This window comes from Pelobates fuscus, chromosome 2 (genome assembly GCF_036172605.1).
Source record: "Pelobates fuscus isolate aPelFus1 chromosome 2, aPelFus1.pri, whole genome shotgun sequence".
Lineage (NCBI taxonomy): Eukaryota > Metazoa > Chordata > Amphibia > Anura > Pelobatidae > Pelobates > Pelobates fuscus.
The window spans coordinates 140,307,358-140,444,667 of NC_086318.1; the positions used below are offsets into that span (position 1 = coordinate 140,307,358).

Here is a 137,310-nt window from a genome sequence, read left to right on the forward strand (position 1 = left end):
CCCTGGTGGTCCAGCATTGGCAGTTCAGTGGGGGGGGGGGAGAGGGGGCTGCAGAGAGCGTTACTTACCTGTCCTGCAGCTCCTGTCAGCTCTCTCCTCCTCCGCGCCGTCTGTGCAGCTCCCTCTGTCAGCTCCCAGTGTAAGTCTTGCGAGAGCCGCGGCTCTCGCGAGATTTACACTGGGAGCTGACCGAGGTGCTGAACTGACGGCGCGGAGGAGGAGAGAGCTGACAGGAGCTGCAGGACAGGTAAGTAACGCTCTCTGCAGCCCCCTCTCCCCCAGTCTGTATTATGGCAATGCAAATTGCCATAATACAGACTCTGACTCGAGTATAAGCCGAGTTGGGGTTTTTTAGCACAAAAAATGTGCTGAAAAACTCGGCTTATACTCGAGTATATACGGTATATACAATATGCCTTTCAAAACAGCTATGTAACCATGTCATAAGGAGTAACAGAAATAACAGGACAGAATAAAGCTGTCTGGGGGGGAGAGTATCTTTAGAAGTAGTAGAAAAATCTTTAATATATGTGTAAGTACCCTAGTGCTAATTAGGCTATAGCATGGGTTTCAGCAGGTGGCCCAGTTAGTGATGTGTCATGTGGTTTGCCTTGGATGTAACCTTAGGGTTGAGGATGTCTGAGGATGATTATGTGGCTCCAGCCAGGAACAAAGGTGGAGACACAACGGGCATCTGTAGCCGAGTAATGTGAACAGCATTCTCGGTTTAGAGTCAGTAATTTGGAAGCCGCTACTTTTCGCCAATCTAGTGGAATCCTGCGTGGAGAATGGTGCAGTAATTTTTCAGTTAGATTCTCCAGAGCTAGTGCTATGTTCCATAGGCAGAGTAGTTTGTGGACATCATTCAGAGAAACTAAGGTTTTCTCCACCTAATTTTTCTTCATAATAAGTTTTACAGGGTATCCCCACTTGCACAATATGCCTTCTACTCTAAGAGCTCTTAAGTGATTGTAGTAAAAGCTTTCCTCTTTAGCATGCTGTGTGAGAAAAGAGATCCGTGATGAATTTAATTTCTGCATAGTGTCCTGATAGGGACCTTAAAGCTCTAGAGTCCTGCATACCTATCTTTTGTGTTGGTATAGTAATGTAACCTAGTAATCGTGACTTTTGGGAAGGAAGTTGGTAGTTGTGTGTCCGATCTAATAACCGGTCTCGTGTGTGTCGGGTAATAGGGTATGGAACAGTTGCTTGACATACTCAAGAAGGTCACGTGGTTTAATCTCTTCCAGGATTCCATAATTCCGAATATTATTCCACTGGTCTCTATCTTCATGCTCTGCCACTTTCTCCTCCAGAGCCTGGACTCTGTGTTCCATGGTGGTAAAGGCATCAGCAAAAGAATTGTGTGTTTCAATTAGATCCTTGGCTTTCTCTTGTAAATGAGAGGTAAGGTCATCAATGACCTGTACGTTGGCTCTGATATCTGTGGCCAGTTTGGAAAAATCTGCCTTTCGGGATACCTGCAGCGCATTCAGCATTCGTCTGATCGAAGCTGGTGTTGGTTATCTCACTGAAATTGGGCTAATGTCGTTGGCGGTCAGGGATGACCTGTCTGTCCCACATTGGACCTTTATTGGAGAAGGAGAAAGGGAATATACTTGTAATTCCTGTGATTTAGGTCAAGCATTTATCATAGAGAGATTAGGTAAGGTGAGTGATTTTAACTTCACAGATGGAATTTAATGCAGACACTAATGTGTTTCACATTGTTGACACCACTTTGCCCAGGAGTTACAGCCTTATGCATTAATTCACATCAAGGTTCAGGCAACGCCCCCATAAATCCCCAGTTTTAATGCTGACGTAGATAAAGACAATAAAAATATTAAAGCTACACATTAAAAAAGAACTAGAGGAAATTCTTATTATGTTTTGATTTTAATCCAATTATTTTTTGGCTTATGACTTTACTGCTGTTTCATTGAGCTGATTGTCGACCTGTATATCCTGCTTTTCAAAAATGACAGCCAATAATAAAATGAAAAACAAGTAGTGGAATAGCGCTGAGTTAAAGGTAGGGAAGGCAGCACACTTAAATGGGTTAGTCTCTCCAAAAAACCCAAAAGAAATAATAAAAAAATACAGAACAATAGGGTACGCCAAGGGGTTGGGAATCAGAATAACTTTAAGTAAAAGAAATGGGATAAAACAAATTATACACTGTCCATTTGATAGTATAAAATCGTGTATATATAAAAAGAACACACCAAAAGTTTAGGATAAAATATAATAGTATAAATAAGTCTGTAAAGGTTTGCCTGTATCTTCAGGTTAGTATACCTTCCAGGTGTTCAGAATCCAGAAACATAAAAGAGAAGAAAAAAACTCCAAAAGTGCAATATGTATAAAATAAGATAAAAGCTTGAGTAAAAAGAAATCCAAATGGTCTACTCACATGCGATAGAGCTAAGACCAGCTCTAGTATAAAGCGCTTGCAGTGGATTTGATCTCCCACTTCAGGGATATTGGTGGAAGATATTGACCAGCGCATGTCTTATCAGCACATTATATGTGAAAATAAAAAAGTGCAAAGATAGTGCTCTCTCTATAAAATATATTCAACCAGGAGTAAAAATAAATAGGTTGTACTCATATTGGCCTGAGTAAAATGGGACTGACAGAGGGGGGAGGCGTGGGAGGTGCGGGCGGTCAGACAAATGAGCCGGGAACACGTAAGACCACTGAGAAGGGGATTGCAGTAGTCAAAACGAGAAAGAACAACGGCATGGACCAGCACCTTAGCCGTGTCTGGTGTTAAATAGGGGCCGATGTGAGCTTTGTTTCTAAAATGGAAGCGTCAGGATTTGAAGATCGACTGAACATGAGGGGTGAAGGAGAGGTCAGAGTCAAAGAGAACACCTAGGCAGCGAGCCTGCAAGGTAGAGGTGATAGTGGACCCATGGACTTGGAGAGAGACAGATACGGGAGTAGCAACACTTGAGGGAGGAAAGACCAGAAGTTCTGTTTTGGACAGGTTGCGTTTAAGGAAGTGAGTAGCCATCCAATTGAAAATCATGGAGAGGCAGTCAGCGACATGAATCAAGATGGGCGGAAAGAGATCAGGAAAGGACAGGTAGATTTGCAAGTCATCTGCATATAAATAATGAGTTTACTAAGGGAGGCAGTATAGATGGAGAAGAGTAGGGGACTAAGGACTGAACCTTGGGGGACACCAACAGTGAGGGGTTGGGGAGAAGAAGCAGAGCCAGAGAAAGAAACACTGAAAAAGCGCTGGGAGAGGTAGGAGGAGCACCAGAAGAGAGCAGTATCTTGTAGACCGTGATTATGGAGAATGAGAAGAAGCTGTTGATGATCAACAGTAACAAAGTCAGCAGAAAGAGCAAGGAGAATTAGCATTGAGTAATGGCCGGGAGATTTAGCAGTGATTAAATCGTTGGATACTTTGGTCACAGCTGTTTCAACATAGTGACAAGCGCGGAATCCAGACTGAAGCGGGTCAATCAGAGAGTTGGATTTGAGGAAGTCTGTCAATCTTGCATACACAACTCTCTCAAGGATCTTGGAGGCAAACGGCAGTAGCGATATAGGGCAGTAGTCGGATGGGGAGTTGGGATCGAGGTCGGGCTTTTTCAGAATCGGCATTATGGTTGCATGCTTGAAGGGTGAAATATGCCAGAGGAAAGGGAGAGATTGAAAACTTTAGTGAGAGGAAGAGCAAGAGAGGGAGACAGAGTGCAGATGAGATATGAGGGAATAGGATCGAAGGAACAGGTGGTGGGGCAGGAGGACCAGAGCAGAGCGGAAATCTCTTATGTTGTAGTAGGTGCGAATGAGCTTAGAACAGTGGAGTGAGTGGAGTTGGGTTATGTTTTGGAAGATGTGTTGGAAGGAGAGGAAGAGAGATTAGAGATCTCTGCCCTGATTGTAGAAATCTTCTCAGTGAAGTGAGTTGCAAAGTTTGAGGCAGATAGGGTGGTAGGAGGAGGGGGAGCAACAGGGTGAAGCATTAAAAGTGTGAAATAGGCATTTATGTTGGTGGGACAGTGTCCCCACTCCCACCACTCTAATTTAATACATTGCCCCCTCCCTTCCTCAAATTAATACTCTGTGCTCTTGTGGCTGTGGGAGGGAAGACAACAATCAGACATGAAATATCTTTCCTATCTATCAAAGTGGCCCCAGGGCAGGCGGGCCGCAAATATATTCATTGTGGGCCGCTTTGACATGCTTGTTCTACAGGGTTGTTCACTAAAGTGTGAAATTTAAGGTCAACATAGCCAAACTGAAATCAAAGCTTAGTTATAGTTTTTTTCCAGTTCAGCTGTTATGGCCTTAAATTGAAAATTATCTCTGAATTCTCACTTTATGAATAACACTGTAGGTATAGTTGCTAATGGCTGCCCAAGCAGTCATTAAGTTCAGGGAGGGCAACTACTTTCACTAAGGACTGCTTGTTTGTTTGTTAATATTTTTCTTTAAATAAATACAATTATGATTATAAAACCTAAATGTGGGGTTTACTTTTGTGTTCTCTTTGTCTTGTATTATATTTATTTTTTAAATCTATTTTGGATCTTATTCAATTATGCAAAAACAGAGGAATTAAGGAGGGACAATTACTTTTCACAACACTGTATTTTGTTAGCACAATCTACACTTTGTGGCAGTATATGAAACAATCAATTGTTTAAAGTTCAGACAAAAAAAGAGAATGTAGCGCTTATACAATAAATGAATTATCACCTTTGTTTCAGTTAGGAGGAAAACTCTCACTTTGGAGTCAAACAGGATGAGGATTCCTCTTTTAGTGTCACATTAACAGATATCTACAAAAAATAATCGGACATAGTCTAGATGGTATATAACAAGACAGAGTAAATATATTTAATGTATATACACTCACAAACATAGAGCTATAGACCCAGCTCTGGTTTGAATCGTTTCTGGGTCCGTTTAGGCGACCCGCCCCTATTCCCGATTTATCTCTTGTCCTGGAGAGGGAATAAAGGCACAGAAAATTGCACAGTATTGCTGGGGATATTAGTTCCAGCATACATCTTTTACAGATGGGAGTGCAGTCCCAAATCTGCACAATGCTTATATATTGAGTCATTTCCTTTGACTCCTGGCTTGTAAGTACCCATTTGGGATTTTCTATTTTTGCCTTCTAATATCCCCAGCAATACTGTGCAATTTTCTGTGCCTTTATTCCCTCTCCAGGACAAGAGATAAATCGGGAGTAGGAGTGGGTCGCCTAAACGGACCCAGAAACGATTCAAACCAGAGCTGGGTCTATAGCTCTATGTTTGTGAGTGTACATACATTAAATATATTTACTCTGTCTTGTTATATACCATCTACACTATGTCCGATTATTTTTTTGTAGATAGTGAGAGTTTTCCTCCTAACTGAAACAAAGGTGATAATTAATTTATTGTATAAGTGCTACATTCTCTTTTTTTGTCTGTACACTATGTTTGTGATTTAGTAAGGAATCGCATGAATGTATAGCAGCTCATTTTATTAGAGTATTCCATATACGTTGGTACAAAGAGATTTTTTAGGAAATAAGCGCTTGTCCTTATCCACACTTTTGTAATTGTTTAAAGTTGTCATGCTTATCAACAGATGTCACTAACTCGCTATTTTACTGCGCGCGAGCTTTAGATAATGCGTACATTGTGTATGTAAAAACAAATTTGCTTCCTGAATATTTACGTGCACAGTATAAAATAGCAAAACTAAAAATGTTTAATTATTTCGATGGGATAGATAATACTGAACATTCATTTGTATTACACTGGCTCTTTCTAAAAGGTTTTATACATATGCTACAGAAACCAGAGGTGCAACTAAAGGGGACCCTGTTGATTTTCAGTATCATGCGCTAAATTTAACAATAGCTCAGTCATTCATTGTTATAAACACTGTATTTTGCACCTGGCAGTCAACGTAGAGAAAGCACACAGAGACTAGAAGAAATTAAACAATGACGATTTCTTCCTCATTTGCAATGTTTGTCTTGACTTTGCCTTGTTAGAACCGGATTATGACGTAAATGCTTAACCTTTAATATAAATCTAAAAGAAACAGAGCCTCACATGAAAAAGGGATAAACAAAAGTTGACAAATATTACATATTTTATTCAATTATGTAAATTCTAGAGAAGTGCTATTTCTTTAACCCTTTAAGGACACATGACATGTGTGACATGTCAGGATTCCCTTTTATTCCACAAGTTTGGTCCTTAAGGGGTTAAAGGGAACTTATAGTCCTGAAAAAAAACTGTTTGGGGGGACTATATAGGTTCCCTTCTGACTACCACCCTTTGGAAATAAATAAAAAATTAAAGAGACTACCTACCTGGTTTACAGCACAAGAACTCCTCTGCTGCAGCCATCTCCTCCGCTTTTGCAGAGGTCAGCTTGCTCGATGATATGTTCTGCAATCTGTTACAATGCAATGCTTCACATGGAGAAGCAATTGATTGGAATTAGGCATGTGCCACCAGAACTCGATGCTCCTCCGATCAAATGCTGTTGTCTTTTACAGAATAAAAAAGGTGAACAGCGCTAACAATAGGGAAGGTACATACGTAATTGGAATACTGGCCAGCGGTGTAGCTTAAGAGAAAAAAGAATACAATAATAGTGCAATATGTAATAACAATAGAATGGACAATAATGGAATGTTAAATACACACTCACACTTTAGAGAGCTATATTAGCTCGATTTCAAGGGCCTGGACGGAATAATCCCCGTCTAAGGATTTCTTGGTACAAAGTGTCTAAGGATTTCTTGGTACAAAGGCTTATAGATTTAGACGTTCGTAATATGGAAAACAGATAAAATACACCATATGGTACAGTATGTAGGTATAAATTAGAAGCAAAAGAGATTAACCTACTTACATATACTGGAGCAAGGACCTGCTCTAGTGTTGAAAGCTTCAGGTGGAACAATCCCCACATAGGGATGTAATGGACCCAGATGTAGCAGCACAAAACAATACTGAATAGGAAGTAGGACAAAGGAATGACTGGATATATATATATAAAATATTTATATATACTTTATTCCAACAATATATAAAAAGTGAAAGTATAAACTATAAAAACCAGTCAGGGTAAAAAAGTCCGTGTTCTTCCTCACTTGACGCGTTTCACCGAGGCTTTATCAACTTTTGATAAAGCCTTGGCGAAACGCGTCAAGTGAGGAAGAACGCAGACTTTTTTACCCTGACCGGTTTTTATAGTTTATACTTTCACTTTTTATATATTGTTGGAATAAAGTATATATATATTTTATATATATCCAGTCATTCCTTTGTCCTACTTCCTATTCAGTATTATTTTGTGCTGCTACCTCTGGGTCCATTACATCCCTAGGTGGGGATTGTTCCACCTGAAGCTTTCAACACTAGAGCGGCAAACCACTTCGTTGAGATTAAATGGTCTGGGTGACTTTAGTGTTCCTTTAAATTATTAATTTATTTATAAAATATGTTACCAGGAAGGATACATTGAGATTTCAAGTATATCCAGGGTAAATAAATAAAGGAATTGCAAGATTAAACTGCTAAAAAATAATGTTTTTTTTCACAGTATATTTGTATTTATTTGGAAGAGCTATAAATGTGATGACGTTCTAATGAATATGGGTATATTAGTAAAATAGTTAAGTAAATAGTGACGCTACTGCACCAAATAACATTTTGATTTGTGAATGTATTGGTTTAGAGGCAGTGCTGAAGTTTTTTTTTAGTTCTTTATTTTTTTTCCAATTAGTAACTAATATGTTTTTATATAAAAACACAAAAGATAATACTTTAAATTTGCGCTTTACAATTGTAAGTGCAGTGTTTCAATACTTGATTTAAAGAACTCGGCAATACACAGTGCCACAGTTGTCCACCAACAAGACAAATAAAGTATAATGTCATTGCCAATAAGTTGATACCACCCATGAGAACCAAATAAGGTACTGCTGGACATTAAATGCAAAAACACATTAAATTACGTCTACATGGTTATTTAGAAAATAAGAATAAAGAAACAAAAGGGAAGAGAGCAAAGAGATGAAGTAGAGATCAGGGAAGAAGATGGAGAAGGAGATGTGAACAGAAGAACGTAAAGACGCTTGGAATGGGTGAATCTCATTTGGAGAACGCAGTACTCCAGTTATATAAATTAATACAAAATACTTGGGACTTATTCTCAGACAAATGTAACTTGTGCACAGCGGAGAATTTAGTTTTTCCGAACCAAATATCGTTCTCTGAATGGTTACGGTTCAGACAAAATGTGGCCAGCATTGTGGGTCAGAATTTGATTTGAACGAATCAGATTACTCAATCTCCATACCCATCTTTCAGCTGTTTAGTAGATATTAGCACCCTAAATTGGTACCCTTTTCTGGGATTTCCATATTTAATGGTACCAAATTAGAGGGCTGTTCAGTAGATTTCTCCCTTGTTTGCTATCCTTAAATATGGCAACACCACAAAAGAATGCTAAATTAAAGAGCTGGAAGACAACATCCTAGTTATAAATGTGGATTTCTATTGAAACCGGGACTCGTATAAACTGTCGCAAACGTGACAGAGTTTAGACACATAAAGTCCGTCAGCAAGCTGAAGTGCTTTAACCCCTTAAGGACCAAACTTCTGGAATAAAAGGAAATCATGACGTGTCAGACACGTCATGTGTCCTTAAGGGGTTAAAGGACCACTATAGGCACCCAGACCACTTCAGCTTAATGAAGTGGTCTGGGTGTCAGGTCCAGTTAGGATTAACCCTTTTTTCTATAAACATAGCAGTTTAAGAGAAACTGCTATGTTTATAATAGGGTTAATCCAGCCTCTAGTGGCTGTCTCATTGACAGCCACTAGAGGCGCTTCCGCGCTTCTCACTGTGATTTTCACAGTGAGAAAATGCCAGCGTCCATAGGAAAGCATTGAGAATGCTTTCCTATGGACTGGATGAATGCGCGCGCGGCTCCTGCCGCGCATGCGCATTCAGCCGAGGAGGAGGAAAGGAGGAGGAGAGGAGGAGGAGAGTCCCCCGCCCGGCACTGGAGAAAGAGGTAAATTTAACCCCTTCCTCCACCTAGAGCACGGAAGGAGATGGACCCTGAGGGTGGGGGCACCCTCAGGGCACTATAGTGCCAGGAAAACGAGTATGTTTTCCTGGCACTATAGTGGTCCTTTAAGCATGTTCCTCCAACTACAATTTTAGGTCTAATGAATAAACACCTTAATGTATTTATCACACTGAGAATTGTTACAAGTTGGTCAGGCAATTAGCATGTTTTACTCACAATAGAACTATCTTTATTTCTAAGCCACAGAGTCTAATATACGAGCTTCAGTAAAGAGGTCAGGGAGATTTCTTACCAGTAGGGTGGATACCCCTTCACCCATATACTGGTCCTATACACCTCTTCAGCCTGTGACGAAATTTCATTTATCTTTCCTTGATTTTCAGTGGCCATATGATTGTTTTAATAAACTCAATAAAAGTTATATTTTAATATTTTCAATATCTTTACATACTGTGGGAGGGACAACCTACTCTCTGACCCTAGGGGCTTTTGGCGCTTAGGGTCTTCTTCAATTGTTTTGGCACACAAGTGAGGGTTACCCCCTATAGGTTTGTCCACAGACACACGACTAGTTCCCCCTAGGGGTGACCAGTTTTCTTTATATACTTGGAATGAAGCTAAGATAATCAGATTAAGAAGCATATTATAAGTGTTAAGGTAATCCTTTTATGTGTAACACATGTTTAAACAAAATAGAGAAACCCAAACACTTGCTTACTGAGCCGTGTCATTAGACTTCTTACTAAATCTTATTATTTGCTTCTAAAAACAAAAGACGTAAAGTCAAAAGAAAGGCATCACTGTTAAAGTCTGAGACAGTTCTTATGAGGTCAATGAAATTATCAATTAATACATTCTACTTTGAACTTTCCATGGCTTGTCAGTTATGAAATACATTGCAGGCTATTGACTATTGCAGACAATGTGTGATTTATACATCTTAAAATACTGTGATTGTTTAATAGATAATGGTTATGCAAGCAAAGTAAACCAAACCAAACATTAATGTAACCTGGAATACTTGTTCAATGCAGTAACAAAATATTTGTGTAATTAAAGGAACACAGCACAATAAGTCCAACTCTTATAGCATAACATAAAGCTTGCCTGGGCTCACTGGGTGACCACACTGCTCCCAGTTTTCTTGGGCTAAAAAATCTTGATGCAAGTTTGCTTTCAGCCAAGAACATTGGTGGAAAGTGCTCAGTTGATGCTTTCAGTAAATTAACGTTTGCCTGCATTAGCACTGCACTTCTCATTGTAAAGAAGATCTGAAGCAGGGCACCCACTCAGTGAGAGCCATGTAAGTGTAAAACCATGCTAAAACAGTTTTACAGATTATGCGGGCTGTAGTGATTATGATGTTCCCATTCCCTGGGATTGTGTTTACTGTACATGATTTTAAGAATTCCAAATTCAATTTGTTTACTGTTAATTTAGTCAATTTGGAGTTGCTGCTCAGATACAATTATATTGCCAGCTCTTCTGAGGCGCACTGCAGACTGCAGCTGCAAGGGCTTGTGGGAAATCTATAGATCTCCCTGACCAGCCCTGTGCTTGCTCTTAGTGCAGTCCTGAGTTTCCATCTTTCACTGACTTCAGCTGGAAGGGGTTTTAAATCACAGTTTTTCCCCACCATAACTTGGTTTGTGCTCCGTAAGTAACGCCAAGTCTCAATAGCAAGCTAGTAACCAACCTCATGCTGATGAGTTGCATTGACAATGAAACAACTGTCCATGAGTGGCTCACTGGCTTTGCATCTCTTCCTGAGTTGTGTTTCAAAGCTGTTGTATACAGCAAACACAAATTCCAAGGAATCCATGTTTTGAAATGAAATAAGAGGGCAAAAATGTGATTCTTTCTTGAACTAATTTGCAAATGTCCACCCAGAATCCCTTGCAGTGGTAGCATCACTGCAATTGTGAAATTTCTGTGGGAAAAGTAAGTCTTATGGCTTGACTGTTGTGCATTAAAAGTGTTGTGTAATAAGACTGTTGTGCAATAAAAGTGGTACATCGCAGTCCTGTGTGACTTTTAGCAGGACAATCAAACAAAGCAATAAAGTATATTATATATGGTGCAAAAAGGATGTAATCATACCATGATGCCTAATAAATGAGCAGATCTAATTTCATGGAAAGAAAATATATATATATATATATACAAATATAGAAAAAAATCCTTGCACTCAGACATTCTGGTTAATCCAATGTGCGGTGCTTAATAAACCATGGCTAGAATATACAAAAAGTAGAAATAATATTAGGGATTCCTGAGGAAAATCCCGGACAGGGACTGAAATGTCGACCTGGACTAATTTTACCACAAAATATTGTGATGATCCATTTGGGATAATAAATAACTTTTTTAATTTCTAAAAGACCGTGAGTGTTGCCATAATTCTACTTTATGAGTGAGTGCTGCCATAATTCTATATATATATATAAAATAGAATTATAGCAGCACTCACGGCCTTTTAGAAATTAAAAAAAGTTATTTATTATCCCAAATGTAAAGCAGAGTTTCATGCCCAGCAACTAAGGTACAGGTAATATCCCAGTAATCGCTAGACACAGCTAGTGCATCCCTGAGTGATGTGCAAAAATTATCCCTAATAAGTGCTAAAGTGAAGAAATAACAAACGTATATACAGGCTGCAAAGTGCTAAAAGATAAAAAATAGGAAGACAGAGCATATCGTTGGATCCACTCTAAGACTCAGTACTATGTCTATTTTGTCCCTTTGTTTGTGGGAGTCGCCATTTCCTGTAAGTTAGGGTACGACCCTCTGACACTAGTTTGACGCCTAAGAGAGATTATGTGTCAGAATATTTGCTGTTTTGATAGTAATATAAAATCCATTCATTGTAAAAGTAACACATTTTTCTCACATTCAAAGGAAATCTTTGGGTACAGACTAAGCATTCCATGGATCATTCTTTGTGTCGTAGGATACTTTTTAACTGGGGGAATTCTTCTGCTTCTTTTCTACTGGAAACCAGAATGGAGTGTCTGGTCCAACTGTGTTCCATCAAGTTTAGAAAAAGCTAATGTTGTTTTACTCAGGTCAACGGTAAGTATGCTGGTTTTCTTATATTCAATAAAGATATATTCAATAAAAAAAAAAATAGAGTGGCCAATCTAGTGGAAGTCTAATAAAAAAAAAAAAGATCACCTGACATTTCCCACTTCCGTTTATTAGTTAATGCAGTCTGTATATTTGCCACCTAATTTATGTTTTTGCAATAAAATAAATGTTTGCATTCTTACTTTTAAACAATAGTCTAAATTAATCTTCATTCTTTATCTGGATATAAGCTGCTATATAGATATAGATATAGCACTTACCTGCAAGAAAGGGCAGAAGCCTTGAGGAGCTGCCTGCAGGACACTGAAACAAACAGGAATGATGGAAAACAAACAGGTGTGGCAAATAAAACAAACATTTAAATGAATCCAAGAGACTGGGAAATCCAGGGACAGACTATAGGAATGAACCCAGAAATCCCAGCATAAAGAAAACCAGACATAGAATAGAAAACCAAAAAACCAAGAAAAACTAAACAAGAATTGTAACAAGAGTACTGGATACCAGAAGCCATTGCCAGACATCTCCACAGAACAGAGCAGGATGTGACACTAAGGTTGTTATGTGAGCAGGAGTATCTGGGCACCATCTTATCTTAAGAGGTTCAACAGTTTTCCAATGGTTTAAACCAAAGTTGGTCCCTCCAGAGCATGAAACCACAGCTTCCTCGTTTTATGCTTCCTATCCTGCACAGTATGAGGAAGGTCAGCTGATACTCTAAGTTTATCACTGATTGGCCATTGAGAGAATTAGTATATACCTCCCAATAGGTGGTCTTTGATAATCTGTGAGGGTCAGCCGATGCTCTCAGTCTATCAAGATATCGATTTTTGAATCATTAACATTAATATTTAAATATCTCAGTCCATGCAGCATGCTAAGTAGATAGTGTATGTTTAGCAGGACAAAGCACAATGCTTACATCACATACAAACACCACACATACACAAAAACAAACACACATACACACACGCACAATTGTAAATGCAATATAAAAAGTAATGCTAATAATATCAATGACATCATTACCAAAATAATTAATAGAATACGTTATCAGAAATAAAATTTAAGTTAAATGCCATGTGAGCAATATGTGCGTGTGGGGGCCTGGGGGTACCAGATTAAAAATATCTGTATAGTGGCATTGATATCTCTAATTTGCTGCTAAGCATGCTTTACCAACTTTGTGATTGTCTTTTTCTATCCCTAGGATGAGCGGAAGAAATACACTCGAAAAAAAGTGCGATTGATAACCCTTACTGAATACCAGAACTTACTTTTACATGAATCTGGCTGTTCTGTCATCTCAGACAAAAACTCTGTTGTATACAGAGCCATAAGAAAACCTGATCTCAAAGTAAGTGATGCTTTCTTTCTTTGAAAATCTCACTTAACTTTTTCATTTATTTTTCTAGTGTAATGTAATATATTCCAATCTAAATGTAATTTTCTTAAAATACAAAAAAAGAAAGAATAGACACAACAAATAAAGAAAACTAATTAAAAAACTTTTTGAAACAGTGTTGAAAAAATAATAATATATATATATATATATATATATATATTACAGTTTAGTCCAATTTCTGGTTTACAGTCTTCACCTTGCAGCTGGTTATACAGAGCCTAGTCTTGGCTCTATAACATTTGAGTGATTCGCGTGAAAACTACTCTCACTGTACTATGGAATGCACAGTTGATGTTTTTTTTTTTGTTCATTATTTGATAAAATATATTGCTTTCCAGCACCTCCAGAATACTGAAGGAGAGTCTTTTAAGTATGTTGGTGATAATACTCACTTCAAGCACTGTGTGCACTTTACTGTTTTTATTATTTATTGCCTATAGGTGGTTTGTGAGAACTGCACAGAGTTTCAGAACTGCATAGAACTACATAGAGCTGCACCTGCATTGTATTACACTGTACATTTAGAGTACTTATTGGGTATTTAGCCATTTCAGATAGCCTAGTCCTTACTCCCCAAACCTTGTCCGAAATGTCCAGTTTATTCTAGCCTGTGTCATACTTTTTCAGCTTAGAAGGTAGCAAAGCACCAGTAACCCTAATAGCAACATTTTCAGAGAAAGGTTTCCATTTGGTTTAAGACACAATTATCTTGTCTGTGTCAACAATGAGGATCCCACCAAGACAATTACACCTTTACTTACAGTATATGTTAGCTGCTAATATCTCATTTGTTTCATCATAGGTATGCCTTAAGTAATTGTTTCTGCATTTCTTTATTCATAGATGACTTGTATAGTTTTAAACTCAATTGTCAATAACATTTTGATGAAGGATTTGTTAAATATATGAAACTGAAATTGAACATGTTACAATAAATATATATCATTCTATAATATATACATTTTCATATATAGGTAAAATACATCCGAGTGCAAAAAATCCGATATGTCTGGGACAACTTTAAGAAAGAGTTTCAGAAAATTGGGTGAGTATCTGAATTTGCACAAAAAGTGCAAAAAAAAAATGTTATATATTCGTATTATGCATACTCTTTTGTTTGTTGAAAACTCTAATACACAAAGCGTGTGTTACTTAAAATCCAGTGACAATCTCAGTAAAGTAAAATTAGAGTAATAATTATATGAACGGAAAAAGGTCGTATTTTGTCAGGTCAGTGAACGCACAGTGATATTCCATTAAATTTGTTTTTGTCTTTGATTTGGTTAATTCCAGAACTTTGGAGGATGAATATACTTGCTTTGATGTTCATTCCATCTATGGAAGTGGCCTGACAAAAGAGGAGCAAGATATCAGGTACATCTTGTGAAAAGCTTTCATTCTTCTTCAGTCCTGGAGGACACATGGGTCTTTTCATAAATACATAGTTACAAATGTTTCAGTAGGTGTTTCAATTTTGCAAAATATCATAAAAATATCTATGCGTGATGGGTGCTTATATTTAGCAAAATTTCATACTATCCACAAAGAATGAAGAAAATCCAAATGCTGGTTGACTGCCCACCATTACTACATGACAACCGATTTGAAAATCTTCATCCGATCAGCACTGGGAGTAGGCAAAGGGTTAAAATAAATAAATAAATAAATAACGGTTACTTGTGAACTATGCCAAATCCCCATGCACATTTTAATAAGTCAAGGTTTTTAGTATCAAGCCAATGGCCATTGAAGGATAAACTCACCTGCCACGTCAACGCAAAACCTCTTGCATGAGTCCTACACTAACAATACACCTTGCTGCTTTGAGCCTAAAGCAAAATCTCTAATGAGACAAAGAGTTGCATTTTACTAAACCCTTCCACATGTATCTGTCTCATTAGAGTGTTATAAATGCATAAGTAAATAAAACAAAATACATGTGGGTATCCCGAGGTCACCACTAAACCAGAAGTTAACTTATTTGTTCCCACACCAAGAGTTGTATTGTGAGTGGCCAAAAAGACAGTGGTTTCCCTAATCCTTTATCACCTCAGCACTGGGGCATTCATTGATTAATTCATCTCAGCAGCAGGACACCAAGGGTGCGGCCGTGACATGGCCAGTGTTGTTGACTCAGCTTTGACTGAAGCCCTGCAGCGGGAGGGACAAGTCGCAGGTGAGTGGCTGTCCCTGAAGCAGTTTGATATAACACTGTTATATGGTAAATGTCACATCAGTTATGCTGAGAGTGGGTGTAATAATATTAAACGTTATATTTATAAAGCCCCTCCCCCCCTCCCCCCATCCCCTCGCTCTTTCCTTTGCTCATCCTGGCTGTAAATACCTTCATATAACTGTTCCATCTCCATCTCTGTTAGTTAGACCTCACCTCACACTCCCAGAATCAACAATACTGAATCTCTCCATTTTTTCTCAGCACTATCCACCCACTCTCCCCTCCTCCTGCCCATCCAGGTTCCTCCTAATATATAGCATGCTCCTCTAGCTGTTTGCGAGTCTCACTCAGTTACCTCCTCATCCCTTTACATTTTACCAATAGCTGCAACTCCGTGTTAACTTTTCTAGCCATCACTTTCAAATCCCCCCTTGCTACCTCTTGTCTCAAATACTGATATGATATCGATTAGATTGTAAGCTCACGGGCTATCTAGCTAAGCACTTTGTATAAAAGAGCTTCAATGGCTAGATCTCAGCTTATGGGCAGGGCCCTCTCTACCTTTTGTATTTGTCTTTGTATATTGTATGTTCTCCCCTAATTGTACAGCACTGCAAAATATATAGGAGCTTAATAAATACCAGTAATAAATAAAATAAAATAAAATAATTAATATTTGATGTATCGTGATCATTTACATGAAATAAATATATTTGCTGTCTGTTTTAGGAGATTAATATGTGGTCAAAACACCATTGAAGTTGAGGTTGCCCCACTTTGGAAACTTCTCATAAATAAGGTGCATTTACTTTATTATACTTTTGGATACTGTGTTATACACTATTTAAAATGGCCTTTATTATATCCTTACTTTTCAGTTTATGTTTAAGAATGGTAACTTGTTAATGGATGACTAATGATACACAAGTAATAGTAATGATACACAAGTAATAGTAATGATGTAATGATGTTAACACTTTGTCCTTTTCTTTACATGTGCAGGTTTTAAATCTATTTTACGTATATCAGTTCTTCACTGTCGTACTGTGGTTGGCAGAAGGTTACCTGGGATATGCCATTGCAATTTTACTGCTCTGTATCTGTACAATAACCTTATCTCTTATGGAACTCCGACAGGTACACTATTTATGTTTTCCAAAGCTTTAACTTTGATATTATTTTCCTTTGGCTTAGGTCAAAATATCCATAGGGTTTGCTATACAAATATACAAATATATAATACAATTATTGAAATGTATGCCAAGTATTAGATTGCTCTTAGATTTGGCAAAACACTAGATTAATGAATGCATAAAGTGTATTCTATTTATGTAAAATAGATTAAACAAAATATAATGCCAGTCAGGATAGGTACAATTATGGATTGAGTGAACATCTGCAGAAAACACCCACAAATTGGGACTTGGAAAGGAAGAAGGAAGAATGGAAATAGCCATAGCTTAAGGGTGGGAAAAGAGAAATAAATGCAGAGGGAGAAAAATAAAGGAAGCAATCACAGGATATATTCACAGATTGAAGGTGATGGGAAAAGTAACAGAGGGAAGACAGAAAGAAAGACAATGTCAATGAATTATGTATCGATGATTAAAAATAAATAGCTATTCACTCACTAAGAGCAGGAAATAGAGCATTACCGATGGAGGGATATAAGAATAATGACTTATGAATTGAAAGAAAAAATTAAGAAGAATCACTATTGTACATATAGATTATTGTACAGTATTGCACAGTTTGCTACAGAGAGGGACAGCTAGAGATAGCTGATAGCGGTCTGTCATAGAGTGAGACAGATAGACATACAGCTACTAATTGAGAAACAAGCAGTTTCACACGAAAAGCGTGAGAGAGTCAGAGATAAAAAGATGAAAGTGCATATGAGGTGTGAAAAATGGAGATGGCAACACATTCAAGATACAGAGATACAGAGTTACACATGGAAAAACATGCAGAGAGAGAATGAGGTAGACATAGACAATCATTCCCTGACAGAAAGATACAGATACATGACCAAGTAGACTTGGAGCACATGTATGTTACAATACATTCTACATTTCTAATATTGCCTAGATATATGCATTTTAATTCCCTGACAGGGAGAACATTGGCATTTGTGTAATTACATGTATTTTACATTATTTATAGCAATCATCAAAACTACATAATTTGGTGAAGGCTCATAATAACATGAAGGTTACTATATGCCGAAGGGACAATGGTAAGTTTGCAATGCAATTACTTCTACATTCTTGCAGAGATATCCAAAAAATGTCATTGTGTTTATTTTTTTAATTTTTATTGTATCTGGTTATAATTCACAGAAATATTGATGAACCCTCTTATAATATATGAGGACCTCCGTGTTACAAAAGACAACCTTACATTATCCTTCTATCCCTATCATCTAATTTCAGTACTTGCATTTCCACTGGAACCAATCTTACCCTTTTATAAAGAGCAAAGGGAAATTAAAAATAAGCCATGACCCAGCGCACGCATAAGCTTAACCCAGGGACACCATTTTAATTCAGTTTATTTGAAACCTGTCACCAGAGGGACACCCTTCTTGAATATAACAATCAGTGACCCCACCCACCGCAAATGGATAGAGGCCAGGGCATTAAGTCCTCCCTCTTTAGTATTGATGTTAGGGCCTCTACCCGCCACCCATGGGTGGTTGCTTGGGGGGACAGTAGGTCCTCCCCACTAAATATTATAATAACTGACCATGAGTGGGGGCAGACGGTAAACAGCAATTTGCAATTCCCAATTTCTTATTTTATAGTGCCCCATCCGGTGCCCACAGAATGCCCATCCTTCTTCTAGTTTTAACATGCTAGTAGATATGATCCCACCTGCCATGTGGTTGAAAAACCTCCCTTACAATAATAGGGTTTTTTGTATTTTTTTTTTCCTGTTTAATTATGGCGCTGATCAGCAGAGCAATAGTTTAGATGTATTAAATATCCAGGCCCGGATTTGAAGCCCTCTTAGCCCAGATTGCAGCATTTGGTCTGGCTTTCAGCAGTCTAGTAGCATTTGGTCCTGCTGAAATCCAGACCAAATTCAGGCCAATTTGGGGCCTGAATTGCTAAATTTCGACATTGTTGAATTCCATGTTTCCATGATGTCTAGATTTGGCGGTCTAAACGGCCCTGTAAAATTGTTTGGTTACTCGGTTAGAACTTTGAATCACAAATCAATCAAAATGGTTCAGTGCATTGTCCAATTTGATTGTTTCGTTAATAGCCCATATAGTGTATTGGAACTCAGACGAATCTCAATTTACCTGAATTTTACAAAAATAAAATGTCTATACCTGTGATATTATTTCATGACATGACAAGTAATACTGTATAATCTCCAAATATATTTATCCTTAAAACATGTCTGTAAATTGAATCAATAAATAAAACATTTTAATTGTGTAAAATAATATTATTTTGAAGGTAACTCTAGATCATGCCTAAATACAACTCTAATGAAAACTAAAGCTACATGCACATACCCACCCCTCAGGTGACACTCTTAGCCAGTGGAGTGTTCCTTTAAATTCAGAATAGCTCTTACCATACTTTAAAGGATTTTACGTGTCCTGTTTCACCAATCACTGGATGCCTTGGCATATCCCATTAGAGATTTTCTAGATACTACCTGTGTTGTTGGAGACATTAGGATGAGGTATCCAAGATTCTTGTATTTCAGATGTCGATGCTAATGTACAAATGCAATGGTGGTAACAGATTACCATTGATGGTTGTGTTTTCTGAGACAAAATCCAATAATGTATCTTTCATTTTCCTTGTAGATTTCAGTGAGGTAGAATCTCGGTACCTGGTTCCAGGAGACATTATTATTTTAAGTGGAAAAAACTTCTTCATGTCCTGTGATGCCATATTAATCAATGGGAATTGTATTGTGAATGAAGGCATGTTAACAGGTAGGGAAGATGTCGACATTTATTTAACTAAACCCCATTGATCATTCTGTGCACTATGCAAACCTTGATCAGAAGGATGGCTCTACTATCAGACATCAGACATAATGGTTGATAGCAGCATTTTCTTTGTAAGGCCTTTTCTTAATAAATAAACTAAAATAATTAGTCATCATATTTTAGATGGACCATATGTAACACACAAAAGAGAACGAAATTCCAAATTCTTTACAAACCAAAATGAAATGAAAATTAACAGATTCAGAACGAGTCGAAACACATTAATTTGGATCCATTTGTTTTCAAAAGGATAATAAATCAGGGACATATCTACTGAGCAACTAAATAACACAATTAAGCAAAATGGCTTTTCGTAATCTTACCTTTTCAGCTATTTAATAGACAGTACTCTAATTTGGTACCTTTATGTGGGATTGCCATTTTTATGGATACCAAATTAAGGGGAGATTTACTGAACTTAACACTTTCCTAATTTGTTACCCATATGTGGGATTGCCACAATTAAATATACCAAGTTACGGCACCATTCAGCAGATATTATATCCCTTATTTGGTAACTTTAATATGGGCATTCCTACGTACGTATGGAAAATGAAGCAGTTATCTATTAAACAATTTAAAGATCAAAATTAGGAAATCCTATCCTTTCGTTGATTTTGATCTTCCAACTGTGTTTAGTAGATAGCTCCCTAGTTTGGTACTCTTATGTAGAAATACCATTTTTAAAGAATACCAAATTAGGGAGCAACCTGCTAAATTATTCCAAATGATACCCTAATTTCGTACCCTTTAAAATAATAGTGGCAAAATGTTTATTTAGCTTCTCACATTTTTACAAATTGCAATTTCGTTCTGAATTGATAATGTCCATATCTTGAACAATCCTAAAAAAAAGTAATGGAGATGAAATGAACAATAATTTGCACCAGTGAAGATCTCTACTGAGTAAAATAACATGTGAAATCTGTTGAGTGGATATTAATATTCAGTTACAGAAGACTTACTGCATATTTATTCTTGAAGGTGAATGTATTCCTGTGACAAAAACTCAGCTCCCACATGGAGATAGTACACAGTCATGGAAAAAGCACAGTGGAGAAGACTATAAAAGGCACATATTATTTTGTGGAACAGAGGTTATAAGGACCGAGTCAACTGCTCAGGGACCTGCAAGAGCTGTTGTGCTAAGAACTGGTAAGAATGTCCAGATTATAAGAGTGTATTATGTAATATAATGTCACTGTCTTTGCTTGCATGATGATCTTTGCTTAACTCTCTAGAATGTTGTCTCTTCTTCTTGCCTTATCTCCAGTTCTGTACTAATGCAAATATTTCAGCCTCCATTTACATAGCTACATAGTTGCATAAGAGACTTGCGTCCATCAAGTTCAGCCTTCCTCGCATATGTTTTTGCTGTTGATCCAAAAGAAGGCAAAATACCCAGTCTGAAGCGCTTCCAATTTTGCCACAAACTAGGAAAAAAATCCTTCTTGACCCCAAAATAGCAGTCAGATGTCTCCTTGGATCAAGCAGCTATTACCCCAATAATTAGAAATGATATCCCTGTATGTTATGTTTTTGCAAGTATTTATCCAATTGCAGTTTAAACATCTGTATGTACTCTGATAAAACCACCTCTTCAGGCAGAGAATTCCATATTGTTTTTGCTCTTACTGTAAACAAAACTTTTCTTTGCCTTTCTCCTCTCCTTTCTTCAAGCCTAAATGCGTGACCTTGTGTCCTATGTATAGCCCTGTTTATGAATAGATTTCCAGGTAATGGTTTGTATTTGCCGTGAATACATTTGTATAATGTTATCACATCCCCTTTGAGGCGCTGTTGCTGTTTTTTCCAAACTAAAGAAATTTAAAAAAATGTCTTAACCTGTAACCTTTCTTCGTAACTAAAATGCTCCAGAACACTGTTTGGCTACTTACAATGGGCGTCACCAGGGAACTCCTTATACCATAATTACTACACTAAACTGTAGTGGGTAAGATGCTTGGAATGTTTATTTAAATACATTCCTCACAATCTTACTTCATGTTGAATGAAAGGAAAACTAAATAGTGAACATAGAGTGCTTATAAAACATACAAATAATGACATATTGCATCTCCTGTAATGACCACACTTTCCGTACACTTTTGGATAGGCTACATTTAGACCAGCTTGTTTTAATTTCCTTCTCCTTGCTTGATATTACCATATAAAAGATAAAGGTGTATATTTTTTATAGTACATTTTAGTAGATGAGATAAATAGTATCATGCAATATTGCCTACATAATATAGCCAATAGACCTATTAAAGTCTGTGAGTTTTTCCCACGTAACTTCTTTATGCATCTAGTTCAGTCGAATATAGGGAAATGACAATCCATTTTTTTCTCTCTCACACAGAACATCTTGTTTTCTAAGTACTTTAAGAATTTTACTAGATAAATTATATGAGAAAAGAACATTTTAGACATTATGTACTTATGGTGAGCATTAAGATTATATATAGTTTCAGGCAGTCTGTCCTTCTATGCCTATCTAAATAGAAAACACTGCTGACACCTATTGGCCAGATTATCTTATGACGGTTTTCAACTACTTTTTTAGGATCACTAAGGCTTTAGTAGTGTGTGATTTATTTTCACTTAACAACATAAAAACCAAGGAGAACTTGAAACAATGTTAGTAGTTATGTAATCCACTTGCACTTTAAATAGTAATGATCTTTCGAATAATAGTAATACAAGTTACATTTTATTTCACACTCTCTTTGGAATACTGGCTGTTTTATTATATATCATTCAAACTTCATAATGGATGAACAAATAATAAAGTAATTCTGATTACATTTTAGGTTTCTTTGAAAGCAATCTATACACAAAATAAGTGTTTTGTCCTAAATGTGTGAGTTGCATAATGTGGTTCATTCAGTAAATGCATGAGATATGAATGCAGAAGATTATTATTATTTGCAGGAGAAATATTTTATTATCATGTATTTGACTCATGGGATGTATAGTTTGCACATAAATGTGCACTAAAAAGAGCAAAATGAATAGTGTAAGTAAAATAAAGAAATATAAGCAAAATTCAAAGCCAGATATAATTAGAATAAAGAACAGATACAAACCAAAGAATTGATTGTGTAGATACAACTAAGCTCTACTTTTTGATGCCAGCTGCTATTTGTTTTTCATTTCCAATTTGTGCGTGGAAGCAAATGTCAGCTGATGGTGAGAACTTCAGTTAACTAGTACAATATGTACTTTATACTACTTATATGTTTAATATGTGAGATTTGCACTAAATTTACTTTTCTCTGTAGCATTTAATTGTTGGTATTAATAATGAATTAGGTGTGATTGTCACTGGAGAAACACAAACTGTCTTTCTTATATAAATAGGTTTCAACACAACTAAAGGGGACATGGTAAGATCCATACTGTACCCCAAACCTTTAAACTTCAAGCTGCATAGGGATGTCAAGTGGTTCTTCGTGTTTCTGGGTGTCCTCGCCATTGTTGGTATTCTCTATGCTGTGATAATATTTGTGCAGAGAAAGGTAATCCTATGCTATCACTCTGTTCTAATACCCAGATGTCACTACTGTCTTCAAATTCTCCTTAACCTCTCTGCTGCTTTTAACATCATCAACAAAGTATTTACTATTGATTTACTAGCTTTTTAATTTTTTTTCTCTATTTTACTTGTATGAAAACGTTACCAATTTTTTCTTGATTATACTACCATGAGCTCTACCTCATAGGTTCTCTGCCTAGGTGTCCTCTTTGACTCCAACTTCTCCTTTACCCTTTGTGTCCAGTCAGTTGCCAAATCCTGCCACTTTGAAATCCAGCCTCATCTCAAAAACATAGCTTGTATCCGTCCCTATCTAACACTGGATGTGGCTAAGGTGCTAGTCCATACCGCTATTTTCTCCTACCTTGACACTAACAATTCTCTTCTCATGGATCCTATGTATTACCAGATTGCTCTTCTACAGTTTATAATGAATGATGTGGGAAGGCTCATCTTCCTGTCTTCCTGAGGCTCCCATGACTCCCCTCTCTATCAGTACGTACACTGGATTCCTGTAAAATATAGGACTCAATTTAAAATTCTGGTACTTGCTTATCAATCTCTTCTTAATGCTGCTCCTGTCTACCTGCATAGCCTCACTAATGTTCCATCCAGGACCCTGCACTCTGCTGAAGGTTTGCATCTAGCTTCTGTTTGCTAACTTCTAACACCCACATTCACGATTTCTCTAGGACTGCACTGTTCCTATGGAACTACCTTCCTTTCTCCATTAGAATTTCACTTTGTCTCCATTCCTTAAAAAAAAACATTAAAAACATACTTCTTCAGAAAAGCTTTTCAAACGGTTAACAGCTTTCCATTCTGCACCATGGTTGCTGTTCTGCTGTTAAAAAAATGTATACACTCCTCTAGCAATCTCATTTTTCCAAACATGAGATGCATCCTACTCTTACCTCTCGAATCACGTTGCCCCACTACCCCTAGAATGTAAGCTCATTTGCGCAGGGATCTCAACACCCTTTGTCCCTGTGTGTCCAACTTGTCTTGTTGCAAGTACTTGTCTGCTAGTCCACCTGTTGTAGAATGTGGCAGATTTTTTTTGGCACTTTATAAATAATAATAATAATAAGGAAAGGATTGTTCCAACAAAGAATCTTGTGCTTCAACAGAAATAGAAAATGTATCGCTATTTTAGCTATTCTATTACTATTACCACTATTACTATTACCAGTACAGAAACTTGCCACAAGTTGCCATTAAACAGTATAACTTTATTATGAAAGCCTTCTTTTGAAAGCCACGATCAACTGAATGCAGAGTGGTGGTACATGATGCACTAATTAAGACTGACCATGATCCAATCTGGGCTGAAATGTCTTGTTTTAACTCAAGTCCTTGTTACAGAATGTGACAGACAAGGAGAAACTGTGAAATACTGAGAAATAGACTGTGATGAACTGATACTGAAAGACGGATTCAGAGATACAGACAGTAAAACATGCCGTGAATAAATGAATGAATTAATGAATTGACTAATTAAAAAATATGCATTAGACTGCATATGTAAAACTAACAAATTAATTGAGAAAAGCAAGGGATATATTGGGAGAAGGGGGTCATATTAGAAAATATTATTTAAGTGCCAGAATGTAGCAGGAACATACATTAGAAAAGCTTGTGATGGTAGGAAAGTGAACCATACTGGTAAATAAATCTGGAGAAACATGGGAATAGAAGGAAAAATGCCCTGGATTAAAATAAGTTTAGTACGATGTAACAGCATACAGAGAGAAGCAGTGATGGTAGGGAAACGAATTAGGAGAAGAAAGATGTGGTGAGGAAAAGATTTGCAATTACAGTGCATTCAGAACGTTTTCAGATCACTTCATTTTTTCAATTTTTATGTTGCAGGCTTATGCTAAAACTGTTTACATTATTTTTTATATCAATCTGTACTCAATATCTCATAAAAAAAATGTTTTTTTTAAAAATTGAATTTTAAAAACTTTGACCAATTGACATAAGCATTCAAAGTATTTAAACCCTTTGCTATGAAACTTGAAATATATCTCAGATGCATTCAATTTCTCTGGGATATCTTTGAGATGTTTCTATACTGTTACTGAAGTTAGCTTGTGGCAAATCCAATGGAGTGGGCATGATTTGGAAATGCACACACCTGTCCTATAAGGTCTCACAGCTGTAAATGCATTTCAGAGCTAAAACCAAGTTATGAGGTCAAAGGGACTGTCAGAAGAGCTCTGAGACTTCATTGTGTCCCAGTACAGATCCAGGAAGGCTATAAGAATTCTTGGCTGCATTAAAGGTTCCCAAGATTGGCTTGTATACTTCTTAAATGGAAGACATTTGGAACAGCCAAGACTCTTCCTAGAGCCAGCAGCCTGGCCAAATTGAGGAATCAGGGGAGAAGGACCTTGGTAAGAGAGGTGACCAAGAACCCAAAGTTCACTCTGGACACATGCTATCTGGACACCAGATATCACGTGTGGAGATGTGAGAAACATAGGAAAGGACAACGATTATTGCAGCACTCCCCCCAATAGGGACTCTCTATATGAAAGTCCACTTGTAATTTGCAAAAATCACCAAAAGTACTCTCAGATTGTGAGTAACAAGATTCTCTGATCTGATGAATGAAGAAATGAAGATTGAATTCTCTGGCTTCAATTAAAGGCATCATGTCTGGAATCCAGGCACAGTTCATCACCTGTGAAATATCATCCAAATGGTGAAGCAATGGTGATGGTAGCATCATGCTTTGGGGGTGTTTTCAGTGGCAGGGACTGGGAGACTGGTCATGGTTGAGGAAAAGCTAAATGCAACAAACAAGCAGGAGTGTGCTGAAGGTTTACCTTCCAATCTGTGAATGACCTTGAGCTAAAGCCCAGAACTGAACCCAATTGAACATCTCTGGAGAGATCTGAAAATGGCTGTCTACCGATAGTCCCTATCAATACTAACACATCTTTAGAGGTCTACAGAGGCAGATGGCAGAAAATACCTAATCTTTGTGTGCAAAGCATGAGTGAGGTTAAAAAAAAAAATTAAACTAATGTAGCATAAGGCTGCAACAAAGAATGAATAGCACTGTAGGTGTAGCGTGTTCATATTTCCCTGTACTGAATTAAGCAGTCGGGGTACAGATAATGAATAATACTATAATGAACACAGAGAGGGCTAGTGTTAAATTCATATAGAGGAAGCCTTAATTCATATATCTGGAGGAACGTTTAACTATTTATAGAACACACGCTACTGGGGATGATGTAGGTTGACATGATCTTGATGATTTTTTAAGCATATTTTTTGCATTACTATTTTGTGTCATTAGGTTTCAGCTTGGAGAATCATTGTGGAATCACTTGTTCTTTTGACATCTGCTATTTGCCCAATTATACCAGCTGCTCTAACAGTAGGAATCCTTTATGGTCAAAGCAGACTGAAGAAAAAGAATATATTTTGTATCAGTCCAGACAGAATCAATATGTGTGGTCAACTCAACCTCTTCTGTTTTGATAAGGTGATTTATTTTATTAACTTTATTTTAAAAACTAAATATTATGGTAAAGTTAAATCTATAGTGGAATAGTTCAGAAATCTGAAATGTTTAGTAATTAGATATCTGTTAACCTTTTCAATATCAAAACATGTTAGTATTGTATTGCTTTGAAATGAAAAAAATAAATAAAAAATAGTAATAAATAAATGTATTAAGATAAAATGACATAGATTTACCTCCACTGCAATGGTTATTTCCTTGTGCAGAGGGGTTTATTATTATTATTATTATTATTATTATTATTATTATTATTTATAAAATATTTTACCAGGAAGAATGCATTGAGATTTCTCTCGTTTTCAAGTATATCATGGGTCCACAAAACATTGCATTGATACAATAGAGTACAATAAAATACAAAAACAATATAAATACACAATATATACAAAATTTAACATAGAACAGGTAGGAAATATATAACCAACCATGGCAGGTGCATTATGTTTTGAGATATGTAGAGAGGGATCTCTTAAAGGACATTAGGATTGGGGAAGATTTGAAAGTGTGCGTGAGGTTGTTCCAAAATTGCGGTGCTCTGTAGGAAAAGGAGGATCGAGCTGCTTTCATTTTGTACTGAGGTAGACTAAATAAAGTGCTGGTACTGGATCAGAGGTTATAGGAGGTGGGAACAGCCAGGGAGAGCATTCTGCTCAGATATGGTGGGAGCTTCCCTGAAAAGCTCTTAAACACAAGGCTGGAAAGATGAAGGGTGCATCTGGATTCCAGCGACAGACAGTTTAATTCTTTTAGCATGTCACAATGTTGGGTCCTGTAATTACATTGTAGCACAAATCGGCAGAACGAGGTATGCAATGTATTACCTTTATTAAGGTGAATTTGCGGTGCAGTTGCATATACTACATCCCCATAATCAATGATTGGCATCAGCATTTGCTGTACAATCTTTTCCTTTACTGTAGGGCTTTAGCAGGATTTGTTTCTGTGGCAAAAGTAACCTCGCCACTTGTACTTGGAGGGGCCTGCTTGCCAGCCTCCTGCCCACAGACTATGGGCACTGCAGGGAAACCTGTAAAAGACTACCGAACTTGGCCGACTGTTAGCACTGATTTCCCTGGAACTTTTTTTGGCATAGAACCATGTGCATGGTTGGTCAAAACTATGACTTCCAGGAAATTCCTGAACCCCTGAACTGATCTGGGTGATTTTTGGATATGTTATTCACCCAGATCGCGGCTATCAGGGGATGTTTTATGTGTTTTCAGGTACTTTTTGGGGTTTCATAAAACTGTATGTTTTTCTGTGCTTGGAGATAATTGGGTTTGATTAGTACAGTTCCTGATTCAATTATCTCCCGAGCACAGAGGAGGGATTCTATTGTTTGTGTCTCACTGTATGACTCTGTTTTTATTGGTTTATTCACTATCTGTCCCTGTGCCCAACAAGGTCCACCTGGGTGTCACCCTTGTTGGGAAACTTGCATAAAAGGCCAGTGTGCCTCCATTAAAATTCTGTTCCTGCTTACCCTCAACATAGAGTCTCATCTCATGTGTCGGGAAATGGCTGTATCTATCCTGGGGATTGGTATATCACTATATTCCCCAGGAATTATATTCACTAGCTCTTATAAGAGCTGTTCCTGCTACGCTCTCTGGGAGTAAGAGACGTTTGCCCATTGGAAGCTGGATCCCGGTCTTGGATCCAGGGTGGGTGAAGGACAGTGAGACAGCGCACCTGCATCGCTGGAAGTGGGGTCTGCAGTGCTTATGATGTCTGGCGGAGTGCTGGAATTCCTCGGTGAGCACTAGGAGCATCGATTGGCAGAGGCACTTGCCAGGTGGTCCGTCACAGTTTCTGTACAGGGCACCTATTTTTGGATAAAGTTTAGATGCTAATTTTTCTATGTTGAGGCCAAAAGATAGATTGGGGTCTAACAACATATCCAAGTATTTGAAAGAGTGGACAGCGGTTAGTGTGCTATATGATTTTGTTTTGATGCATAGATGGGAATTTTGTAATTTGTGTCATTTAGGTACTGTTTCAAAGATCATTTTGACAGTTTTTTGCAATCCACTTTTCTACCTCTGTGAGCTGGTCTTGGAGCACAGCCTCAAGCTGCAGTAAAACGGATTTGCTTACGTAGATTACTGTGTCCTCTGCATTCATGTGTACATTTGAGGATTTGCAGACATTAGTCAGATCATTTATAAATAATGTGAATATTTAACTCACATTTCACTCCAACCTGTCTGTCATAGTACAGAAACTTGCTCACATCAATCAATAGATTTTAAATATGAGAACACATTTGTTTTTCAGAATAGTTTTCTTCAATAATTTCTTTAAAATATTTTAGCATTTCAGGTAAAATAATTTTCTTGAAATTGGTTTATAATGTTGAATGATTATTTATTTTGTTCTTTTTTTATCCATAGACTGGAACATTAACTGAAGATGGCCTTGATCTGATGGGTATTATACCATCAACAGGAAAATGGTATTGCTTTTGAATTATTATAAAAATATTTGTTTTATTTTTTAATTGCTTGATGTGTTAATACATTTTTTAACTATTTAAATATTTTAAAACATTTTTAAACTATTTACCAGTTAAATTGATTTTGAAGTTGATTTCATATTAACAAAACAGTTTTAAGTATTTTTTTCTTCCTATAAGCATATTGTTCTATATATTTTAGTTCTACTGTTAATATAATTGATGACAACCAATTTTATACTCTATTCATTAAATGTTCAGTTTCTCAGAAATGCTGGACTATACTCAAGTGAATGAGTTGCCCTGGGGACAGTTCTTTGGAGCCATGACAAGCTGTCACTCATTGATCATAGTGGATGGAATAATGCAAGGAGATCCTTTGGATATAAAAATGTTTCAAGCCACAAAATGGGTAAATTGGCCCTTTTTCTTAACCTCCTCTCTATATGCAGCTACTGTAAAAAGAAAAGAAAAGAAGACAAACAAAAAAACTAATCATGAAAATGGTCATTCTGTTTTTTCTTCAAGGTAATAGAAGACACAGGTATAGATTCAGATGGAGGTTCCTCGCAGAATATGGTTGTTAGACCAGGACCAGATTCAAATATGGTAATAATAGTAATGAGTAATAGTAATGTCATACACAATATAATTTTTATCCAAGATCCACAAAAAAAAAAAAATCACATGTAAGGAATTGCCATATGTAGATGTTACAAACGCTATTATTTTAGATACCCGTTCACCTATTTCCTCCCGAACTGCTGAAGCATGAGTGATTATAGCTAGCAGTTCGGGTGTAGTTTCGAATGGTTCTCAGATGAATGCAGCATCCAAGGAGTTTCTCTCCAGCAAGTAGACAGTTACCCAAACATCAGCCTAGACTAGATGAAGGGTTCAACAGGAATGAAGTTTAATGGTGCCACACTGGCTTTTATGCAAGTCCCCATGCAAGGGGCACTCCCACATTGTCAGGGTACCTGTGGTCTCTACCTTCGAAAGAGGTAGAGACTTAGCTGTTCCTCCGTCCAGACGGTCTGATGGCTCCCTTCCCCACGGTCTATCCGGTCATGCTAGGCCGGCCGCGAGGGAGTGACTGCCTTTTACAGCATCTAGGCAGGAAGTAGTCATCAGGACACTCCCCCGGAACAACCTGTCAGTCAATGGCTGCAGGACCAATCAGGACGCCTTGGAGGCGTGGTTACTGCTCTGAACAGGGTATTTAACAGAGCTTCTTTCATTAGCTCATTGCCCTGTCGTGGTTCTAGCTTGTTCTAGTCACTCAGTGCTTGTGTTTTCTATTATCCCTTTTGGTTTTGACCCGGCTTGTTTACCTTACTCTGCTTATCTCTGTTACCCTTGATTCGGCTTGTCTCTCACTTACCTGTCTTCTGTTACCCTCGACCTCGGCTTGTCTTTGACCATTCTATACTGTACTACTTACGTTAGTCCGGCCATTCTAAGGTCCGGTATACGTATCTGGCTACTGTTTGTACTCTGCGTGTTGGATCCCTGTCCCGATCCTGACACACATGGACCTTGTGGGGGACTCCAAGAAAGTTAACAACCAATCACAACAAGGTTACAAAGTATGACACTCCCCTATACATCATACAATCCCTCCTCTCTGCCTGGGAGATAATTGAGCCAGATACTGTAATAACTCAATTATCTCCAGGCAGAAAATACACACATTTTCCATAAAACTTAAAAAGTACCCCAAAACACATAAAATCCCCAAAAATATTAGATCCCCTGATAGCCCTGATCTGGGTGACCAACATATCCAAAAATCACCCAGATCATTTCAGGGGTTTTGGAATTATATGGATGTCTTAATTTGACTGACCGCACACAAGGCTGCTGCCCAGAAATAGTTCCATGAGTTTAGGTTGTGCAGTCGGTCTATTTCAGAAAGTCTTAAAACCGAACAGTACCCCCTGCCTCATAGAAGCATTTGTTCCTCTAGTTCATGGGAGCAAAACTACCGAACAGCGCTCCTCTGGCTGTTCTGGAAAAGGAAGAAGGTCTTCGTAAAGTTTGACCGGTGTTCAGGAAGTCGAGTGTCTGATTTTAGTTCAAGACACTCAGTGACCAAGTCCCGCTGCCTCCTTTCATACGAACAAGATGGCTGCCATTTTCTCCTGCACGTGGCATTCGACTTTACAAATATAGTGCACACAGAGCGGCTACACAGGGAGAGCACTTAATCTACTGTTCTCTTTGAAGCTAATGAGCCAGGGGGGTTGTTGGTGTTCGGTAGTTTCAACTACCGAACCAATAAAAGTCAAAGTCCCAAATAAACAGGCTAGTTAGACAGTAGTAGACATTTCCATATTATCAAAACATTCTCATTCCCCTAGAATTAAGATAAAAACATAAAAATATGTGGATCTCAATCAAACCAAAATGAAATACTTTATTTCACTTAATATTATGACATTCATAATAAAACAGTGTGTCAGAAAAAAGACAAAAAGTCAGAATACATAAAAGACAAAAAGTCAGAATACATCAAAAGAAAACTGACAATCTGCAGTAATTTCTTTATCATCAGTGAGATCACACACGTGTTATCAATTAGCAAAGTTTTTCCCATAAAATAATGGGAGCTGTTAATGGCTCGTAAATAAGTGGGCAGTTGCTGGTAACACCCTGTTTGTATAATTGGCAGACATTAATCAGTCGTCACTACTTGCTAAAAGTAGAGACACTTACTTTAGCAAGTATCCACTGGCTTTTAAAAAATGGTGACAGGCATTAAGATACACTTTCTCTACTCTTGCCTAGAGCAGGAATAGCACTGGAAAAAAGGTATCCAATTTCTGTGTGTAAGATGCTTAGCCTGTTTAATAAATGCTATGTCTGTCTATGTGTATTTTTAAGCTGGCTTTAAGCAATTTCTTTACTTTCTTTTTTTTATTAGATACAGACACCATTAAATACAGACACCATTAAATACCATTTTAATATAATTTTTACCTGGTGCTAAAAAAATTTATAAAAATAAATCAAAGGGAAAATCTGGGTATTGGGCTTAATTAGCTGTTCCTTTAATGTCAACCATGCAGAATACCAGTGAATGAATAATGAAATCATTAAAAATAGATTAGTTCGCATAAAAATAGGTTTGCTTTGTATTTCTATTTTTAAGACAGATTTACTATAGTTTTTAAAATGATGTATAGTGTAGAGTCTGTACTTTTTTTTTTCCCACTAAGCTAGGAAATGTGGATGGCAATTTCAAATTCTGTGTCAAAATAACCAAATTGGAAAAATAGCCTGCATTTCCCCAGAAATGTGAAATACCATTAGTGAATAACATATTATTATTATTATTATTATTATTATTATTATATTGTCCATTAATATTTGAATAAGCCAAAACGTAATCCAAATTTAATAGGCTGTCAGCATTGACAAATGGAAAGTTCTTATTTCCTATCAACAACATTTATTCTCTTGATAACTTTTGTTCTGTAATGCAAAACAACTGAAAATGAATTTGAACACATTAAGCCCTACTTACATTCCCCTTTCCTCAACATAGGTTTTCATCCTACAGATAAGTTAATTTATTTGCTTGTGGTCCATTTTGGACCTCTGCATCTCTAGATAGTCTGCAAATGGTGACCTCTTATTCTCTGAATGCTGCAACAATTGTTGCAGGTCTAACTTCATGGCTTTCTTCTAACAATCTGTGAGGGGAGATAAGGAGGAAGTGCACTAAGGGCTGGATTCTTAAAGGGTTTACTACACTTACTAAATAGCATTTTTCCAATAGACGTCAAAGTAGGAATTGCTATTCAGTAAGCAGAGTGAACCTTTAATGTACTCAAAGAATCGTGAGTAAAGCTGACCCTATTTTTTTTAAGCAATTTGATTGTGAATGGCTTAACTATTAGAAAACATGTAGAGAGTGAAAGAGATTATGATAATTCAAATATAGGTGTTGTTAGGGTAGTTTTAGTGGTCTGAAATTCAGATGTGGGGATCTCTAGCCCCAAATCCCTTCAGGTGGCAAGATCCAATGAATATAGGGTGATGGGGAAGAGAGAAACACAGAGTGTAATAAAGAACACACAAGGGGGCGAGGAAGGTCTGAGGATAGAGAGACAAATGGCTGGTGGGGATACATAGGGCTATAAAGAGAGGTAAGGAGAGATAATGGAAATTAGGTTGGATTCGGAGTTGACATTGTAGAATGGTGCTGGACCTTGGATGCTGCCTTGAGAGAGGGATCATCGTATTGTGCTTTGAGCTAATGTTCCATGTCAATTTGGAATCTAGTAACTTCTCTTGCAACCAGTTAATGTCCAATTTTTATTTCCATATTGTTAGAGATTATTGAACGTGACCAATAAAGTTTACTAAAATGAACAGAAAGCAATAAATAATTACAACAATTAAAATTCTGTTTAAAAAGTTATGCAACCTTTTTTTTTTGGTTACAGACCATACAAGGAGTCACTGTTTTGTTCCAATACCCATTCTCATCAGGCTTGCAGCGCATGTCTGTAATCACCAAAGTTATTGGAGAGGAAGAACTTTTTGTGTACATGAAAGGGGCTCCAGAGATGGTGACTAAATTCTGCAAGCCAGAAACAGGCAAGATGGATTAATTAACTCTTTAATGCTTGTAGAACATGCTGGTGTTGTTTTGTGCTGAAAGTGAAAGTGAAATATCTTCTATAAAGGTCTTCTATAGTACTTCTATATTGCATTCCACACAATTTTTGCAGTACGGTAATTATACCTGATAACATATAAGGTTAATTGAATTAGAATCATCAACAAATTAAAAAACAAAAACATGAAACAATCCCTCTACTTGGCTGAAACACCCTTTGGGGTATTCACTAAATTGTCGATTTTTAGGATATTATTAGAGAATTGCAAAATTTTGATCTAAAGGCATTCAATAAAAAAAGAAAACTTTCAGTTATTTTAACCAAAACCTCTCAAGCCCACAATATTTTTTTAACAATCCATGGTTCAGTGTATAACCCGGCTGAAACTGAAGAATATTCCACATAAAAAGGTAAACAGATAACATTTAATCACTTATTTATATACCCCACACTTTTTGCAAAAAATCAATGATTTTTTTTATTTATCTTCAAGCTAGTTTAATGTTGTAGGGTTTTCTAAATATTGTTTTATGCACAAATGTATACTTTTGCACTTTTGAGTTAGCGAATTACGTGCTTCTTAAATCATACATATTGAATGTCATTGCACAGATTTAGCTTATTTTCTTTTTAAATCAATAAAATTAAGTGGGGAAATGTGTTTGCTTTTTTTTTTAAATGAAATTATTTTCCCAACAGTGCCATTTGAATTTTTCGAAGTACTTGAACAGTACACTTTTCAGGGGTTGCGTGTCATTGGTGTGGCATATAAGATTCTTGAGCACTGTGATGATTTTGACAGCATTGAAAGGTAAATTGAAATTACAGAGTTTATTACAATGAGATTATAAAATAATCTAAATTAGACATGTCCCTTCGGATGCTTACATTTTATTGTTTCCCAAAAGCTGTTACATTCTTTCGTTCGTGACTGCTGTTTCACTTTATATTCTGTTTCTGAAGGGAAGAGGTTGAATCTGACTTAGAGTTTCTTGGTCTGCTGATATTAGAAAATCGTCTTAAGCCAGAGACAAAACCAATTTTGGAGGAACTGAACGCAGCCAACATAAGAACTGTAATGATCACAGGTAAAAGATACAATAAAAAAAAAAATAACTTCTGTAATGAGATTGAAGTTGTGATTTGAAAGTTTGACTCTGACAGAATTTTAATTTATTTACACTACTTAGACTTTGCAGTAGAAAAATAAAATGCCATTATGCAGATTAGATAATTTAATAGCAGTCAATGTAACTCTGGTTTTATCTATTTTATATTTTGGTTAATATAAAACATCTGAGATATTTTTGTTATTCGCAATTATCATTTATAGCTAACCTTTGTTCTCCAAAATGTACTTTTAACTACAACCTATTTTATTTTTTTTTAGATACTATAACAATATGGCATTGCTGAACCAATATGGATACATGTAGCTTTTGTTAGTTTACAAAAACATTTTGAGTGTAGCTCTAGAATAAAATACAGTATGAAAGAGCTCTAATAACTGATATTTTGTTCATAGGTCTATAGATGTATAATTATTGAACATGCTTTAAATTAGTAGAAACTGACATCCTCTATATTCTTCCCCTCACTTCTAGGTGATAACATTCAAACTGCTACTACTGTTGCTAGAAACTGTAGTATGATTCCAGAAACCAGTAAAGTGATTCTTGTTGAAGCTCGTGGTCCAGAAGGCTGTTCTCCAGCATCTATCACCTGCAAGCTTTTAGAATATCCACAGGGGAAATGTAACGTAAATGTATGTTGGAGAAGTATTCTGTCTTTAGAAACATAGAATATGATGGCAGATAAGAACCATTCGGCCCATCTAGTCTGCCCAATTTTCTAAATACTTTTATTAGTCCCTGGCCTTATCTTATAGCTAGGATAGCTTTATGCCTATCCCACGCATGCTTAAACTCCCTCACTGTGTTAACCTCTACCACATCATCTGGAAGGCTATTCCATGCATCCACTACCCTCTCAGTAAAGTAATACTTCCTGATATTTTTAAACATTTGTCCCTCTAATTTAAGACTATGTCCTCTTGTTGTGGTAGTTTTCTTCTTTTAAATATAGTCTCCTCCTTTACTGTGTTGATTCCCTTTATGTATTTAATAGAAATATAGAATCTTTATTTATTGCCCTTCCAAATAATTTTATCCAGTATAATGGTGATAAACGAAAGCTTATCATCTGTCATTTGTTATGTACATGTACTGCTTTAAAGAGCTATATAGAAGAAACAACAGTGGCAGGTGTGAGATCAATGTATAAAATTAATTTTTTATTCTCTACTGGGATGAATTTAGTTCAGAGTGGGTTTCTTTCTATAGAAAAATGTCTGCATCTCATGAGCTCACTGGCTAACTGAGTGGATAGACAATTGGATAAAATTAGATTATGTTGCAGAGGGTGGCAATGCTCACAATGTTATTTGAAAGGATTCACCACTAATTAGATCTGTTAGTGTAAGCTATGTTTTCATAGAATACAATATAATATATATAATGCTTCTTTCAAACACAACATATAGAACAATGAGCATAATGGACCTAAATAAAACTAATGTTGCAAGTAAAATAAACTGCAGGAATACTGTCATTTAACGGTTATACTCAGTAGTATAAATATTGGTGTTTCTTTAAAAAAAAAAAAACCTTAATAGTGTGGTTTCACAAAAAAATCCATAACTTTGATCTCAAAATTACATTAGGTTTTTTTAAGTTTGCAAGGGAATGTTATTTTTCACAAAATAAACGGAATCATAAATATGCAGATAATTGTAGATTATGCTAGCTTTAGTGTCCATTTAATCTTAATTTTATTAATGACATGAGGTGAATATTTTGCTTAACTCCCTTTACTAAACTCCACAGCAGCACAAGTTTGCTTAGCAACAGATTAACCAATCATAAAAAACAACAGAGACAACAAGACTCCCTTCCTCTGTTGTCACTTCCTCTTTCAAGCTGCAAAATAATCCGAAACAGGAAGAGAGCAGAGATAGGCAACCAAAGAGACCAGAACGGAACAGGCGATGACGATAAGGTGGAAGGAATAAACCACAACCAGACAGATAATCTGCTTCAAGCTCGGCATCTGTAGGGAACTTTAAACTGAAACTAGAGAACAGAATCAAAAAAAGGAATTAATGTAAGAAATGGACTAGTAAAAGTCATGTAAACCTTACAGGAATAAGCACACCACTATGGTCATAATTATGGTTACCTTGCAAGTTAATTGCAAGAAATACTAATGCAAGATTAAACACGACCAGACAATAACATTGATATAGATACCTACCTTATCCTGAAAGTCAACTGCCTATAGAAGGAAGGGAAATAAAATGGGTGGGAAAATATTCGCCTCCTGTCATTAATAAAATTAATAAAATTAAGATTCTATGTATACTAAAGCTAGCACAATATACAATTTTATTACATGGAAGCAGGCTTCATATTTTGCTGTGTTAATGCTTCTCAATCAATGTCAGAGAGGCATGCAGAGGAGGAAGAAAATAGAACTGACGAAAGGTGGCTTCTCGTGACCAGTCTGCAGAACGTAGAATATCGGAAAGTGAAGCACCCGCCAGAAGGGCTCTCGAGGCTGCTGTGCCTCTGAGTGTGCACCAACGGAGGGGTCGACACTCACTAAAGATAGCAACCACCTAAACCATCATGCCAATGTGGTGGTAGAGACTGGTTTGTAAGGGCGTACGTAGGAAATTAAAAGTGCACCTGACGAGGAGGGGCGGAGATGATAAGTAATCTCCGAATAGGGGGATAGAGTAGAAACCACACAAAGTTTGGGAAGGTCGTGGAATTAAAGGTAAAAAAAATGTAGAGGGGTGTGTCCCATTCCAGACACCAACTGCACCAAGAGTTCCAGGCTGATAAGTAATATCGTCTAGTCCCTGAAGCCCGTGAGTCCCAGAGGTGGTCTCTCTCTAGCTGCCTGTGATATTCTGCTGACGTTCCAGGATCCCTGGAAAGAGTCCAAGACACTAGGCAGAGACGGCCTTGCAAAACCAGTGGATGTTGTTGGCCTTTTGAATCCAGTAGAAGGTCTGGCATTGATGGGAGCAGAAGGGGATCCTGGCAAGTGAGGTCCAACAGGTCCGGGAACCAGGCCTGGCCGGGATATATTGCCTGTGTAAAGGCGGAGAGAAGACCTACAATGCAAGCCAGCATACGGAGCGTGATCTGATCTTGATGTAGTACTCTCCAGATCTCCTTTTTGAAAGCTGAAATTTTTGATTGTGGTAGTCAAAGGACGCAGGAAGAGGCATCTATTTCAAAACCCAAAAATTGCACCACATGGGACGGGGAGAGAGACGACTTTTCCTGGTTAATCACGAAGCCCAGGGATTTCAGTAAGGAGATTGCAAAGCGCGTCTGTGATCTCAGTCTGGAAATATCATCGCTGAAGAGTGACAAGTCATGCAGATAAATGAGGCAGCTAATTCCCTTAGAGCGTAGGTGAGCCGAAATGGGTTTCATTAGCTTGGTGAAGCACCAAGGGGTCGAGCTCAGACCGTAGGGAAGACAGGTGAATTTGCATGCTTTGCCATGCCAAAGAAATCGAAGGAAACGTTGGCTCACAGGGTTCACCGGCACAGATAGGTAGGCATCCTTCAGATCCAAGTGAGTGAACCAGTCCCTGGTTGAAGGATGTCTCAAAGGAGGTGAATGCCCTTCATTTTGAAATGCCTATACACCACGAAAGCATTCAGGCGTTGCAGATTTATAACTATACGAAACTCTCATGACACAATTTGCCAGCATGTAAGAGATGGTACTGAGAAACATAGCTCACCTGTGGGCAGTCTTGCATGGCCTTAGGCTCGACTCCCTCTACCATGTCCAGATCTCTGGCCTTAAAAGGCACATGAGTGATAGCTGGGGAAGAACGATGGAGAGTGGGATCTACGGTAGCTCGCTGGCCAGAAGCAGCTGGCGGCACAACCCTGCTGTTGGCCGGCCCTGCTAAAAACCCAGGACGGGTTCTGGTGAAAGACCCTCCTCATGGAGGACTGTGCCTTATTGAGGGTAGTGTAGAGATTAACGTGCTTATGTAGTCCCCTGGAAGAGCCTTAACGGCGAAACGCACGTCGGGACATTACTAGTATGGTGTTGGTTTAGAGATAAGGGATGACATGTATTAATATTATACAACAATATCACCCATACTCTATTTATTTTTATATTTATATTCATTTCAAATATCGTTTTTTCTACTCCTTCTCTTTTCGTTTTATTTGCTTTATTTATTTTACTCAGACACTATCCATCAAGTCGACTATATTTATGAGATAATTTTTAAAGCCTTTCTGTTCTCTATAGGTAATTGGCTGTATATCTGAGAGGAGGAGGGGGGACTAGCATTTTTTAAGGGGTACCCTCGAAGGCACAGCAGAATAGGGAAGCGACTATATTTAGATTTACCCTGCAGGGCTTTTTCCTTGCTCTATTATTATATCTGCTAATCTGTTTTTGTCTCTCCTCTCCTGGCTCATTGGATATGCTACCTTTTATCTTTTTAGTTACTTTAGTTTTTAGTTAACATTTTGCTTCACACTTTGCAACACATGGTAAAATTATCAAGTCATCACTGAGTTTGGTGAGGAAAATATCGGATATTTGTTTAATTAATAATTTATCATAATTATTTCAAGTTTTTGTTTAATTATGTTCATTTAGATTGCTCATCTACTATATTGAATACTTTCTTTATCATTTTTTTGTAGGATGTTTTCCTATTATAGAAATCAAGTAGATATACTATATCTGAGATCAAGTATTTTTATAAAATATTTTAAGAATTATATTAAAAGTTAAGTTTTATTGGGATTACATTTTGCACATAAGGGTTTACCTTCTAAACGGTTTACTCTTCTGTTTTCTTTTGTCAATAGTATATTTATCCTGTGGGTTACCCCCCCCCCCCCCTACTTTAGAGTAACCTGGCACTTTCTCCCTAGAATGTTTCCTTTGTATAGTGCTTATGTAGTTATTTTATTAAAGGCTCTCAGAATAAAAGACCCTTAGCCAAGGGACCTAATTCCTTCGACCCCAGGTTAGATAATTTTGCATCCATAAGGAGAAGCACAGTCTTCCCTTCTGTGCAGAGAGACACATTTGCATTGGCCAGTAGGCATATTGCACGTACGACCCAATCCCTGACAGATTATGGGTCCAGGGGCTCACCCAGTGTGAGCGCTTCATCGGCTAACAGGAGCATTTGAGCCAAGGGCCCCATTATATCCAATCACTTATCCTGGGCCATAGGTAGACTGCGCTCAATACCCTTACGAGGGTCTTCCACCCATAGGCACTTGCAGACTTTTCTGTCCAGTGGCTTATGGATCCAGTAATATATAAATTGCATGAGGTGATCCGGTAGGACCCAGTCGGATGATCTGGGGTGGTGTATAGCATGCTGGTCATATAGGAGTTGGCACAAGGATTCCAGAAAACTCTTTTCATCTGCTCCTGATGGGATTGGTATGGAGGGGTTGACCATGGCCCCCAGGGAGTAGGATGGATCTTCCAAGTTAGCATTTTGCCATCCAGTCTCGTCCTCGGAGGAGGAATGATCCACCCGCCACTCATCCAGGATGAAGAGTGGTGGGAGAAGGTCATAATCGTCCTCTGAAAAAATCAGGTAGAGGGATAGATTTCTTTTTGGGTTCAACCTGTTTGGGGCATTTTGCCTGAGCTTTGCCCTTGCAAATCCAGGGTTACTGGGCATCCCCTTTCCAATAGTAACGCTTTATTGGGCGTGTTCATTTCTGGAGGAGTCAGAAGCCTCCGAACCCTCTGCAGAACATGGTGGCCCAGTAGAGGTTCTGTCTGAAGCTATTTGTGGGGGCACAAATGCTAGCGCTTTCTTCAATGAGGCGGACACAGTCACATTGATCATTGCTTGCAAGGTTGCAAGTAAGTGAATCTTAATGGGGTCATTCAACGTTTCGTCTCTAAGGTCAAACATAAGGTAATCAAGAGCTAGTGCTTATTTATTAACAAAATAAAGTGTAAGCGCTATACTTGAAAACCTAATTTAGGTGATCACTCTCAATCTGAAGTAAAACACTTATAAATGCGGATTCATGGAAATACTTCCAAGTGCAATAAAATAAAATACAATAAAACAGACCAGCATAAGTGTAGTACTCAAATAATCATAAAAAGTCTTGCTATAGGGTCCAATAAATCTTGGGTGATGATCTTTTACAGGGTTAAGATTAGTCTTGCAGCTATGTCACAGCATCTGTAGGTACATTGTTGCACTGTGGGCTTTTAACCTTGAAATGATACAAAAAGACCTATCATAGCATAATACTGCAATTTAATCAAGTTAACATACAAAACCCTTCCCCCAAATTAAAGACCCTTACATCAGCAAGTTGTGGTACTCGTTTCCAAGACACCACGATATAAACTTTAAAATACACAGAGGCTTGGCAGCCGTTACCATCAGTGCACACTCCCACCCGATCTCAGCGCTGATAAAATGAATATTCAAACGGAGAGGAGGCTGTGGCTGGCAAACAATGCTGACAGTTAGACGTGCATCCACCTCTGGCAGCAGGAAGCTGTTCACACTTTCGACGCGTTTCGCCCACAATACCAGGGTTTCTCAAGATAGTGTAACAGTTCATTGGGGCATGCTTTTATATGCTCCTGTCTAAATAATTAGTAAAATGTCTGTTTAATTATTCAATAAAGGGTGTTGTCTATATCTGAACATTCTTGGTCCACAGACAAAACACAGTTAACCATTTCAATCATGTTAAGATAAATCTAAAATATTATAACCATAATGCCCATTTATGAATACAAAGATCCTATGGGGCATGAAAGATAAATACAATTATAATAAAAATTGTTCAAGGCAAAATAGACAATAAATACTTGGCTGGAAACTAAAAAAGTATATACATATATATATATATATATATATATATATATATATATATATATATATATATATATATATATATATATATATATATATATATATATATATATATATATATATATATATATATAAAAGCAGCCAGTGATCAAATAGCTAAGGCTATTCGCAAAAGATGGGACCTGTTGGCTTCTGATCCTACATTGCACTCTGCTTTCTCGCATCCTCCTCGCATCGCCTTTAGACGTAACCGGAATCTCAGAGACATTTTAGTCAAAAATGATTACCCTGATCAATATGAGACGCACAAAACCTATACCAAACTAGGTTGCTTTAAATGCACCAATTGTGTTACCTGTGGCCATATGCTCACAGGCCCCTCGTTTGCTCATCCACATTCAGGGAAACGTTATCTCATTAAACATCATATCACTTGTCTTACTAACCACGTGGTCTATTTAATATCTTGTCCATGTGGACTATACTACGTGGGGAAAACCGATCTTACACTACGGGACAGAATGCGAGGCCACCGGTCAGGAATTATGACTGCTTTTAGGGATGGCAAGACTGACAAACTGGTGGCCAAACATTTTTTGGAGATGAACCACCGGCTTCCCACTCTCAAATTTATAGCCATCGACCACATCCCCCCGCTCTCTAGAGGGGGTGACCGATCCAGGATCCTGCTCCAGCGTGAGGCATATTGGATCAAGACATTGGACACTTTACACCCAAGGGGCCTCAACGAATACGTCTCCCTCCATGCATTTTTGAATACTCGTTAAATATTTTTTCAGTTTATATGTATAGTTTATTTCCAGAGCCTAGGCCTGTCTTTCGCCTCTGTCTTTTACTACTCTGCTCTTGGTCCACTGGACTCATCCTCTCATGCATTTGCTTGGGCTCTGCATCGTTGTGATGTTTATTAATTTCGCGCTGGTGCACCTAACACGTATACCATTGATGGATACAATACTGTATATTTATATATATATATATATATATATTTTTGCACCATGTTGCATATATCTAACTACCTTTAGTCCAAAACAAAAAAAAATTCACTGTGTTTGTCCTGCTTTTCGTATTTTAGCAGGTTTTGTTGCACTTTGGATATTGTTTCTGTATTCCATAGTTCCTATTCACCAGGCTTTCTTTCCTCCGTCTCTCTATTTCCATTCTTCTTCTGGGTCTTCGTTTCTTTCGTCTTTCTGCGCCTCTCCCCTCTTTGTCACATTTATTCTCACTTCTATCCACATTCATTTTCATTTTTTATATTCATTTTTTTCAGTCTCATTTTTTTGTATTTTTACTTTTATTTTAATTTTATTATTATTTTTATTTTTATTGTATTTTTATCTTTCTTTTTATATTTATATTTATTTTTATTTTTTTATTTTTTATTATTTATTTATTTATTTTTTCTTATGTTTATTTTTCATTATCATCACCTTTTGATTAGGTTTGCACTTTCACTTTTCCCCACTCGTGTATTTTATTTATTTTTTTTTTTCATCCCACATATATTTCTTTACACTTATATATCCCCTTTTTTACCATTCAATACTTATGCATACATTCTCACTCTTTCTATATAGGTTCTCCAACAGGTTCTTCTATTTGAGAGATCCGTTTTTCCATCACTTTACACACATTTCACCTTTTGCTTAGCTTATTTCTCTGTGGACTATCGATCCATGTAACATTACATGCCCATATCAGTATACATTTCCATCACTATTCCTATCTAACATACATACTCTTCTAACTTACGCTATTCTATACACATCACGTAAGACCATTCACTCCAGGTTCCCTTGGCAACTAGACGCCTGTTCACGACCTGTTCCGGTCGCACTTTTTCTGACGTCATCACTTACTTACGGGACCTGCACGGCATTTTTCAATTATAGGTCAGCGTTCACACATGGCTTGGGGGTGCACAGCTATTCTAGGGTAAGTGATTACTCCTTAATGATGTATGGTATATATGTCACTCTTTTACACTGTTTAGTATCTTGATAAAGACCTGAGGGTTGAAACGTCGATTCTTTTCTTCACTGAATAAATTGTTTCAACAAGTCCTCTGGAGTGCTCACCTTACTGCCTCTCTCTCTCTCTCTCTCTCTCTCTCTCTCTCTCTCTATATATATATATATATATATATATATATATATATATATATATATATATATATATCAAAAATGGTAAAAGGAAGAAAGACATCTAGACATATAGACATATGGTTTCTTTATATTAAAGGAGAAATTGAGGAGTCATCACTAAGGAGTATTCCCTGGTAGACTAATAGAGTAATATATCAACATAGCTGCGCTCTCCTATTTTGTCTATATCCTTATTTATTAAACTTACCATCATGTCCAAGCTGAGGACATCTGACAAATACATACTGGGATGGATTCAGACTTTAAAATAGTGCACTAAAACATATTAACTTATAAGTAATGATTACAAAATAATTGAAAACTAGGCTATATTACATACAATCTTATTATTTTCCCAAATCATAAAAATTATAACAGTTTTGCTTTAAATCTTACTCCTGCATTTAAAATAAAATTTCAGTTTTCTATTGCTTTGGGACAAAAAAAAGCAATTTACATCTACATTTTCTGTCTATTTTATTAAGATACATCACATAAACATAGTGTTATAATAAAATATCTTGTATAACTTTGATAACAACTAAGAAGAACAACAAGTATTACTATTAAGTACATTTTCTGGAATTTCTTGGAATTTGAGGTGTATAAAAACATGGATAACTCCTTATCAATGGATATGTGTACAATAATTAAAATGTAAAAAAGAAATATAGAAAAATATTTCACAATTTACAAAATGTATTAAAGCACAATCCTTTATCACTATCACTTACAGGATACTTACATTAAAGTTGAAGATGCTTTGGAGAGCCAAGATCACAGCAAAGATTATCACTTTTCGATGAGTGGAAAGACATATGAAATTCTCGAAAAACACTTCTGTGATTTGTTACCTAGAGTAAGTTTTATATTCGATAAAAAGTAAAATGTTATTTTCAGATCAATTAGATAATGTCTCTTACGGTATTCTAATATTGTTTATAAAGACACCATCCATATTCTCTTGGACTGCTGATAGAACATTGTGGATTTATTTTCAGTATGTTTATCAGGCAAGATAATATTAAGAGGGAGAAGGGGAAAAAAGTGTATTATATTACACACAGAGCCTGTTCAAGGTCACATGAACAAAAACATTGCTCGTTTTTTGTACATGATGATGTGCATGTTCTGGAATTAAGCTATGTTCCTGGAGTTTTGCTTCTCTGTGAAGAATGTTATAATTAGGATCTGGGGGAATAACCTCTAACCATCTGCCATATACAGAGTCTATAGAAAAACATGTGCAAATGTAAAGTGCTCATATTTCTCATGCAAAATTATAATTAGAGAGTTTGTATTCAGTGCTGCAAAATAGCCATAACAAATGTGACCGTTATCTTCTGCTCAGATTTTGTTGGATTCCCAGAAAAAAAAAAACTGTGACGTCCACCCACAGTTGCAAATAGCACACTAAAGCTGAGTAAATTCCAACACAATCTCCTATAGCTCAAAACTCATGACAAATTCACTGTATAGCAAAATACATCAACAGCTGGGCCTACTTCAGTTGATGAAACCGTCATTCTGTTGTATGGTGTGATATCACCATATTAACGTCTGTAATATTTTGGTATACTGATCTATGGGAAAATGGTCTCGATTGTTGCTGTACTGTCCTTATGAACTTTGGTTGGAGATCATTTTCCAGAGTACCCATTTCTGATACAATTGTTCCCAGCAAGTGTGGCATAGCTTATAAATCATAAACATATCACCATTATCACCTACACTATGTAGGATTGCTATATTTTACTGTGTTGAAATTACAAAAAAACTTTTTGGGGGAGAGTAGATAGCAATAAACTTGCAATTAACACACTTTAGTTGTCGTCTTTAGGCTTAATTGACAAATGCGTCTTTAATAGCGAAGGATATTGTGCTGTCACACCCAGGCTTAAATATGATTTCACAGTGGCTATTCAGGAATAATGAGTATCTTAACAGGTTTTACAAGATCCTCCGAATTGTTTCTATAACATGTGTAAATAGCTTGTTTTCGTGTGATAGAAACACTGCACAAGTCAAATGTTAATTCAATTAAGGTTATTTTTGGTAGGCTATATTCTTCCTAAATCACATGCATGATTACACTGTCCATAAACACCTTAATACTATCTACAATTACCGGTACATATATTTAGATGTATACACACCTTTTTTTCCATTATGCTTGTTATCACTTATCAATGACTTTTGTGTTTTGAAAAGTTGCTGATGAATGGAACCGTTTTTGCAAGGATGTCACCTGGGCAGAAATCAACAATTATTGATGAATTTAGGAAACTTGAGTAAGTATGATTATAAAAAAATAAAAAAAACAGTTAGCTACGTAATAAGTAAAAATCAATTGTATCTTGTTTAAAATATCTATAAAGTAACTATTATACAGCATGCTGAATGACTATGTCCATTAGTTTACCTTAGACCAGGGGTAGACAACCTCCGGCACTCCAGATGTTGTGGACTCTATCCCCCATAATGCTCTTACAACCATAATGTTGGCAAAGCATCATGGGAGCTGTAGTCCAAAACATCTGGATTGCCAAAGATTGCCTGTATCTTCCTTAGACTACATGTTATACCAGCTTGTCTGGCATGTTTACATCACTTACTATTTATGTAAATCCACTCTGTGGTGGTTGATAGGGTCCATTGATCCCTAATCCAGTGCTTCACAGTGCTTCACAAACATAAGTGCAGATATTATGTGGCTCTCCCACTCAGAACATTTTTCTCTTTTCATTAGTCACTGTAGGGAACAGTGTGGCACCAATAAAATGTGTCCATCTGTGTGCTGCACCAATACATTATGCTCCACAGTTAGCATTAGACAAGCAGCACTTACGTGAGAGGAACACCAGAACTTATTAGTGATATAACTGTAAACAAGGTATCTGAGATAATTATGTGGTATTATATCATATCAATTTTTTTTTTTACATAAAACAAATTATTATTATATGGTATTTATATATCACCAACATATTTTGCAATCCTGTACAATAGAGGGAATACAAAAAATAATAAATCTATACTAGAGGCCCCTGCTCATGAGTTTATAGTGTATCAAATACAGTACTTTTATACAACGTGCTTAGCAGGATAACTAGTGAGCTTACAATCTAAAGACAATATTGGGGAGTTAACACAAATGGAGAGCAGGGCGCATTTGAATAAATGGCTAAATTAAATTAGTTAATATTAGAGACAGCTGAAGGATCATGCTATAAAAGAAGATGTGCCAATGGTGGGTTGTGGAGTTGCAGGAGAGTAGGTAGTGATTGTAAAAAAAAAAAAAAATGGGTCTTTGTATTAGAGGGAAGTCAGGGGGCAGAATGTATCTGTAGATTGAAGGTCTGTAGATTGAAAGAAATGAAAGGATTTTTTACAACAAGCAGCAGTATTTTCTGTGGAGACGTAGAGGGGCGCAGTGGGTGCCGTGGGATGGGGTATGTGATTGTGTATCCTTTGGTGGTAAGTAAAAACATTTTATCAAACAAATTGTATCTCCCTAAAAAATAATATTGCATGTGCAAATGTAAGAAATAGGTACAGGAGATAGACAAATAGGGTAAAAAATATTATAGGTTAATTAGTTACAAAACACAATACAAAATGGATTCTCAATCCTGTAGTACCTTAACTGCCTGTAGAATATTTTCCAAAATTAGTTTTTTGTACCAGAGGGAAGTCGGGGTGCAGGATGATTTGTAGGTTAAAGTAAATTACATGTGTTAAAGCCATGTGTAAGGGTGCTTTTATAATATTTATTTAATATGAACATAGGGAACTAACTAGCTTTCTTGGTTCCCAAAGTGTGATATCATGTAATATTATGTGCTGCATTTTAGCTCTGTATCTCTACAGACTCCTGTTCACAGAATGGTGGTCTACTTGCTAAAAGATGTAGTGAATGTGATAAGAAGCAATTGGGTTAGCAATATGTAGGAAATAAAATAAAAAGTGACATTAAAGTGTCACGTCCCAGGGCTTTTAAAACAATGCCTTATTTACCACTATAAGGTCTTAAAGCATAGAACTTAGTAGGGCTAACCATACAGATATCTTAGCCATGAGTTTATATAGTTAGTAAGAGATCCTCTATTTAACATATATAAATAATTGAGAATACAATTTAAAATAAGGATTGTCTTGGAAGCAATAGTTTTGTCTTTTAGATATTTATTATATAAAAATATAAATATAGACATATAAAATCCATTATAGCAGAGTTTATAAGATTAAATTAAATGCTTGCAAATATCATTAATAGGTTAACATACCCTTCTGAACATGTTATCATGTCAGCCTCTCTGTCATTTTAAGATGGAGCAGCGTCTGTCTCCAAGTCTCTCCTCTGTGTCTTAACATTTTAAAAGTACACCTATTTATAACTTAGGTGTCGTCATTCTAGGGTTACCGTAGTTCATATATGAAAAAGTAACACTTCTTTTACTTTATTAATTTTAGGACCTCCCTTAACTTGGCAAAGATACAAGGCCATAACACGTCATAGGAAATTCCCGGATTTGGGGAAGTTCCATTAAATTGAGACAAGATGGCGTCTTAAAGTCTGAATAGCTTATCTATTAAGGTTACCACAGTATATTGGGTACTGAAAGAGTCATAGGATAGCCTTGAAGCTTGTTTATGCATTATTGTTATTGTAATTCGTCTGGGACAAAATCGCACAAACATATTATGCACTGAGGTTATTGCTTAAAGAAACATCTATGAAAAACATGTTCCATTTCTAACACCTTGTCAATTTGCAATATCTCTTAAAGCCAAAGTACACAGTTTAAGAAATACATTTCATTCTAAAACGTGTAATATTTGCATTTGCCCATAACACCTGTTTATCCCCTATTTTATGATGTATGACAAATGATCTCAAATGTAGAAATCCACACCTCTTTATCCTGCAACTGGGCTCCTCCATCATAGCTCCCTGCCAATCATTGCTATAAGCTCTGTCCTTTGCGCCCGCCAGTCAACATAGAGAAAGCTTACAGAGAAAATGGGAAATTTATTAATATGCCTAGCTCCCCCATTAACAATGATTTCCCTGGCTGTACCTGAACTGAACTGGATTGTGATATATTTTGCTAATCCTTTAATATACTTTTGAAAGAAAACGGAGTACGATTAAAAAAAAAAAAGTTAGATAATTTCAATGTTTTGTTCGATGGTGTAATTTCCAGCGAAATTATGTTTTCCATTGAAATTGTCAGCAATTAATCACTGCAACAGTATCTTAAAAAATGTCAGCTTTACTTTATAACAGTTATATAGAAATGTGTTCCAAACGCATAAGATGATGTGTAGCTATATAGATAACTTGGTGCGTTTCTCAGCATTCTGCAGTCTTGTTATGAGTAATTATTTTGTGGATATTGTAACTTACCTGCATTTCTTGCATAACATTTTGTTGTTTTAGTTATTACGTTGGGATGTGTGGAGATGGAGCTAATGACTGTGCAGTAAGTATAGTTATTTGGTTTCATTTGTGTACATGTATGCTTATAAATTATGAACAGGTGTTTCGCTATTTACTACATTTAAAAGTTAATTGCTGTACAATATTTTTTTTAAACAAAATGCATTTTGTTTCAGGCTTTAAAAATGGCCAATGCTGGGATCTCCCTATCTGAACAGGAAGCTTCAGTAGCAGCACCGTTTAATTCAAAAGTAACAAATATTGCGTGTGTTTCTGAGCTACTCAAGTAAGCAGCTGCTACCAAAGATCCATGTGTTCTTACTGACCCCCATACACTTGTTCATTTATTTTATTTTTAAAAACTATTTTATGCGACAATTAGCTAGAAAGCACTGACCAACCGCCACCTCACATTGATGATGGTTATTTAACTATTTGTCCACTGGCTGCTATCACTGCCAGCGAGCAAACTATTCTTCAAATTATAGTTTGTTTCCATGAAAGCAAGTGAATGATAATTTGAGGACAAGCATGCTGCTGGACGCATTCATTCATTTAACCCCTTAAGGACCAAACTTCTGGAATAAAAGGGAATCATGACATGTCACGCATGTCATGTGTCCTTAAGGGGTTAAGGGGTTAAAATTGGTGGTTTGTGAATTCTCTGAACGTTAAAGGATTTTGATGAGAGAGCACCAATTTTAATCCGGATACCAATTGCATTGGGCGATTGCTGCAGGTTCACTCAGGCTGACTGAGTGAATACCTTGTTTTCAGCGACTAGACTTGTCCACTCCAGTCTCCAGCTCTGCTTCTTTTGATGTTAGCATCCAAGCTGACATCACGCACAATCACGTCCAATCTAATGCACCGCATAGAAAAGCATTAGATTAGAGAGCATGCACAGCGAAATGACACATTCCTCCAATCAAATACTGCTATCAATTTTACTTGGTAAAGGAGAAAGAAACTTCTCTAGTGGCTGTCAGGAAAATAGCCACTAGAGACATGCTTAATCCACTTATTGTAGACTTTGCCATTTTTAAAAAATAAAAATAAATATTCTTCATTAAAAGGTTAAAACTACAGGACCACATCACTCAAACCAATTCATTGAGATTAAGTAGTCCGTGTGACTTTTCTGGTCCTCTAAGGTTTTGATTTGGTGAATATTTGATTCTAGGTTTAGGATTAGGGTTATAAATTAAATGATAAATTGTTTTAGTCATATGCTTAGTGACATGTTTAAATACTGATAATACCATAGTACAATTGTTGTTTGTGGATGTGTTATTATGATGTTAATGTAAAGATTTTGGATAAGCTTTTCAAATTATTTTTTCTTAAGATAATAAATTAAATAAAAATATATACAAATATATATATAAAACTAAATATTTTTAAAAATATTAAATAATTCTTAATGTTTATCCAAAAACATTAAAACACTTGAAAAGCTTAACCAACGTTTTTAAATCAAAGCCTATATTATTAAACTTTAATAGTCATTTAATCCTCTGAACCTTCTAGTTTAAAAAGTGTATAATTATATAACTCATCATCAAACAGGGAAGGACGGGCAGCTCTCGTCACATCATTCTGCATGTTCAAATACATGGCCATGTTTGGATTAATTGAGTACAACAACACACTTCTGCTGTACTGGGTAAGACTGCAAGATAACATTTTTTGTAAAAAAAATTTGACAAAGGAAACATTTCTATGGATCCAGATAATTACTACAGTGAGCATCACTAAATGTTTTAGGTATTTCAGATTAAATGTAGCTTTGCTATCAAAATTGTTCCACAATTAGATTAAGCTGACTGCAAAATTAAATGGTTTAATATAGCCTTGGCATCCCTATGTAATGTTCACATATATAACCTCTTCTTCATTTGTTCGGTTGTTTCTCCTAAAAGCCCTTTTGAAGATTTCTTTCACAGATATTTCCCTCGATTGACAAGCATTGGTCCCCAACCCAGTCCTCATGGACCACCAACAGTCCAGGTTTTTTTCAGTATCTCCATTTTAATAAAAAAGGGAAATATATAAATCCTGGACATTGGTGGTCCATGAGGACTATGTTGAAGAAAACTGTACTAGACTGTATGTACACAGGTGTTGGGTGATTAAACAGAAGTATTCGTATTTTAAATGACAGGGATCAATTCTGATACTGTTGAAAAAGTGTTTAAGAGGGGTAATATGTGTTCACCCTTTGATCCCTTTCTGCGATTTACAGAATGTGTATAGACAAAGCTATATGGAGAAATTAATGCAATGGTTATGGTGGGAATGTTTTGATTTTTTTAATTACACTATTTATCAAATGCATTGCTATTATGTCTATACTAGTATAATTATTTTATTTATAAAAGTGGTAGTTTTTTTTTCTTTATTGTATTGTGTTGTTACATCTAAACATTTTCTAATGATGAATATTTCCTTTTTCCTTTCAGCAACGGAACATATTTGGAAATAATCAGTTTCTTGTTCATGACTTTGCTATCATGTTTGTTATTTTCTTGACCAGTGAGTATAGCTATTCAACATAATGCATGAAAAATACTTGTTAACTAATGCCACGTGATAGATAGTAGCACAACTTAATAACTATTTTTGGAGGAGAATAATGTACGTGAGAAATAAAAAAAAATGATAACATATATTTTTACATAGTGATATGATTTAATGAACCAACATACTAACCCAGTAAACTATTTTCAACCTTTCAGTATCTATATATTGTCCAACTGAAAAGTATCAAAATAATACTGATATGAATATTAAACTCAATTTATTACTTTATTTTCTAGTGAGTTCAACACCTGCATATCATAAACTAGCACCATACCGCCCTCCAGGACAGCTTCTCTCTCCATCTATGCTGTTATCGGTAGTCTATAATGTTCTTTTCACAGTTGCCATGCAGACATATGCATTCTTAATAGTGCAGAAGCAACCCTGGTTCAGTGATAAAGATATTTACAGGTAAGTTCAAGATACTATTGATATAGAAATTCAATATATGTAGATGAATAGTGATTACACAGTACTGTGAACTCTTTGTTTGAAGGCTTTTCCTTTAAGATTATTTTTAAATAGTGATAGAATGTTTGGTGCAATTTTATAATGTTTAGTAAATTATTGGGGAGTTGGGGTATGTAGATGACAAGTAAAGCAAAATATATAACCCAGACATGAAAAAGGAATGGTCATGTAGGAATATATTCTTTAGTATACAGGAATGTATTTGGTAGGCTATATTCTGATAAGTAACAGTGCGAGAGTAAGTCGTTTTGGTTATAGCAGTTGAAGAGTTATGATGTCTAAATGGCAAACCATGAAACTAAAATGCTATATGACTATTGCAGCTGTGCAGAGGTTTATTCATATGTTTTTCTCTCAGATACTCTCAAGGAAAGACAAGTTCAAATAGAAAGAAAAACAAAACAAGAAAAAAAGTGTGTTAAATATGCAAACCATGTGGAATACTCACATTTTGTAACTAGAATAATATGTTGTAGATATTTATCTCCAATATTAAAGTATTACCAACAATTGTACATGAAAAGGAGAAACATACAAACCACAAATATAAACCAAACGTTATAATCATAATTTATTTGTAAAGTGTCTGGCCAAGATAATATGTACGGACAAATGAAGGTGGAGTTAAACAGCTTGGCGTGAACATCATATCCCACCCTCTCTCCACTCACTGTGTAGGTGGAAAATGCAGAGTTGACAGACCGAGCAGAGGAAATGGGGTACTCTCTCTGTCTCTGTAATGCGTGGCTGCACTACAAAGAGGGTAGTTGGAAGGAATTAGATATGTGCTGGGGACACAGTGTAAGGGGAGATCTGGGGAAGATGATATCAGGGCCATATGAGCAGTGTAACACAGGGATTTGCAATAAGTGTGGTTCACCATACAACCATTGCTCCTTTAGAAAAACTGCAAGGAACACTGGTCTTAAGACTATGTTCAGACCCTGAGAAATATGATCTAATTTATGTGTTGTGTTCTATGAGGTACTTTTAGTTAATGAAGATTACTGTCCTTTATGTTCAGTTCAGTGTTCATGTTCCATATTACTGCTCTAGGAACTGCTGTGATAACTACTCAGGTGCTTAACCATGGCTGTACAGTGATGGACAGGCTTGCGAGATCAGCGGTATCAGAGAATCTCCACAATTGTCACAATATGCAGATAATGTATATAGTGTCAGGGCTCCCATTGACATGGAGGGTCCATTCATTCCCAGCAGTAAAGGACCTTAACAGGCATCAAGGGACCAAAACAGCCATCCAAACAAAGGATGCCAAATCAAGCTTCCTCATCCATGCTGTTGCTTCACAGTCTGAAAGTTAACAAATCTTGCATCCAAAGCACAAAACACATGATAAGCAACTTGCATTTTATGATAAGTGCATTTTGAAAAACATGTCGACATTTTTTTTAATTTTTGCTGTCCCCTGCCATTTAACCGCTTTTACCAATGTAATGCAGACATTCTAATGCCTCCTGGAATGTGGGTGACTAGAAGTTTGCTGGACATCCGAAAACAATTGTCCTTTCTGCCAGGTTTTTCGCCTTCTTCCGACATAGGCCTAATTTACACGCCTCATTATATTGATCAGAACAAGTGAAGAGACCTGACAGAAAATGATCATTACTAGGATACCAGCTCAAGCTCACTCTGCACTGCAAGATACAAGGTATCAGAGAGTGTCTAAACAAAGAAGGGGTAAATGGAAGAAGGGGCACATGTGGAGGAATTGAAAGAGGCACTACAATGTTAGAGGTGGGAATGGGAAAAGAGGCATGAGAGGAGGTGGAATAGAATATATATAGCTCCTTATCATCTTGAAACAACCGTAGAGCGAATGTCAACTTATTTATGGATACTTCTGACATTAGTGGGAATTATTTTAAAACATTGCTAGTCACAAAGAAGGTCAAAACAGCTGACAAAATGCCAATTAAAGGGTGTGCATGATTCCACTTGAACCTACTTGTTAAATGGATCTCAATACCTGAATTGATTTCACCATGAAAATTGAATGAGAGGCATGGTATTGTTATATATATTTATAACATTTTCTTTTTGCTTTTTGCATACACTTAATGTGTTTGGCAGACATAAAATAATTTCAGTTTGATTAAAAACTAATTATAAATAATATACATCTAAATAAAATCTAAATAATTATAAATATAAATAATAATATTAACAATAATAATAATAATAATAATAATAATAATAATAATAATAAAACAAAAAACCACAATACATGCAAAGTAGAAGACGTTTCCGGGTGTAATGTTGAGTAATTCTTTTTATTTTGTCTTGTAATTGTTCTTACTTTATTTTCAGTGCCTGTCATCCAGGAAATGAAACCCTAAACATACACCTTACCGACGAGTTAGTCCATAAAAGAACAAAGAAAAACTATGAAAGTTTTGAGAACAGCACTCTGTGGCTAATAACAGCTGTGCAATTTGTCATCCTTGCTTTTGTTTTCTCAAAGGGAAAGCCTTTTCGGCAGCCAATATATACGAATTGTAGGTGTAGTATGTCTGTTGATCTCTCTATTTTAAGATAGTTAATTATCGAATAGCCCCTACATTTTTTTTTGCTGTGATGAAAATGATCTGTTAACCTCTTTTTTACACACAATTAGTTACTTTCCATATTTCATACATTGATATATGAATACTAGGTATTTGCTGAATGCACTTTTTAAGATCCAGACAGTATTACACGTGGCAAAAAAGGAGACGTTTAAAGGGTAGTCACCAATTACACAAATTGTGTCACTGGTTATGCTCCTAAATAGGTGGGAAAATAGAAGGGTCCACTACTGAAGCCCCCTTCAATGAGGACATGAGCGTCAGTACTGAACCAAGGAGGTTGCCTGGTCTGGGCATGTGTGCATGTGCTGGGGAAGAGATGGCAGCAGGATGCACAATAGGAAGAAGGCAGTGTTATGCTCGGGCAATGTTCTTCTGGGAAACCTTGGGTCCTGATCCTTGACACATACCGTACCACCTATGTAGAACTTGTTGCAGATCACGTACACCCTTTCATGTCAAAGGTGTTCCCCGATGGCAGTGGCCTCTTTCAGCAGGATAATGCATCCTGCCACACTACACAAATAGTTCTGGATGGCTTGAGGAACATGACAAAGAGTTCAAAGTGTTGCCTCGGCCTCCAAATTCCTCAGTTCTCAATATAAAAATGACATGCTGGAAAGAAAAAATCCCACCTGGCAACTTGGAGGACTTAAAGGGACACTATAGGCACCCAGACCACTTCAGCACATTGAAGTGATATGGGTGCAGTGTCCTTATTGCACTTAGTGCTGCAATGTTAAACAGCCCCAGAGAAACAGCTATGTTTACATTGCAGCACTAAGTCTGCCTCCAGTGGCTGTCTCCTAGACTGTCTCACTTTCTGGACCAAAACTGACTTTTGGTCCGGTAACTGACGCTGGACAGACATGAGGACATACAGCGTCAGATTTATCCCTATAGGAAAGCATTGATTACCATGCATGTGCATTGGCACCCTCTCATCGTGGGATGTTGGAGGAGCCAAAGCCATGACCCTGGGTAAGTAAATAAAGATTTTTAAACATTTATTTACTGGGGCTGGGATGGGAGAGTAATGGAGGGGGCCAGCTTTGTATTCTTGGCATTTATAGTATCCCTTTAACCCCTTAAGGACAAAACTTCTGGAATAAAAGGGAATCATGACATGTCACACATGCAGGCCCGGACTGGCCATCGGGCACACCGGGCAAATGCCCGGTGGGCCGCGGTGGCCATGGGCCGAGGCCGGCAGGGGAAGGTCCCAGGTCTTCCCCTGCCGGTTTATGCAGGGCCGGCACTATCCGAGCGCCGGCCCCGCTGTATTCCATGGAGGGCCGGTGGGGAGATCAAAGATCTCCCTCACCTGCCCACTTGAATAGATATGCGGCCGCCGTCGGGGAGAGAGGGAGGGAGCCAGCCTGCCCGGAGAGAGGACCCGGCGGAGCTCTAACTTGCAGCTCCGCCGGGTTTCTCTCGCGAGATCCGGAGCGTTGCCATGGCAACGACCGGATCTCGCGAGAGTGAACTCTAGCCCGCAGGCTAGAGTTCACTCACCACTAGGACCACCAGGGATAATGTGCGAGCATCGGTCTCCCCCTCCCACTCACCAGCGTGCAGGTCTCCCCCTCCCAGGCTACAGGTAAGAAGGGAGGGGGGGACATAATGGCTGTTATATCATTTGTTTATTTACCTCCCCCCCCCCCCCCACACACACACACAAAATCCATTTTAACATTTATACAGCACTCTCACCCACATCACACTCAGCACTCTCACCCACATCACACACATCACACTCAGCACTCTCACCCACATCACACACAGCACTCTCACACACATCACACTCAGCACTCTCACACACATCACACTCAGCACTCTCACACACATCACACTCAGCACTCTCACACACATCACACTCAGAACTCTCACCCACATCACACTCAGCACTCTCACACACATCACACTCAGCACTCTCACACACATCACACTCAGCACTCTCACCCACATCACACACAGCACTCACACACATCACACACAGCACTCTCACACCCATCACACACAGCACTCTCACACCCATCACACACAGCACACTCACACACATCACACACAGCACTCTCACACCCATCACACACAGCACTCTCACACCCATCACACACAGCACTCTCACACACATCACACTCAGCACTCTCACACACATCACACTCAGCACTCTCACACACATCACACTCAGCACTCTCACACACATCACACTCAGCACTCTCACACACATCACACACAGCACTCTCACACCCATCACTCTCACACCCATCACACACAGCACACTCACACACATCACACACAGCACTCTCACACCCATCACACACAGCACTCTCACACACATCACACTCAGCACTCTCACACCCATCACACTCAGCACTCTCACACACATCACACTCAGCACTCTCACACACATCACACTCAGCACTCTCACACACATCACACACAGCACTCTCACACCCATCACTCTCACACCCATCACACACAGCACACTCACACACATCACACACAGCACTCTCACACCCATCACACACAGCACTCTCACACACATCACACTCAGCACTCTCACACCCATCACACTCAGCACTCTCACACACATCACACTCAGCACTCTCACACACATCACACTCAGCACTCTCACACACATCACACACAGCACTCTCACACTCATCACACTCAGCACTCTCACACACATCACACACAGCACTCTCACACAGCACTCTCACCCACATCATACACATCACTCTCACACTCAGCACTCTCACACTCACACACAGCACTCTCACACTCACACACAGCACTCTCTAACACATCACACACAGCACTCTCACACACAGCACTCTCTAACACACAGCATTCTCTAACCCATCACACACAGCACTCTCACACACACACAGCACTCTCTCTCTCACACACACACACACACACACACACACGGCACTCTCACACACACATCACACTCAGCACTCTCACACTTGGCACTCTCACACACAGCACATTCAGCTCTCTCACACCGCACTCTCACACACCGCACTCTCAGCTCTCTCACACCGCACTCTCACACACCGCACTCTCACACACAGCACTCTCACACACAGCACTCTCACACACACAGCACTCTCACACACAGCACACACAGCACTCTCACACACAGCACACACAGCACTCTCACACACAGCACTTTCACACACAGCACTCTCACACACATTACACACCGCACCCTCACACACCGCACCCATCACACACACATACTGCACCCCTCACATACACACAGAACCCCCCCAACACACTGCACCACACACATACACAATAGTTCCAAACACACACACACATATATATATATATATATATATATATATACATACATACAACACACATACGGCACCCCTAAACACATTACATTCCAGACACACACTAGATCCCTTACCCAACTCTGGATCATCTACACACATACACACACTAGATCCCTATATACACTCTGAATCCGTTATAAACACACACTCACTAGATCTCCTACACATTCTGGGTCCTTCAAACACACACTAGACTCCTATACACACACACACTACACTCTTAACATACACACTCTGGATCCCCTATACACACACACATTAGATTCCTTGTAAGCAAACACATACTACACCCCTAAACACACACTTTCTACAAACACTACATCACCCATACACACACTCTATAGCCTGTATGCACACACTTGCTACATACCCTATACATACATTCTCTACAGCCCCTAGCCACATATGCATCACATTACACCACAAACACAACATGACTAAAACCAACCTTATTACACAATACCACACCACAACCAGCTCACTCTACACACACGCAATACCACAAGCAGACTCCAAACACATGCACAATGCTCTTTCCTGGCCCTTCTGTCTCCTGGTATCCATTTATAGAGACACCCGAGACAAGTTGCAAGGAAACACAGTGCAAGCATGTTATTACATTTGCTTGCACTGTGCAGAACAAATACAGTTTGTTTTTTTTCTCATGCTAGAGCTCTTCAGCAGAGCTCTGCGCATGATCTGCCCTGGAAGAGCATTGAACCAACATGCTCACTTTGAGAGGGGGCGTGCTTGTCATTGGTGATGACAAAACACACCTCCTCTTAGTGGGCTGCTGTGATAAAAAATGCCTGGGCCGAATTTTTCTCCCAGTCCGGCCCTGCACACATGTCATGTGTCCTTAAGGGGTTAACGGCTCTACTGCTAATGTATTGGTGCTGGATACCAAAGAACACATTTAGATGTTTTGTTGAGACCATGCTTCGACACATCAGAGCTGTTTTGACAGCAGGAGGAAGGTCTAAAGGATAATAGAGATGGTTTTAATCTTATGGCTGATCAGTGTATAGTAATTTTCTATTTTATATCAGACAACTGCTTTGAGAAGCAGCTGCCTGACATACATTTAAAAATAAAAAAACACTACCCCCTCCACTACCTGTAAATAATTCTGAATTTGTATATATAATAACTATATATATTGTATATATTATTATAAAAAATAAATAATAATTAATTTAAAAAAAATGTAAAAATAATAAACACAATAAAAATAATGATGTATATATATATATATATATACAATTTTATTCTAACTGTATTTTAACTGTATATGTATATATATATATTAATATAAAAATACACTTAAAATGAAATTATATGTGTGTATATATATATATATATATATATATATAAATAAAAATAATACGAAATATACATATTCCATATACTTAATTGCATAAATCATTTCAGAAATATACACGTAGACTTCAAATATATAAATATGTATATATATATTTAAATTCTACTTGCATATTTATGTAATATTTTTACACAATTAAGTAATTTTATAGATTGCAATTTGGGGGACCTGTCTGACACAGGCACAAAGTCCAGAGAATTAAATTTGCTAGCACTATATTTAACCCTGTAACTTTCAAAGACACCCTAAAACCTGTACATAGGGGGTACAGTTTTACTCCATAGACTTCACTGAACACAAATATTAGTGTTTCAAAACAGTAAAACATATCACAGCGATAATATTGTCAGTGAAAGTGAAGTTTTTTAGATTTTTCACACACAAACTGTACTTTCACTGTTAATATCATTCTTGTAATATGTTTTACTGTTTTGAAACACTAATATTTGTGTTCAGCAAAGTCTTCTGAGTATAACAGTACCCATGTACAGTTTTGATAGTGTTTTTAAAGTTACAGGGTCAAATATAAGGCTTGATTTTTCATTTTTTTTTTACATTGAAATTTGCCAGATTTGTTATGTTGCCTCTGAGAGCGTATAGTAGCCCAGGAATAAGAATTACCCCCATGATGGCATACTATTTGCAAAAGAAGACAACCCAAGTTATTGCAAATGGAGCATGCTCAGTCTTTTTTAGTAGCCACTTAGTCACAAACACTGGAAAAAGTTAGCGTTAATTGTTTTTTTCATTTTTACTTTTTTAGCACACAAACAAATATAAATGCTAACTTTGGCCAGTGTTTGTGATTAAGTGACTACTAAAAAAGACTGGACATACCCCATATTGAATACCCTGACTTGTCTACTTTTTAAAAAATATGTACATGTGAGGTGTGATTCAAAGATTTATGACAGATAACAGTGTTAAAATGTCACTATTGATAAATTCAAAAATAAATATTTTGAAACAGCAATGTCCTACTTGTACTTATAGCCCTACAACTTGCAAAAAAAAGCTAAGAACATGTTAACATTGGGTATTTCTAAACTCAGGACAAAATTTAGAAATTATTTAGCCGGGGTGTTTTTTGGCGGTTTAGATTTTAGGGGTCAACGTTAGAAAACGTGTTTTTTTTTAATAGTAAATTATATGATATGATGAAAATAATAGTATCTTTAAAAAGACCATTTAATGCCGAAAAAAACAGTATATAATATGTATGGGTACAGTAAATGAGTAAGAGGAAAATTACAGCTAAACACAAACACCGCAGAAATGTAAAAACATTCATCATTTTAGAAAATTTGTTCAAATTAATAATTTCTTCAAACTGAAAATACTAGTAATATTAATTTTTCAATGACTGATTTTTTTCCCCTTTTATTTTTTTTATCAAGACCTATTTATGGCTGCACTGGCGATCGAAGTTGCACTCACCTTATTCTTTCTATTTGCTGACATTGACCAGATGTATGTTGTTTTAGAAGTAAGTATGTGTGTATTTAATATGTAAAAATAATTGGATTGCCATAATCACAATGTTTTCTTGGAGACACATAATTTCATGTTGATTGGCAGCACATGAAAATGCTGCCTGGTAGCATGTAATATTTAAATACTGCAGAATTCCTGATTGATTTATCACCTGATTTACTACACCATTTGACTTCCACAAGCTACAAAGAGGCACTTTCCATGTATTGCCCATCAATTTGCATAAGTAATATGTGCACTGGAAACTATAGCAGCTATGGTGTCTCTAGTAAATTTGTATATATAGCTATTGATTCTGTATATATACGTATATATACTTATTTAGTTACACAAATAGACTAAATTAAATTGTAGGTCACACAGAGTACATATCTTAATAGTGTTGTCGCAGTTCATGCATACTTAGTGTGAAACTGCTTTAGTCCTGCTGGTTGGTCGCTTTGTAAAAACAAAAAGCCGCATTTAGAATTAATAACTTTGTCCTAAATCTAAATCTACAGATGCAAGAATAAAAATACGAGGTGTATCATACCTATAATTGTCAGTCTTACATATTTTATAAGAACCAAGGACATAGCAACCTATCCCAATAAAGACAGAGATCAAGACAAAATAGTGGGATAAGGTGGCTTATAATCTATTTTTTTTATTTTCAAGACAACTTTATTAAAGAAAATGTTTATGCATAAGTAAATTGATATATAAAGTTTGTGGTTGCTCACAAACATTTTGAATCTATGAACATAGTGTATCGTAGCATATGAAAACATGACCAGAAAGGTTTTATAAGATCCACTTCATGCTCTTTTGTCACATGGTTTTAAGCACTTATATGTTATGGTTTCTAGAAAATCTTAGCAATGGTGAAGAATCTGATTTATAACTTTTTTTTCCTAGCTTGTATGCATGCCAACAAGTTGGAGGATCCACATGCTTGTAATACTAGTGATCTGCTTCGTTGTTTCATTTGTGGTAGAGGTAAGAGCAATACACGGTTATCGGACATTATTAAACTGAATAAAGAATGAAGGAAAACCAGCAACCGAAGGGTAGAAGGTTCAATTAATTAATTCTTTTAACTTTATTGAATGCATGAAAATGTTGAAAGCTGTATTAATCAATTCATAATTTTTTTTAAAACCTACATGGGTGAATATAAGATTATATCAGTTTATATAATTAAATGCAGAATTATGAACCAGGAGAAACATCCTAAATATTAAGGCAAGAACAAAAAGAGGCTAATCAGTTCATGTTGCCCTTTTTTCAATTCTGTCAATTCTGTCATCATTGTAAGTAATATGTTTCCCTTCCTTGTAAGATAATGATCATTCTGCCCCCATAAAGAGTAAATACATTAGAAAGGTGATCCAATAAAAAGAAGCAAGACCTCAAAAGGTGGTATAGCTGTCCGATGTGTAGGGTGCATGAAGAAGACAAAGTGGCAGGAAGGAATATGTGTTTGAGAGAGTTATAGTGTCTAATGACCACAGACTGTCAAAAATTGAGGAGAAGAGGAAAACAACATGGTTGGGAGAGCATGAATGGGAGTAGGAACTAGGGCTATTTGGTTATGTGGCTGGTGGACAAGGAGTACAGCTGTGGACACTAAGAAGCATAGCTGAAGGGGAGTGTCAGGTGACAAAGAACAGGTGGGAGTCTGAAAAGCAGAACTGAATGCCAGGCCAGAAAAAACACGATTGAGAGACAATACTTATGACATTGCTCAAATACTGCACACCCGACTATGAGTGATGAATAAGAAATGAGAGGAATTGTGTTGGTGAATGCATACTCTTTGTGTTTCACAAATTGGCTTGTGGTCTTAGAATGCCAGGTTAGTTCAAATTTGTTATTCCAGGTTGGGTCACACCTGTGTATATTTGGGTCACACCTGTGTATATTTTCCTTTAGCTCACAACAGGGTCATGGATAAGGAACAAATTTGTAATTGCATAGCATGTAAAAAGTAAAAAATTCTCCAGGGAGAGGCTTGCTCACCGAGATTCAGTCCCCTGGAGGAGAGACTCTTGAAGCAAAACCTGGGGCCTACTAAGGCAGTGAGTGGGGCGGACGGCCACCGCCCCGCTATCCTGCATCCCGGACCCCATCCAGAGGCACGAATCCGAGCGGACCCAGGCCTGTTCCCCCCCCCTATGGACCGGGAGGGGTGATCCCGGTCCTCACCCTATGGCCCGGACCGAGAGGTTGCAATCAGGGCTGGGAGGCCCGGGCGCGGTACTCAAGATGGCTGGCGCCATGTGCACAGGTGGCGGGAGGTCGACCCGCTGCCTCCCCGCAAACACAGATGGCAAAATGGCTCCTGTCCTCCGACCTTGCAATACAGAATGGCGGAGAAACACCCACCCACAGCCCAAGCCAGCATCAAGCTGCCCAAGTGACTCACACGCACAAACAACTGCGGCAGCTATGAGGAGCTGGAGCACCGCACAACGTTCACCCCGCCTGAAAAAAACGAGGCTAATGCACAGCAAGGTACTCATACCGGAAAACCGACTCAGCGCCCACCTCCCACCCAGCCCGAACCGGAAAGACCCAGGGGGCAAAGAATTCCCTCGGGAGACACCAGGCACTCCATCAGGGCTGACACCAGCCATACAAGAAACATCAGAGGCAAAAACAACATACCATGGCTGCAGCCTAGGAGACCAAAGCGAGGACACCAAGGTACAGCAGAGATGGACTATTCCCTGATACCTGCTCTGCCGGACACTCACCCCCTGCTGTACAGAATCTGCAGAGCAGGTGTTGGATAGAGAGGGGACTCCCCCCTATTTATATGGTCCCGGGACAGACATGGCGACAACACATTCCCACTGGGACAGCTTGAGCAACCCGGCCACCAAGGGTGATTAAATCTCTAAAGTGAATGTAATAGACACGACTAAAATGTTATCTTGAAACACACAGCTCACTACTTTTGCTAGCCAATGCATGATTATTGTTTTAATCTCAATGCTATAGCCTATTTCCATAGTAGATGTTATGTACCAGCATTACTTAGAATATCCATAGCATAGTCCACGCACGGACCCAGCCTAACTATACCTTAAAGCTACTTATACAATCATTTGTTCTCACCTGTCTTTAAAATAAAAATGTGCTTGTTTATCTTGTGCCCCGCATGCTGAGCATGGGAAATGCTGGAGGACTGCTTTTGGGGCACCTCTTGCCTGCCTGTACTACACATGTGAACTGCAAAAATAATGAATACAAAAAAATGTTAAACAATTCTAAAGAGTTAGGAATACAACCTATATTCCTTACACTTTAGCATCCCTGTCCCTATTTAACCCCTTAAGGACCAAACTTCTGGAATAAAAGGGAATCATGACGTGTCAGGCACGTCATGTGTCCTTAAGGGGTTAAAAGCAGTCCCCCCATTTACCATATAAAATAGTAAAATAAAGGCATAGTACCTATAGTCTTGAATCTATAAGTGTTATAGTGAATTTGGCTGTTCACTTTTATAAAAACTGGCTAACAAAGCTGCTCTTTTTAACAGTCCAACCATCCATACCTCATTACTCGGTATTAGATTATGTTCATTGCTTCATCATTTTGAGTTTTTAGTCCTAATTTAATACATTTCTATTTGATTTTCAACAGGAGTTTATATTGGATAACCGAAAACTCTGGCTGGCTCTGAAGAGATGTTTAAAGCTAAAACCTAGTAGCAAGTATAAAATATTGCGAGCAAACTTGGATGAGGATTCCGAATGGCCACCTCTTGAAAAGACTATTTATGGAAATAGCGACATCAATGAAGACAAAGAAAATATTTATTATAATCCAGTCTTTGAACATGAAGATGCTGTAACTAATGGAAAGATACAAAAATACATGATAGAGTAAAACTAATACAAAGTCTGGAATGGAACTTGGAAATTAGTCTTGCAAAAAACTGAATCAAAAATAAGTTTTCTTAAAAGAGAGATGGCTGGAGACAACTATATTGTAAGACCATGCTTCTCTGGACTTTAAATTTCAGCACAATTTATATTTTAAAAAGAAAACATTCTAAGGTTGCAGCTGCATTCATTTCTAATACCATAAGCTACTCCCAGAGTATCATGCAGAATTTTTTTTTTTTTTTTTTTTTTTTTTTTTTAAGTGGCAACACGGTAAAGGTTAATCACACTTTTCCAATATCAATGGTGAGATAACTTAGTAGACAGAACTGCAGCTGCCATGTCTCAGATTAACAGGTTTGACTTTCAACAAGGCTGACTCAGCTTTTCATCATTCTGATGTTAAAATAAAAAACATTATCTTGAATTTGTGGAATGGAGCACCTAGCCGTTTTTTTTTTTTTGTATCCTGTCAATGAGTTTGAAATGAGTGAAAAATAAATAAGTGGAAAAAATGATTTGTGGTTTTGTGCATTGGTATTTCAAATGTTTCCAAAATTCATGAATCGTGTATCATCGTTAAATATTTGCATTAAGTAATTAAGTGAATACACAGGTCTGTTCTATAGTGTTAATGCTTAACCCCTTAAGGACCAAACTTCTGGAATAAAAAGGAATCATGACATGTCACACATGTCATGTGTCCTTAAGGGGTTAAAGAAGTCATCATTATGATCTTATAATCCATGTGATTAATTAACTAAATTAACTAAAAACTAAAAAGAAATAATGTAGTTCCACCCACCATGGTAAAAATAGTTACTGTAAAACAGGAAAGAATAACATTTATAAAATGTCATGAGAAGATTTCAGCATAAAATCCTTGGGCCACAATAAAAGAGCAATTTGATAGATGTAAGGAACAACAACCAATCACATCGGGCATGCAGCTTTGATTAAAAAATAAATGCACTCCAATATTACAAGTATCATATCATATTTTTTCTGCAATTTTAAAATTTGCTTCTCTACAAATAATAATAACAAAGTATTAACCCAACAAAAGTACTTTTGGATTACTCTGGTTTCCAAGTACGTCCATTCTAGAATGCCAACTTAGACTTAATTTTAATACTGTTGGATAAAACTTTAAAATATTTTTTTCAAACTATTAAACTAAATTATTAATATATCAAAAATATATATCAATATATCCCAAACTATCAATATTTTACAAAATTAATATTTTTCATCATTTACATAATTTTAAAATAGTAAATCAATTTGAAAGTTCCAACGATATTAAATCGAGACCTTAGTTATACTCGAGCAGGATTCAAAATATTATTCTGTGTCATAACATTTCGCTACTAAAGAAGAAAGTCATTTGTAGAATGACAATAACATAGTTGGCTATAGAAGTCAGTTTAGAATGTGCAGACAACAGAGACAACATGTAATTTGGCCTTGATTTAAAATTGTTGGATTAGCTTTCCAAATGATTTTATATTTTTGGATAACATTTTAAAATCAATTTTAATAGTATGACAAATATTCTAATTTTGCAATATTTTGATATTTTGTAATTATATTTATACATTTTTTATTATTTGAATATGTTAAAAAAGTTTATTTTTCCAAAACTATTAAATCATTTGCAAAGCATATCCAACAATATTTAATTCAGGCTTAATTCTATGACTGTGTGCATCTGCTACAACTACACCTACTGTCCAGTATAACAAGTACATTATCATCGTATATGACGAATGACAATGAAACCAGTGGAACCAGTACCAGTTGAGCCTACAACACCCTAAGATTTTGTTGCACAAAAAAAGGCAAAGCAGTTGGTGTGCTAAGGATTATAATGATAAGTGTGTGTTAGAAATACAACAAGGTGTTCAACCCCTTCCTATCCTAATGGCTGCAGATGTTGATGAGAGGTTGACCAATTAACCATGTCAAGATTTTGAAAAAGGAACACCAAACTGCCTGGTTATAAGCATCTCACAAACAAACTCAGACAAACTTAAACCTTAATTTAATAAGCATTCCATATGATTCAATACTGTTGGAAAAACTATCCAAATTATTTATATGCAGAAGTCACAATGTTGTAGATATATACTTTGGAAAGTTCTTTTAGCAGTATTGAATTATTTGAAAGTGTGTACAATTGAGGCCTTAGTTTGCCCTTACAAGATTTCTGACATAACCCATTGGCTTTGCAATAGTCATCAGATTTTGTACAACTGAAAAGACAGGCATGTGTATTGCCCTGTCTGGTATGGCTGTCATTAGGAAACAACACAAGTGGGTAGCATTGGACGTCTCTAAAGCAGTTATTGTTTCCTAAATACATGAATCTATAGGCATATTGTATAGAACTAGAAATAACATCTCGCTGATTTTGGCGTTTTTGTAATATGGGGTTAAATGGACAGAATCAAACATCTTGGAATTTCACCAGCCACCACTGATTACAATTGCAATACATTGTTGGATCATTATCTGGTTTTAATGACTTTATCTTGCCCCTACCTTTTCCTAAAGACCATCATTAATGTTTAACTGAGCCCCTAATGTGAATGGCAGGAGCATCCCAGTTGCAATTGCTGACTACTTGTTATGGCTATTGAACCCTTCAATCACTACCATTATTACTAAATATCTAACCATGATGATTTTTAATCTGAGCAGCCCATGAATTAATTAGCCCATATTAACCTGGAGTTCTCTCATTGTTAAATGTTTAAATTACAAATAATCAATTGCATATTAACCACTATTAGGAAACTGTTTCCTATTAAAGATGTTTAACTGCAATAACTTTACAGGTTACTCCCAGGACCATAACCACTTCAATGATTTGAAGTGGCCATTGTGCTTGAAGTCTGTGTGTTCAGTATTGTAATTTGAAAAGTGGCATGTACAGAGATAACAAAACTGGAACTCCATTTCTATAGAGGGTTCCAAGCTGACTAATGCCAATTCTTTGTATTTGGCTTCTGTTGTCAGCACACATAGCATGCTGGCAACAGACGACCAATGGTGGCAAACTCCACTCCCTGTGCCACTTAACTGCTTTGATAAATGTAATAATTTCCATTTTACTGAAACAGGAATATTTGACATTACAAGTGACGTAGGTGATTGCTTATCTAAAACTATTTTTACAATTGTGCAAATATAGCAGCACCTTAAAGTGTACTTAGCCCCAAAAACACTCCAAATAGATAAAAATATTTTAAGGTGTGCTGTGCCTTTAAGACAAAAAATATTATTTTATATACAAAACCCATGTAACCCTATGGAACAAGCGCAGGTTAGTGGAATAGGGGCTTGACAGAGGTAGGAGGCGGGCATAGGGGGAAGGCCCCATGTGGGAGTGGAGTTAGAGTGTAAAGGGGGTTGGCCCAGTATAAATAGGCAGCCATTTTAGAAGCAGGCACTTTTAATCTGCTTACCTAGCCTACGTTGTCCCTCACACCCTCCCGTTTGTAAGGGTAAGGGGTGTTAGCCAAAAAACTGGGCGCAAGAGTATACTGAAATATACTGAAATAGCCTGCCCTTCAGCTTGAGATCTGAGTGGGAACCCAGGCTAATGGAGGTGTTGCCCGTTCTCACCTCACTTGCTACCTATTTTTCTCTCCTTAAGTGTAAAGGGCAATCCAGACGTGGATACCTTGCTCACGGTACCTAGAGGGATATTGGCTATATCACACTGATGATACCTTACAAGGTTGAAACAATCGTCTGGGGTTGCCATATCTCTTGTGCAGAGGGAACTTGCTGGCATTTTGGATCTGGACTGGGTGGGACCAGTCTGATATGCTTTAGGGATGTTCTCTTTGTAATGGCACAAGTTGAGCTAAAACCAGCTTGAGATCTGAGCAGGGACCCACCGAAGGGCAGTCTAATTGAGCTGTTGCCGTTCTCACCTCTCTTGCTACCTATTTTTCTCTCGGTAAGGGGTGTTAGCTCTCGTTTGGTCACAGCGGCGGGGCTACAGAGAGAAAAGTTAGGGGACAAACAGGCTCTGGGGTAGTGTAAATAGAATAGGGCAGTTAGGCTGCTGGTGAAGAGTTTGGTTAAACGGTTCGTTATGAACTTTGGTAGGTTTTGAGCTCGGTGGTGGCTCAGAACCTGGTGTGTGGTAGTTGTATCCGGGTATGCCCCTACCATGGTTATTTAACAAAGTTTGGCACTTATGATGTTTGTTATTAATGTTGTTGATGTTATTTATATTTACAGAAAGAAGGGTCATTGCCTTTTGTTTTGGGGACATATGATGTTATATGGCGGGATGGGGGCTGGGCAATGACTTTAATTTATTGTTATCAATAAATTTACCCATACATCAGTGTCAGTGTGTTTTTGGGATACGTTTTTTGGGGGAATTCCACCTGCCCATATGGTGACCATGCGCCCGTCACGTAATTTAAGTGAGTGTAATATTTAAAGTTCAAAAATGTATGTGCTTAATGTATACTGACAGTATACTTCACAGAAGTACTGATTTAGTTATACAGATTACTGGTAGTTTGCCATGTGTTTAGTTATACAGATTACTGGTAGTTTGCCATGTGTTTAGTTATACAGATTACTGGCAGTTTGCCATGTGTTTAGTTATACAGATTACTGGCAGTTTGCCATGTGTTTAGTTATACAGATTACTGGCAGTTTGCCATGTGTTTAGTTATACAGATTACTGGCAGTTTGCCATGTGTTTAGTTATACAGATTACTGGCAGTTTGCCATGTGTTTAGTTATACAGATTACTGGCAGTTTGCCATGTGTTTAGTTATACAGATTACTGGCAGTTTGCCATGTGTTTAGTTATACAGATTACTGGCAGTTTGCCATGTGTTTAGTTATACAGATTACTGGCAGTTTGCCATGTGTTTATTTCTTTTGTGCCTGTGTTTTCCTGGGGAGTTTTGTTTTACCCTGTTGGCTTTATTGTTTATTCTGTTTCCTCTGGCTTATTGGCCGTGGTGGTCGCCGAGAAGCAGTCTTCCGACCGCTCCCCGTGCCGACCGCCGGGACCGCGGAGAAAGACTCCTGCGGTCCCTCGTGTGATGCCTTTGATTCCCGCCCGCCGGCTTCGTCCGCCGAGCGGGAATCCCCGTTTTGTTCTTTACCCTGCCCGCGTCCCCGCTCACTCGCTAACACTGTTATCAGAGTGGGGACGGAGCAGGGATCTACTAATTTGCCGCGGGAGCCTCCGCTCCCGGTCACCCTCCCCGCGACCGCGTGGTCGGGCAGCGGGTGCGCGGCTCTCCTCTGTTTGCCCAGCGCGCGTCACTGCCTTATTAAAGGTACAGTGACTAGTTGGTCCAGTGTGTTTCCCCATCTCCTGGGCGGTTTGGGGGTGCGTATTTTTGGGTGACAGCTTTCTTTTCTGTCCATGTGAGGCAGCTCTGTGAGCCCTTGCATCATAACTTATGCCCCATATATGAGGGTCGCAGATTCAACCCCCTCACCTCCCCAAGTAACTAAGCAATAGACTTTAGTTTTCGATTCTTTGCATGTGTGCTTGCCCTGCATGTTTTTCTATGGACATGGTTTTACGGTTTACTGGTTTTCCTGACTTCCACATGGCACTGCGTGCCTCCTGCAGGTGTCCCTGCCTGGTGTCCTTACCCACTTATTGAACTAGGACTGCTCTAATCAAGCCTCAGTTGCCTGATGGAGGTAGCACTGGCGTCCAAAGCCAGGGATTGTGGGTTCATACCCCATCTGGGTGGTTGAGCATGGCACTCGTATTTTGTGGCCTAATGGATTAGGCACAGCCATATAAAAACTAAAGTGTTTCGCTATCTTGAAGAACCTTGCCTATAAGGACCCAGCTTCGTCTCTACCCTGCACCCTAATAGTCAAGATTCTACTATATGTCTAAAGTATCTAGGTTTCCGCCTGCATTATACCTCTGGGTCGGTACCGCCCGTACCCTTATACTGGCCTGCCTTGTCTGTGCCTTTATAATTGGCCTGCCTTGTCTGTGCCCCCTTGATTGGCCTGCTTTGTCTGTGCCCCTTGATTGGCCTGCTTTGTCTGTGCCCCTTGATTGGCCTGCTTTGTCTGTGCCCCTTGATTGGCCTGCTTTGTCTGTGCCCCTTGATTGGCCTGCTTTGTCTGTGCCCCTTGATTGGCCTGATTTGTCTGTGCCCCATGATTGGCCTGCTTTGTCTGTGCCATACTATGCATGCTATGGGACTGGTGGCTCCATACCCTGGATAACGGTTTGTTGAGCCTGCATGCATTATTACTTGCCTCTGCCAACACTAGGGGTGCTGCCCCTTTTGCCTGCTAATGATACCTGTTTTCTAGCTTCGTAGGTATCAAGTATCATAGACTCAGACTTTATGGACGCCTCTGCACAGGAGCAGAATTTGCAGGCTTTACTTAATGCGGCTGTGACCGCATCTGTTGAAAAAGCCCTGGCTAGGGCCCTCCCTCAACCACATACGGACAGGGGTGTGTGTGGAACCCCTCATTTGGCAGAAGACTCGGATGAGTCAGACTCTCAAGTGCGAGAGCAGGCAAGTGCGTGAACGCGCTATTGAAAGGGTGAAGACCCTGAACCATGCTCCCGGACGGGCAAGACTCCGGCGAAGCGACGTGGTTTGAGGTTGACAACCTCGCCGGCCAGGCGCCACCGCCTATCGGGCGCAGGGGAGGAGGCCTCCTTACCCCCCCACCTTGGCCGCGCTGGATGTGTGGCGGGCAGACCAGCCTCCCTCAGATGGAGAAGATGTTTGGGTTGAGGACCTTGGCGAGGGTCCCGGTGGACGCTGGGAAGAGGAAGACGCGCCACCGACTAGGGCCCCCACGACAATGTTGGGGGACGATACCCTTTTGGGCACTACTGGAGAACCTCTGTTAGAGCCTCAATTTATCCGACGCCCCAGGTCCTCGGACTAGTCACTGCCCGACCACTTGGCACAATTCGTGCGCTACTGGATCCGTAGACCCCTTGGAAGTGAGGCCTGCAAGAAGCTGCGGGCGGAATGCCCCAGACCGGTACTGCCGGACAGGGTGGCGGTTACCCCGGATGTTGGCCCTAACAGACGAGGCCTTCACAGAAGGTAGGGCTCTGGACCCAGCCACCATGAGGGACTGGGCACTTCGTTCCATTTGCCTGCTGGGCAATGCCACTGTGGCCCTTTGCACGGAACCCAGGAAGACGGCACTCTTCCATATGGACAACAAGCTGTCGGATTTGGGAGCCGAAGATGTGGGTCCCCTGGCTAAAGGTCTGCTGTTCAGGGAGCCTTTCGTTGAGGAACTGCAGAAACAGGTTATTCTGTTTACCTCCCGGGATAAAGAGAAGTCTTTGATCGGGAAGGTCTTCCGCCCACGGTTACCTTCAGACGTATGGATCCTTGGGACATTGCGGAGTTATGTCACAGACTTCCACTCTTCCCCTACATAGCTTGGACGCTGAGGATCCCCGTCATCACAAGAGGCCAACCGCCCTTGTTGGAGGTGGAAGTTCGAGCTCCGCTAGCCAAAGGCGCAGTCCTACAGGCCCCGGATTTGGGGGGTTTCGTCAGCTCGATTTTCTCCTGGTAAGGGAGAAGTCTGTAGAATTCCGTCCGGTTATCAATTTAGGAGAAATGAACGCCTTCATGGTATACAACCACTTCGAGATGGGGGGCATTCACCTTCTTCGATGCCTTCTCTGGCCAGTAGACTGGGTCACGAGACTGGACCTAGAAGACGCTTACCTCTCCGTCCCGGTGGACGGGGCCTGTCACAGTCCCCTCTGATTCGTATGGAGAGACTCTCCATACCAATTCCCATGCCTCCCCTTCGGCCTCAGCTCAGCCCCTTGGTGCTTCACCAAGCTCCTGAAACCGGTGGTCACCCAATTCAGATCAGAGGCCGTACGCTGCATCATCTATCTGGACGACTTGCTTATCTTCGCGAGGACCGCGCCGGGCTCAGATTTCAGACGCGCTCTGTGTTTTCCTATTTGGAATGCCTGGGGTTCGTGGTCATTCTGAAGAAATCGGCCTTGGAGCCTGCGGAGACTGTGGAATTCTTGGGTTTCGTAGTCGTTGCGCAAGACGGCATTCTCCGCCTGCCTGTGGCGAAGATAACGGCCATTCGGAAGGAGATCAGACGTGTTTTCGACAAGACCGGACTCCCCTCCGGAGGTTGGCTCGCGTGGTGGGTCTCCTCTTGGCCTCGATACAGGCGTTCTACCCGGGCCCACTACATTACAGGGCCATGCAGCGGCTGAAGGCGCACTCTCTACCCAAGAGACCCTCTTAGGACCAGATGATCTCCCTGGCCTCGGAGGTGCAGGCCGGATTGAGCTGGTGCCTCCTGCATATATCCGCCTGGAACAGCAAGGCGATATTCGGGATGACCCTGGACTCTTTCAGGGGTGCCTGGAATGTCGAGGCGTTATCGCAGTCGGCTAGTGGCCTTCTCTGGGATTCCTGAGCCTCTGGGATGAGGAGGTGTTATCTCTCAACATGGAGCTCCTGGTGTCGCTGGTGCTTGGAACGGGATACCGATCCCTTTACGGGTCCTGTATCTAGCGTGCTGAATTTCTTGTCTCATCTCTTTGACCTGGGTCGGTCATATCGCTCGGTTATCGTGGTTAGATCAGCTATCTCGACGGCACATGTCCCGCTTCGAGTTTTTCCCCATCGGCCAGGATCCGCTAGTCTGCAGGCTCCTGCGTGGAATGAGACTGGTGCGCCCTCCGGCGCCCAAGTATTCTTCCCTCTGGGACGTGCGTTTGGTTTTGGCGTTCTTTCGGAATTGGCCTGATAACCAGGACCTTTCTCTTCGCCAGCTTTCAGCGAAATTTGCCCTCTTGTTGTGTCTGGTCTCGTTCAGACGTGTTTCGGATGTCCGGGCCTTCGATGTCGGCGCTTTCTCGTTTTTCTCCAGAGGGGATCTCCGTCAAGGTGCTTGGACGTACCAAGTCGGAATCGACGGTTGTATCATGCCCTTACTTCTAGGACTCGCCTAAGCTTCGTGTAGCGGAGGCACTGGCGCAATGGATAAGATGTCTTTTGGCTCTGGCGGGCGTGGATGCAACCTTCGGAGCGTTTTTGGTTAGGGGCGCCGCAGCTTCCGGAGCTTTTTTGGCGAGCGCTTCCCTTCAGGACATTTTGCGTTCGGACGGGTCCAGTGTAGAGTTTTTTCGCCTATTTTACTTTAGACCGTCGGAACATGCTTCTTTTGCTTTGCGGTCGGTGCGTTAAAACAAATATGAAGCCTCCTGTCATGCTATAAAATTGTAGATTATACTAGCTTTAATGTAACTATAATCTTAATTTTATTAATGACAGGAGGCGAATATTTCCCACCCAATTTGATTTCTTCCCCCCCTTGTTTTGGATGGATTGCATTGATTGTATTTCTGTTGATTTGTCTGATTATCTAGGCTAGGTTGGTTAGTCTGGGGTGATGTTGTGGGAAGTGCATGTTATACTGTATTGACGGTCATTAGTATGGATTTCGTGCCTTTATTCTATCAGTACTGGATCGTGGGATTTATGTTTTATCAGTACATTTCGTTCACTAATCCGTGTTTTCGATTCTGTTTATTTCGTTTCAGTTTAATGGATCGACTTCAGTTCATAGGATCGGCCGTTTGGCGGGTTAAAGATCAAGTTCATCCATTATCCGAAGTTTTTTCCAGATGACATTCATCGTTATGTTGTGAATTTTTCTTTATTTAGTTATTGTCATTGTTGTGTACGTTACGTTGTCGCAGCGTGAAAGAGGAAATGGTGGCTTAGGAGGAGCCTTATATAGATACCTTATGTTTTTGTCTTTGGTGTTTATCTCTCTGTTAATGTGCTGCTGTGGAGTTCTAGTAAAGAGAGACTTAAGCAAATATTCGCCTCCTGTCATTAATAAAATTAAGATTATAGTTACACTAAAGCTAGTATAATCTACAATTCATTGGGAAGAACATTGTTATTTGAAATAATCAGCATGGTTTTATGAAACATAGGTCATGTCAAACTAACTTACTAGCATTCGACAAAGAATTAAGTACAAGCATAGATCAGGGTGTTGCACTGAATGTGATCTACTTGGATTTTGCCAAGGCGTTTGATACAGTTCCAAAGGTGGAGCATTGGCTTAAAGATAGAATGCAGAGAGTTGTTATTAACTGGTAAATTTCAAAGTTAGAAAAAAGTAATAAGTGGTATCCGCCAGTGTTCTATTTTGGGACTGCTTCTATTTAACATATTTATAAATGAGCTTCAAATGGGCATTAAAAGTCATGTCAGTGCAGATGCCACAAAACGCAAGCAGGACATTACTTTGCTGCAAGGGATTTAGATAGATTGGGTGACTAGTCATTCAAATGTCAGATGAAAGTTTTTTGGGGCTAAAGAATGCACAAGTAACTTACACCCTAAACAGTAGTGAGCCAGGGATAAAAACACACAAGAAGGACTTTGCTATTGTTATAGAAAACAAACTACGCATAAATGTGTAAGATCAATCAGCAATTGCTAAGGCCAGTATGGTATTGTCATGTATAGAAAGGGGCATTAATTCTCGGGATGAAAATATAATTTTGCCGCTTTAGAAATCACTAGTAAGACCACAACTTGAAAATGTTGTGCAATTTTGCCCCTGTTCTAAAGAGGAATATTATTGCACTAGAAAAAGTGCAGAGACGGGCTACAAAATTGATAAAAGGAATGGAGCATTTTAGTTATGAAGAATAGTTGACTAATTAAATATCCTTAGTTTAGAAAAACAGCGCCTCAGAGGGGATATGATAGCATTATACAAATATATTCAAACACAAGGTCACACAGTTAGACTAGAAGAAAGATTTAGTCTAAGGCAAAGAAAAGGGTGTTTTTTACAGCAAGATTGAAAAGGATGTAGCATTCTCTGCCTGAAAAGGTGGTATTATCAGAGTCTGTACAGATGTTTAAACAGCAAATGGATGAATATTTGCAAAAACATAATTTTCTGGGATATAATTTTTAATTTGAGGGGGGATTTATCCAAGGAGAGATCTGACTGCCATTTTCGAGTGAAGAAAGAATAATTTTTCCTAGTTTGTTGCAAAATTGGAAGCACTTTAATCTGGCATTTTGCCTTTTTTTGGATCAACAGCAAATACAGATGTGAGAAAGGCTGAACTTGATGGATGCATGTCTATTTTCACCTATGTAACTATGTTACAGGCCTAGGTCAGGGAGACAGAGCATATGTAAACAAAAAGACAAACCAAATATCATGGAATACAGAAACAAGAATAATTAAAGTACAAACCAGGGTCAAAATACAATAGAATCAATAAATATAATGCACTCTTGGATAAACAAGGAAACCACAACATGGCACTGATAAAGGTTTAAAATGTGCTTAATTAGCCCTAAAAGGGCAAGGATAGGTTATCTGCTGTCATGTGGTGTTGGAATGTAAGTGCACTACATCTGTGATGATGCACACACGTTTACGTCATGTATAGGGGGTGGAGACTTCTGAGTCATATGAGGGCTCCATTTGGCAGATGCCTGAATCTGTCAGAAGGCCAGAGGACAGTGTGGCCAGAGGAGAAGAAAGTGAGTGCGTCACCTCCTGCCATGTATTCAAGTCACACAGGAACACTTTGCACCAGACAACTTGTACTCAAATTTCTTGTTCAGTGATGAATATTTAATTGTCTCAATTTGCTATAATCATGTATTGCTTATTTAAGCATTTCTCTTGCCATGTGTAATTGCTCAGTTATTGAGTTCCCCTGCTTACCTTGCCGTGTAAAAAAGCTTTCTTTTATAGCCCTGGGTTGTACATTTTTTAATAAATGAAGGGATGTACTGGCCTCTCAGCTCCCCACACATAGGCAATGGTTGTGGGCTCTAATTAAATTATAAATGGGGGAACCTATTATCCCCCAGTGCCTTCTGGTAGCAAAATGGTGCTCTAATTAAATACATAAGGGGGTGTACATTGGACATGGCATTGTCCACCACCCTTAGTTGTCATTAAATGTACACTATAGGCACACAGACCACTTCAGCTCATTGACGTGGTCTGGGTGCAGTGTCCAATCACCCTTAACCCAGAGCATGTTATTATTGCAGTTTTTGATTAACTGCAATAATTACCTGCTAGGGTTAACTCCTCCTGTAGTGGCTGTCTTCCAGACAGCCACTAGAGGGACTTCCAGTTCGTTAAGCAACTTTTGGTCGTCTAAATGACGCTAAATGTCCTCATGCTATGCATCCTGCATGCATGCTAGGAAATCCTAATGTGAGCGCACCCATTGCCACACATGCGCAATAGGTCCCCTTTGCCGGCTGAAGTCGTTGTGTGAGGAGTGAAGGTGGACCTGAATATGCAACAAGGTACATTGGCGCTGGACCCAGGTAAATGACAGAAAGGTTTTTTGGCAATATAGTTTCACTATAGTTTTCTGACACTATAATTTGTTTTCCTGGCAATATAGTTTCCCTTTAATGTTGTTAGTGGTCCCTAAGCTTATAGCCCCCCTAAATAAAATAACTTGAGGCTGTGTAGGAAAGCAGGGGAATCAATAAAGTATTGATAAAGTACCTTACATATCAATACTGATAAAGTAGTCTGTGCAAAACATGACACGGTTAACCAGCTGGAGACATGTGGTTAGCTGAAAGACAGACCTTAGTTCTCTATATAATTTTATATATTTTTTATTTTATATTCAATATTTTTGGTACTTTTTTGGAAAACTGATTTTTGATTAATAAAGCAAATAATTTAATGGACACTCTATTACTCAAATATATATATATATATATATATATATATATATATATGTGTATATATTACTGTTTAGAAGATATGCCCCTAATTAAAACACACATGCAATTAATTATGCATTTTCTTCCATTGGGGGTATATCCAAAAGAGCTTTGCAAAAGCTGCACATCTGTTGTCTATAACCTTTGCAAGTACTTTCCTTCTAACAGCCCAGACTTTTTGTCCCTCCAGGAGGCTTAACCACCTATCAAAGCTAGTGGGTATATGGCAGCCTTCAGGAGAATTATTTTGCCATGCTAAAAAACGCTTGTGCTGTGCTCCAGCTTGCGGCAGCCCTGATCACCTCAGATTTTAAAATGGCAACGTTGATGGAGGACTCCATTTCTGTGTCTGCCACAGATATAGTGGATGTCTCTCCTAGAGACAGCCCCATCAACGTTAGAGGGCTCCATAAGAGAGCCTTCCTTGCCAGGGACCTATCCTCTTCATCTTCTGAGGAGGATATAGTCCCATGCAGTAAAAGCAAAAAGAAGGCTTGCCTTTCCTCTTCAGGTTCTGAGGATGAACTTGATTTTGGTCCCTCTTCCCCTCATTCTCATTTCAGTAGTCAACGTTTTAAAGGGACGGTACCACCAAAAGCGAGGTTTCAAAGCAGTTTTTACACAAAAGGGACAAGACATATTTGAGTGCGGTCAGTCCCTCACCGTTCACCTCAAGAGCGTTTGCACATTCATCCTACTTAAGCTGGTCCTGTTCCAGACAGGGATCACCAGAGATTGATAGGGGGTGCGAGGAGGTGGTTCACTCTGCAACTTCCACTGAACGAGGGAAGTTCAGCAACATTCAGATGACCAGAGTGAGCCTTTTAGGTAAAGTGCTCCCTTCAAAATTATTCCATTCAAGATGGGCCATCGAACAAGAGTCAGAAGTCAGAGATATCTTCAAACTAGCTTCCAGATCACCGCTAGTTAAAGAGGATGATCTTCTCCTTGGAAATTATATTGGTAACCCTGACATTCAGGCACTAATGGCCCCTGAAATTGATCCAGCACTGTTATCCATTACAGGAAGCAGTGTCTCTGCGAATCCCATGGATCAGACATTTCGCAATGTACAATTTAAAATTGCGAATGCTGTTGGTCCCCTTCTGCTAATTTTAGATAAGGCAGAGAAGGAGGTATCCTCTCATAACTCTTCCCTACCAGCTTTACTGGCTTCTAAGATGGCACTTCTAAAAGCTTCCAGCAGAGCGGTGCTTATTATGGGTCAATCCTTCAACTATATTTCCAATATTCGCATAGCCCGCTGGCTGCATGCAGCAGGAATGTCTTATTTAGCACCTAAATCATATGAATTCCCTAATTTTGAAACTCCTTTCTATTTGGTCCCTTTTTTATACAAGGGTGAAAGGATGACATAAAGCTAGGAGATCTTTCTCTGATTTAAAGAAGAGCTTTCCAAGCTACAAGAAGCCCTTTTGGACCGAGGGTCATTCCTACAGGGCTACAGGTTCATCCCGGGAAGTTACTCAGCAAGCCCACTTTTGGCACCATGGGGGAAAGTCAAGACCCATGCAGTCAAGTAAGTGGTTTACCTCACTACCCTCAAAATTGGTCAAATGGGTGCTTCAGATTTTTAAAAGAGGTTTACAACTTCCTCTCATTCAGTTTCCTCTCCAGAGTCAAGCTCTGGGCAGAGAGGTAAATCCAGTTCTAGATTCCTCTCTTTCCCAGGCATTAGCTCAGGGAAAAATAGAATTGTCTGATTTGTCAATGTCAGGTTGGATCAGTCCCTTGTTCCCTATTCCAAAATCAGACGGCATGTGGAGACCAGTACTAATTGTCAAGGCTTTGAATGCTTTACTAAAGAGGAAAAGCTTCAGGATGGAAGGTTTAACAGACCTCCCAGGCCTAGTGCAGAAAAATGTCTTCTGCATAAAATTAGTCATCAAAGATACTTTCCATTCAGTTCCTATCGCTAAGAAAAACAGGCTCTTTCTCAGACTCCACTGGAAGGAACAGATATATCACTGGACTGTAATGGTGTTTGGCCTATCCAACGCACCTTACACATTTTCCAGGATAATGAAAGCTATTATATCCCACGTCAGGCAAAGGGGATTTCTATGCCTTTATTACTAAGATGACATCCTGTTGTTGAATCCAGAGGTAGATGCTCTCGTTTAGAAGAGAGATTACCTAATTTCCTTATTACAGGAGGTATATTGTAAATCTGCAAAAATCCATCCTAGCCCCTACTCAGGATATTCTATTTTTGGGTTTCATGCTTGTAACGGCACCCCGGGCATAAAATGTTAAACCGCCGTTTAGAAGATCTTCCCCTTCCAGAGATACAGGCACAGCTACTGCAGAACACCAAACTCCCGAACTGAATACAAGGGAATGCTCCAAACTCCCTAACTGCATACAAAATAGCACTCCAAACTCCCGAACTGGAACCTCACGAATAGCTGCTAGCAGACGAACAGGAAAAGCACCCAAGCGGCTTATACTCCTGGCAATCAGTCTCTAACAGCATACAGTAAATCCCCCCCAAAGACAAGACAGAGCTCCGTTAAGGGTCAAGCAGTGGTCTGGTTTATTGAGGGCTACCTGCCCAGTATTTATGCAGGTCTCCCAGTTGGTGGACACTCCCCTAGGTGACCAAATGAGAGACTGTGACAAAGGACAGACACGAACCAATGACAGACACACAGAGGTAAAACATCCCCACAATGCATCCTAGTGTCCCTCCCTCTGTCCTGGAGATAATTGGGAAGTAATCCAATTATCTCCCAGGACAGAGGCAAAACTCCATTAACCACATGGCAGTAAAAAGACAGTAAAAGACCTAAAAAATTATAAAATTACAACTGTTTGCATAAAACATATACATTCTACCTATCCCCAGATAGCTTAGATCTGAGCGCACATTATCACCGAATGGCGCTCAGATCACATACATACATTTCAATTGCCATGGAGCCAAAGTCTTTCCCATAGTCTTTCGTTACACATATAGGCTCCATGGCATGGCTATCTGGGGTAATGCTGTTCATACGGTTAAACTACTGAATGAACAGGCATCCGGTTAAATGACCGAATGCAGAAGCAAGGAGGCTGACGGCTCAGCGGTGTTCACACAAATAAGTGTCCGTTTCCAGTTCCATAGTTTGGGCGCTGAACACCGCTGGCCATTCGGGACTTTAAAATGGCCGTCGCCACGTGTTCGGCAAATGAACAAAGGCCACCCAGCATTTGCGGTTAACCGCAGCTTCTGGGAGGTAAATTGCAGACACGCTCCCAATACAGGTGGTCCAGTCATTCGGTTGTTTGTTCGGTAGATTGAATCTACCGAACGCCGGGCAGAACGGCATGAACAAGCCTTTTCTGCAGGGAAATTAAAAGACTTTTTAACATGGGGCCATAGTCCAGAGGCAACAGGCAGGCAACCAGGCTTCTCCAATGCAATGTGGCGAGATTGGTCTCGTCACAATGCTGAACACTATGGATATGACGTTGGGTGTTCCCCAAGATGAATGGGAAAAAATCCTAGCTCAGTTAACTTAAAACACGGACCCTAAGAGAAATATCAAGGACTATTGGGATGCTGATAGCATTAACAATGCTTCCCCCTTGCTGTGAAGACAAAGTCAGCTGTTTCTAGGAAACCAACTGAGACGAGGTGGCCAGTGGGGGTCAAGGGGGGTCCTTCCCATGAGTGTCAGAAAAGAGCTAAACAAGATATTAGAAGGGGCAAGTCCACGTCCTCGCCCCCTTTTGGAAGGGCCTTTCAAGTTAACCTTAACCACAGATGCTTCTACCAAGGGATGGGATGCTTTCTCTGTCCAAGGCGCGATGAGGAGCTTGGCCAGTTCAAGAAAGGTTTCTTCACATAAATTTACTAGAGTTGAGAGCAATCAGATTAGCCCTCCAAGGCCTCATTCTGTTGAACCCCCTAGGTGTGTCGGTAATGGTTCAATCGGACAACAGGACAGCGGTAGCTTATGTCAACCACAAAGGGGGCACACGGTCAAAATATATTTGCCTAGAGGCCTTGGACCTATGGTCCTGGGCTCTGGTTCAAAAAGTTTGAATTTTGGTAGTTCACGTACCAGGAGAGGCAAACAAACTGGCGGATTCCCTGTCCCGCTAGTGTTTGTCCCTGGCTACAGTCCAGTTAAAGAGTGCCTTATTTCAGCTGATAGTCAGCAGATTGGGCAATAGACAGAAAGATCTTTTTGCATCTCAGACCTCGGCTCAGACTCCCAAATTTGTAACCAGGACTTGGGCAAAAGGAGCTTGGAAGATGGATGCGATGTCCTTCCAATGGACAGACATTCCGGGTCTTTACGCTTTCCCCCCTCCATCTATTCTGATGAAGGTGCAGTGGCGGATCCAGGGGGGGGGGCAACGGGGCAATTGCCCCCCCCGAGAATACCGACGGTCTCCCTCTCCCTCCCCCTCCCCTGCCAGCCCTGCAATGTGCGTGCGGACCGGAGGGGAGATCACAAATCTCCCTCCCCGGTCCGCAGGCACTGTGCTGGCGGCCGGCGGGGGAGGGAGGGAGGGAGTGAGAGGGAGGACCCGGAGGTCAGGCTGCAGCTCCTCCGGGTCCTCCTCTTGCGAGATTTGGAGCGTTGCCGCGGTTACCACGGCAACGCTCCAAATCTCGCGAGAGTGAACTCTAGCCCGGGAGCGTGGGCTAGAGTTCACTCTCCCCACTGGGACCACCAATGAATCGCCCACCCGACCACCAGGGAAATGTCCCCCCCTCCCCCCAGTAAAGGTAAGAAGGGAGGGGGGACATAGAATATTTATTTAAATAAAAAATATATATATATAAAAAAAAGCCCCCATACCCTTATATCACACACACACACTTCCCCCATACACACACACTGCCCCCATACACACACACTGCCCCCATACACACACAATGCACCCATACACACACACTGCCCCCCATACACCCATACTGCCCCCATACACACACACACACTGCCCCCATACACACACACTGCCCCCATACACCCATACTGCCCCCCATACACCCATACTGCCCCCCATACACCCATACTGCCCCCCATACACACACACTGCCCCCATACACACACACTGCCCCCCATACCTCCATACTGCCCCCCATACACCCATACTGCCCCTCATACACACACACACTGCCCCCCATACACACACACTGCCCCCCATACACACACTGCACCCATACACACACACTGCCTCCATACACCCATACTGCCCCCCATACACAGACACTGCCCCCCATACACCCATACTGCACCTCATACACACATACTGCCCCCCATACACACACACACTGCCCCCCATACACACACTGCCCCCCTACACCCATACTGCCCCCCTACACGCATACTGCCCCCCATACCCATGTTATGGGCAAATGCAAATATTACAAGTTTTAGAATGAAATGTTGTATTTCTTAAACTGTGTACTTTGTCTTTAAGAGATATTGCAAATTGACAAGGTGTTAGAAATGGAACATATTGTTTTTTCATAGATGTTTCTTTAAGCAATAACCTCAGTGCATATTATGTTCACGCCATTTTGTCCCAGACGAATTACAATAACAATAATGCATAAACAAGCTTCAAGGCTATGCTACGACTCTTTCAGTACACAATATACTGTGGTAACCCCAAGTTAATGGGACTTCCCCAAATCCGGGAATCTCCCACGACTGTGCACTTACGTCTTAGTATAAACAACAGATAAGCTATTCAGACTTTGGGAAGCCATCTTGTCCCAAGTTGATGGAAGTTCCCCAGGTCCGGGAGTTTTCCATGACGTGTGCACTTGCTTTTAGTTATGGACTTTTTCATATATGAACTATGGTGACCTTAAAATGAAGACACCTAAGGTATAAATAGGTGTACTTTTAAATGTTAAGACACAGAGGAGAGACTTGGAGACAGACGCTGCTCCATCTTAAAATGACTGAGAGGCTGACATGATGACATGTTCAGAAGGGTATGTTAACCTATTAATGATATTTGCAAGCATTTAATTTCATCTTATAAACTCTGCTATAATGGATTTTATATGTCTATATTTATATTTTTATATAATAAATATCTAAAAGACAAAACTATTGCTTCCAAGACAATCCTTATTTTATATTGTATTCTCAATTATTTACATATGTTAAATAGAGGATCTCTTACTAACTATATAACATTATGGTTAAGATATCTGTATGGTTAGCCCTGCTAAGTTCTATGCTTTAAGACATTATAGAGGTAAATAAGGGAACCGCCCAAGGTTACAATTGGCGACCACGAAGGGACTTGTACTTGGAAGCTTTAAATAAAAAATAATAAATACCTAGGTAACCTCTTATACGTAAGAGAAGACACAATACTTTGTCATGGCACAAGTCTTGAAATATCAAGAATCTAATGAGCTATTTGTAGCCCAGACTCAGAGAGAGATCTTCATCATGGAGAGAGGATTTTAATGTGAACTTGTAAAAGGCACTTTAAGTTCAGGTGTCAGGTACATACAATGCTGACATTTTGTGGATCTTAATTAATATCATAAGAGAGCAAATATACATATTTGGTAAACTCCCTGATATGCCTAATACACCAGCACAGCATGGCCCATTAGTTCCAGGACAGTGGATGGCAGACAGAGGGATATGTTCTCTTTGTAGCTGCATAGTATGCATGCGCAGGAAAAAGATTAATGCAAAATGTTGTAAACAGAAAAGTGATAAGACAGAGCGATGAAATTTGAAGTCTAATTCCAAGAATGCAAAGAAAATTGCATTATGGCTTAATGAAAACATCCATGCAACAGACACAGTATTTTTTAATTATTGCATTACTGCGTTCTGGATTCTAATGTCCACTATAAAAGAAAAGTTTTAGAAAACAGTGATAATTTCCATATTGTCAGTTACGCTAGCTGTTGATTGAAAATCAGGAATTATAACAGCATAACTATTTTTGGAGTCTGGAGTTTCCAGCCAAGGTTGCGGAGATACAGAGACATGTAAACATTCCAAGGAATTGAGAAGTCGTTGTTTTATATTCCAAATTAGGAACAACATTATTACATACAGCCATAAAGAGCGAGACATGGCTTTTAAATACATTCAGTGCAGTACAATGCAGTACACTGCAGCATATATTTTATATAATATATGCTAACTAGCTCAGATTTTTTCCTTAACAGAGTTGAAATTATACTAGCCTCCTAGAAAAAAGGGCAACATGTGGTTATACACCACCCTTTGCTTCTCTAAATGCTCTGCAAAAATAAATATTTATAAAATGATTAAAAAAAATATATATGTAAGATAAATCAGGGCAAAATAAAATTGTAACTATACAGGATCTCTGATAACTTTTAAACTGAAATTATTAAAGGCTTATTTAAATAAAATGTTATATACATTTACAGCTTTAAATGTGACCAAAAGATACTAAATGATGTGTTAAGCAGCCAGCCCAATTCACTAGAATTGCATAAGTATTCTACTATTTAAAGTGCACAATTCCTGCACATAATGACTTTGCTTACTCAGGTACAGTCTTTAGTCTATTGCAATGGCAGGATTAAAATCCACCAATTTTAAAAGGGAAAGCTTAAATAAGTGGTACTATCCCACTGTACCTGTAGTGCTAGCAGTAAGGAAATTAGAACAATGATATTGTACTACTGACTGTAATCAGATCAGACACATGTATCTCAGTAAATTTCATAAACTAGGTTTTCATAAAATAAAATAAAATAAATACACCAATTGTGTAAATGTACATAGACCAGGCAATAAGAGCATTCAGCAGCCTGCTCTCTCAGAGCCAGAAACGGATTTATACATTTATTAAAAAATAAATAGGTAGGTTTTTTAAAAGTCCACAGTCAACCACACATGATGGGTAAAATAATTGCTTCTTTAAAAGCTATATGCTGCCGCAATTATGTATATAAATACAGATTAAGGCACAGCGTAGAAAAAATACAGTTTCAAATCTCATATATGGGGATTCAGTTCCACGACATATTGGTGTATCTTACACTAATTCCAGTGGTAGATAGTGCTAATGCTGAAAGAGGCCAATTTTAATAATAATAATAATATGTTGTAAGAGCATTGTGAATATATATAATGCAAAATTCATTTGATATTGCAAAGCCTGCAATATTCTAAACAGACATTAAAATCTAAGAAAAAAGAAAAATAATAATGCATAAAGAATAATGCATAAAAAAATGCAGTGTCAATTAAAGTGATAATACTCTGATATATTAAATCACATTGCATATCATATATCTGCTATATGAAAAGTATAATTAAGGTAACTTTACTGTCCAAAGCCCCCTCACATCTATTTTATAGAATCTATACTTTTCTGTGGTCACCTCCAAAGGGGCCTCTGAAACTGGGGGGCTAAGAAGGGTGCTCATCCCAAAAGGAAACAGATTTCACACTTAAAAAAATAAATTAAATTAAATAAAAAATATATAATAATAGAAGAGGTATTGTGGGAACATCCAGAACATGCATTTTTGTATATAATCTTAATTTGCAGATATTTTATGCCTTAAAGACATATAAAGGATATTTAATGAAATATGCAGGTATCTTTTTAAAAAATTAAGCAATGTTAAAAAATAAAATAAATAATAATAATAAAAAATATATATATTTTTACCACAATATAAACAGCTTTGTTAAACAGAGTTAAGTACAAGTACTTATGTCAAGAAATATACAGAATACGTTTACAACAGGCAGGTTTAGCATAAATGCAAAGTTGTTGTTTTTTGGGACTTTATTATTGCCCAAGAAATCTCGGAACATATTCAGAATTTTTGAGAGCAGCAAGTAAGACAGCAGATTGCAATGGACACCATTACAATATTGCTTTGCCGATTGAGGTCAGAGCTTTAAAGAATAAATAAATAAATGTTCTATAGCTCGCTAGACCACTGGCTTTTATTGAACAGTTGGCAAAACATTTATAAAATAGTTTGTAATACTGCACATTATAGCTAAAAGGGTACAGGGTACAAATGCTATTTCACTGTTTAATAGACTTACCCAGTATTTAAAGACGACATGTTTCTTGCAAAGTCATCGGGACTTTGAGGGAGGTTCTAACTATGTTTAATTAATTAATTAATTTACAAAAGAAAAAAAAAAAAAAGAAAAAAAGGTTTTGTTTTCTTTTCCCCTGCTAGTGAATTTTCAGCGCAAGGTCATTTTGTGTTCACAGACTATTCGGATTTAAAAAAAAGCTGTTCTTTATCTCACACTACGAACGGCCTTGTAATTCCTATGCACACTAAAAGTTGGCTTTTAAATGTTATTGTTTTAACTTTAATATTTCATAGTTAATACAGAGGATAAAGTAATTTAAAGAAAGTATATTAGAAGTATATTAATTGATAGGATTTCATTTATCTATTTTGGTCCACTGTAAACTGATCTCGAGTCTCAGTCTGGTGTTCAAACAGTTTTTCTTACGATACGTCGTGTGTGTATATCCACAACTGCATTTTGCTTTGTGGAAACAAATTGAAAGCCTGGCATTGTAATACGTGTATGGACATGCTTATAACAAAGCATGGTCCCTCTCCTCATGTAGTTGGCCGTTAACAGGCACTTTGATGCAATGTGTCTGTGGTCACTGGATCACATCGCATACCCTATCTCTCAGTCATGATGCAGAGTTTATGCTTGCAAGGATATCCAGACCTTATCCACCTGGTATCCACATAAATACTCCTATCGTTTAGAGGGGTTAATTACATAATAACCATTGAAGGTAATATGTTGGTTGTTCTTCCTATAGAGGAAAGATAGACTTGCCCAAAAGCTTTTTTCATGGCTAGGACAAGCTCTTATAGAGAGAGGTAATGTACTTCTGACTCCTGAAAAGGAATATTGGTGGCCCAATATGGGAAATACTGTAATTCATGTGTTTAGTAATCATAAGCATTTGCTTATTGCCACATTACTGATGTACTGTTTATTGAAATATTAATATCTAACGTACTTTTTCAATTACTATACATTGGAAGTTTGCCAACATCTCATGGTTATAAATATGTTTTTGTATGTGTTGATGCATGTACCAGGTTTACTTGGACATATCCTGTGCGAAGTGCAACCTCTGATACCACGTTTTCTAGTCTCACTTCCTTAGTATGCATTTGATAATCCCAGGACCATCCATTTGGATGATGGTCCTGCAGTTACTGCAAAGGAAACCTAAAACTGGGCAACCACATTTGGGTTACTTTGGGATTTCAGTGCCCCAACCACCCCAAAGTAGTGGGGTTGTGGTCTGGGAAAATGCTGAGGTTAAATGATTATTAACCAAGTTACTAGTTGCTTGCCCCACACAGTGGTATCTATTTATTCCTATGGTACATGTGAGCATTCACAACATACCTGATGATACAAATGGTGAGACACCATATGAAATGTTACATGTTTTTCACTGACAATTATATTTCTGCACCAGGGAGACCTTAGCACCATTGGTTCTATTGGAGAAATTTAGGGAATTTTTTTTTTGCACCACCAACTTTTTCTTACTGTTGGCCAGCTTGTCCTGGAACTTTTACTACAGAGAACAATCAGAGCCAACAGAGAACAGTAAGTTTTGATATTTTACTAACAGGACGTTCACAGAACCACTGACTGACACAGTGAATGCTGTTAAAGATGACAAGATAAAACAAACAGAGGATGAAAGAAATGCCACCAGAACACATCCACCAGAATCATAGCCACATAAACTGAATCATGATCTGACATCTGAACCTGCAAATGTGAAGGAGAAAGGATGAACAGACAGGCGTGATACATTCACAGTTAACATGGAATGTATGAAAAATGAATCATCAACATCATTATAAGAAAGACTCTGGAGAAATCAGAGACTGAACCTGAATTATCTTATACAGTAAGAAAGAAATCCAAAGATGGAAGCAAAAGGATGCTAGAAAATTGGTTATGGTGTTTCCTTCTTACAATCTGCAGCATTATCATAACATCAACCCTAGCTGTCGTTTTAAAACTGCATTGGGATTATGTTAACAAGCAGGAAGCGCCTGAACTGAATTTGACTGCACACTATACAAGTTCTTTGATCGTGAGGACTACCTCCAAGAACCATCTCAAAAGGAGAGACACAGCTCACAGTGAAATGAATACACTGGTATTTCACAAGGAACCTATTGAGATCATTCCAAAAACCGATTATACATGAGAGAGATGTGATTGGTCTATTTCAAATCCTAATAATGGACTCAACGATGATGGCAAAGCATGCTGAAAACAGAAAAAGACAAGACAGATGCTTGTGAAAGACTTTGGATTCACCTATGGAGGCGATGCAAGAAAATACTTTGCCATATAGTTTATCATTGAATGACTACCGCAAACAGCCTTCTTATGCTGAAAAGAAGTGCTATGTTAATTCTGGACATTGCTATTATCCAGACAGAAAATGACCGGAAAAAGAAATAAAGGCTGATAATTGTCAACACCCAGCTGTTTCTCAAGATGGAACATGGTACTGAGAAAACCTGATTGACTATCAAAGCGCCTCACAGTACAAGACACAGATTGTTGCCTACAACTCTGAAAACGTGGTTAATAGGAAGGAGCAGAAGAAGAGGAATATAGATTTCCTACTGGAGTGAAAAACCATCCTGGAACAATATTCTGTAACAATGAACTTTACAATGACATTTGGTGGCATATGAATTTAAATTCGGCAGAAACATATCAATTAACGAAAGAAACCTTGATGAAATTAATCAATAATAACAACACAGGCCTACTAAGAGCAGAAGCACTGCCAAGAGAATGGAATATACAAGATCAGCAAAATCTATCAGAAACCTGACATCATGGGACACTTGTACTAAAGCACGATTTGCAGCTTTTCTTAAACTCTACATATTATCTACATACCTGCAAAGCAAGGAACTCCTGTAAACATAAACACAGAGAAACATTGATACAACAAGGAATCTGTAACGGTTCTGTTGCAGATGTGATCTGCCAATGTACTCCTTGCTCTTTTGGTATAACTATACCAATCAAAACGTTAAATGGCTCCATAGAATCAAACGACAAAGGATTCTGCTATATTCTGGACTTTCAGAAATGTGGTGCATGGACAGAAAAATTACAATTACTAAAGCAATAATGCTATTTTTTTTCCCTGTATCAGAAATGTGTCAGTGACGATGTGTAATATAATAGAGATACTATAATTAATAGTATAAAATAAACACATAATGTGTTAATTACAAAGGTGGATAGACTTTGCGAATATCTGAAACGCAATTGAATATGCAGCTGCAGTCTGGCCTACAAACAAATATATTAGACATAAAGTATAAGAGCATAACAACTGATTACCCAGATGAATAATTGAATCATTATAGTTAAAGATCATATGATTGCAATAATGAATAATGTTTCAACTTTAGAAGAAAGTGTAAAATGTTTTTATTAAATCAGAAACTACTCGATATTCGTTTAAGTTTGCAGAGTGGTATAATTAATATAATCTAATTAATGTAAGTGAAGTACTTCAACAGTTAAAATTTAACTGAAAGACAGGCAGAAACTTTACTTCAACTACCATAAAGTTTATTTACAATGATAAACATATTCAGTCTGCCATAGCTAAGGCCAGTCAATGGAAAGTCAAAGAGTATTATGGATTAACCCGTCCAGGTGATATACATGATGATTTTGGAAATTGATCATTTAGGTCACCAATTGCAAACTGGTGAAAAGATGTCAAAGATATAAATTCAACATCCATACCACTCTATGTATATATATTAAAATACACGTACAAATATTTTATCGGTTTTTCAAATACCAGGGAAATGTTAATTGGTTTTGATGGTTAAAGGTACATAAAGCCACCTATAAAAAGGTAGAGATAAAATATAAATACCTTCAATATTGTATCCGAGTGCTTTCTTAACTCACTTTTAGAAATAATAAAAACATTCAAATCATCTTAAGCCACACCCAACAGCCACTGAAAAATATACTTAAACAATTAAGATTCACATTGTTAAGCATCCAATCTCACAAACGTAACTTTCCACAATGGCTGTCAGATCTTGGTAAAAAAAGTTTTTTAATTCAATTTTTGGGTGTTTCTGGTATTTTAAGCCACTAATAACTGTAGTTATTATATTATCTAACCGTAACTTAGGGAATAAGTTGTCTTCTCCCTAACAGGACAAAGAAAAATGAATAATATCATATTTCCAATTATCATCTATTCTAAATATATTGACATTTTGAATAAAAGAGTATTTTTATCATTTAAAGAGAATGTAATTTTACATACCATTGTGAACAAAGGCAGTAAATACTTTGCTGCTTCGAATTATCCTTATATCTCTAAATCATATACAAGGGTGTTTATCTTTAAAACAAAACACTAGAAAGATTAACTATGTTACTATTTCATCTATCATTATTATACAAAGTATAACAAATGTAAAGATTTTTCCACAGATTTTACCTGTTAACATTTTTAGCACAACAGCACCTGATGTCATTGAGATGTCTATCACTGAGATGTTACAAAGATTCCAATACAGCACAAAGAGGCGTTCTTGAGAATCCACTTCGATTGCTGTATCAACAGAACATTTACTATAATGGGATCCATATCACTTAAGACAATGTCTTGGAAATGCTGTCAATTAATTTATTCCGTAAAAGAATATCGGAGAGTATCCAATCTATACACATCATAAATGGTATAATAATGTTTCATGAAAAAAAACAAAATAAAAAACAAAAGACAAAGACAAATACCAACACCATCACCACGGTGATAACAGATGATGCTGATTCAATATCTGCAACCAATTCTAGCCAAATATTTGGAAAGCTGGACTCTACAACCTATACTCTACAACAAATACCCGGGTATTCTACAAACACAACCTCCAGCAATGTATCTAAGGAATGTAAACTTCTACAGGCCTTTAACCCCTTAAGGACACATGACATGTGTGACATGTCATGATTCCCTTTTATTCCAGAAGTTTGGTCCTTAAGGGGTTAAAGACTTTGGATTACAAATACAATTACTACTTTTAACTTTGAATTACAATTCGTATCTGGATCCATCCAAGAATATCTTACTCTGGAACTTGGCGTTCTTTTCAATTCTTTCCCAGACAAAAGCTTTGCTCATTTTAATCAACCACCTTTACAGGAAAAAGATCACACTACGGATATTTTACTGTTACAACAATGATCAAAGATGCTGGGAGCACAAAAAAAAACCTAGACTGTTGGAGAACTTTGGTTCACTAATTTAAGGAAGAAATTGTCTACAATGCCCACAGTTTAATGGAGAGGGTGTTATGGGCAAATGCAAATATTACAAGTTTTAGAATGAAATGTTGTATTTCTTAAACTGTGTACTTTGTCTTTAAGAGATATTGCAAATTGACAAGGTGTTAGAAATGGAACATATTGTTTTTTCATAGATGTTTCTTTAAGCAATAACCTCAGTGCATATTATGTTCACGCCATTTTGTCCCAGACGAATTACAATAACAATAATGCATAAACAAGCTTCAAGGCTATGCTACGACTCTTTCAGTACACAAGATACTGTGGTAACCCCAAGTTAATGGAACTTCCCCAAATCCGGGAATCTCCCACGACTGTGCACTTACGTCTTAGTATAAACAACAGATAAGCTATTCAGACTTTGGGAAGCCATCTTGTCCCAAGTTGATGGAAGTTCCCCAGGTCCGGGGGAGTTTTCCATGACGTGTGCACTTGCTTTTAGTTATGGACTTTTTCATATATGAACTATGGTGACCTTAAAATGAAGACACCTAAGGTATAAATAGGTGTACTTTTAAATGTTAAGACACAGAGGAGAGACTTGGAGACAGACGCTGCTCCATCTTAAAATGACTGAGAGGCTGACATGATGACATGTTCAGAAGGGTATGTTAACCTATTAATGATATTTGCAAGCATTTAATTTCATCTTATAAACTCTGCTATAATGGATTTTATATGTCTATATTTATATTTTTATATAATAAATATCTAAAAGACAAAACTATTGCTTCCAAGACAATCCTTATTTTATATTGTATTCTCAATTATTTACATATGTTAAATAGAGGATCTCTTACTAACTATATAACATTATGGTTAAGATATCTGTATGGTTAGCCCTGCTAAGTTCTATGCTTTAAGACATTATAGAGGTAAATAAGGGAACCGCCCACGGTTACACCCACACACTGCCCACATACACCCATACTGTCCCCCATACACCCACACTGCCCCCATACACACACACTGCCCCCCATACACACACACTGCCCCCATACACCCATACTGCCCCCCATACACACACACTGCCCCATACACCCACACTGCCCCCCATACACACACACTGCCGCCCATACACCCATACTGCCCCCATACACCCATACTGCCCCCTATACACAGACACTGCCACCCATACACCCATACTGCCCCTCATACACACACACTGCCCCCCATACACACACACACTGCCCCCATACACCCATACTGCCCCCATACACCCATACTGCCCCCCATACACCCATACTGCCCCCCATACCCACACACTGCCCCCATACACCCATACTGCCCCCCATACACCCACACTGCCCCCATACACACACACTGCCCCCATACACCCATACTGCCCCCCATACACACACACTGCCCCCATACACCCACACTGCCCCCCATACACACACACTGCTGCACATACACCCATACTGCCCCCATACACACACACTGCCGCCCATACACGCTCGCTGCCCATACACGCACAGTGCCCCCATACACACACTGACCCCCATAGACCCGTACTGTCCTCCATACTGCCCCCTCATACACACACACACACTGCCCCCATACTGCCCCCCATACACCCACACTGCCCCCATACACCCACACTGCCCCCATACACACACTGCCCCCATACACCCACACTGCCCCCCATACACCCACACTGCCCCCCATACACCCATACTGCCCCCATACACACACTGCCCCCATACACACACACTGCCCCCATACACACACACTGACCCCCATACTGCCCCCATACACACACACTGACCCCCATAGACCCGTACTGCCCCCCATACTGCCCCCCATACACACACACTGCCCCCATACACTGCTGCCCCATATACACACATTGCCCACACTCACACATACACTGCAATACTCACACACACACACTGCAACTGTTACACACATATACACTGCATCCCTGACATACACTGCCGCTCTCACACACGCTCACACACTGTCCCCCTCACACACACACTGCACCCCTTACACATTGCACCACTCACACACACTACTGCTCCTATGCACTACTACAGCCCCATTTCCCAGCAGACTTCAGGTAAGTTGTCAAACTGTTCTTAAACGGTTTGACTACTTACTCTAGGAGGGGGTCCCGACACTATTGACACCATAACTACTACACTGAGCTGTAGTGGTTATTGTGTCTGGATTATTTCTTTAAAAAATCTACAAGTGCCCCTCCCGAGATCAGGCTCTGGATCCGCCACTGTGAAGGTGTTAGAGAAACGTTGTAGGGACAAGGTGCCCAATCTGGTTTTAGTGTACCCCATTTGGACCTCCAGACCATGGTACCCCGTGATCCAACCCCGAATCAGGGGACCAAACGTTCCATTAGGCTGGACAGCGGATTGGGTCCTAGGGACCAGAGATCTCTTAACCAAGCTGCCCCAACTTATGTGGATAGCAGCCCTGGTAGGCTTTTAACGCATCCTCTTCTGCTTGACTGGGTTTTAGACATAGTTAATTCCTCATTATGGCGCAGGACCAGGGTAAGATACAAACAGATGATCGAGGAATTTAAAGCATGGGAAGTTTGCTTTAATACCCTTTCCCATGAATCTGATACAATTCCCTTAGCTTTGGAATTCCTCACGCTCAAATATCATTTAGGGTTAACGGTCAGTACGTTTAAGACGTATGGTTCCACGTTAAATTTTCTAATGCCTAATCTGACCCAAGAAGCCCTTTACCTCAGGTTGCTCAAAGGACTATCAGTCTGCTGGCCTTTCACTCCGAGATACACTTCCACTTGGGATGTGGACCTTTTATTAAACTAAAGACAGACTTAGCGAGAGGAAATCTGACGCCAAGTTTGTATTGGATGTAGGGTAATTATGTCATAACCCTAAATGAAGATGCAGAGAAAGATTAGAGTAGGATTGCAAAAACCAAGACCAATACTAATCCTATTATCCTTGTTTGAATTAACTAAACAGCTATTAGGCTAGGCGCCTTGATTAAAAACACAAATTTTACTGATTCCCTATACGGGGAAATAAATCACACACAAAAATATAATAAATGTAGTGAAAGTGTCAAAAATATGTGCTTGTAAAACAAAAAAGTAAAGTAAATATACTTGTTTAAAATAGGACCAACTGTCAGAACTTCAATGGTAATTCCAAGATTACACACCCACGTGAAATCGAGATACACTAGCTAATAGACCCAATATAGTGTTGCAAAGAGTTGCAAAAATCAAGGGTACTGAGCTGTGTCTAATTAGGAGGGTGAATTGGAATGGTTATCCATGAAAGACAGTGTAATAACAGATATCAATTTAATCTGTGGTATAGTAAGTAAATACAATGTAGAAATCTATCTCTTTGTCTTGTTGCTCAAAAGGGCACTTATAAGTAGGAGGGTGGATAGAGTCTCTAGTAATGGCTATAACCAATTTATGGGGCAAATTAAACGCAGCAATTCACAAATTAGTTGCAATTGGGACACTAGCAATAAGGAAAGAAGAAGCCCCTATTGATATATCTCAGCCTCAGCCCCGGGCGGCATTTATTTGGGGGCAGCAAATGATTTATCTTTCTGAGTGAGACCTGACAGCGAGTCTGCTCTGCTTGCCAGGTCTCCTCCATGCAGTGCTCAGTATGAGGGGAAGGGGCGGGGCAGGAGGGATGGGAAGTGAGGTCACTTCCTGTGCCTCCTGTCCTGCGAGTGCTGGGAGAGAGAAGATGGAGAGCTGCCTGTCAGATACACCAGGTATGCTCTCCCTGCACAGCCAAAGAACAGACGCAACCTCCAGCTGAGAATAGATCTTTGTAGAAAATCCCTCCTGTTTAGAGGGATCTGCATCCAGCCAGAAGTGCAGATGATGCTGACAGGCTTCCAGACTACCTTCAAGATTAGAGCCCCTAAAAATATAAGTAGGTGGGAGGCTCAGCTAAATAATAACAGTGTAGCACTGTTTGGGGAGCCTGGACAGATAAATTTAGCTTTCCCACACAATCTAACTCCCAACTCACCATGTCACAGTCAACCTGCCACTCTTACCTCCACGCTCACTCCCACATAAACTCATTCTATCACACTCACTCCACAGTCAATCTGTCAGACTCGCACCTTCACACTCACCCCAACATACAGTCACACTCACCACAGTGGCGTCTCCGGGATTCATACAAAAGTAGGGGGGCAGTTATAAAAGGTGTATATATATATATATATATATATATATATATATATATATATATATATATATATGTGTGTGTGTGTGTGTGTGTGTGTGTGTGTATATATATATATACACTGCTCAAAAAAATAAAGGGAACACTTAAACAACACAATGTAACTCCAAGTCAATCACACTTCTGTGAAATCAAACTGTCCACTAAGAAAGCAACACTGAGTGACAATCAATTTCACATGCTGTTGTGCAAATGGGATAGACAACAGGAGGAAATTATAGGCAATTAGCAAGGCACCCCCAATAAAGGAGTGGTTCTGCAGCCCACACAAGTGGCTTAGGTAGTGCAGCTCATCCAGGATGGCACATCAATGCGAGCTGTGGCAAGAAGGTTTGCGGTGTCTGTCAGCGTAGTGTCCAGAGCATGGAGGCGCTACCAGGAGACAGGCCAGTACATCAGGAGACGTGGAGATGTGACAGAGTCTGGAGATGCCGTGGAGAACGTTCTGCTGCCTGCAACATCCTTCAGCATGACCGGTTTGGCAGTGGGTCAGTAATGGTGTGGGGTGGCATTTCTTTGGGGGGCCGCGCAACCCTCCATGTGCTCACCAGAGGTAGCCTGACTGCCATTAGGTACCGAGATGTGATCCTCAGACCCCTTGTGAGACCATATGCTGGTGCAGTTGTCCCTGGGTTCCTCCTAATGCAAGCCAATGCTAGATCTAATGTGGCTGGAGTGTGTCAGCAGTTCCTGCAAGGCGAAGGCATTGATGCGATGGACTGGCCCTCCCGTTCCCCAGACCAGGAGTTGGCAGATGCTTTAGTCCAGGTCTGGGAGGAGATCCCTCAGGAGACCATCCGCCACCTCATCAGGAGCATGCACAGGCATTGTAGGGAGGTCATATAGGCACGTGGAGGCCACACACACTAATAAGCCTCATTTTTACTTGTTTTAAGGACATTACATCAAAGTTGGATCAGTCTGTAGTGTGTTTTTCCACTTTAATTTTGAGTGTGACTCCAAATCCAGACCTCCATGGGTTGAAAAATTTGATTTCCATTTTTTTATTTTTGTGTGATTTTGTTGTCAGCACATTCAACTACCGTATATACTCGAGTATAAGCTGACCCGAGGCCCCTAATTTTACCCCAAAAAACTGGGAAAACTTATTGACTCGAGTATAAGACTAGGGTGGGAAATGCAGCAGCTACTGGTAAATTTCTAAATAAAATTAGATCCTAAAAAAATTATATTAATTGAATATTTATTTACAGTGTGTGTATATAATGAATGCAGTGTGTGTGTATGAATGCAGTGTGTGTATGAATGCAGTGTGTGTGTATATGAGTGCAGTGTGTGTATATGAGTGCAGTGTGTCTATGAGTGCAGTGTGTGATTGAATGCAGTGTGTGTATGAGTGCAGTGTGTGTATGAGTGCAGTGTGTGTATATGAGTGCAGTGTGTGTATGAATGCAGTGTGTGTATGAGTGCACTATAATTTTTTTTAAATTATTTTAATATTTTTTTATTATTATTTTTTATTTTATTTTATTATATATATTTTTTTCGTCCCCCCTCCCTGCTTGATACTTGGCAGGGAGGGGGGCTCTCACTCCCTGGTGGTCCAGTGGCATTGGCAGCTCAGTGGAGGGGGGCTGGCAGAGAGCACTTACCTCTCCTGCAGCTCCTGTCAGCTCCCTCCTCCTCCGCGCCGGTCCGTGCAGCTCCTCTGTCAGCTCACAGTGTAAGTCTTGCGAAAGCCGCACTATGACCCTGCGGCTCTCGCGAGACTTACACTGGGAGCTGACAGGGGAGCTGACCGGACCGGCGCGGAGGAGGAGGAGGGAGCTGACAGGAGCTGCAGGAGAGGTAAGTAAGTGCTCTCTGCAGCCCCCACAGCCCCATTGTCTGTATTATGGCAATGTAAATTGCCATAATACAGACATTGACTCGAGTATAAGCCGAGTTGGGGTTTTTCAGCACAAAAAATGTGCTGAAAAACTCGGCTTATACTCGAGTATATACGGTATGTAAAGAACAAAGTATTTCAGAAGAATATTTAATTCATTCAGATCTAGGATGTGTTATTTTTGTGTTCCCTTTATTTTTTTGAGCAGTGTATATATATATATATATATACACACACATAAATACACAGGGCTCGACAAATTCCAGCCGCCAGGTCGCCATGGCAACTAGACTTTGCTAAGCCGCGCAGGAAACATTAAAGCCGGCTCATGCAGGGAGCACGGAGGTGGCTTGCGAGGGAGCAGAAACCTTCCTGCAGTTCCTCTCTACTCCCTCGCGCGCTGTTTAGTGACATGATGTCACTCCAACCCCGGCATCACTACAGAGAGTGCGCAGGGGAGCAGAGAGAAACTGCAGGAAGATTGATAGGAGACACACTGAACATCAGGGAAAGATCCACTCAGCTCTCCCAGATGTAGGGAGGCTGGATGGATTTAAATGAACATAAAAATAGCAATTTGTTGGAAAATGTGTGTGGGTGTGTATGTGTCTCAGTGTGAGTCTCAGTCAGAGATTGGGGACAGAGCTTGTGTACGGGGAGGCGATCTTCCATGCAGGGGTAGAGCTTGTGTGCTGGGGAACCTGCTACACAGTGGCGAAACTTACGTAGAGTGGGCCCTGGTGCAAAAACAGTTTTGGGCCCCTGAAGACACTTGCCCATCGGGTGGTCCTAATTGCACAGGCCACTCGATGGGCCCCGGTGTAAGCGCAGCACCAGCACTTCCTGTAGTTTTACTGCTGCACCTTCCTTATTACAGGCAAGACACAGTTTCACGGAAACGGGAAAACCTTTTCAGGAGATGCAATTTTATTTTTCATGATGTTTAAAAGGGGCTGTGGTGAAGTGTGTGTATAGAGGAGTCTGTTTATGGTGTACTATGTGTAACTAGGGGCTGTAGTGTGAGATCATGTATATTAGCTTTTAAAATTGTGTGCTAAGAGGGCCTGTAAAGTGTGTGCATCTAGGGGCTGCATTGTTAGTGTATGTGTATTGGGGTTGCATTGTGACCCATACACACACACACAGACTGACCCCCACACACACAGACCGACCGATTCATACCACCCAGCCACCCTGCCACACTCAGCCCCCACTCAGCACCACAGCCACCTATTACAGTCACATTTTCACTGTCATCTTGTGACACTCACTCTGTCAAAGTCACCCTGCCACAATCACCCTCATACACACACAGTCATGCTCATACACAGGCACAACCCCCTATACAGACTGTAACTCTCATAATTACACAGTCACCCCTCACACAAACAACATAGCCTTACCATAAACACAACACACACATTGAGAACACAATTAGCCCCCATACATACAATGCACTGAAAGCAGTTCCAACACACACATACGCTCCCAGACACAGATATACACATATACACAAACATGCATTACAGGTACAGTCACAAATACACATACACATAGCTATGCACTCACAGGTGCACAGGGATACTCATTACCAGACACGCATTCTCAGGCAAAGGACACCTGTGTAGTTTTTAGCAGCTAATAGGATGTGTACTATCAAGGCTGCGCAATGTTGAAATGAAACTCAGGAGTGTGTGTAGCTGTTTGACTGGAGGGGCAGTTAATTACCAGTCTTATCACTTATCAACATCTTGGCTTGCCAGAAAAGCTTGGCTTACCAAAAAATATGACACAAGGAGCCTTCATGTCGTTCACACCTCAAGGTTTCCAAATAAATGTGCGCCAATCGCTGAGGCATGAGGTACCACCACATCCAGGTAGGGAGGGTCTGCTGCTGATTGGCTGGAATGTGTCTGCTGACTGTGAGGTACAGGGTCAAAGTTTACTCAATGATGACGAATAGGGGGCAGACCGAACATCGCATATGTTCGCCATCCGTGGCGAACGCGAACAAGCTATGTTCGCCAGGAACTATTCGCCAGCGAACCGTTCGGGACATCACTAGTGACAATCGTTTAAGTGTAAAAAGTTGACAGAACAAAATAAATGAAAAACATAACAGTGTAACAAATTAAGAATTTGTGGTAGTATTTATGACCACAAATATGTACCAAAGCCAAAAATCATCTTGGCTCTGGATAGTGCAATGGAACTTACAGTTATTTAGTAAAAGACTCAAGTCCATTATTTTCAATTTTTACATATGTTTTAAACATATTTGTATGCTGTTGATCCAAAAAGAAGGCTAAAACAATTGAAACAATGGCCAAATATGCCAAACAATTGGGGGGGGGGGGGGCTTCTTGACTCCATAATGGCAACCAAATTTACCATTGGACCAATAAACTGTTCACATATTAATTGTATCCTTGAATATTCTGTCCTCTTCCTCTCTCCTAAAACAAACAAACTGTCCTGATGCAGCAGCTCTTTTGGACAGATAATTCCAAATTTTTATTATTTCTGTAAAAACACTTTCCTCTGCTGTAAGTAAAAATCCCTTTCTTTTAGTATCATTGTATGATCCCTTGTCTCTTGTATATTCCTACTAAAACAGGTTATCAGTTAGCACTTTGCATTGACCCTTTATAAATATGTATATTGCTGTCATATCCCATCTGATATGGCATTTTCTAAAGAAAGCAAATGCTGTTTTTCTAGTGTTTCTTTTTAACTAATGGTTTCCATCCCCTTTTTAAATTATGTTGCTTGCCTGTGGACATTTTCTATTTCAGCAAACCAACACGGGACTTTTAATTCTGACTTCATAATTATATATAAACAGATTAAAGAGGACTGGACCTAGGGCAGAACTCACACTTTTGTCCAAAATGAAAACTGTCCATTTACAGTAGGCATAAGCATGGGGAAAATTTTCGGTTCGGTTCGGCATTCTGAAATTTGGGATTTTCGCAATTCGGGACTTCGGCAATTCGGCACTTTGGAACTTCGGCAACTTCGGAGCTTCGGAACTTCGGCACTTCGACACTTCGGAACTTCAGCACTTCGGCACTTCGGAACTTCGGCAACTTCGACACTTCTGAACTTCGGCATTTCGGAAGTTCGGGACTTCAGCACTTCGGGACTTCTACTACAGCCACTTAGTAGATAACCCCCTAATTCCCACGGTATTAGGGAGTTATCTACCAAAAGGCTGAAAGACCTAAATTAGTATTAGTAAATTTTGCCCCTACTCGCGGTATAGCATGTCTAGTAAACAAAAAAAATAGGGTCCCCCCTCCCGAGCCCCCACCCGCGACCTATTGTCCTCCCCCCGGCCCCCACCCCTGAGCAGTGGGTGGGGGGCCCTAAATACTAATAAGGGGGGACCTAATGTCCTCCCCCCTGGCCCCCAACCCTGAGCGGTGGGTGGGGGCCCTAAATACCAATGGGGGACCTATTGTCTTCCCCCTGGCCCCCACCCCTGAGCGGCGGGTGGGGGCCATAAATACTAATAAGGGGGGGACCTAATGTCCTCCCCCTGGCCCCCACCCCTGAGCGGTGGGTGGGGGCCCTAAATACCAATAGGGGGGACCTATTGTCCTCCCCCGCTGACCCCCACCGCCGAGCGGCAGGTGGGGGCCCTAAATACTAATAAGGGGGGAACCTAATGTCTTCCCCCTTGCGCCCACCCCTGAGCGGCGGGTGGGGGCAATAAATACCAATAGGGGGGACCTATTGTCCTCCCCCCCTGGCCCCCACCCCTGAGCGGTGGGTGGGGGCCCTAAAAAAATGTCCCCCCCAGGTGACTAGGGGTCCCAAAACCCTAGTCACCCCCTCCCTCCCCAAAGAAAATTATCCCCCTACCTACCCCCCTAACCTTAAAAATAATGAGGGTTTAACTAAGAACCTGTAAAAAAAATTATAAAAAAAACTTACCATTCAATATTTTCTTTCTTCTAAAATCTTCTATTTTCAGCCCCAAAAAAGGGCAAACAAAAAAAATCATAATAACCGACGCAATAAAAAAAAAACGAGCGCAAAAAAAAAATACATCTTGACCCATGGAGGGCTCCGCGCAGACTGAGCTCTGCAGGGCGGGGGAAGGCATATAAAGCCTTGCCCCGCCCTGCAATTAGGCTCAGAGCACTCTGATTGGTGGGTTTAAGCCATCCAATCAGAGAGCTCTGACAGGTAAATGAAGAGACTGACAGGTAAGTCTCTATATCACCTGTCACAGCACTCTGATTGGTTGGTTTGAAATCCACCAATCAGAGTGCTCTGTGTCATTTTACATAGCGTGGGAAAGTTCTTTGGAATTTTCCCACGCTGTGTAATTTGACTCATAGCTCTCTGATTGGTTACTTAATCCACCAATCAGAGAGTTATGAGTCAAATTACACAGCGTGGGATTTTTTAGGGCCCCCACTCGTCGCTCAGGGGTGGGGGGAGGACATTAGGTCCCTCCATTATTAGTATTTAGGGCCCCCACCCACTGCTCAGGGGTGGGAGCCAGGGGGGAGGACATTAGGTCCCCACCTCATTTTACTGTAGGGCCCCCACCCACCGCTCAGGGGTGGGGGCCAGGGGGGAGGACATTAGGTCCCCCCCTTATTAGTACTTAGGGCCCCCACCCACCGCTCAGGGGTGGGGGCCAGGAGGGAGGACATTAGGTCCCCCCTTATTAGTATTTAGGGCCCCCACCCACCACTCAGGGGTGGGGGCCAGGGGGGAGGAGATTAGGTTCCCCACCCACCGCTCAGGGGTGGGGGCCAGGGGTAGGACATTAGGTCCCCCTCTTATTATAATTTAAGGCCCACCTCCCACTGCTCAGGGGTAGGGGCCAGGCGGGAGGACATTAGGTCCCCCCATTCTGATCTAGGACCCCCACCCGCTGCTCAGGGGTGGGGGCACGGGGGGAGGACAATAGGTCCCCCCCATTTTTTTACATTAGGGCCCCCACCCGCCACTCAGGGGTGGGGTCGGGGGGGCAAATGTCCCCCCTTTAGTTTAAAAGCCCCCACTCGCATGTCGCGGCTGGGGGCTCTTAAAGGGGGACTTTTTTTTTTAACAGTGAGCAGCCATAGACTGCTCACTGTTTAATAGACATGCCCCTACTCGTGGTATAGCGAGTAGGGGCATAATTTACTAATACTAAGTAATCTTTACTTAGTATTAGTAATTTTGGCTGAAAGACCAATTTATGTCTTTCAGCCTTTTAGTAGATAGCTGCCTAATACTGTGGGAATTAGGGAGTTGTCTATTTATTCATTCCTGTCATTACACTGACAGGCCAAGTAACTTACATTTTATATGAATGTATGTTACTTGATTGTTGTAAGTGTTGCAAACGCTTACAGCTGAATCCTGGCTGTTTGTATACTTTTTAATTAAAATTGTATACAATGTAACATTCTTTTTCTTTCACTGGGTAAGTATATTAGTACTTAGGCAATACTGTGCCTCGGAACTTCAGCACTTCGGCTCTTCGACACTTCGGAAATTCTGTATTTTTGGAACTTCGGGACCTCGGCAAATCGGCACTTCGGCATTTCGGCACTTTGGCAATTCGGACATTCAGAAGTACCCAAATGTCCGAATTGCCCGAAATTCGTCCGAATTCATATTCGGACCAAATCAAATTGCACATGTCTAATTTACAGCTACTCTAAGCACTATCTTTAAACCAATGTTCTTTTTAAGAACAAGATTGTTTTGTCTTAACAAACCACTTTCGATTTGTGCAGTAACTTTGTGTGTGTTACTGCAACAAATACCTTATCAACATCCATGTGGATCACGTTCACTGCAACAGCCTATTTCTACTCACTTCTTCATATAATGCAATTAATTTAGTCTGACCTTTCTTTTATAAAACCCAGTTGATTCTTATTTATGATATTGTTGTTCAGAATTAATTCTTGAACATTATGGATATTAAAAGGAAACGGTAGGCATTTAACAGCTTCATCTCATTGAAGTGGTTATAGTATCTGGAGTCCACCATCCTTCAGTTTAGCATTAAACCTTTTTTTTAAATGCTAAATCAGAGTTCCTGTAGCCCATCCCCTCTGTCCTGCTTTGACGAATAAGCATGAATTAGCCTGCGTAGACACAGGTGGCTGTGATTGGCTGAGTGTTTCAATTGATGGTATGATTTAGTATGACTAGACAGAAGTGTGTATTCTCAGCCTTAGCCCCACCTCCAGTAGTGGCTGGACTGTGAGTTGCCAGCGACCATTATTTTTTAAACTTCTCAAAAATGCATTAAGACTGAGGACTCCAGACACTAAAATCAATTCAATAAGAAGAAATGGTTATATTGCCTACAATGTATCCAGAAAACATCATAGTGCAGCACATTATATAGACAGAATGAGAAAATAACTGAATAGTAAACTATAAAGTGTCAACGCACAAATATCAGCTCTAGCTTTGTATGCAGTAATGTCAGTAATGGGAGACAACCAGCCTTCTTTAAAAAGTATATGGTATATCCACTCTAACAGGTAAGGCTATTATTATATTAGAACAAAAAAAGCTTTTACATTGATTCAGTTATGTATGAACCGAAATACTCCTTGGACTATATGGGAAGGAGTTCCAGTGTGGCTTGTTCACTGCTATAGTGTGATTTCCAAGTCATAGTCAGTGGGAACAAATTAGGTACCTGGAAATGGTAATTACCTGTCAAGTAGAAGTAGGTCAGCCTCTAGTCATTTGGGTATGAATCTACCTTATTCAAAGTTTTGTAGTAGTATTGCTTATTTTGTCATCCTTGGCTAGTTGTGCTGAATTACAAATTTATGACACAGGATTTCCTGAATATAAAGTTGTTCAAACAATACTGTCTGTGTTCAAATATTGCAAAAGAAACACAGCAAGCATCACCTACCTGTAATCTTCTCAAGAAATACAATTACAGGTTTTATATGCTTTTTGGCTTCTAGTTACAATGGTTATTGCTTACATACTAAATGTAAATTATTCTGTTACTAAAACGAATTACATTTTTTAACCCTTCCATTAACCACTTCACTAAGTCAATCACTTAAAAAGTTTTTTATTTTAATGCAGAATTAAATCAAGTCCTTATTTGTAATCTAGTTATGATTACTAGCTGTGAAAAGTAACTATTCTATCTTCCAGAAGCCACTAGTTATGTGTCAGTTGGTCTTGTTTCATAGTTACATAGCTGAAAAGAGACTTGCGTCCATCAAGTTCAGTCTTTCTCACATATGTTTTTGCTGTTGATCCAAAAGAAGGCAAAATACCCAGTCTCAAGCACTTCCAATTTTGCAACAAACTAGGAAAACATTCCTTCTTGACCCCAAAATAGCAGTCAGATATCTCCTCGGATCAAGAAGCTATTATCCCACTAATTAGAAATTATATCCCTGTATGTTATGTTTTTGGAAGTATTTCTCCAATTGCAGTTTAAATATCTGTATGGACACTGATAAAACCACCTCTTCAAGCAGATAATTCCTCATCCTTATAGTTCTTACTGAAAAAAAAAAATTATTTGCCTTAGACTAAATCTCTTTTCTTCCAGTCTGAACGCATGACCTTGTGTCCTATGTATAGCCTTGTTTATGAATAGATTTCCAGATAAAGGTTTGTACTGGCCCGAATATATTTGTATAATCTTATCATATCCTATCTGAGGCGTTGTATTTTCAAACTAACATTTTTTACATTTTTTTTAACCTTTCTTCATAACTAAAATGCTCCATTCCTTTTATCAATTTTGTAGCCCCTCTCTGCACTTTTTCTAGTGCCATGATATCCTTCTTTAGAACAGGTGCCTGAAACTGCACAGCATAGTCAAGGTGTAGTCTTACCAGTGATTTATAAAGAGGCAAAATTATATTTTCATCCCGAGAATTTATGTCCCTATTTATACATGACAAAACTTTTCTGGCCTTAGCAACTGCCATTTGACATTGCATATGTCTAATTTGTTGTCTAACAATTCCCAAATCATTCTCGTGCGCTGTTATCCCTAATTCACTACCATTTAGGGTGTAAGTTGCTTGTGCATTATTTACCCCGAAGTGCATAACTTTGCATTTTTCTACAGTAAATTTCATCTGCCAGTTTAGTGCCCAGTCCCCCAATCTATCTAAATCCCTCTGCAGCAAAGCAGTATCCTGCTCACATTGTATTACTTTACAAAGTTTTGTTTTATCTGCGAACACTAAAATAACAAAAAATGCATGAAGAGACAAAAATACTAGTAAATAATAACTATACAAATCAGTATATACAAAAGTATAGAATGCGCACTATAACAGCCACAAATATATGCAAATATTCTTTATTTAAAATACTATATATATAAAACTACATAATAACTAAACAAATCAGTATATACAAAAGTATAGAATGGCACTATAACAGCTACAAATATATGCAAATATTCTTTATTTAAAAAACTATATATACAAAACTACATGGACAAAGCAACAAAAGAAGGCAAAAGTATATAAAAAATAATTAATTAACCTACACAAGCCTATTAGTCAGAAACTCAAGTCACCAATACCCCCCAACGTTTTGGCACCAGCTGGCTGCCTTTATCAAGGATGTCTGTATCTGTGCCTACCTGTGTTTGCTTATATCCCCCCTGAACAACTGATGACCATCAGTATTTAAATATAGCTAACACCGGAAGTGACCTCACCACGTCTGGTATCGGTACATATCACTACAACATCCTAAGACCCAATATTCCCAGAAATCATGCATATAGACATCAGTATAATACAAAAAAATTTATATATCAAATGTGTAAAGAAAATTATCTTATACAGTCATATACTCGAAAATACCCTCACACATGCACACTCGGAGCTATCCAGAGAAGCCCGCACCATGTATACTATTGGCAAATCCCCATACGAACCGAGACGTTCGTCATGCACGCGCAGTACCATCCATTCTCATGCATGCGCAACATAAACTGTATCGAAATGAACCTAATTAATTAAGCCTACAACCGCGACAGAATGATCCATTTCTACAATACTGCGGTGCCAATGCACCTGTGTGTAAATAGAAGGAACATAGGAATTTAGTGAAAAGGGGAAAAAACATATTAAAACTTAAAAAAATGCTCATCACTTGAGAGATCGCTCCCTCTGACATAATGAGTCCTCACACTTACAATCACCACTACAAAGTGAATAAGCAATGCACCAAGTATATAAAAAACACCAATCACAAATGAAAAAAAATATATTCATTAAAATGACACCCAGTGCAGAAGTAACCCAGTAAGATTTAAAAAAAAAAAAAAAAATCACATATACCAATAGGTATTATTATTATTATTACAGGGCAATGTTAAAGGTATATCTAAATTACTTCACTAATATACAGAATACCACAATTATTTTACAACTATTTTCAAAAAATTATCGTATAATACAATTATACTATAATCCATATAAAAAGTGTTTTTCATACATATAGCATTATAGATGTACCTAACAATGCTCATTATTATTATTATTGCCATTTATATAGCGCCAACAGATTTTGTAGCGCTTTACAATATTATAAGAGGGGGGATTTAGCTATAAATAGGACAATTACAAGAAAACTTACAGGAACGATAGGTTGAAGAGGACCCTGCTCAAACAAGCTTACAGTCTGTAGGAGGTGGGGTGTAAAACACAATAGGACAGGGAATAGCAATCAAAATATGTGGGAGTGAAGCAGAGCTGGAGGAGAGAGTAAAGTGCTGCCCTTCAGGAGAAAGCAAGAGACAGGTATGTGAGGTAGGGGTTACTCTGGGAGGCCAAAAGCTTTTCTAAAAAGATGGGTTTTAAGACACTTCTTAAATGATTGAAGACTAGGGGAGAGTCTGATGGCAGTAGGCAGGCTGTTTAATATGAAGGGAGCCGCCCTCAAGAAGTCTTGTAAGCGTGAGTTGGCCGTCCGGGTACGAGTAATGGACAGAAGAAGGTCACAGGCAGAGCAGAGAGACCGAGGAGGGGCATACTAATGGATCTGTGAAGAGATATAAGAGGGGCTAGAATTGGTCAATGCTTTATAGGTATGGGTTAGCATTTTTAATTGACTCCAATACTATACAGGAAACCAATGAAAGGACTAAAAAAGGAGTTACGTGTCAGAGGACCGACTAGAGAGGAAAATCAGTCTGGCGGCAACATTCATTACAGACTGTAGTGGGGCAGTACGGTTTTTGGGAAGACCATTTAAGAGAGGGTTACAATAATCTTATTACTAGAGCACGAACAAGCTCTTTGGTACCATCTTGCGTAAGAAAGTGGCTGAAGCGATCTATGTTTTTAAGATGTAAACTACAGGATTTGGTAACATGCTGGATGTGAGGCTCAAAGGTGAGGCTAGAATCAAATATGACACCAAGACAGCACGCTTGCAAGGATGGACTGATGTAGATACCACTGACTTGAAGGGAGAGCGAAAGAAGACGATCAGTATTAGGAGGAGGAAAGACAAGGAGTTCAGTTTTAGAGAGATTTAGTTTTAGAAAGCGGGAGGACATCCAGTCAGAGATGGAGGAAAGGCAAGCAGTGACATGTTGCAGGACGACAGGGGAGAGGTTTGGTGAGGAGAGATGTAGCTAGGTGTCATCAGCGTACAGGTGGTAGTGAAATCCAAATAAGGCAATACATTTGCCAAGAGAGGCAGTATAAAGAGAAAATAGAAGAGGACCAAGGACAGAGTCTTGGGGGACTCCAACAGAGACAGGATTAATGGAGGAGGTATCATTAGAAAAGGAGACAATGAGAGATAGGAGAAATAGGAGGAAAACCAAGAGAGGACAGCATCACAGAGACAGAGTGATTGAAGAGTTTGAAGAAGGAGAGCATGATCAATGGTGTCAAAGGCAGCAGAGAGGTCAAGAAGTATTATTATGGAGTAGTGACCTTTGGATTTAGCTGCGATTAGGTAATTAGTAACTTTGATGAGAGCAGTCTCAGTAGAGTGAAGGGGGTCGAAGTCAGATTGAAGAGGGTCAAGGAGAGAGTTGGAATTGAGGAAGTGAGACATACGGGTAAAGACAATTCTTTCTAGAACCTTTGAGGAATAAGGGAGCAGGCATATGGGACGATAGTTAGAGGGGGTGGATGGTTCGAGGGATGTTTTTTTCAGGATAGGTACCGCAGTAGCATGTTTAAGGTTAGCAGGGACAATGACAGTAGAGAGAGAGCAGTTGAAGATGTGTGTTAAGGAAGGCACTAGACAAGTGGAGAGAGCTCTGATAAGTTGAGATGGGACAGGATTAAGCGCGCAAGTGATGGCGCGAGAGGAAAGGAGAAGCGCAGCCACCTCTTGTTCAGTAGCCGGGGAGAAAGTCTGAAGGGTAGAAATGGCATGATCTACGCGTGGTTGAGAAAGAGAAAGGCAGGGTGGGGAGAATTATTTCCTTAGCTGTTCAATCTTGTCGGTAAAGTTGCATGTAAAGCTCTCGGCTGTAAGGTTAGTTTGAGGTGTGGCCACAGAAGGGCAAAGAAGAGAGTTAAAGGTGTCAAAGAGACGCCTGGGATTGCGGTAGCATTAACTAATGAGAGAGGAAAAGTATGACTGTTTGGCGAGGGCAAGGGCTGCGCTGTATTACCACAATATGAATCTATAATGGAGAAAGTCTGCCTGGGTGCGAGACTTCCTCCAGGAGCGTTCAGCACAACGGGAGCATCTTTGCAGGTTGTGTGTTCATTTAGTGTGTTGGGGGCGTGTCCTCCTCAAGATGCATGTTTGGAGCCGGGCTGCAGCGTTCAAGGCAGAGGTGAAGGTAGAGTTATATGTGGAAATGGCCAGTGAGGGACAGGAGAGGGAAGGGAGTTGCAAATCAATATCACAGCTGATATATATATATATATATATATATATATTGTGATCCTTGTCTGTAGATAGCACGGTCCTCTAGGGCAAAAACATGCACAGTCCTTTGGCTTTTATATAATCCAGGCAACTTTATTGTAAATCCACACAGGAGACAGCAGTAAATGAAAATATAAATCCCTTTAAACAAAAACCTAGCTCGTCTGAGCACTAACTAATATCAGGTTCCCTATCTCTCAGGGGTTACACTAAACAAAACAATATTGGATTCACCAACCTACAGTCTTTGTCCACACTCAGCACTCCTAGTGCTCCAAGCCAGCATTGACTGCTTCCTTTTCTGCACTCCCAGTGCTCCAAGCCAGCACTCCCAGTGCCTCAAGCCAGCACTCCTAGTGCTCCAAGCCAGCACTCCCAGTGCCTCAAGCCAGCACTCCCAGTGCCTAGTCTCCTTGACTCTCTTACTGGAGAGAACACCCTCTCTCCTACCTGCTTCCTGAGAGGAAGCCAGCAATCCCCTCTATCTGCCTAGCAGGGAGTGGTTTATTCCCACTGCTACAGCTGATTATCAGCAGCTGAGCAGTGTGTTGGAGACAGTCCAAAAACCCTGGCCTGGATCTATGTCTCCCATGAAAACCACTAAACTGTGGAGTGGAGCATTGGCCCACCCTTCTCTCCAAATACTCCACCCCAGGGGCCCATAACTAAACACAGCTTTGTGTTGTACAAAACACAAACTACATATACTCCCCCTGGGGTTAAATGGCTTCTCTGCCTTCACTTTATCACATATCCTCCTCCCCAGCTCAGACCCATCGGGTCGAGCGGCCTTAGAACACCAACCGTGAACATTCATGTCACCTAGGCCTGTACCAGCCCTGACTTGCTCCTCAGTTACAGGAAGTGGCCTATTGTAGATGGCTGCTACCTTGCTCCCTTGTAGTTTAAGGAACCCCCACCCAAGTGGATAACCAAAATAGTTAGCTACCTCAAATCCCAGATAACGCTTAGCAGTGTTAGCGGTCAAACCGTCAGCCCTTATTACTATGTCACATTGAATTGTCTCTTCACTCTCAGGACAGTCATGTGTAATATGTCCTTGCATGAGGTAGTTGAAGCAGTTTTTCTCAGTCTGGTCTCGTAGCCAAAATGGGACTTTTAGGTACGTTCTACCATCATCGGTATATTGTCCCAGACTTTGTCCTTTCTTTACAGTTTCCCCGCTTATCAGGTTGCTAGCGGATCTAGGCTGAGGATCAATACTGTGTGGCTCCTTAGCAGCCAAGTTCCTCTCAATCATCAGCTGCTTCCACATCCACAGCAGCTGCTGGTTTGACACACTCTCAATGTCCAAGTTACTTTCAAAAGCAAACTTTACAAAGACTTGGCGTGTAACTAGCCTTTTTATATCAGCTATATGTCCAATTCCTTCATGAGCTGAATTTTCCAGGTGCTCAACCTCTTCAAGACCGGTTTCTGTCACCAGCTCATCCTCCACTGGAACAAGTCCCTCCGTGAAGGGCTCCACAACATCCTCCATCAGTTCTGCGAATTCCTGGGAGCCTTCCTTGCTCCCTACGGGTAATGCTACAGGTCTCATCTCTATATCCTCAGGGGGTTTGCCAGGGAGGCTGTCTAGAGCAACCTCCTCCTGCATGAATGCAGCCTTTGATCTCAGCTCCATCCCATCATTCTTGGCCTGGCCTGGTATGGAGCGCTGTTCTTGTGCCGGAGGCCCAGACTCCCGGCTTAGCTCATCTTTCCTTTGCCTGGTTTCCTCCCCAGGGGTATCCTCTGATTGCTCGGCCTTGAGCAGCCACCTCTCAATGTTAGCAATGCTTTCCTCTGGGCTGTCTGGCGGTCTCCCTGCTCCCTCAGGGGTGTACAGAGACGCAGTTATGGCCTCTCGCTGGGTCATGACAGCCCCGGTATCAAACAGCCGGTCAGGCATTCCGAGTCCCGCCTTTAATCCCATGACTGTGTTCCCAGGATCTGGCAGCTGTTCCAGGTAGTCAGTGCGCCCAGGCCTTGTAGCAGTAGTCTTTGCCAGCAGTTCCAGTTTTACGGCTCCCGAACAATCATTTAAAGTCTTTGTAGCAATACCAGGTGTCTCTGAAATATTTCGTTCTGCTACGCCAAAGTCATCTACTATGTCATTTTCGCCTTGGTTTGGCTTAGCTGCAGAAGTGCCCATTTTTTCATCCCAGCATGGTTCTGTAACAGTCGCTCTCTCTTGGCTTAGATCAGAAGCGGCTACATTGCCTTTCTTATTGTGACTTTGTTTTGCCACTACTTCTCTGCCCAACTGTTCAACAGCTGGTCGACATTCTTGGGTAGCCTCGGCTACTAAACAGTGCACCGCATTGTTATACTCAACTGGGGTGCCTTGCTTCTCTCTATTAAGCTCAGCTCCTTCGCTGTTGTCTTCTCTGACTCCCCAAGTCAGTCTGCTTTTCATGGCTTTAACTTGTTCACTTGGGTGTACATTTATTTCTCAATATCACGCTTTGCTTCCTCCATGCTTTTCAGCTTGCGAAAGACTTCTTCTACTGCCTCTGTCATCTTATGCAGGATGTCAGTAGCTTGGTTACGGGGTCCCTTGTCCCCACGCTCCCTGCAGGGGGCAATCTGCAAAACCTCAGTAAGGGCAGCTCTATTCTCCTGCTGAGCCTCCCTCTGGTTCTTAACCTGTGCAGCCAGGAAATGGTTGGTGTCTTGTTGTATAGCAGTGGCCTCTTGTTGTACAGCGGTTGCCTGTACCAGAGCCTTCAGCAGGTCCTCCATTATAGCACCAAGCAGGTAACAGTCTTAAAGGTACAGTGCTACTTATTTGATTAGCAGGTCTGACAAAATAAAAGTCCTCAAGCAGACTACCAGATGACTGGCACACCCACAGACCCTCAATGTGCTACTGTGCCCGCATTCTCCACCATATTGTGATCCTTGTCTGTAGATAGCACGGTCCTCTAGGGCAAAAACATGCACAGTCCTTTGGCTTTTATATAATCCAGGCAACTTTATTGTAAATCCACACAGGAGACAGCAGTAAATGAAAATATAAATCCCTTTAAACAAAAACCTAGCTCATCTGAGCACTAACTAATATCAGGTTCCCTATCTCTCAGGGGTTACACTAAACAAAACAATATTGGATTCACCAACCTACAGTCTTTGTCCACTCTCAGCACTCCTAGTGCTCCAAGCCAGCATTGACTGCTTCCTTTTCTGCACTCCCAGTGCTCCAAGCCAGCACTCCCAGTGCCTCAAGCCAGCACTCCTAGTGCTCCAAGCCAGCACTCCCAGTGCCTCAAGCCAGCACTCCCAGTGCCTAGTCTCCTTGACTCTCTTACTGGAGAGAACACCCTCTCTCCTACCTGCTTCCTGAGAGGAAGCCAGCAATCCCCTCTATCTGCCTAGCAGGGAGTGGTTTATTCCCACTGCTACAGCTGATTATCAGCAGCTGAGCAGTGTGTTGGAGACAGTCCAAAAACCCTGGCCTGGATCTATGTCTCCCATGAAAACCACTAAACTGTGGAGTGGAGCATTGGCCCACCCTTCTCTCCAAATACTCCACCCCAGGGGCCCATAACTAAACACAGCTTTGTGTTGTACAAAACACAAACTACATATACTCCCCCTGGGGTTAAATGGCTTCTCTGCCTTCACTTTATCACAATATATAAAAATAAAGATAATTCAGGCACTCACCCTTAAGAGACTTTCAGTTATCTTGCCTTAGGTGCTGCCAGCGTCTGAGATATATAGTCAAAGATGAAGTAGGAGCACTCAAAAGGACTTTTTTCCGGTGATTTTAATGTGGTAAAAAAAGTTTACAACAAAGTGTAACGCATCTAATCAATCGACGTTTCGACCCCTAAGGGTCTTTTTCAAGATCAAACAACAAGTGACAAAACGGCATTTAAATATAAAATACAGATGAATAACTCACCAATCGCGTGCGTGTGATTAGCCGAACCCGGAAGTGTCCCAACACCTCACGTGGTACTGGGCGTGCGTGATGACGTGCATCGTGGTTGCTAAGCAGCGAAGCTATACCCGGAAGTGTCCGGTCCTCGCTCAAACTACTGGGCGTGTATAGTGACGTGCACCCCAGTTGCTAGGTGATGGAGTGTAAACTCCAAAGGCTAAGATACATATAACGAACCCTCGTGAAAGAATGCTGTAAACAAAGTTTAGGAGATCTCAGAGACGAGATCTGAATGTGAGATGTTTAAAAGTAAAAGAATACTTAATGCGTATTCTATGAAGAAATTTCTTACTATTCATAATGTAAGAATGAGACAGCCGAGGGGTCAAAAGTGCTCCCACTGTGAACAATGTGAAAGTGTATCGATAGGGACAGAGTGACACACACCAATAAAGTTACAATCTACTCGGCAACTATGTCTCTAAAAATAAAGGACCGATATTCTCTAGCAAAGCATCATGAAAAAATTAAATATCAACGATATGGCTAACTAACAACCATAATCCACGTCATATAGACGTGTATAACTTATATTGGTAATTCAACTCATAACCTAAAGGTATGTCTATAAAGGACCAAGAATCATATTTAACTAAGGCATTGAAAATGAAGAATTATTCAAAGGAACATCGTAAAGGAGATATATTCATTAAGTCCTTTTGGAGTGACAGTGTCCAGGCGGTGTATCCAATAGGTTTCACGCTGTAGTAGCATTTTGGACCTGTCTCCTCCTCTGGGGCTCGGTGGAACGTGATCGATGGCTATGAACTTCAATGTAGGGAGTCTGTGGTTCAATTGGAGGAAATGTTTGGCAACAGGTTTGTCTGATTTCTGGTCTCTAAATGCGGTAGTAATATTTGATCTGTGTCCACGTATTCGTTCTCGGAGAGTTAGATCAGTTTTCCCCACGTATGAAAGGCCACAGGGACATGTAATTAAGTATATCACATGGTTGGTCATACATGTAATATACTGGGTAATTGAAATTCGAATACCACTGTGAGGATGGGCGAACGAATTGCCTGTATTCATGTGGCTGCACGTGACACATCCACTGCAACGGTGACAGCCTTTCTTACTGGGTCCCGTAGTTTTCCGATAACAGAGAGTGGGGTCACTTCTGACCAATAGATCTTTCAAATTTTTGTTACGTTTTAAACTGATATTCGTTTTTTGGGAAAAAATTGATGGTAGGTTCTTGTCTGAACCTAAAATTCCCCAATACCTATGTATGTCTTGTTGCATTTGTGGGGTGCCGGTGTGAAGGGTTAGTGGTAAATACATTTTACTTATTGGCTGAGATTTCTGTGTAGTCTCCCTAGGTGCCTGCGTCATATGTCCAATAGCTTTATCTTTTGCTTTCATAAGGACTTCGTGGCTGTAGCCTCTGGCAAGAAATCTCTCAGTCATCTCCTGTAGTTGTTTAGCTTGATTTGCAGGGTCGCTGTTGTACCTCAGCACGCGCATGTACTGAGATATAGGAAGAGATTCTTTTAATCTTTTTGGATGGTAGCTGTTAAATTGGAGTAATGTATTTCTCGCAGTGTCTTTGCGGTATAGGGTAAATCCCAATTTGCCTTCATCCTTATCCTTGTAGATCGAAACGTCCAAGAATTGGATTATATGTGTATCGAAGGTAAGTGTCAACTTCACAGGTAGCTCTGAAGAGTTAATGTCATTAATCATTTGTTCCAGGTTGCTTGTGGTGCCTGTCCATATTAGAAAAATATCATCCACAAAGCGATGATACAAAAGTATCTGCTCGTCGAATTTCTTCAGAATGTGTTCAGTTTCAAACAGCGACATGTAGGCGTTCGCATATGAGGGCGCCATGGCTGCACCCATTGAAGTGCCCATCAGTTGTAAGAAAAATTGATCTTCAAATTTAAAATAGTTGCACGTGAGTGCTATTTGTAATAACTCCATCAAAAATTCGATGGGTGGGCCGTCGTATTTACGTGAATCCGAGAGAATCTGTCGTAGTGCTTGAATGCCTTCTGTGTGTGGTATTATAGTATATAAGTTCTTAACATCTAGTGTGACTAATAGATGTTGTGCTTGCACCGAGGTTACATTCTTGATATGGTTCAGGAAATCGTTGGTATCTCGTAGGCAAGTTGGGAGATCCAGGACCGTTGATTTAATGTGATAATCAATGAATTTGCCAATGGGCTCCAATAGGCTGTCACGAGCCGAGACGATGGGTCTTCCAGGAGGGTTTGTCATGTCTTTATGGATTTTGGGTAATGTATACAACACAGGGTGTCTAGGATGTTCCACATATAGAAATTTCGCCAAAGGTGTGTCAATGAAACCCATCTGGACTCCAGTGGAGATGGTGGTTTGAATGCGATTCTGAAATGTTTTCACGGGATTGAAAGTTAACCGTTGGTATGTTGTAATGTCAGAAAGCTGATTGTATATTTCATCTTTGTATTTAGTGTACGACATCACCACAATGGCTCCTCCTTTGTCCGCAGGACGGACAATGATGTTCGGGTCTGACGTGAGGTCCTTAAGAGCTGCTTTCTCTAATCCAGATAAATTCTGTCGATGGTCCGTAGGGTTTTTGAATATTTTCTCTGATTCCTTTCTCACAGACTGCATGAATGTCTTAATTGACACGTTGGAGGTTTTCAAGTCTCCTTTGTACTGAGTTTTGAAAGGTTTTTTAGTAGTAGTTATGGTTGTTGTACCAGACATTGCAGGGTTGTCCTTCCACCTCTCATAATTGGTCAAAGTGCGTTGAATTTTAAACAGTTCAATGTCCATCTGCAGTGGAGCCGGTTTAGATACTGGTACGAAAGTCAAACCTTTGGAGAGAACCGATAGGTGGTGTTCTGTTAAAATTTTTGATAATAAGTTGAATACCAATTTTACCTCTTCCTCAGCGGTGGTTTGCCTTTTATACCTGTGCTTCTGGTATCCCTTCTTTCCTCTCCTGGTGATGGAGTTCTTTTTCTTCCGTGGAACTGGGTTTTTGACGTGCCTGGGGATTCGTGTGGCCGAGTACTGGTCTCTAAAAAAGGACGTTTCTCTACCAAAGTACTGTCTTCTTTATTTTCGGCATCAGATGCCGATTCTCCAGAGCTAGTGTCTATAGTTTGGAATAAAGGTTTCTTAATGCGATATTGCTTAATTTTTAACATACTTCATAAGGACAAAATTACATGTTCCATCACATAATACGTATATCCAGCACATAACAGTTGCTAGGTGAGGATACACATCCCTTGCATTCCATATTAATTGTGTTCCATAGCGATCCACCAACCACGTGTGTAACCATATTGTCCTGTATCAATTCACATTCGATCCTCCAGTATCCAAGATCATGTCCCAATAGGTACCACTGCACTGAAGTGAAAAGGTAAGAGAAATCTCTCTCCTGATTGAGACCCTTTGGATACAGCGTTTGCAACTCATATATCCAATATAACTTTCGTCGTTTCAACATGACTTCTCTTGAACCACTTCCCTCTGTGCCTTTACTGATTGTAGAATCATATATGATAATTGAGAGACCATATGCTTATTTTCCACAAAATGTTGAGCCACAGGATATTGAATTTTATTAGTCCTGATACTACTTTTGTGTTCTCTAATCATTGTGGTAAATGTCCGTGTGGTCTCGCCAACAGCCAAGCCACATGGGCACTTCAACATATATACCACAATCTCAGATTGGCAATTACAGAACTCATGAAATGCATATCTCCTACCAGAACTAGAATGTACAAAGTTATCACCTGTGATTACTCCATTGCAATTGATGCAGTGTCCACAACAGTAAATAGCCACTGGTGCTGTGAGCCACGTACTCGTCCTTTCAACTCGTTCTTCCACATCGATATTCCTCATCATGTGATCTCTGAAGTTCTTATGCCGCTTAAAAGAGAATAAAGGTTTTTCATTAAAACAGGAACGTAACCTGAGGTCAGATTGTAAGACCTTCCAGTGCCTATTCACAATGTGTTTGATTTCTTGAGAATGCATAGAGTACATAGTTACACATGGATTGTGTGACATGTCATGATTCCCTTTTATTCCAGAAGTTTGGTCCTTAAGGGGTTAAACAACAACAGATCCTCCACACTTCCTGATCTAAAGAAAAAGATATCGTCTATGTACCGGAGCCAAAGACTAACATGTTGTATAAAGGCTCTATCAGGATATATAAATTAATCCTCAACGGCCGCCATGAAAAGGCTGCCATGAAAAGGCCGCCATGAAAAGGTTGGCATAAGTGGGAGCCACATTTGACCCCATTGTCGTTCCTTGTATATATGGTGTAATATTTATCACCAAAGACAAAATAATTCTTATATAGCACTATTGACAGGAGTTTAACAAGAAAACACCTATATGCCTCACTCATATCAAGCTATTGCATTGCCCCAAATACAGCCTCAATACCTTCCTTATGTGGTATGGAAGTGTACAGACTGTTGATGTCCATTGCGCACAACAACATGCCATCAGGGACATCACCAACTGTTTCCAATTTACAAATAAAATCAGTAGTGTCTTCTACAAATGAGTGCATACTAACCACCAGAGGTTGTAGACGGACTACTGATATTATGGAAAACATTTTTTGTTCAATTCGTTAAAAAAAAGGTTTTTTTTCATTTTCATTCCCTATGACAAGTTGAAAGCGCAGAATCTAATGTTTGACCGGCAGAAATGTAGACCTAAGAGCAGAATTCTTCCTCCACTAGCAAATGCAAGTGTGGAAACTTTCATTAAATTATGTCAGATGGATATTGATAAGCTACATTGAGGAATGAAGAGAAGATCGAATTTGAGTAAGGAAGAAACATTAACCCTGAAGGAATTGAAGGATGATAGATCCATTTTCATTAGACTCGCTGATAAAGGTGGAACATTGGTAGTGATGCACACTAATAAATATATGGCAGAGATTTATCGACAATTAAGTAATATGCATCATTACAGGATCTTGGATAAAGACCCTACAGGTGAGCTTCAAGAATATGTAAGAAAAAATTACTGGGGCAGCATTGGAGGATGGATTGATTGAAAGAAGGAATTTTTTGAACACTGATAATCCAAAGATTCTGTTCATTTATATACTACCTAAGATCCATAAGGACCTGATGAATCCACCAGGTCACCCTATAGTTTCTGGGTGTGGGTCAGTATTACAACTGCTATCCAAATTAGTTGATTTCCATCTTCCAAGGGTTCAGGGTAGTCGCCTTCCAGGGCTGAGTGATTGGGACCTATCGGCCCTTCCGTCACTATATTACAATAAAGTGTTCAATAACAAATAATAAAAAAACATGCTAACTGCTGGTGTTGTTTGGTTCATGTGCCTAATGTTGTAATATGTGAAACCCGTGGTAACAGGGAATAACACAAAACAGCACTACATACATACACATGTAGCGACTTTCTTTATGGGTGTAATCCCATTTATTTTTACTGTCACTACATACCTGGCACTGCCTGAGGGGATTGGTTATGTTAAGGAAAGATGGAAAATGGCTATCTATCAATCTCAAGGAAACATGATTATGTTTTCTCAAAATTGCAACATTTGTGACATATTTAGAGCTTTAACCCCTTAAGGACACATGACATGTGTGACTCGTCATGATTCCATTTTATTCCAGAAGTTTGGTCCTTAAGGGGTTAAACACAGCAAACAAATTATAGACAATACAATGTAACAGATGTTCAACAAATGTCTTGTAACATTTCATTGATTTTCTTGTTGATAAATACAGTTCTCATATTTGCCCCTATATCTATTTGCTGCTGTATTTACTATTTACTAAGTAGTATAATTGACTGTGTGGCTACTGAATTATTTTAAGAGTCAGTGATTTGTACTACCATTGCTCAGAGCCAGCTTATATATTTATCTGACATAAGCACTAAGAAAGCAAGCCATAAGCTAGTCATAGCCTCCCCTCAGAGTGCATAGTGGTGCAGTGGGCACTCGGAGGCCAAGCCATTCCAGTAGACCTACCTCCCCAAGGGTCTGCAGACTAACAACCCCCTGTAACTCCCCTGCTTCACCAGAGCTCTGATACAGCAGTTGCCTGCATATGTCTCACCCAAAACCGGCCTCATTCTCAGGGCAGGAGTGCATCTTCCCGCAGCCACTGGTCTGCTGCAGGGATGCACTACACAGCCCCCCCGGGCCCAGGGCAGCATTTCCCTCTGGGCCTCCTGTCACCCCGAAGTCAGAAAATCTGCATTTTGGTTGGCAGACAGCTGGGGATGGACAGGCTTGGGTCAGCAGCCTCCAAAGGCATGGATGCAACTAGAAGCGAGTCACTGAGTGTAGTAGACAGACACCTTCACAATCCCACCATCAAGCAGGCCTGGCGCATGCAGGTAAGTAGCCAGCATTCATTGAAGAGGCTCCATTCCAGCCAGCCCTCTTCATTGAAGCCAGAGCTTCAATTTCAATTTGTCTGATGGGATAACCCCCACCAAGCAGGGCCATGAGAACCTTCCCCTCCTGTTTCTTATGAAGCCAGTTCAGACTCAGCAGTCCTGGCCATCTGCGGGACATAGCAGTCAGGCCACAGGCTGTGATTAGACCAGTAGTGTGGATAGCTCTCTCCATGTACTGCGTTTGGCTCCAAATTGACATCCACGCAGAGCTGTGGCAGTCCCTCGAGCAGCACTGTCATGAGAACGGAAGTGAGAGCAGTCTTTGAGCAGGATTTCAGCTCTGTTCTGGAATCCGGAACTGGAGTTCGTAAGAATTGCCATCATTCAGCTTGGTGGACCAGCCCCGCCTCATATTATAGACTTTGGTCTAATTTTGTTGTGCATTCCTACCAAATTAAAGTTTCCATATATTGAATATATTTAATATATGGTTTGGAAAGTAGTTAAGAAGTGTGAAGGGACATGAAGGTGAGAACTAAGAAGTGAGCAAAACATGCAAATAGAAATCTCAATTTATTAGACTTAACCCCTTAAAGACCAAACTTCTGGAATAAAAGGGAATCATGACATATCACACATGTCATGTGTCCTTAAGGGGTTAAAGGGACTCTCCAGTGCCAGGAAAACAAACCGTTTTCCTGGCACAGCAGGTCCCCTCTCCCTCCCACCCCCCATCCCAAGTTGCTGAAGGGGTTAAAACCCCATTCAATTACTTACCTGTAACCAGCGCTGATGTCCCTTGGTGCTGGTCAGGCACCGCCCACACTCCTCCCCAACCGATGTCATCCGGCGGGGGAGACCTATTGCGCATGCGCGGCTGCCGGTGGGGGGAGACCTAATGCGTATGTGTGGCAATGCCGCGCACGCGCATTAGACCTCCCCATAGGAAAGCATTGAAAAATGCTTTCCTATGGGGATTTCAGCGACGCTGGAGGTACTGCAATATTTTCTTCTGCATGTAGTAGTGCTAAAGCAGTGACAAATCATTGTATGTTATTTTTTAATGTATGTTTTATTTGTTCTTGTGTGTAATCTTCTTTTCAGTTGAAATAATGTTCTCCTTTTTCTTTTTTCTCAACATTTAGTAGCAGGCTTTTCTCATTTAAAGGGACACTCCAGGCACCCAGACCACTTCTGCCCATTGTAGACAGTGTACAGTTTCTAATCTGCAGTAGATAGTCATGCTACCTATATACTGAACTGTTGCTTGTTGGGAAAATCTTTGAAAAACAAAAAGGGAAGTTGGCAATAATAGACTTTGAACCTACCAGCCTTGGGAATCCACAGAAAGCTGGTCTTCTCACAAAAAGAATGAGACACGTGAATATCGTACATAAAAAGCAATTTCTTACGTTATTGGTAAGATTTCATAGTATAGTTCACATTATAGTTTTGGGCACCAGTTCATGTGAAATACATGCTGAAATTGGAATGGGATCAGGAATAGGTGCGACAAAAAAGTCATGCTAAACTTCAGTTATAAAGACTTGCTTTTCAAATTGGGATTGTTTATTCTCCAACTAATTTACTGAAAAGAGCGTATGGTTATTGTTGTCAAGAACCTCCTGGGAATATATATATATATATATATATATATATATATATATATATATATATATATATATATATGTAATTTAATTCTAACTGTATTTTGATATGATTAAGAATGAAATTGGAATGAAATTATATATATATATATATATATATATATATAATTACATAAATAAATTAATTTCAAAAATATACACATAGACTTTAAATATATAAATATGCACTTTAAATTAGGTGCATATCCATGTAATATTTTTGCATAATGAGTAATTTTAAGAATTACAATTTGAAGGACCTGCTGTACAACCCAGGCAGAAGGTCCAGAGAATTTAATTCGCTAGCACTATATGTAACCCTTTTAACTTTTCAAGACACCATAAAATCTGTACATGGGGGGTACTGTTTTACTTGGGAAACTTTGCTGAACACAAATATTAGTGTTTTGAAACAGTAAAACACACACAACGATGATATTGTCAGTGAAAGTAAAGTTTTTTTGCATGTTTCACACACAAACGGCACTTTTACTGATATCATTGTTGTGATACATTTTACTGTTTTAAAACACACATATGTGTGTTCAGCAAAGTCTCCCAAGTATAACAGTACCCCTCATGTACAGGTTGTATAGTGTTTTTGAAAGTTACAGAGTCAAATACAAGGGATGCACATTTTAGTTTTTTCATTGAAATTTGCCAGATTGGGTATGTTGCATTTGAGACCATATGGTAGCCCAGTAATGAGAATCACCCCCATGATGGCATACCATTTGCAAAAGTAGACAACTCAAAGTATTGCAAAAGGGGTATGTCCAGTCTTTTTTAGTAGACACTTAGTCACAAACACTGGCCAAAGTTAGCGTTCATCTTTGTTTATGGCATATTTTACACAAAAACAAATATAAATGCTAATTTGGCCAGTGTTTGTGACTGAGTTTCTACTAAAAAACGACTGGACATACCCCATATTGAATACTCAGGGTTGTTTACTTTTGCAAATGGCATGCCATCATGGGGGGTAAGTCTCATTCCTGAGTTATGATACAGTCTCAAAGGCAACACAACCAGTTTGGCAAATTACAATGTGTATAAACTGAAAAATGGAACATGCTATATTTTACCCTGTAACTTTCCAAAACCCCATAAAACCTTAACATGGGGGGTACTGGTGTACTCGTGAGACATCACTGAATACAATAATTTCTCACACTTTTTTAGATTTTACTCATAATAATCTTTGTTTCATATATGAATAGTTAATGTGAAAGCCCTGTTTCTCTTGAACAAAATGATATATATTAAGTGTGGGTGCACTTATTATGACAGAGGTGAATTATGGTTGAACAGTAATATAGAGCAAATTCCAGGTTTTGTTTACATTTAGTTTTGATCAGAATACGCACAATTGCCTTAGTTCTTAAGGGTTTAATCTTCCAATAGTGCTTGACTATAATAGTAAAAATAAGAACAAAAAAACCCTTGGCACATTTTAAAGGAAGATACTATTTAAAATAAAATTATTCTGGATAACCACAAGGTTATTTTTAGAGGAGCACCTAACTTAAAAATGAAATTAACAAAAAAAATTACACAAAGACAACTTACACAACACAAAATGTGTTTTTTTTAATTGATAAAGAAAAGGCTTTTATATATGTAATTGTTACATTGTGTACATAAAGACTCACAAAGTGGACAAATATGCCCCACGTGTCAAGTCAAATAATAAAACATATGAAATAAAAAAATTGCGTGCAAAACAAAAAATTTAATATATTTATTAGAATGTCTGTGTGACATCTCAAAATTAGAATAGTAAAACACTGCTGCAACATTCAAAAAGGTTATAATAACCATTTGGATTCTTCCCATTTTGATATTCACAACAATGATTGTAACGGCACCCCGGGCATAAGAGGGTTAAACCACCGTTTAGAAGATCTTCCCCTTCCAGAGACACAGGCACAGCTACTGCAGAACCCCAAACTCCCGAACTGGATAAAAAATAGCACTCCAACTCCCGAACTGGAACCTCACGAATAGCTGCTAGCAGACAAACAGGAAAAGCATACAATCAGCTTCCACTCCTGGCAATCAGTCTCTAACAGCATACAGTAAATCCTCCCCAAGAACGAGACAAAGCTCCGTGTTGAGGGTCAAGCAGTGATCTGGTTTAATGTGGGCTACCTGCCCAGCATTTATGCAGGTTTCCACCTGGTGGACACTCCCCTAGGGGACCAGATGGAAGACTGGGACACAAATCGTAAAATAACCAATCACAGGCATACAGGGTTAAAACACTCCCCTCTATCCTGGAGATAATTGGGAAGTAATCCAATTATCTCCAAGGACAAAGGCAAAACTCCATTAACCACATGGTTACAGTAAAACACTAAAATACAATAAAATACATAATATTACATTTGTCACATAAAATATATACATGTAGCCCATCCCCAGATAGCTGAGATCTGAGCGCACAAAAGTACCGAATAGCGCTCAGATCCTATGCACACAGTCCAATCGCCGTGTAGTTAAAGTGTTCACAAAGTCTGTTCTCCATACGAATAGACTCCACGGGATGGCTATCTGGGGAAATGCTGTTCATACGGTTTAAACTACCGAATGAACAGGCATCCGGTTAAATGACCGCCGTAGAAGCAAGGAGGCTGACGGCTGACGGCGGTGTTCGTGCAAATAAGTGTCCGTTTCCAGTTCCATGGTTTGGGCGCTGAACACCGCTGGCCGTTCGGGACTTTAAAATGGCCGCCGCCACGTGTTCGGCAAACGAACAAAGGCCACCCAGTATTCGTCAATTAAGCTGCAGTTAACAGCAGCTTCTGGGAGGTAAATTGCCAACACACTCCAGCTCCCAGGTGGTCCAGTCATTCGTGTGTTAGGTAGGTAGATTGAATCTACCGACCGCTGGGCAGAAAGGCACAAACAAGCCTTTTCTGCAGGCGAAAGGAATACTTTTAAACATGGGGCCATAGTCCAGAGGCAACAGGCGGGCAACCAGGCTCCTCCAATGCAATGTGGCGAGATTTGGTCTCGTCACAATGATCCCAGCAAATTAAAATGTATAGGGATAGCTGCACTTAAGATTTACTGACCTTGTCAAAATGTTAGGTAAATCAGAAATGCAATGGGTATATTTATCTCAATAACTTACGCCCTAATGGACTTAACCAGGCTAGCTGTATTCCCGAGCGTGACTCGGGGTTAATTTTCGCTGCCAGAAGCGGTAACCCCGAGTCACGCTCGGGGTAGATAACAGAGCTGGCAGCTTCCAGCCCCCTGAGGTAAGATGTACTTACCTCCGCCGCGATCCGCTTCGGGAGGACTGCCTCACAGCCCAGGCAGCCCTCCCACGGCAAATCAGGCCCCCGGGGGCCATGTGATCGCTCTCAAAGAGCGATCACATGGCCCTCTATAGCTGGCTGTGGATCTGCCAGCAGGGGGACTGTTTGAAATATCAGACAGTCCCCCTGCTGGTGGGAAGTATAAAAAAAAAATAAAAGACAAGTGTAAAAATAAAATAAATATATTTTTATATATATATAATATGTATATATATTATATATATAATAGATGTACATATATATATATATTATATAAATACGTATAATTAAAATAATAAATAAATAAAATAATAAAATAAATAAATAAAATATTGAAACAAAATTTAATATAAATTATATATGCATATGTAATTTCATTCTAACTGTATTTTGTTATTAACAAAATACACAACAAAATACACTTAGAATGACATTCTATATATATCTATATATATATATATATAAAATACAAATAACCGCAAATATATATATATATATATATATTTGTGTACGGGATTATGAAAAGGGGCGTACATTCCAAGTAGGTTTAGTTTTAACAAATAATAGTCGGTTGAGTTGTGCCGAAACCGACGAGCGGCTAGGCCTGTAAAAAAGAGGGCCCGCCTGGTTATAATGATATGTGAAGAGGGTGTGGTGGGAGGGGAGCTTCCGGAATCGACGAAGACAGGTGAGTAGGGGTTTGCTGGGTTTATATATGCCTAAATCCCTCCCACAACTTCAGGCATACGCCTTCTATTTGTGTACGGGATTATGAAAAGGGGCGTACATTCCAAGTAGGTTTAGTTTTAACAAATAATAGTCGGTTGAGGTGTGCCGAAACCGACGAGCGGCTAGGCCTGTAAAAAAGAGGCCAAAAAGTAAGTAATGTTTATATATTTATTAACACCACAACAATAAACATTATTTAGACATATTGTGAAAAGCGAGTCTGATCTCTTTCTCTGGGTTTGGAATGTACCGGTTATACACTGCAGATTTCCAGCGTCCCATTTTCTTTACTATGTGTGATGGGACATGATTACTTGAAGCCGTGGTGGCTGCTCCGATTCGAAACGAGTGTCCTGAGAAGGAGTTTGGGTTGAGGCTAAGTCTAAGTAACAATGAACGTATGTATAGCATGAAATGTTTCGTCGTGAGAGGTTTTCCTTGTAGGGACAAAAGCGGCAGTTCTGGATTCCTAATCTGTTGACTTACCAGGTTATCCAGCACCTGGACTGGGCAACATTTAGACCCTGTAGGGAAATACTTAACCTCCACGGGGGGGCCTGTTTGATTTGTTTTTGTACGGGGAATAACTAAAATATAATGATCATTTATTTTGGACAAATTTCTCTGTTTAAGGCAAGTGTCTGTGTCTGTTATTTTTTCTACTGAAAACTCTTTGGGCCGTAGGAATCCGAAAAAAGCCAAATAAGCTGCGGATTTAATTATCAGATTAGTAGGGCGATCAAAAGGACCTTTATCTAAGAGCTCAGAGATTTTCTCAAAGATGTTACTATCAATTGGGAGTCTCTCAAGGGTTTTATGGTTATTTAGTCTCTGGATACCTTTAAGAACGTTTTTAATTGGGTATGTGGACAAGAAAGGGGTCTTATCGGGATAGATAGTAAGCATGAAGTGTTGTATACCTGTTAAGTATAGTTTGATGGTGTTGTAAGCAAGCTTTAATGAGGTGTGGCAAAAAGTTGAAAATGCAACCATAGTTTCTACTGAAAATCGATTTATTATGTTAAAGTTGCGTACAAAATTATTAAACATTTCAAATGCCCTATTGTACGCTCTTTTTGTGTTTGCCGATAACCCGGCCTGTGCTAGAATTCTACCCTGGGCCAATAACTGATCTAAAGCATGATTAGATCTGCAAACTGTGGGGGAGTTTTGGGTTGCTTGTTCGCAGTAGGGTGAAGGCAGAAAAATTCCTGAAAATTGAAACGTGATAATGCGTCAGCAGCGTTATTGAACATTCCTGGAACATGTATACAACAAATGTAAAACTGCCAGTTTGCTGCTAACCAAGTGAGCCTCCTAACTAACATCATGATAGACAGGGACTGAGACCGGCCTTTGTTAATTATATTGCAGGCTGCTATGTTATCCGAAAAACACTTAACCGCTTTACCCCTCCAATTTCCAGCCCAAATGTGTGCTGCTGCTACTATGGGAAAGATTTCGAATAACGCTGAGGTTTTGTCGAAGTTATCTAGTGTGTTAGTCTCAGGCGGCCAACTGTCAAACACCCATTCGTCCCCAAATATTGCTGCGTACCCGACTGAAGCTGCAGCATCTGTCCAGATAACTGGGGAATCGTCGGACATGGGAGGAATGAACAATGACCTACCATTCCACGAGGACAAGAATAGTTTCCACATTTCTAGGTCAGCCCTTGCTGAATTGTCTAAACTGATCTTTGTGTCGTCGTCAGGGAGGCCGTGTAGTAGCGAGAGTAACCTGGAGATAAAAGATCTGCCTTGCGGGATAACTCTCATGGCAAAGTTAAGAGAGCCCAGGAGAGACTGTAATTCTTTCCTGGTGCAAGACCCGAGGTTGGTGCAGGTGTGAATGCAATCTAAAATCCTATCCACCTTGATTTGAGGGAGGCTGGTTTGCATGGATACAGAATTGATCGTGATCCCTAAAAAGGTGATTTCAGTATCGGGACCCTCAGTCTTATTTGCGGCTATGGGAACACCAAGTTCCTCAAATAAGGAGAGTGCCCTATGTAGGCTGAGCGGTGTGCAGTAGTGAGGTTCTATATACAGAAAATCGTCGAGGTAGTGGATTACTACTGGGCATCTGGACTCGTTGAGTAACAGCCAATTCAGGGTCTCTGCAAACAAGTCAAAAAGTTTCGGGCTACTTTTTGAGCCAAAGGTCAGCCTGGTAGCAAAATAATATTCCCCTTGCCATTTGACCCCGTGTAGGTGCCAGAGTGACTGCATAATAGGTAGCAGCTTAAAAGCATTCGAGATATCCGTTTTGCTCAACCAGGCTGCCTTACCGAGGTTGACAATGGCTTGAATGGCATCGTCTATCTTGGCGTACTGCAGTGAGAAGTCTTCGGATGGAATAAGGGAATTTAAACTTGGGGAGGTGGAAGAGTGCGGTGCAGAGAAGTCAATTATTAACCTCTTTTTGTCGTTGAATTTACCCGTGGCTATACCTAAAGGACTTGTCCTCCAGGACGTGAAAGGTGGTGTGGTGAAGGGACCTATCATGAAACCATTTTCCACCTCTTTGTCGAGGAGAAGTTTTAGACTGGCTGGGTCGGATATTGCTGACTGCAGGTTGGGGCATTCTAGTGTGCCTGAAGGGAGTGCCACAAAACCTGTGTGAAAGCCTTTGGTGAAACCAGAAATGAGAAAGTCCGCTAATTGAGAAGAAGGATGTGCAGTCAGGTAGCGTTGCAAATTTGGTACATTTATTGGAGTAATTGCCTTTTTTGGAAACAGTTTGTTCGGGCACATCGTTTTTGCGTGTGCCCTGAAACAGACAGAACAAACGTGGAGCAATCTACATGCGCTATAACTACATCCCCCTTCATTAAAGTTATTACAAACCTGCGTTTTCCCGAGAAACACTATGGGTCTGCCTAATTTGTCCTTCATTTCCCTTTGACTAGAATAGTCTGGGTTAGCGAAACTAGTAGATGGACTAACTGTGGTACTAGGACAAAAGTTCGAAGTATGAGAAGCTGAAGCGCAAATTGCACATGCTGGTGTCCTAAGCCCGGCGAAATGCCTACAAAATAATTCAGTGTCCAACTGACTCCAATCAGTGGGAGTGTTGAACTGTGCCAGGGATGCGGCTGATCTGGCTGAAAAGGACTTGTGGTAGTCGTAGAATGCATAACCACCATACTTGTAGGCTAGGTCCACCAGCTTGTGCAAATATAAGTCCAGCTCTTCCCTACGGTGCGGGAAATCGGAGCAAATTACGTCTCGATATAACCCAAAGGCTAATACGAACTTGGGAATATTAAGTTTTTTATTAAGCCTAGGGTCCCTGGCTTTCATCACTAGTGATATATCTTCAAAGGTGTAAGCCCTGTTCTCGATAACCTCCTGTGATGCGATGAGGAGGGAAGCTAAGTTAACATCCTTCCCTTCTATTATGTCCCGTCTAAGGTTTTGTGGGATTAAATGAACAGGATTAATGATATTAGACTTTTTGACAGGAGTATTAGTGGAGTTACCTCCTAAGTCGGACTCTGGTTGTACCAGAGGAACCTGAACTTCCGTAATGCCGGACCGACCAGAGGCTTCCAGGGTATCTAGCCTGGTACTAATGCCGGCTACAGAGGAGACCAAAGAGGACATCATGCTCCGCAGTTCAGCTAAACTATTCTGTATAGAACCGTCAGAACTAGGGCCTGGTGAATCCTCCGTAATTTGGGCGTTAAGCAAACGGAAGAGTTCAGCTTTCCTGGCTGTAGCCGGGAAGGGAATATTCCTCCTATTGAGCTCGGCCGTAATCTTTGGAATAGTCCAGGATCTGTAGCTGGATGAGGCACTAGGTTGTCTTGGCTGGGAGCTAGATCTGGACGGAGTGCTTGCGACTGATTGTTCATCGTCTGGAACCGAGGCTGTTGACATGCTACGGCATGAAAGGAAACTTAGAGTTAAATTTTTTTTTTTTTTTTATGCGTGCGTGTGTGTGCTGGTTGGCTAGCTAGTGCCACCGTGGCGAAGCAATTAAACTAGGTTGGTGACTGGTGAGGCCCTGCTAAGTGCCAAGTGGCTTGAGAGGCTCTATCTATGAGTTGGCGCGAGGGGATTTGAGGCCACTGAGCGTTGTGGCGGGGTGTTGGCCTCTCGGTGGGAAGTAACCATAAGACAGACTGGGGGTGACTGGTGAGGCCCTCTCTATACAAAATGCGAGGCGGCTAACTATGATTTGGCCCGAGGGGCGTAGTACCTCCGAGATGAGGATGGGAGTTGGCCTCGCGGGACCACTAACCTAGGCGAAGAAGCCAGGGGAAGATTACCGTTATTGGGCTCCTAAAACCCTAGCAACCAGCAACGACTAACTGGACGGGAGAATAGCGGCGACTGAACGTGCTCGTGTTGTAATATATTAGACTTACCTGAACGATGAATTAGTGACAGGATTAACCTAAGATGACCTAGAGAGTAATTTACTGTCGGCTTGTACTGCTGACGTCCCGAATTGCAGAAAAACGGACACAGGTGATGTTAGATAAAATAGAAAAGAAACAAGCCAATTTTAGTTTATGAAAATTTTACCGACTCCTATTAGTAGTGAGCAAGGTAGGAAGGAATAACGTAGTGTAGGAAGGGAAATATTACTAACCAAACCGTAACTTGTAACACAGCTTTAATTGAAGAACGTATCCTGGAAGAACCCCTGTAATTTTTAAAACAAAGCATACGGAGGAGACCCATACATTTAACAAAAAATAAAAAAAAATTAATTTTGCAAGTAAATGAAAATATACACATACTAGGTTTAACCCATTTGTATATCCCATAACAACTGCTAGTGAAATTCTAGATAAGGTAATGTGTAGGACTTAATGTTAACCCAAACTATTGCCCAATCTGTCACCATAACTCGCTACACCAAACTATAATACCTTCCTGTTATGCAGAAACGTACAAGTACTTGAATTGGTTGTAAATTAGAAATGTCATATGTGTATAAAAGCATGCCGCTCTAAGGAAAAATAACTAGTTTAGTAATACCAATACAGACCGAAAATTATGAAAATTCGAGCAAAGAATAGCGTTATGGAGGATAAGTGATTGTACAGTAGTTATCAGATGCGTTGGTTTGAATGGTGTTTATTGAAACGTGAGTAAGATAAATTATGAGCTGTTTAAGGTAGCCGAATGCGAATGCACAACTGACATGAATTAATTATCTAAGGAAGTGGAACTTACGGTTGTCGGGGACTTTACTGAATGCCAGCGTTCTCGTGGAAACAGTGCTGACCGGCGGGCTGTGCGAACGTCGCGGACGAATGACGTCAGAGGGTCTGTGAAGCGGAATGAAGGCGAGCTTCCGGAATCGACGAAGACAGGTGAGTAGGGGTTTGCTGGGTTTATATATGCCTAAATCCCTCCCACAACTTCAGGCATACGCCTTCTATATATATATATATATAGATAAATACATATAATTACATAAAAGATTACATTAGTATACACGTAGAATTTAAATACCTATAAATGCATATATATTAAAATTCTACATGTATAGTTAAATAATCTTTTAACGTAATTATGTGATTTGATTAATTAAAATTTGATTGACATGCCTGACAACACAGGGAGAAAGTGCAGAGAATTTAATTCGCAAGCACTATATTTGACCCTGTAACTCTCCAAGACACCATAAAACCTGTACATAGGGGGTACTGTTTTACTCGGGAGACTTCGCTGAACTCAAATATTCGTGTTTCAAACTGGTAAATTGTATTACAACGATGATATTTTAAGTAAAAGTGACGTTTTTTGCATTTTTTACAAGCGAACTGCACTTTTATGGTCTATATTATTGTTGTAATATGTTTTACTGTTTTAAAACACTAATATTTGTGTTTAGTGAAGTCTCCCGAGAATAACAGTACCCCCCATATACAGGTTTTATGGTGTTTTGGAAAGTTAGAGAGTCACATATAAGGCTTGCATTTCATTTTTTTCACATTGAAATTTGCCAGATTGGTTATGTTGCCTTTGAGAGCGTATGGTAGCCCAGGAATGAGAATTACCCCCATGATGGCATACCATTTGCAAAAGTAGACAACCCGAGGTATTGCAAGTGGGGTATGTCCAGTCTTTCTTAGTAGCCACTTAGTCACAAACACTGGCCAAATATTCGTTTTTTGCTTTTTTCACACAAAAACAAATATGAACGCTAACTTTGGCCAGTGTTTGTGACTAAGTGGCTACTAAAAACGACTAAACATACCCCACTTTCAATACCTTGGCTTGTCTTCTTTTTCAAATTAATATGCCATTATGGGGGTAATTCTCATTCCTGGGCTACCACACCGTCTCAAAGGTAACATTACCAATCTGGCAAATTTCAATTTGAAAATGGAATGTTCTATATTTGACCCTGTAACTTTCCAAAACAACATAAAACCTATTAATGGGGGGTACTGTTGTACTCGTGAGACATCGCTGATTACAAATATGTGCATTTTTTTGCAGTAAAACCTAACAGTATTATGACATTCACAGTTAAAATGTCAGATGGAAATGCAAATTTAAAAAAAATCTTATTTTCTCACATTTTTTTTACTTTTATTCATAATAAATGATGTTCCATATATGAATAGTTAATGATAGATTAAAGCCCTGTTTCCCCTGAACAAAATGATATATAATAAGTGTGGGTGCATTTAATTTGAAAGAGGGGAACTATGGGTGAACAGACATATAGCGCAAATTCCAGTTTTTGTTTACGTTTTGTTTTGATCAGAACGTGCACTATTGACTCCGTCCTGAAGGGGTTAACTTCTCCTTGCGATCCAGCGATGTCCCCGCGCTGTGATTGCCGGTGAGAGCCCCGGCGGATGCCTCCATCTGACTTCCTGGTTCCGTCTCTGTGAGCCGCAGAGGCTCATGGGGGCGGAACTGGGCGGGTAATTCAAATGCAAAAAAATGGTTACCGCTTTTGGTACAAAATTCCTGACATAATCATACCGCCAGGGAGGTTAATGCAAATTTTGATTCATTCAATTTTTTATAATTTTTTATATGCACACCAGTGTTTTTTTAGAGATCTATTATATTTATTGTTATAGACATATTCTTTTTATATAGATATATTATTTATTTATAAAATATTTTACCAGGAAAGATACATTGAGATTTCTCTCGTTGTTATGGGATATACATTAAAAATTATAAAAAAAAATATTGTTTTATCACTGGAGTGCTGTTAGCTAGCCCCAGATATGGATGCAGCAGGACCAGATACGAGTGCGGATTCCTCCGTTTAGTTGTTCACTAAAATCTTCCATTCTGATTTTTAATTTTGTAACCAACCTCTACGCCTCTCTAGTTCAGTAAAAGCTTTTATCACACCTTTGCAGTTGTTCACTGCCTTTACACATTTTGCTTAGCCATTTGTCTATGATTATTCTCAAGGCCTTCTTATTTAATGTTATTCCTAACTGACACTTGTGTGTTTATTGTGTGTTCTCCATCCTAAAATAAAAAACGTTATAATGATTGTCTACTTTCCTCCCCAGTCTGCAGCCTAATATATGTTACTGATGCCAATCTGAGCTCTGCTCTCGTTTTAGTTTGATTTTTAATGCCTGAGGGACAAAACCACAGGCTGAGCAGCACTCCTTTATAATAAAGACATGCTGGCATCTGAATGGAATGATGTCAGTCATTCATTTCCTATACTCCATAGCCAAAGCTAAAAGTTTTGACTATGAAGTAACCACAGGAACCAGAGCATATGTCCTGTAATTGCTATGCTTCTACTACCTGTAGAATGTCTCTCTTGCTCTCCTTGTCAGTCAGTTATTTGGAATAGAGGTTTATGCTAAGCAATGCATTGATAGGCTTGTCAAAAAATAGGCTTGTCTCCCAATCTAAACATCTGCTAATAATTCTGCTTGCACAATGTAGAGATTACATGTTATGCAATTTAAAATGAACTGAAGTAGTGTCTACTATGACACATACCCTTTAAAGGTATTTGAGAAGAGCATTGTTCATGACAGCAGTAATACTTGTACCTTTCTGTAGAGGAAACATTACATAGCTTCCTATATAGCATATACCATAGCAGGTCCGTTAGCAAAGCTAAAAAGAAATACAAGGTTCTAATACTTCAAGTGGGCATTTATCCAGATTAAAGTAAATGTTGGTTTATTCAAAATGTTCAATGGCTGGTGCTTTTCTACTTTGCCGATATTGGAAAGTAGAACACAACAATGACAAGTTTATTTTGATTGATAGTAATAAAAAAGTGATGTTTATAACATATAACTTAGCGACAGACATTTCTCAATTACAACCAAGAAGTGCATTCTGGAGGCAATATTTACATATGAAATTTAGAGTGCTGATAGTTTTGTTCTGCTATAATAAAGGACCAGTAAATTAAATAGCGCAATGCCTGACTATTTGCATAGAATCTAGGTGAATTTAGATTTTAATCCTTCCTGTAGTCATTGTGTAGAAAATGACCATTACACAATCATATATGGTTTGGGATTACTATATTGTATTAAATGATTAAAACATTTCAAGAGGTAAACAGTTCAAATAAAATGAAGATTAGAGTACCTCCTTAACGTAATGATAAGATTATAGATAATGTTATAAGGGCTGAAACCCTGAAATATCTTTATCTTTTGTACATTTAAAAAAACGAAATTATCTGTGATGTGAACGCCAAGCATAGCCTCAATATCTCATATTTATTTTTAAGTATTTGTGCAATCACCAAGCCTTTGCATCTGTATAAACAACTGTTACAAATAATGAAGTATTTGGTATACAAAATGTCACATTTTTTTAAATTCCAGTTTTTGGGTGAAAATAGTTATTTTGTAAAATAATTGTAATCTCCATCCATGTAATGATCCATCCAATAGAAACATATTTATAATCTTCCAAAAAACGAAGTTGACTGAAGCCAATTAAATATTTTGGTGTAAAAATGTCTTCCAGATATTTGTTAGAATTGAATAGTACATATTCAATATGTCTCAGATCTTTGTTAAAGAATTACAAGCTAACAAAATTATGTGCATATGTGTGTATTACACCGGTAATGAATACAACAAACATCAATAAATTAACATGTAAAGTGACAATTGAAAATCCAGTGGCTGCTCACCATCACTTCAGGTTGTTCCTGGGCAACTATTGCTGTCTAGTGACTACAATCACCAATTCCCTAAACATCCCAGCATTACTTAATTTTTACCTACCCTTTACTGTTATTATGGTGAGGGGTAAATAGGGATTATTTAGTAAATAAAACCGAATTCATGTAAAATACATTTCACACTTGCCTATCTAACTTTCTTCTATCTTCTTTTCTTCAACCACAAAAAAGTCTATTATATACCAACACAACTATGAAAAGTAAATAAGGACAAAAAAAGTGACAATAAAAATAAAGAACCAAACGCGAAAATATAATCCAAACTCTCTTTATAAACAAGTTTCCATGCTTTGAACTGTGCCAGTGTGCTCAGACTGGTTGGCTTCCTAAGTGTTGGCAGTCCTGATTTTTCTAGTTCGATTGCAAAAAGCAAGTGATCTATAATTTGCAAATGTATATCCTACCAGATGCATTCAGTCCCAATTTTCTTCAGAATCAGTTCTTCGTAAAGGTATATGGTATATGGTATAGGATTTTTCTCTTCAAATGTTTTATTGAAAGTTTTGAATAAGTATAACATTACCATTGGTAGTGCCTTATTTAGCAACCATAATGCAGTACAAAGTAAATTAACAATTCAAATATGTAAAAAAGTTTGGTGACCGACTGGGGAGGAAAGAACTAAATATTATATTGATGCCTAATATCTTCTTCCCAAATCATCCAATCGAGCTGTAAGGCGGTATTTGCATCCAATGGCAATCTTGTAGCTAACTCACAACGTTTGTTTTCAAAAAGGAGCTGTAATACCTTGCTAACTGAAGGGACAGTTGATGATTTTCAGTGTTGTGGGGTTGCGGAAGTAGCAGAAATAAGCAGTTGACCCAACTCTTTGACTTTTGGATATATTTTCGGGTAAATTTATTAATAAACAAAGATGTGGGGATATTTCTACTGGAAATCTTATGATGGATTGGATGAGTTTATGTATCCCTTTCCAGAATGGAGTTATCTTAGGGCATGTCCAGATGTGATGTAATGTTCCAACCATCCCACATCCCCTCCAACATGAATTAGTGTTTGTCAATTTTAATTTAAACAGTGCAGAATGTGTAAGGTACCATCTGTATATTAGTTTGTAATGTTTTTCTATGTGTGATGTACATTGTGTAATGCCTTTCAGTGTTAGTAAAGAGATGTGTCAGTCTTCAACTTTAAATTCCCTACCCAGATTACTCTCCTATTTCAGCACGTAGTCCAATCTAGGGCCTATGTCACCAGCAAAATAGGTATAGCATAAGGAGATGGTAATTCTGATTAGGATTTGAAAAAATTATTTTTTCTAAATTTGACATTGCCAGGTGTTTCAAGTCCTAATCCTGGTCAGAAAAGTTAAAATGTTCATGCAACAGTTTTACCATTTCCTCAAAAATATAAGTTTCAGAATAATCTAGATCATTTTTTTTCTTCAACTGAACAAATGACAAAATTATTGTTAACTAATAAATCATTTATGTGTGTGATGGAGTGTGAATTCCAGTATTTTCAGTTCAGGTAAAAATGTTTACAGCACCGACAAGAGGGTAGCATGGGATCAGACGGCAGAAGGACAAATCAATTTATACAAAATGTCCCATGCCTTAATAGTTGTTTTAGTAGAAGGAAACATGTCTGCCACTTGAGGTATGGTATAGGATTTTGATGTGAAAAGCACTGATTTTAAAGTTGACACGGTAAGCATCAAGCCAATTGGTTGCCTTAGTTAATATGTGTATTGCCAAACTGGTATCAATTTAGCCATTTTAGTTTAGTAAACAGACTAGATGGAGTAAATGCGAGAAAAATGGAAACACATTAGTGTTCAAACTCAA

General features: G+C 39.4%; 1 protein-coding gene across 1 annotated transcript; it reads left to right on the forward strand.

The window, feature by feature from the left end:
* Positions 1-1,545: 1,545 nt before the first annotated feature.
* On the forward strand, positions 1,546-65,224 carry LOC134586212 (probable cation-transporting ATPase 13A4). Its single transcript, XM_063441708.1, has 30 exons — positions 1,546-1,671; positions 11,984-12,157; positions 13,383-13,529; positions 14,552-14,622; positions 14,871-14,951; positions 16,483-16,552; positions 16,756-16,890; positions 17,917-17,989; positions 19,580-19,711; positions 20,753-20,923; positions 23,132-23,289; positions 26,620-26,808; positions 29,241-29,302; positions 29,564-29,714; positions 29,831-29,911; positions 33,757-33,910; positions 34,633-34,744; positions 34,897-35,021; positions 35,538-35,692; positions 44,764-44,886; positions 46,239-46,318; positions 49,471-49,513; positions 49,647-49,756; positions 51,040-51,136; positions 51,933-52,005; positions 52,290-52,464; positions 54,856-55,043; positions 61,241-61,329; positions 62,235-62,315; positions 64,968-65,224. Exons 1-30 carry the CDS (start codon positions 1,546-1,548, stop codon positions 65,211-65,213), a joined length of 3,672 nt encoding a protein of 1,223 aa, XP_063297778.1. The 3' UTR covers positions 65,214-65,224.
* The last annotated feature ends 72,086 nt before the right edge of the window (positions 65,225-137,310 follow it).

What these genes read in the sequence shown, in the direction of transcription:
- LOC134586212 (XM_063441708.1), top strand. Translation starts at nt 1,546, where the DNA reads ATGTCGTTGGCGGTCAGGGATGACCTGTCTGTCCCACATTGGACCTTT. An exon ending in GATTTTGACAGCATTGAAAG is followed by an intron (nt 34,745 to 34,896) that starts GTAAATTGAAAT and finishes CTGTTTCTGAAG; the next exon opens with GGAAGAGGTTGAATCTGACT. An exon ending in GCAGCCAATATATACGAATT is followed by an intron (nt 55,044 to 61,240) that starts GTAGGTGTAGTA and finishes TTTTTTATCAAG; the next exon opens with ACCTATTTATGGCTGCACTG.